Raw genomic sequence first — 113,971 nt, 5'->3', positions numbered from 1 at the left:
AGTTGCTTGTGTGAGATGTTTCAAATTTCTTCTTGAAGGCACTTAATGCTATGAGCTTTCCTCTTAGCACTGCTTTCATTATGTCCCATAATTTTGGGTATGTTATGCCTTCATTTTCATTGAATTTAGGAAGTCTTTAATTTCTTTTTTTATTTCTTCCCTAACCCACCTGTCATTGAGTAGCGAATTGTCCAGTTTCCATTTATGTGCAGGCCTTTTGTTGTTTCTGTTGTTGTTGAGGTCCAACTTTAGACCATGATGATCAGATAGGACACAAGGGATTATTTCAATCTTCTTGTATCTCCTGAGACTTGCTTTGTGACCAACTCTATGGTCTATTTTGGAGAAGGTATACTCTTGATTTTGGGTGAAAAGTTCTGTAGACATCTATTATGTCCATTTGATTTAGGGCCTCTGTAAGTGCCCTTATTTCCCTTTTTTGCTTCTGACTGGATGATCTGTCCCTTGGTGAGAGTGGAGTGTTGAAGTCTCCCACTATTAAGGTGTTGGGATCAATGTGTGATTTCAGCTTTAATAATGTTTCATTTACAAATGTGGGTGGTCTTGTATTTGGGGCATAGATGTTCAAAATTGTGATGTCCTCTTGTTGGAATTTTCCTTTGATGGGAAGGAAGTGTCCCTCCTCATCTTTTTTGATTAATTTTGGTTGAAATTATATTTTATTAGATATTAAGATTGCTACCCCAGTTTGTTTTCTGGGTCCATTTGCTTGAAAAACATTTTTCCACTACTACTGAGGTACTACTCTGAGGTAGTGTTTATCTTTGTTGCAGAGGTGTGTTTCTTGGATGCAGCAGAATGTTGGATCCTGTTTCCACAAACATTCTATTAGTCTGTGTCTTTTTGTTGGAGAGATGAGTCCATTGATATTGACAGATAACAGTGACCAATGACTGTTAGTTTCTTTTATTGTGGAGTTGGTAGTCTTACTGTGATTCATTGCTTGTTTTCTTTTAATTTTTTGTTGGGAAATTATCTGCATCCTATATTTTCTTTGTTGTAGTTGTTTTCATTGGATTGGTATTTTCCTTCTAGTATCTTCTGTAGGGCTTTGTTGCTGTGTATCTATTGCTTAAATTTAATTTTGTCATGGGATATTTTGTTTTCTCCATCTATGTTGATTGAAAGCTTTGCTGAATATAGCAGTCTGGGTTGGCATCTGTGTTCCCTTAAAGTCTGCATGACATCTGTCCAGGCCCCTCTGGCTTTCATAATTTCTGATAAAAAGTCTGGTGTGATTCTGATTGGTCTACCTTCATATGTTACTTGACCGTTTTCCCTTGCTGCCTTTGATATTTTTTCTTTGTTCTGTAGGTTTAGTGTTTTGACTATGATATGACGTGAGGAATTTCTTTTCTGGTCTAGTCTATTTGGTGTTCTGTAGGCTTCTTGTATGTTTATGGACATCTCTTTCTTTAAGTTGGGAAAATTTTCTTCTATGATTTTCTTAAAAATATTTTCTGGACCTTGGAGACTGGAATCTTCTTTTTCATCTATTCCTATTATTCTTCAGTTTCATCTTTTCATGGCATCCTTGATTTCTTGGATATTTTGTGTTTGGGACTTTTCTGATTTTACTTTTTTTTTTGAGAGAGGTATCAATTTCAGCCAGTGTATCTTCAGCACCTGAGATTCTCTCTTCCATATCTTGTACTCTATTGGTGATGCTTACTTTTGTGGTTCCTGATCTTTCCTCTAAGTTCTCCACATCCAGGGTTTTCTCTGTTTGTGTTTTCTTTATAGATTCTAGTTTTGTTTTCAAGCTTTGCACCATTTAATTCATCTGTTTAAATGTGGATTCTTGTTTTTCTATAATGGCTCTTATTTTTTGTTTGTTTCCTCTCTATATATCACTAATTGTTCCTCTACTTGGGCAGTTATATTTTTCTGTATTTCTTTGAGTGCTCTGTTCATTTCCTCTTTTTGTTCCTCTAATAACTGCATAAGCATAGCTTTAAAGTCAGTTTTCCTGTGTTTCCACTGAATTAAAATATCCATTGATTTTGGTGGTTGGTGGTAGGGCCATGATATCCTGATTTTTGTTGGGTGTGTTCTTATGCCGACCTCTGGCCATTTGCTTATATGTAGTCTTCAGTTTGTTCCTGCAGTCTGTACTTCAGACTGGAACTGTCTTTCTCTGGTGTCTGGAGTACTCTTCAGGAAGATCAGAGAGGTCCAGTGGTTTGAGAGTGTGAGTTGTTGCTTCAACTGTACCTGAGGGAAGAAAAGCCACTGGTGCAGAAACACTATTTCGGGAAGAGTGAGTGAGTGTGTGTGTGTGATTGTGTGTGTTTGTGTGTGTTTGTGTGTGTGTGTGCATGGAAGTGTGTCTTGAAGGAGAGAGTGCTAGAGAGTGTAAGTGCTTGGGATATGGGGTTTGGGAGCAAGCGCAGGAGGAGGAGATGTGGATGCTAACGCTGTTCGCAAGTGCAGATCACTTGCGCAGGTTTCCTGAATACCCAGTGGTTTACAGTTTGTGATGGCCTCTGCGGGCTGGACTCTGAGGTCTGTGGCTGACGCTGCAGGCCGAACACGTACATTGTTGTGGGGTCTGTGTGCCTGGCCCTGTGCTCTGTGCTAGAAGCTGTGAGCACAGCAGGCTGGGCTCTGTTCTCTGAGTTGGAAAGTGCTATGTGCTTCCTCTGTCACCTCCCCTTCAGGCAAGGATGGCGATCGGAGGTTGTGGGGGAAATGCCGGGGGCTTGAGGGTTCTCGGTTTCAAATCTCAAGAAGGGAGATCTGTGCTTGGAGCAGGCAGCACTGTGCTCTTTGCAAGTTGCTGTATGTACTGCCGGTGGCCTCCTCTGCCTCTGCTGCCGGCTACAGTATCTCAGCCTCTGCCTCCGCTGCTGGCTGCAGTACCTCAGCCATTGCTTCTGCCTTTACAGGGAAGTGCCCAGGAATTGACTCCCCAGGAGTCCACAGAGATGTCTGTGGTTGATCTGTGCCCTACTGGACTCAGATCAGGGTTTGTCTCCCTTCTCCCCAGAAGCCTCGGTGCCATTATTTTGGGTTCCACTGCCCCTCCACTCACCAATTCGGAATTTCAGCTCCTCTGCCCCTCAAATACGGTATGCGCTGGTCGCTGCCGTCTTGGATCCCCCCCACACAAGCAAATCTTTAATGCAAGATGGAAGGGCTGAACTGGAGGGCTGAAGGGTTTATCACTGAACAAACATTCATGAGACTACTCTGGATTTTAGCTTGATATGAAGAAGTGTGCTAAATGTTGGTAATTGTCTGCTAGTTGTATGCATGGTAAAAAGATCATTTCTCTCTTATGAGCAACCATTCTGGCCTTGTACTTAACCCAAGGGCAGTGACTTGATTCGGAAAATGCTAAGGCTTTCAGTCTTTTGATTTGATCTGTGCCTTAAGATAATGCTAAGGAACAAAGAGTGCTTGGATTGATGAGCAAGCCAAAGGCAGAATGTAAGAAACATGTATTCACTCCAATGAATTTGTCCAATGTCTGTCTTGGACAAAGTGCTTCTCAATCAGTATGTCTCCTAGCAGAGCTGACTAGCGTCTGACAAAAAGGTTGAGGTAGAAGGGGAACAGACAGACATGCATATGGAGATCCCAAATATATGTCATTAGAGTCCTTCACCAAGTATCTAGAGACACAAGGCAAGAGTCATCCACTGCTAAACAGACACTGATAAAGATGTTTTCTGCAGTGAAGTTAGAGGCTAACAACGTCTTATTTCTCTGTATGCTTTCTGAAACGAGTGATGTCTAGGCTGGCTAGGAGACAGTAAAACTAGAGAGTGTTGGGGTTCTCCCTAGTAACAATCCCTCTTGCCACCATGCAACACTGTGCATCTCACACCCCACTAGTCTGACCTTGGCTAAGTCTTCACAGGCCTCTAACCTGTAACTATTATAGCCCTGTGAGCCCGTCTGCCATTTCATGACAAGTGCATGGGAATCGTACTTTCTTAAAATGGATAATGCTTAAGGGCCCACTGTTTATCTGCCCCTTCCCCCCTTGAAGAAACCCTATTTCAACAATGCCTTAAACACTACTGAAAGACACAAAAACAACTTGGAACCAATGGAGAGTTACCTTGTATTCTCAAAACAGGAAAGTAACAAAGTGAAAAGATTGCTTCTCCCTACACTAAGTCACACATTTAAGGTAGCAATGAAAATACCAGTAAAGTTTTCTGTGAGGCTAAATGGCCTGCAATCAAAGTTTGTACCAGACACAAGCATGGATTGGTGGCTAGGTCTAGCCCTACCAGATAAATAGCAACATTCAGCAATGTTTCTGAGATCAATGCAGATGTGGAACCAGCTAATGAATAAGCAGACAAAACATGATGCCTGAGCAGAGTTCCGGGTGCAAAAGAAAATTAACATTTTTCTTTGTTGAATATTTCTAAATTTAATTTTTTTTATCATTTGACAGCTTTGTACCTCTATATAATAAATTTTAGTCATTTTCATCTCCTTTCATTCTTTCTGTCCCCTGAGACACTCTTAATAAACCCCCTTCCTACTTTTATGTCTTCTTTTTACTGTGAAAGAAGACACAACTAAGTCTATTACTACAACCACACACAGACATTGAGCTCAGTATAAATGTGAAAACTAAAAGCTTCTCTGGCAAGAGACCACATCCAAAGACCTTCTAGGTCTGTGTGATTCATCCAGCTAGAATACAAACATGACTTCAATCCAAGAGACAGAGGCAAGCAGATCTGAGTTCAAGGCCAGCATGGGATAGAATAAGTTTCAGGTATAGAACAAGTTTCAGGTAAAGAAAAGCTTAGGTTCAGGAATGGTGGTATATATCTTTAATCCCAGGCCATGAAGGTAAAGTAAGTTTGTAAAAGGAAGCACCCATGTTTGAAAGTGCTGTCTAATTGAGTGGTAGAAACAGTGACAAATCAGAAAAATATTTGACAGAATAAAATACACCCAATTTTCATGAGGAGAGGAAAGAGGAGCTACTTAAGAGGCAGTGCAGAAAGAGAGAGAGAAAGAGAGAGGAGACAGCTTTAAAAAGAGAATTTAACAGAGAGAAGTTGAATGAAATAACAAACTAAACACAGGTGAAGATAGAAGGAGCCAGAGAATGAGAAGGAACCAAAAGATTAAAAAAGATTTCTGGAGTTAGTTTGAGACCAAGCAGAGCAATTCAGAGGCAGAGAGAAAAGCCAGATTGAATAAGTCAGCTAGGAGAGGAGTTGGAGCCAAAACAGCTGAGTTGAACCAGCTAGCCCAGAGCTCAGAAAGAGCAAGAAAAGGTGATCTTAATAAGCAGTAAGTCTCAGAGGCTGAAAATTCTAGGCCTAGCTTAGATTGTATGGAGGCTAGAAGCTTCCAGGACTAGGCCTTAGTTAACAGACAGAAGCAATAATCCTCCAAGACAACAATTGAATCAGGCAAATAAAAGTTTCTTTTACAGTTTCTAAGTAAGAATGAAAATCTGGTTGCAAAGGGAAAACGATAAATTTAACCACGTGAAAATGTATACAGTTCATGAAAACACTGGAAACAAAGAAAACGACAACTAGCAAAGGGGAGTGAAATATGTGTAAGACATACCATAAATCAAAATCTGTTGTCCTGATTATATTTGAAAGCATTTAAAAGAAAGGGGGAGTATTGTGGAACACACTTAACATCCCAGCACTCAAGTGGCTGGTGCAGGAGGATTGCTAGTTTGAGGCTAGCTTGGCCTACAAAGCAGAACTTTGTCCCAAAAAGTAAATAAAATAAAATAAATAAAAGTAGGCAAATTCTTAGAAGAGCAATGGGCTAAAGACATCATGCAATGCATAAAAGGAATACGCAGTAATCATAAATCATAGGAAACCATTTCACTTTTACCTGTAATAAGAGTAATTCAAGTAAAATTAGCCTGGCATACTATTTCTTCTCTATCAAACTGCAGAATAATAATAATAATAAGATCTTGGCAGCATAAGATCTTGCTGGTGAGGTTGGGAGGCAGGTTTACATGTTGCTGGTGGGAAGGTAAACATCACAATCCTCATATTGAGGGAATTTGGCAATGTCTAACAAAATTACATATGGAGTTTTCTTTTAACTAAGAAATGTCCATTCTGAGTGCAGGGAATTTTATGAAAGAAGGGAAAGATAGGACCTGGAGAGAACAGAAGCTCCACAAGGAGAGCAACAGAACCAAAAAATCTGAGCACAGGGGTCTTTTCTGAGACTGATACTCCAATCAAGGACCATGCATGGATATAACCTAGAACCCCTGCACAGATGTAGCCCATGGCAGCTCAGTCTCCAAGTAGGTTCCATAGCAATGGGAACAGGGGCTGTCTCTGACATGAACTCAGTGGCTGACTCTTTGATCACCTCCCCCTGAGGGGTAGGGGAGCAGCCTTACCAGGCCACAGAGGAAGACAATGCAGCCAATCCTGATGAGACCTGATAGACTAGGATCAGAAAAAAGGAGAGGAGGACCTCATCAGTGGACTTAGGGAGGGGCATGGGTGGAGAAGGGAGAAGCAGGGTGGGATTGGGAGGGGAGAAGGGAGGGAGCTACAGGGGGGGATACAAAGTGAATAAACTGTAATTAATAAAAATAAAAGTGAAAAATAAAAAATATAAAAAAGAAATGTCTATTCTAGAAATGCACCCTAAAAGTACATCTCCAACAATAAGGAAAAACATTTGTGTTTGGTTACTCATTACAACATTCTTTATACATGCAAAGGATTGGAAACAACCTAAGTGTCTATGCCCAGGAGGTTGGTAGAATAAATTGTGATATATGTAAAAATGAGGGCTGGGCATTTGGAGTAAAGAAAAAAAAAAAGGAGATTTCTATGAACTAATGAACCGACTACAGCCAGTATTGATGAGAGCAAAAGCAATAGCATGGAAATATATTTACATTTCCAAAATATGCAAATGTAGCTAATTACAAAAGAAGGATTGGTTATTGGTGAGCTTATAGTTAACACCATCAGCAATTGAGGTGATTTACCATAGGCTCATGTGCATGAATGATTAAGCACCAACTGGAACTATTTAGGAAGGATTAGGAAGTGTGACCTTGCTGGAAAAGTTAGGTCATTCAGGGTGGCTTTTGAAACCGCAAAGGCACATACCAGGCCCAGTATCTCTCTCTCTGTCTGCAACTTAAAGATCAGATGTGAGCTCTCAGCTACTGCTTCAGTGACAGGCCTGCCTGTTAATGTGTTCTCTGCCAGATGTTCATGGACTAGCCCTGAAACTGTAAGTAAGCCCCAAATTAACTGTTTTATTTTACAAGTTGCCTTGTCATGGTGTTTCTGTACAGCAACAGAACAGTAACTGAGACAGCAATGCTACAAAGTGATTTGATAAGCTTGTACTTCCTGATCTGATGTCAGAGAACATGGGAGTATAATACATATACATATATATATATATATTCAGATCACTAGCCCATTGATATAAATATAGATATACAGATAAATTGTATGTCCCATTGATATATACATATGTATATACATAAAATCATAAAAACTATCAGATACATCCAACTTACCAATGGTCTACAAAATAAAAGGTTGACGGTGCAAAGGATAACCCCAAGGGACACATAAAGAAAGGAAACAAAAGAGACACAGATGATAGATAGATAGATAGATAGATAGATAGATAGATAGATAGATAGATAGATGGATGGATAGATGATGGACAGACAGACAGATGCATGTGTACAAGTGTTTCTAGTGTAACATTACAGTATGGACTAGAGCCGAGGAGTTCGGGTCCAGGAAGTCGCCTACATGTGCAAGAATGCATGGAATGTGGCTGAGAACCACTGTGCGGTTAAGCAGAAGTCTCCCTGACTAGGCTTGGGAACTTGACCCAGCTTTGAGAACCTTATAACTTTTTCACAAAAACAGCTTTCCACTTCAAGCTCCTAGTATTCACCTAACGAAAAGGTTCAGGGATTTTCTCTAAGCTTGGAAGACTGAGTAATTATGTGCTTGCTCTAAAGACTTCTCTCTAGAAGATACTTATTTATCTTCTAGTAACATTTCATTGGCCAAAGTAATTCTCATAGCTATGTCCAATTTCAAAGAATAGAAGTGTAATTCTACCATGTACCAAAAGGTAGAGAGCAGGTAACTTTTCTTTTCTTTTCTTTCATTTTTTTTTAAGAAACAGGGTTTCTCTGTGTGGCCTTGGCTATTCTAGAACTCACTCTGCAAACTACTGGCCTCAAAATCACAGAGTTTGCCTGCTTCTGTCTCCCAAGTGCTGCGATTAAAGGCATGTGCCACCACCACCCAGTGAGAGAAAGTAAATTTTAATGATCAGTGCTCATGACAAGCATGCCCACAACATAGAAAGCTCAGATGCTATCATCTACAGTGTGTTGCATGAAGACCATTACATAAAGGCATTTCTAATTTTGCTGGGATGTGGATTTAAATGACCCACGCTGTAAGCAGCCTGCCTGGTGGGAACGAGGCTACTAAAAAGATATGTGGCTACAATGGAGCCCACGAAGTTAGATTTCCCCCAGGAAATCTGGGGGAAGGAATCTATTCTCCAGGAAAAAGATTGGCAACTTGTCAAATATCATTACAGTAGAATGAGACCTTGAAAATTGTCAGTGGTGTATGGAACCACAAGTTAGCCAGAACTGACTAATCATGCATAGCTTTTGCCTTCTCTTCTAGAGTGGGACTTCCACAGGCCTGCCAGGAATAAAAATAATGATACAGAGGGGTTTAAATATTTTCAAGCTTAGACCTTTCACCAAGAAGTCTCCAGCTAGCTTTCTGGCTTAATCCGACTAATCCTGGCACTATGTCCTGCCACACAGCTAGCTCTACCTTTCTGCTCTCTTCTACCTCCATGTTCATTGGGGTTTCCTTCCTTCTCCCAGCCCCCCTCTCTCCAGGAAGTTCTGCCCTCCATTTACTTGGCCATCCTCTCTTTGGTAGAACCAATAAGCAAGTGAGGAAAGACAACTATTTACAAAAGATAAGACCAGTGATGGGCCTTAGAAATAACAATACCCATTTGTTTGGCCTGGGTACTGAACCTAGGGCCTTGCATACTCCAGGCAATTAATTGTTCTACCACTGAGCTATGGTCGCAGACTATCAAAGCAGACACTGAGACTTATGGCCAACTGTTGGGCAACGTGCAGGGAATCTTATGTAAGAAGTGGGAAATAGTAAGATCTGGAGAGAGCAGGAACCCCACAAGAAACAGAATCAGAAAATTTGAACACAGGGGTCTTCCCAGATACTCATACTCCAACCAAGAACCAGGCATGGAGATAACCTAGAACCCCTGCACAGATGTAGTCCATGGTAGCTTAGTGTCCAAGTGGGTTACATAGTAATGGGAAGAGGGACTGCTTCTGACATAATCTGATTGGCCTGTTCTTTGATCACCTCCCCCTGAGGGGAGTGCATCCATACCAGGCCACAGAAGATGACAATGCAGCCATTCCTAATGTGATCTGATAAACTAAGATCAGAAGGAAGGAGAGGAGGACCTCCCCTGTCAGTAGACTTGGGGAGGGACATGCGCGAAGAAGGGGGAGGGAGGATGGGACCAGGCGGGGAGGAGAGAGGGCCTTATGGGGAGATACAAAGTGAATAAACTGTAATTAACAAAAATAAATAAATTTAATTATAAAAAAATAACAATACCAAGATCCAGCTAGTACTTAGCTCACTGTTAGCTCACTCAGTCAACAATTGAATATTCAGTCACACATCTTCATACAATGTACCTCAATACTATTACTATTCAAAACTAAATTTACAATAGAGTCTTGAAGATGGACTTTGTGTGTTGTGGGGAGTGTCACTGGAACCTTTGTCCCTCCTTCCAATGTGGTCACATTGCATAGGCCTCCTTTCTCTGGTTTTTGCTGTTAATTTGGTTCTCTAAATTGACTAATTGAGGATGGGCGCCCCAGCTGGGTTCGTTGGGGATGCTGGGCACAGTCTCTGATGCTCGTTGTCTCTGATAACAATTCTACTGAAAATAAAACGTGTGTAAGGAGCACAGAACCAAGTTCCTTACCTGTGAGGGAGCCAAGACTGAAACTTTGCTGTTGTCACCTGTGGCACATGTAAGACCAAAAAGTTCCTATGGGCAATGATTTGGGCTGTTCTGTCCAACAATGCTTTCCACGTTGATGGAAACACCCATCTCTCTGTACTGTCTGGCACAGCAGCCGCCACCAGATAGATACGGCCATGAAGCACTTCAACTGAAGCTAATGTTGCAGAGAGCATTTCAATTTAATATAAACTTAAGTAATTTAATTTGAATTTAAATAGTACCGCCGAAGCTAATGTTCACTGAATTGAACAGTACAGATTTAGGCAAAATTTTGGACTTCTGGTGTCTAAGATCATCTTCAAGAAATGCATAAAACAATCTAGAATTATAGATGAGATGTTGAGGATGCAGCAACAACTATTTGTTTTTAATAATACACAGCTTCTCAAGAACCAGCAGTAAGGAAATTAGGGTGAGTGTTTATGGGGAGAGGGTGTAGGGTGAAGATGAAAATCAAAGGAAAGCTTTGTTTGAACTAAAAATGATAGTGATCTAAGGACTGAAGGGAATAACTCAATAACATTTGCCCCAAAGGTATTAAAAGAAAAAAAGTTCCACTAGCTTTTCAAAGTTGTTCTTAGCTTTCAAAGGAGTCTATGACTCCCACCAAAATTGAAAAAGAATCACTGAACAAAATCTATTCTTTACTTTTAGAACAAATAGGTTTAAAGGGGAGAGAAAATTGGGTTAATAGTAGGAGACCTGACATAGTCAGGATTGACTGGTTAACCCAGTCAATATAAAAGTTGTATAGACATATGTGTGTGTGTGTATATGAATGTGTTTCTCTGTGTGTTTGTATGTATGTGTATAAGTGTGTTTGTGTGTATAAATGTGTGTGTTTGTGTCTGTCTGTGTCTGTGTGTGCATGTATGTGTATGTCTCTGTGTGTATGTATTTGTGTATATGTTTGTTTGTGCATGTATGTGCGTGTTTATGTCTGTATGTGTTTGTATGTATGTATGTGCATGTATGTCTGTGGGTATGTGTATGTGTCTGTGTATGTACATGTGTGTGTGCATATGAGTGTATGTATGTGTCTGTGTATGTGTGTGTATGTGCCTGTGTATGTCTGTGTGTATATGTGTGCTCATGTGTGTATTAATCATAGGAGACTGTGTATGTATTTGTGTGTCTGTGTGTGTATATGACTGTATGTGTCTGTGTATGTGTGTGTATGTGTGTTCATGTGTGTCTCTGTGTGTTAATCATAGGAGACTCTGTGTGTGTGTGTGTGTGTGTGTGTGTGTGTGTGTGTGACCTAAGACCTAAGATTGGTCTCAAACTATCAATCCTTTTGCCTCAGGGTACCAAGTCCTGAGGCTGTATGTGAGTAACATCCTATCCGCCAATGCCATTTTTACATAATATTTTATTAATTCTTTGAGCATTTCATACAACATATTTTGATCATATTCATCACATTCCTCCAAGATCCACCCTCCACCTCAGCAACTTCCTGTCCTCTGTTGTTTTTTTTTCTTTTCTTTAAGTAATTAATCGAGTCCAACTTGTGCTGCCCTTATAGTCGTGTAAGAAGAATGGGTGTGCAGGGCAGGGAAAGGCTCGGGGAGAGGAAAAGCTGTACTAAGGGTGATTAGGAAAGCCACGTGGAAACCTTTTTTATAAATTTTCCAAGTAGATACATTTTTTTCCTTGTAAAAGAATTTAAGGGAAATAGTGCTCTGAAAAGCCATAGGCTGCAAACAAAAAACCCAGTTCGTGGTGTGTGGGAAATGTCCCCTCCCTGGTCAGAAACCTCTTCAAAGCACGACATTTTATTATCACTGTTCTTGGTTGCCCACCGGAACTCTACAGTGAGGCCCCATCACGGCAGACACCACACACTTTGGTCCCAGGACATGGAAGCAGCAAGGTGGTGTGACTAGGAAACTTCCATCTTGCTGGCCACCCTTCACAGTGGCTGTGACCCCTGTAGACCACAGCGATGCCTTGTGTGGCAAGAGAGCTATCGTGAGTGACAGAGGCCCTCATATTTCTATCTTAAACAGTGTTTTGTTCCCTCTGCATCATCTTTCTTCCATAAATCAAAAGCATGTTGAACCTTAGTATTCATAGGTTGTTTTTCTAAATGGATCAAGAACATGAAAACACTTCTGAAGCAATCAGCCACAGATACACAAGGGAGTTTCACAGCTGCCCCAAATGGTCTCCGTTATCTAGCCCACATTTAATTCAAAGCAAATTTTTCTTAATTTGGTGCAGGAAGTCTTCCTTCCTACATTCCTTCCTTCCTTCTTTACTTCCTTCCTTCCTTTCTTCCTTTCTTTCTTTCTTTCAGCTGTAAAGCTCAAATTTATTAAAATGGGTATGACAGAAATAATGCAAATCACTTTTGCTGGTGTTAGATCCGTGTATTTTGTACAGACATGGTAACAAAAAAAAAAAAAAAAAAGCCAAGGCCAAAGTCAAAAACAGCCTTTACAGCAAGAAACAGTATAGGGCTGAACTTCCCTATTAGGTATCACAGGACTTCTGAAGCCAAGCTGGGAAGTTCAGTGGGGCCTGTACCCCAACTCATCCGTTCAACAGGAAATCTGAGACTCAGTCATCCGAGGACAGGCGGTTTCATTGATAGTTTGGAATAAGAGATCACCATTGCTGTGAATGTACAGTCTGAACTGTGTTACTGCCAGGGTCTGGTCCCTACATCAGGCTCTGAGGAACATATCAGAACAGAGCATGGTTCCAGAAACCCCTCCTGCTGGTGGGGCTGAGGCCATGGATGGGCTCCTGACCACCATTCTATGTTTTTGTGCCTCAAAGTCCATGGGCCCTGGAGTTCAAGTTTATTGAACCTGAGAAGGGAATGATTTCCAGCTTGTAAACATTGTTCTTACATCACTGCAAATGGGGGTGAATTGCCTGTTGTGAGTAGTCTGGAGGGAATCAAGGAAATCAAAGTTGACTGTTACACAAAGAGTTCCCTTTAACACATGTGTGCTCAGCCTTGGCTGAGAAAGGGCCAGCTCGTGTACTCAAGGAGGCTAAGATCACAGCACAGGCTTGTTGGAAGGCTACACAGTCAGTAATTCTTCACAGTAACGCCCAAAATAGCTTTCTTTTTAACAGTGCTAGGAACTGAACTTTAGGACACCACAAATGCTAAGCAAGGGCTCTATCTGAGCCACATTCCCAGCTCCAGATGCCTCTTATCAAAGCTTACGCTAACACATCTGCACTCTCAAGATACAGAACCGGAAGGTGCTTTGGCCTTCGGACTACCCTGCTTCATTGTTATTTGTCCGGTTCCCCACTTGCAGTGCTGGAAAGAGAGCCAAAGGGCTTTGCCTATGGTAGGCAAGCACTCTCCACAAACCCACAGTTCCTGTTCCCCAGGTTAGTCATCCTTCTCCACCTCCCATGTTCTCAGTGCGTGTTTGGCTTTCTGTGGCAAGTCTTCTGAAAGAAGAAGAAGAAGAAGAAGAAGAAGAAGAAGAAGAAGAAGAAGAAGAAGAAGAAGAAGAAGAAGAAGAAGAAGAAGAAGAAGAAGAAGAAGAAGAAAAGCCTAGAACTCATAAAAATAATCATATCATTCTCTGTGGGTGGCGTGTCTCCCCCTACCCTCTTTCCTCCTTTCCTCCTCTCCCCTCCCCCTCTTCTTTCCCGTCCTCCTCCTCCCAAATGTTGTAGCAAGCGGAACAAGGTCCACAGAAGATGTCCTTTGGGATCTTCAACATGTTACTTGATATGATAAAGGATTTTGACTTGAGATTATCTTGGGTTATCGAGTGGGCCATTTAGTCACAAGGTCCTTGCTGAATGAACAAAGGAAAAGTCAGACGACAGTTTTAAAGTGCTGTGCTGATGTCTCTGAAGATGGTGGAGGGGCTGAGCCACAAGCAAATGAATGTGGCCATCCCTAGCAGTAGGAAAAGGCCAAGGAACAGGTTCTTCCTTACAGCTGCTACAATGAAACACATTTTAGTCCAGTGAGGCTGGTTTCTCCATCCTCTGGGAAGGTATCAGACTATCATTTTGAGGCATGGAAGCTGTGATTTTCTGTTAAAGTAGCAAGAGTAAATACGCCAGCCAGTTTACATCAGTCAATAAAGTAGATAAACACTGATACAATAAGCATAATCATTCTGAGAAATAACTCTTGGGAAGTACAAAACCTTACTTTTTAGACCCAAAATCTACAGGTTGGGAGAGTTGGATGTACAAACAAATGATTGTTTAAAATGCTATATTAATCAGTTTGGGATTATTTTTGTAGGAAACTGGAGGGTATTCACTGAAGAAGTCATTAGCAACTTTGTTTTATGAATAAGGAAACGAATTCAGAAGGTTAATTAGGTCACACCCGTAGTCCATGGCAGACACCAGCCAACATTTGAACTGTGATCCCTCTAATTTGAAAGTTTTTTTTTTATTTCACAGATGTTAATCCTATTTCATTTTTCCAATAAAATCTTACTTAATCTAACCTGCTGTAGTTTTATCGCTGTAATAGTCAGAATCACAGCAAGAAATGGAGTAACCACAATGGGTAGTTAATGAGAATTTGATGAAGGAAGTCCCCATAGCTACATTTCTGCACTTCTCCAGTAACACTTCGTGAAAGTCCAGATGGAAATTGTTTCACCTCTGGGAAACAGAAAAAAAATACGGCTGCACTACAGTGATATGACATTGTTAAAGAACATGGTCTGTTGTAATCTGAAAAGTCCAATGCTGATGGATATGCTAACATAGAAGAGGGAAATCTCGGGAGAGGGGGACACCAGTAAAAAATGAACTGCAGGCAACTAAGGAATGAGGAGAGGAAAAAAGTCTCCCCAGGGAAAACCCCCTGATTTGTTATCTAATACCAAGTGGTCAGCTATGAAATCTTATACATACAAATAACATTATACAGACTGAGGAGGTTGTATTTATGTGTATTTAGACTTGTGTGTGTACGTGTGTTTAACCATAACAGCTACAGAAGCAGAGGCAATGGTTTTGAGAGGGACCAAGGTTGGCAGAACACATGGAAGGGTTTGGAAGGAGGTAAAAGAGGGGGGAAATGATGTAATTTTATTTTGGCTTAAAAGTTAATAAGGAAAAGGCAGTTATATTGTTAAAAGATTAGCTTGTGGAGGGAGACATACGTCAAAGCCTGCACAGTCACTCATCTTTTCTATCACAGGAACTTGCTATGCATTCACTTTTGATGTTTGATAGCACAACGGCCATGCAGCCACTCAGTAGCCACATTCTTGCATTAGCCACATCTCCAAGGAGGCGAGTCTTGGGTTTCTCATCTTTAAACTCCCCACGACCATCTTCACAGGTTGCTTTCAGGAGATAAAGAAAATGAAAAATACATAATACTTAATAAGCTCAAAGGCCCTGCTCAGACACGAGGAATTACCATCAGGAGTGTGGCATGCAAAATGGTGATTAACACGCCCAGGGGCACTGTTGGAATAACTAGTCTCTTGGTCCCTCCCACATGAAGCTTTGAGCTCATCAGAGATAAGAGGTTTTGTTGAAAGCCTTGCTGGCTTCACAAGATTGTCACCCAGGACCACCTATCACTTGCCTCTGGTATCTGAAAAACGCAAGGCAAGCATCATTTTAGAAGAAAACAAAAATGACAAACTGAAGTCCAGGCATATTTCTTTGCAATCGCAGCCTCACATTGCCACTGACTCCCACTGAAATGGTTTCATTCAACCACCAAGGAGCTCTCGTGGGGCACAGTGTTTGATCCTCCTGTACAATAACAGTGAAAATAAATGACATTTATTATCAGGATAAAAATGTCAAAGTTCACAGGCGCTTTTGCCTCTTTGTTGTTTGTTCATTAACTTTTGGGGTTGTATTTTAATTACATTTCTTCAGTCTCTTTCCTGACTCCAAATGCTCCTATTTAGCCCTCCCCACTCTCCTTAAACTTCATGACCTCTTTTTCATCAATTGTTAGTGTACATATATATGTATATACATATATATTCACAAATGTGACCTGTTGAGTCCATTTAATGTTACTTGCGTGTATGTTTTCAGGGCGGGCTGTTTGGCACTGGACAGCCATTGGTGTGCTCTTCCATAGGGAGAGCCACCTCTCACATTATGAACTTTAATGGTTGCCTGTAGTTCTTTGCATAGGGTTGAGGCATTGTGAGCTATTGTGTGGTTTCTTCTGTTGGTTCATTTGTGTCTTTCTTGTTCAATTTTCATTTTGGCGATAATGATGGTGAGACCTTATGGGTATGGCTTCTGATGATTTGAGGAGACGGCAAACTTTCTGATCCTTTGACTTTTTCAATCTTTCTACCCCTCTTCCACAATGTTCCCTGAGCCTTAGGCAGGGGAGTATTTTGTAGATGTATCCATTGGGACTGGGCTCCACAACTTTTTGTGTTGATTAGTTGCTGGTTTCCGTAATGGTCTCCATCTGTTGCAAAGAGGAGTTTCCTAGATGAAAGATAAAGATTACACTTATACTTTTGTGTTCCTTTTAAATAAAACTTTGTTGTTGCTCTTTAAAGTGGCCTGCACTGCTGCCTGAGGCCATGTTGGTATCTGTGGTTCATGCTACTACTGAGGCCATGTCTAGGTCTGCAGTCCTGCTGTAGTGTTTGGCTGCATGTGTGGTCCATGTTAGCACCAAAGTGTTGACGTTCATGGCCTGAGTTACTACCAAGCGTTACTGCCTGAAGCCATGCTGATGCCCATGCTGACACCAGAGGCCAGCTGCATGGCCATGGTCCATGCTGTTGCCAGATGCCATGTGGAAGTTTAGGAACCATGCTGTTGCTGACTGTGAAAGAAGGAAGCTTCTTCTGCAATAGTGTCAGTGACTGCAGTTGAGAATGAGATACACAGAAGGCTTCTGTGACAATCTCTAGCCTACACCCCACACACACACACACATGATGACAACCTAGACAGGAAGCCATCAAAGAGAACTCTTAGAAATTGTAATTAGAATGAAGAAGTATGGCTCCCTACAGTAGATGGCTGGCAGGGAGGCAGGTGGGAAAGCTCTCATGTTTCTTTAAGGAGTTGGCCAAAGGGAGTTTGACCACACTCCAGTGTCTATATAGACAAATCAAATTGAACTTGCTTTTTTGCGGGGGCAGGGGGTGCATAAGGGTGGGGAGATGGACATGGGAGGATTAGGAAGTAAGGGTGATGGGATGCATTATGTGAAATTCTCAAAAAAGATATAAAAATATTATGTAAAAAAAGTATTTGTTCTTTAAAGATGTCAAGTTGCTTTATTTCAGGATGCTAAGTCCAGTACTCAAAGAGGATCCTAGAATGAACAGCTCAGTTAAACGCAGTTAAACACCAGCCTCACATATTAAAAAAAAAGTTAATTCTTCAAGATTTATAAAATGAGGGAAGGTGATTCAGACCCATCTTTTTAGGAAGATATTTCCATTTGAATAGATGAGGTGATGAGGGAGGATATACTAAGTGAATTGTGGAAAGGGTTCTTTTAATTTTACATCTTCCATGGTCGTGGGTAAGATTTAGAATTAGAAAAAGTCACTGGCAGAGCTAGTAAGCGTCTACATACAAGTTGGGCATGCTGGCATGTGTCTATAAACACAATGTGGTAGGGAGAGGGACAGTGGGGACCGGCTCTCTACAGCACTCTGGCTAGCCAGTCTGGATGAAATGGAGAACTCCAGCTTTAGTAAAAAATTCTATGAAAAAAAAATAAGGTAAAGAATGATAAAGGAAGTGACATGGAGGCAGGAACTTGGAGAAGAGGAGGAAAGAGAAACTGCAATCAGGATGTAATATACGAAAGAAGAATTTTTTTTTAATGATAGGGAAAAACATTAGACATTGACCTGTAGCATCTACATGTCCATGGGTGAATGCACACACCTGTGCAACACACACCAAAAGAAAAGAAAAAAAAGTCAGTGGTAGAACAAAAGCAACCCACAAACATTATCTATAAGGCAAACATACTAAGTCTATTAAAAAAAAAAAAAAAAAAAAAAAAAAAAAAAAAAAAACAGGAAAATGAAGCAGAGCTAGTGTAACGCAAATGGGAATAAAGGAGACTATGGCTAATGACCACCAGATGAGCACCCCATGAAACACTAGGAACATCAGATGACATGGAAGTGTCCATCTTGGTAATGGCTACAACTCATTCAATGTGCAGTAAAACCCTAAAAGAGCCCTCTAAACATGAATGAAATGGAATTGACAATTTAAAATCTTCTCAAACAGGAATGCCCAAGTCTATATGACTCCTACAGAGAAATCTACCTTCAGTTTAAAGCGTCTACACCAAGTGGCCACAGCAGCTGTTAGAGATTGCTGAATATTGACTGGGATCCAGGTAGTCATTGGTCCCACTGCAACTATGTATTAACTCACATAATCCTCTCAACAACCCAACAAAGCAAGCCCTACCACTGAGCCTTGTCCCACAAGAAAATGAGTCCCTGAGAACTCAATACAACAACACGGACAGTGAGGCATGTCCACGGTTCTATTCAGCTGCTGTTCCAAGTCCTCAGTCCCATCCACCATGACACGCAGAGTTAACTGCAGAATTTGGTCCATGGCCATTTCTCAAGGAATATTTGAATCCAACTGGATGGAAAGATTCTGAATCTCTTACAAAATTTACTTTGAAATTGACTTTTAAAAATGAAAATTCAAATCTCAACAGTAGATACTGTTTCAGTGGAGCGGCTCAGGCACTACTGGACTTTTTATTCTTCCCAGAAATGTACACACTTTTCAAATAAACAGGGATATTGTTCCTCCTAGCAATTTTCTTCCAGTTCTCACTCAGAAAACGGGTGAAATGTATTTGAGACAACATACCAGAAGGGAGGTCTGTTACCTGGAAGGTTAAGAGTGCCACGGAGGCAGAGCCAGTTCCACCACTGTAATTACAAGGGCCAGGAATCAAAATACTGTTTCATTAAATTTCCCTATTCTTTGATACTTTACACCTTCAAGACTAATTATACCCTGTAGTGGTTTGAGTGAGAATGGCTCCATAGGTTCAGGTGTTTCAATGCCTGGACTGCAGCAGAAAATACTGTTTGGGAAGGCTTAGGAGGTATGGCCTTGTTAGAAGATCCTTGACAGTGGCTTAGGGGTTTCAAAAGCCCCTAAGCCATCCATTCCCAGTTAGCCATCTTTCTATCTATCTATCTATCTATCTATCTATCTATCTATCTATCTCTCTCTCTCTTTGCCTTGGGGTTGCAGATCAGATGTAAGATCTCAGCTCATGCCTGCCTGCCTGCTGTCATGGACTCTACCATGACGGTCATGAGCTCTAATCCTCTGGAACTGTGAGCCCCCAAATTAAATGCTTTCTTTTATAAGTTGCCTTGGTCATGGTATTTTCCCATGAAAATAGATAACTAAGACGTACTCCTTCCCACTGATTTTAAGTACATCAAATTGAACACTGTAGACCAACTAGTTAGTGACAGTTGTGGGACACAGATGTAGCTCATTACCTCCACTTGAAACACCAGTATGGCTAAGATCCACTTATATGTGAATACATACCATGTGTGTCTTTCTGAGTCTGGGTTACCTCACTCAGAATGATCTTTTTTACTTCCATCCATTTGCCCGTAAATTTCATGATTTCCTTGTTTTTAATAGCTGAGTAGTATTCCATTGTGTAAATGTACCATATATTCTTTGTCCATTCTTCAGTTGGAGAACATCTAGGTTATTTCCAGTTTCTGGCTATTATTAAAAAAGCTGCTATGAACATAGCTGAGCAAATGTTGTTATTGGATGGTGAGCATCTTTTGGGTATATGCTCAGCAGTGTTATAGCTGGGTCTGAGTTTCTAAATTTCTAAATTTAGAAATTTCTAAATTTCTGAGAAAGCACCCAGATTGATTTCCACAGTGGTTGTACAAGTTTGCACTCCCACCAGGAATGGAGGAGGTTCCCCTTTCTCAACATTCTTGCCAGCATATGCTATCACTTGAGTTTTTTATCTTAGCCATTCTGACTGATGTAAGGTGAAATCTCAAAGTCATTTTGATTTGTATTTTCCTGATGACTAAGGACGTTGAGCATTTCTTTAAGTGATTCTCAGCCATTAAAGAGTCCTCTGTTGAGAATTTTTGGTTTAACTCTGAACCCCATATTTTAATCAGATTATTTACTTCGTTGGTGTTTAATTTCTTGAGTTCTTTATATATTTGGATATTAGTCCTCTGCCAGATAGAGGGTTAGTGAAGATTTTTCTCCAATCTGTAGGCTGACATTTTGTTCTATTGATAGTGTCCTTTGCCTTACAGAAGCTTTATCAGTTTCATGAGGTCCCATTTATTGATTGTTGATCTTAAAGCCTGAGCTGTTGGTGTTCTGCTCAGGAAGTTGTCTCCTGTGCCAATGAGTTCAAAGCTCTTCCCCATTTTTCTCTTCTAACAAATTTAGTGTATCTTGTTTTATGTTGAGGTCTTTGGTCTGCTTGGACTTTAATTTTCTGCAGGGTGATAAATATGATTCTATTTCTATTTTTCTACATGTAGATATTCAGTTAGAGCAGCACCATTTGTTGACAATGCTATCTTTTTTTCATTGTATGGTTTTGTCTTCTTTGTCAAAAATCAAGTGCCCATAGTATGTGGGCTTATTTCTGGGCCTTCAATTCGATTCTATTGATCCACCAGTTTGTTTCTATGCCAGTAACATGCAGTTTTCATTACTGTTGCTCTGTAGTACAGCTTGAAATCAGGGATAAAGATACCTCCAGAAGTTCTTTTATTGTATAGGATTATTTTAGCTATCCTGGGTCTTGGTATGTACTCGCTTATAAGGGAGTATTAGCCATATATTACAGGATAACTATACTACAATTCACAGACCAAAAGAAGCTAACTAACAAGGAGGGCCCCAGGGAGGCCCTCACTCAGATGGGGAAATAGAAGAGACAGTGGAAGTAGATGAAAAGAGGGGACTAGGAAGGAGAGGGTGTGGGGAAGGAAATGAAAAGGGGGATCAGATATGGAAAGAGTGGGGAGCAGAGGTAAGAGAGCTTGGAGAGAAAAGGGAAATTGAAGGCAGGGTCATCTCTGAGATAAGCTGGAGACCTTCAACAGGGTAGGCTCCAGGGAGAATATGGGGATTACTCTAGCTCAACCTCCTAGCAACAGTGGACATGGAGACTAAGGAGGACACCTTCTAGCCAGACAGGACTTATAGAGTTGGGAGGGAAACACCAGTGCATCTATAAAAGCTTTAATCCAAAGTTTACCCTGCCTACAAGATATGCAGAGATAAAGATAGAACAGAGACTGATTGAATGTCCAACCAATGTCTGGCCCAACTTGAGCCAGCCACAGATACTCTGCTATGTTTATAGACAGGAGCCTAGCATGACCATCCTCTGAGAGGCCCCACACAGCAGCTGATCTAATCAGATGCTGAAAGTCACAGCACAGTGAGTCTTGTGGAAAAAGTAGGGGAAAGAATAGAAGGTAGGAGACAGGAACTCCACAAGAAGACCAACCAACCAGGACTCATGGGGGCTTAGAGAGATGGAAGAACCAACCAAAGAGCATTCATGGACTGGACCTACACCCCCCTACACATATGTAACTGATGGGCAGCTTGATCTTCATGTGGGTTCCCTAGTAAGCCAAGTGGATGCTGTCTATAACACGAACTCTATTGCCTGCTTTTTAATCACATTTTCCTAACTGGGCTGCCTTGCCTGGTCAATGTGGAGGGTGAGCTTAGTCCTAATTTGACTTGATGTGCTGGGGTGGGTTGGTTGTGTGTGGGGGCAGTCTTTTTTGAGAAGAAGAGGGGTGTGGATATCAGGAAGAGGGTGGAAGGGGGTCCTGGGAAGAGAGGAGGGAGGGGGCTGTGATCAGGATTTAAAGTGACATATAAGTTAAAAAAAAAAAAAGGAACCTCCAGTATTCAGTAAAAGGGGAGTATCTCTACCAATACACATACATACAAAACAAATTTAAAGTATAATGTGCAATGATGGTGTACTTTCTTCTCAGCTAAGAGCTTTAACAGTTAATATTCAAAATAATCCACAATGTGGCTGATAGTAAGGTCTGGCTGAGTTTATTTGCCTCATTGTCCTTTAGCAGATATTGGTAGGCAAGGGGTATGTTTCTGGGAGGTAAGTAAGGCTCATAGTGAAAGACATGGTATTTCTGGGAATTTTCATGATTGAAGATGGCTTCAATAAGTAATTCTCCATTGTATCCAGACAGAGAACTCAGATCTCTTACCAGCAGACCAGAGACCCAATGTATTCTGGGAAGAGACTTACTCCAGCACCTCCACTGGCCACTCTTTGGGATGCCCATGACATTCAACCTTCCCTCATACTTGCTGCAGGCTAGGAAGCGCCACACACAAACCAAATGCCCCAAACGAAATCTTCTTCAAATTTCCAGGGGTTTTGTGTTTATTTACTTGCTTTTAAAATCTGTTCTTCGTTACAGATTTGTATTATACAAAGCTATTAGTTTGCTTAATAATTAAAATTTTAAGACAAGCAGATATCTCAAAGGGCTTCTTCAAACACATCTCAGAGATGGTTCTAGATCTCCAAAAAAACAGGTGCCCTATTTGGAGAATCACAGGCCATGGACCTTAGGAAGATTTATCAGAGGTAAAAACAATACAAAACAAACAGACAAACAAACAAACAAAAACCAATAGTCTGCCTGCCTCTGCTCTCCTCCAATTTGTCTTCACATCCCTCATCCCTTCACTAAGGCCTGAAAACATGGTTAGCATTTATTTCTTCCAGGAAGTCATTCTTATAACATTTGACAGAACATAAAATTTGACAGAACAATTAACACCAAAGAAGACAGGTTACAATGCTAGTTTCTGACTTCACACATAAAGACTATTCTCTATGCTACACTGGCTCCACTTGTAATCTTACCTGTGATGTTTAATCTAATTTAAAACTGTAATTAAAAACTAGTTAGCTGGCACCTAGATTGCACTGAACTCTTTATCTGTTATATCTAAGGTTATGTTTCAAAGGCGGGGTGGGGGTTGGGGGAAGGACAGAGACATGATTGAACATTCTCAACCTCCCTACCATTTGCAAAAAAAAAATGACAATAGGGTTCCCTCAAAGCTATGCAAATCTAATAACCACAGGTATGGCCTCAGTAGGACATCCCTCACTCTCCAACATCTTATTTCCATTATAATAATCAGTACTTTGGGGTCATTCATTCATTAAAATCTTTTCTTTCTGTTGTTATAAGGGCTTATAATATTGGGAAAAATACCCATTTACAAGCATATGTTGAAAACAGTTTCAGTTTCTCATAGCTTCTATATGACCCACACCTGAGCATGTTCGTTTACATCTTGAATTTCTAGCTCCCTCCCCACAAAGCTCCTACCCTAAGGACCAGAAAGATTTTTTTTTCTTTGACTGACAAGGGCAACTTCCGTTTCAAAAGATCAGACTAATAATCACATCCTTAAACAAATACAAACGACAGTGAGGGCTTCCATCTGGAAAGTAATTTCCCCTAAACCTCTGGAAAAACAAAACAAAACAAAACAAAAAATCAGCAATGTGGCAAATTCAATGTCTGAACAATTGATGAACTTCTGAATTCAAGGAGACATCTAAACTCCAAATAGGAAAACAAAAACACACAAGCAAACAGCATTTTCTTCTCCTCTGTCGCTGGATCTAAAAGTTCATCTTGGCGCCAACACAAAGTAATGATTCCATCAGCAGCTACCAGATGGCAGGCCCGAAATGGCTGTAACCTTCTCAGAGAATGCTGCAGAATGGCTCCGTGGAGTTTAATTTAGTGGTGGCTGCCATTTTCTCGCTGCCACTTCCTGCACAGCGTGCCTGTCCATAGTTCATAGGTCTGGCTGTGCAGTGACTGAGATCAGGACCATAAGATGAGCAACAAGAATCTGGAGGCACTGTTTTTCTATACATAGGATCCTGTTTTCAGAAAATGGAAATCAAATTTCTGGTCATAAGAAAATGGGCTGCTTATGGTAGTATTTTTTTTTTCTTTTTACATCACTTTTCTTCTATTAGTAATTAGGAGACATTGTCACACTTTTTCATTTAGACAGTGAATTACTTTTGGTAAAGGACCACAAATACGAAAGAAAGAGGCCTACATCACACTTTCTCCTCAGCCAGCTTCTTAAAGTGCCCACCCATGAGAGATCATTCCTCTAAAGTCAGTGAGAACCGCTGTGCAGGGTTATGACCATCTGTGGAGACTCTCCCTTCCCTAATGCAAGGGCTGCACTGCCAGCCAATAAACCAAAGTCTCCAGGGGTGAGACTCAGGTATCAGTATTCTGTAAGTTCCTCAGATGGTCCAAGGGTGGCTAAGATGTGCAAGAAGTGACACATTTGAAATTTCTACCCATTTTTAAAAATTGATGTATAGAAGGCTAACTTCCGTTGCATTATTTCTATTCTACATTGCCCTGGCACTGGGTTTGGTATTCCTATCATGTCCTTCTCCATTCTCTCTCCACTAGCCTCAGTCTCCCCAAGGTTTTGTTAAGGATCTGAAGTTTAGAGGTCAGCCTGATAGCATGTCGTCCTGTCCTCTTATCCCAAAAGCATCAGGGAGACACTGTTCAGATACTGCAGCTCTGAGCTGGAAAATGCCAGACAGAGCTACTAGTTAGAGTCTAAAGGTAAAAGAGGCTCTTGCCTGAGTAACCCACATCCTGTAATCACTGCACTGAAGAACTCCTGGTTATGTTGGGATGGTCACGAAAGACTGCTCCACCCTTCTGTCTATGAGCTGGACCTTTACATCCTAAGAAGCCACATGACCCTCCTTAACTCAGTCACTACCCAGAACTGTGCATCTGCTGGTGAGCTTTGGGACTATACCAACATGTGATTGGGGGGGAGTTGTTTTTTGTTTTGTTTTGTTATTTTGTGATGGTCTCTGCACAGCGCATCTTATGCAGACCTTTCTTTCCCGAGTTGCTGGGAGCAAAAGCTATCTACGGAAGCCAAAGCCAAAGCTATCTAGTGAAGACAAAGGTATCTACAGAAGCCAAAGTCAATTAGTGAGCCAAGGCTATCTACGGAGGCCAAAGTCAAAGCTATCTAGTGGAGACAAAGGTAGTTACTGAAGCCAAAGCCAAGTAGAGAGCAAAGGTCATTTAGTGGAGACCTAAAGCTATGTAGTGAAAGAGTTATCTAGACCCTAAATCATGGGTGATAGATTGTGAGGACATCCTTTGTTAGAGCATCCGTAAGATATCTTAAGAGAACATCCTTATGGTATCTTGCAGGTACAATAGTTAACCCATGAAAGCACTCTTCCTATTACCTGCAGCAGTAGATTAACCTTCCCCTTTCCTCCCTATATAAGTTGGGTAAAAATTTCTAATAAATGGAAGCCTTGATCAGACAAACAGACTTGGCTTTCATTTTGTGCGTCTCTTGTCCCCTCTCTCCCCACCCCATTCCTTCCACTCTCCACCTTAGGAACCCCATTGAAGCCCCGCGGGACGGGGCACCAGGTCCCTTAAATTAATAACCACAATTTCCTTTACTTAAGGGATAACAACATCAGGTCTCACTGTCACTTGGTGCCTATCACTGCCATGTCAATATAATGATGGTTCAAGCTATTTAGTGGCCTATTAGTTCAACTCAAAAGGGATGGCAAGCCTAGCCTTGATCTTACACACAGCAAGCTCTCAGTAATGCTGGGTGAACTGGAGGCTACGGGCTAGGAGTCACCACCCTGTCCTGGCTCTGAGGAAGGAAAACGTCACCACGATCCAGACAGGCAGTTTAGTAACGAGGCACAGAGATCCACTCAAACGTATCGAAGAAAAAACAGACAAACAGAAATACAAGACAGAAAAACAGAAGGGAGTCTCAGAAACAACGTGCAGGAGGCAGACCAGAGGTTCAGACCAACCAGGAGCAGCTCTGGGGCCACGTTGATTCCTCTGCGCCTCCCTTCTTCACCCGAAAGTCTCTGCTGAGCCTTTTCCACTTGCCCCGCTTGGATTCAAGCAATAATGGCGGCCTCCCTTTATAACTCAGAAATTTTATTGGCTTGTCTCGAGGGAGGTAGGAGTGAGCATCTACCTACCACCTTCGCCTGAGGCGGATGACAAAAGCCAGGACTGCTGCTGTGGCCACCGAACACAGGTTATGCCGGGAGATGGGACATCTCAAGGAAGGAGCGTTCACCTGTAAAATTCCATCGCGACGCCTTTACTTACGACAACTGACAGGACGGTATTGCATAGCTGTAACTCAGTACATACGAAAACACAAACACAGCTGGGGAAAACGAGGGTTTGTACATCAAAAGAAATGAGTTCAAGCCACATCTCGCCTGAAGCCACAGGCTGAGAAGTGCGGTTGAAGGCAGGAAATGGGGCACTGGAACAATGTCTGGAGCTATGACAACAGTCAAGTTCCTTCATTTTAATGTGAGGAAGGCCTCTTAGCCTCATCAGATACTGTTCACTACTTGACACAAACTGGGTAGTCACGTGACTCCCCAAACACCTGGAAAACTACAGGAAGGCTGCTAGAGGCTGACACAGAGATAGTAGCGGGAACTGGGTGCGAGGAAAGGAAAACCAAAAAGACACTCTAGAATCCAAGGAGCAAACACTCAGTAGACAGGGAATTTCACAAACTTGGGTACGACACAGAAGAGTTAAAAATATAATGATGGCCCTGAAGACTCTTTTTCAACATATTCCTTTTTTTTACAAAAGTAAGAAATGCATACAAAATTAAGAGAAAATTTTTGATATAAATGTTTTTTTTTTAAAGACGTGGAATTTAAAAGAACGGATTCAAGTTGCTTATACTATGTGCTCCACAATGTCTGAGAAATGGGATATTAATTAATACATGAGCACTGCCTAAACAATACACAGAGTAATGTACATGAAAAAAACATAGTATCTCTTCCATCCGCTGATGACTGAAAAGATAAGAACCCTCCCCTGTGAAAGCAGTAAATCACAAAGAAGCCACTTAAGCTGGTGTCTCTCCTCCTAAGAACCTTAGACTGGTTTCCAACCGATCACCTGCACCGATTAGTGGATTCAAGCGGTGCCAAAACCTCTCAAACGGCAGGAAACAAAACCAGGACCAAAACACTTTCTTCATCTGTTTTTCTCAAAACTTAGTCTGTGTTGCAGAACCACAAACGCCTTACAGAACTTGCCTGGAAATGTAAATCCGGAGTCCCAGCTGGGTATTACAAGAAGGAGAGTCTGTGGCGGAGGGGCTGAGCTTCCTCTGCACTGTAGCGGAGCTCTGGGCGTGTCTGGACAGTCTCCACCTTGGGCACAGCCTCACCATGAAGGTCGGCACAGCAAGGCAGTGAGGAAGCCAGCCAGATCTGTGAATGAAACTGCCCCATTCGTGTGCCAGTGTGTCCAAGGCCACACAGATGGCAAAGTACACACTTGGATAATATATGCACATTTTTTTAAAACCTAAAAAAAAAAAAGTCCTAATTACTTATAAAAAGACTAAGACGTTTAAAGGATTTATTTATTATTATTACTTAGGAGTATCAGTGTGTTTGTGTGAATAGATGTCGTGTGTATAAAGGGTAACCCTCAAAGGCCGGAAAAGGGCAGCCCATCCCCTAGAGCTGGAAATACGGAGGTTGAGAGCCTCCTGATGTGGATGCTGGGAATCAAACCTGGGTTCCCTGGAGCAGAAAGTGTTCCTAACCACTAAGCCATCTCTCTAGGCCCAGCCCTGGAATATTTTTATGAACATTTAAGTTTTCTTTGTTAAGGTTTCCCTGCTGACACTGGGGGCTGGGGGACGCGGGGGAAGCACGTGAGAGCAGTGCCCGCCAAGGCCAGAAGGGGGCACTGAATCACCCGGAACTGGAGTTCCACATGTTTGTGAGCTGGGAACCAAACTCCTCCGGAGGAGAAATTCTTGCTCTTAACTGCTGAATCTGTATCAAAGAAATGGATGCCTGAAACGGGAAGCGACTTTGGCTGAGGAAGAGTGCTTGACACAAGTTAAGAGAATTACTTGGAAACAAAAAAGGAGAATCATCTAGAAATCTAGAAGCCATCTTGGCAGAAAGGCAGAATACATGTCTAAAGTAAAAAAAAAAAAAAAAAAGCAACTATGATGTCTGGCTGAGATACTCAGGCCAGTCCAAACACCCTAGCCGCATGTGCTCAAAAGTACCAGCTGGCAAACATGCACGGCAAACAGAAGAGGTTTTTTTTTTGTTGGCACATAAAAGTTAAAAGGTTGCTGCTGCTGCTGCTGCTGCTGCTGCTCCTCCTCCTCCTCCTCTATCCTTTCCTGAAAAGGTGAAACTGCAAGAACCACATAAAGCAGCCATGTGGCTAGCCTCAGCGGCTGGGGCTTAGCGGCAGCCCACTTGCAGCCAGACATGCGCTGCATGGCCTCTGCCGTGGCCTCAGCCTGCTTCGCTCACTACAACAGCTGTCTGTCAGGACCAAACACTTTTGCGCCAGCCACCCCAGCTTCAAGGAATCTGGCACAAATCCAGCCTCTCTCTGCCTCACTCTCTTAGGTGCCTTCCAGACTCTAATATAGGGCTCTTATCCTTGGATACCCACTGGGCACAGCCAAGGAACTTTAACGGCAATGAACTCAGGGTTCCATATTCAGGGATTCTTATTTCTTGGTCTGGTGTGCACCCTGGGCCTCGAGATGAAATAAAGTGTCCCAAGTGACCTTCGTGGGTGGCTAAGGAAGAGAACTCTCTCCAACTTTGAGAGGACATGAGCTTTTTAGTGCAGAGGACTGTATTTACTCCATCAACCTCCAAGTAAAAATTTCTTGCCTCTCCCATCCACAATAATTCACTTACTTTTGGAAAAGGAAAATTATTCCAAATGCCATTTACAAGCCGGAAAACAAGGTCAAAATATGCTCCGATTTCCACCATTCATTTTCCCCTCCAACACAACAGAAAAGTAAAACGCTGAGGAAATGAAGGGAAATTATCCCAGGAGACAAAACTCAAACAGCACAAATAGCTCAAACACAATAAGAGGAGTCTCATAGTGGCAGGCTTGTGTGAAAAAATACAATTGCTTTGAAATTCATCAATGCACTAAGCAGAAAAAAAAGTTTAAATAGTAAAAAAGAAGAAAAGGGGGATAATTTCTTTAAGTCTTTTCAATAATGGCATAATTTTTATCTTAAGATGAATTCCAAATTATTACTTCTTTTCAAGCTTTCTGTTAGATGGTGTGCATTTATATTTTGGCTTCTCATCATGGGAAATGCAAACTAATGCCATCTAAATTTCAAACACTAATGCCATCTACATCACAGCTGAAAAGCGGATGCCGGGCTGGGTGTGCAGCTCAGTTGGCGCAGGGCTTGCCAGCATTTGCAGAGCTCGGAGTTCAATCCTCAGCGCACCCCTGCAATCCCAGCACACTGGAGGTGGAGAAGCCCAAAACCTGTGCTCCTCAAACTAACCTACAGAGAGAACCATTCCTCTGATTGCTGATCACTTCACTGGTCAAAAACACAACGGGATAGTCTGTGCCAAATCACAAAACAAGTTAGTGGGAGCCACAGCCAGACCCTGAATTAGGCTTACGCTCTCCACGCCATGTTCTCATAGAGGAGCAAGTAAAAGTTTGCACGCTACCTCCTAAACGCTGTACAGACTTACAAGATAGCTGACCACAGTATACATGTGGCTCAGCTGACCACGGTATGCCTGTGGCTTAGTTTCACCACAGATCTGGCACATAGTCTTATTATTCTGGAAAGAGGTACCAGGATGAACCTTTTTATCATTTCCAGAATCCTTTCCTGGATCCTATGAACACCGGCACTGACAACATATTAGTACAAGGTACCATCCCCGCACCTTTATCCTTCTCCTGGCTGCCCTGACACCATCACAGAAAATCAGCAAGACATCTGGAGGAAGCATAGATGTCACCCGATGTGCTTTTCCCCTTTATTCATAAAATTATAAAAAAGACCATGTCATAAAATTCCACTCCTAATGAGACCTGATAGACTAGGATCAGAAGGAAGGAGAGGAAGACCTCCACTATCAGTGGACTTGGGAAGGGGCATGCGTGGAGAAGAGGGAGGGAGGGTGGAGCTGGGAGGGGGGACGGAGGGGTTTACAGGGGGATGCAAAGTGAATAAAGTATAATTAATAAAAATTAAAATTAAAAAAAATTTCAGCTGCAAAGGTCTCCTCTTCCTGAGTCCCATGGTTTGAAGCAGGCTCCAAAAGGGAGTATTATTCTGTGCTCCAGGAAAAAGTCTCCTCTTCACTAAGCCACTGACTGAGTCCCGAAACCTGCATCCAGTACAGTGCCTATGAGGTCGTGGCCAAGAAGTGATTCTCAAGAAAAAGTAGACACAGTGGCAGCTTCCCTGAAAGAGAAAGAAATAGGCTTTATCACCTAATAAACACGTCTCAGCGATCAATACTTATTTGCCCTCTTTTCTGAAGCAACTCCCAAGAGTCACTTGAATTCTCTCACTATGGATAATTCTTGAAGAAATTGTATTCCTACCTCCTAATGATCTTCGAACAAAGCAAGCACCTCATTTTATTAAGTCCAGCTACCCAGAGGAGCCCATTCAGAGTGGAGCTGAAGATACAGCTAAAAGTGAGGTCTTAATCACTCCAATGGGAAAGAAATCAACTGTGCTATCAAACCTCACCAAGCCAGTCTCCTGAATGCCAGGGGCAAGAACAAACAGATGTCGGGGCTATTTGTTTTATTCAGAAGTGACAGGAAATCAAAAATCCATCAAATAGACGTGTCAGCAGCAACACCACAGCATATTGCTTACTGAGGTTTATGTGCCTCCATTTTGGTTCAGGAGAAAATTACCTTTCAAGCTTTCTACATCTTCAAATGCCCAGTTGGACACACAGGTCAGAGAGGTCGTGGATGTTACCTCTGATGCTAGCCACCAGGAAAAATAAGGGAATATGCTACATGAATTTAAATCTTACCTTTTTTTGAGAAAGGGTTAGCATAGCCCTGGGGTTATAGCCCTGGCTGGCCTGGAACTCACAGAGGTATGCATCTTGAGTGTGAGGATTAAAGGCATGTGATGTGAAAATATGGAATCATCCCTCATCTTGCACATTTGTGCAAAACTATAAATTGTCCTTTAAAGGCAGAGAACTAGGCTGGGGAGATGGTTCAGTGGGTAAAGAACTCACTACACAATCATGAGGACCTGAGTTCGGATATCCAGGAACTGTGGGAATTCAGACATAACGGCATGTGCCTCTCTCATCCCAGCACTCAGACACAATGGGCAATGGAAACAAGAGAGTCCCCAGATGCTCCCAGGCCTGGCACACAGCAGAGCAAGAGACCCTGTCTCAAATAAGGTACAAGTAAGAACCAATACCTCAGAATATCACCCCCTCTCCCCCCCTCCCTCCATCACACACATCTGCATTTATACATACAAATGCATACATACATATCACATATGAAAAAAACAAAAGAAAATGGAGAATGGCAAAATCCCAAAGTTGGCATAGTGACTAAATTACAAACAGTGCCCATACTTTACCGTGCTGCAATGACACTGTCTGTGCTAACAGGATGCCCTCCTCCTATTGCATGTGCCCTGGACCTCTCTGGGTGGCTTCAGTATCCACTGTTGATGGTAATTTAATTTCATTGTCGTTAGCATTTTAATATCTCTTCGTGCCTTAAGACAGCACTGTGCAAGTCATTAAGAAAGGGTATTAGCACAAATGCAGAGGAGAAAAGCTGTCAAAACATTACAGAGCAGAGGTGTGATATGACCAGCGTTACAGTTTGAAAAGGCCATATAATCGCTACCCCAATCCCTGATGTTAATTTATGAAACTGACTCAGGAGACAACAAATTTTCCCTTCTTGTTTCCAACAAACAACATAAGGAGCATAAAGTAAATAATTTAGGCTTCAAAGGTTGAGAGGTCTTCGTCAAAACTACAAGTTTGCTCTTGCAGCTTGGAATGCAACCAAGATTAAGTACAGCTGTGTTCCAAGCAATCTTTATTTCTAAAAAGCTGTATGTTGCTTATAAGCTATAGTTTTGTGAACCCTGTTCTCTGTGTGATCTGTCCTATCCATTGTTATATTTTTATCTACTGTCTATTTTAGTTACGTGTGTGTGTGTGTGTGTGTGTGTGTGTATGTGTGTGTGTGTACAGCACATGTGTGGAGATCACAGAACAACATGTGTCGGTCAGGACCCTCCTACTACTGGTCCACAAGACTGAACTCAGGTTATTAGGCTTGGGGCGAGCACCTTCCCCAGATAAGCCATCTTTTATGCTGTTATTTTTATTTTTAAAACAGGTCTCACTCCATGCCCAGGCTGCTTCTAAACTCTCAAAAATCCTGCCTCAGCCTCCCAAATGCTGGCCCTTTTCCATTTAATCTTATCACTTTACAACTCATAAGAACAGTACATTCCCCACCTACAACTTATTTTTTCATAAAGCTATTTTTGAGAAAGCAAAAAAGATCCATCAAGATAGAAACAACTCAACCTTCAAGAACTTTGTACAAATTGTCAAGAAAATGGGGAAGGGAGAGAATAAGGTTGTAGCTGAGCTACAAAACCAAGGCCTCACATTTTCCCAAATCTGATGTGTAGTGATGATTACAGAACTATTTATTTATACTTCACAAAATGGAACACTATGAACTCAACGAGGAAATCATCAATTTTAAACTGACATTAAATGTATATAAGTTGTATATACATAATAACTCAATGAAGCTGATTTGCAAGACAGCTTAAAGCTTAAAGAGTAGTCTTAAATGTATAGTAATCATAGATGCATATGTGAAGAGTATATATCCTTTCCATTTACCCCTCTGAGAAAATGAGTTAAGAATTGTGACAACCAGCTTTTTGCATGTAATACAGGAAATTCTATGGCACCAAAAGCTACTGCCCCCACTCTAAAGTCCTGGCACTGTGCAGACCTCCACCATTTAGCTACTTGAGATGGAGCAGCCTGCTTTCCACACACCAAGAAAATTCCAAGTCTTAGGTTAGTCTTATATGGTAAAAAGAAAAAGAAAAAAAAAGATAATTCAACTGTCCCACCCTTTGATATTGCAAAAATGGCATTATCATCTACAAAGTTCATACTGGAAAACTGTGAGATTAAGTCACACACACAGGCCAAGGTGACAACAACAATAATAAATAACTTCAAATGAGTTTACTATTTTTGCTGAGCTGTACTCTTAGCTGTCCCAGGCGGCACTGGCCACCAGCTGCACATGGCTGAAAGACAAAAGGCTACATTGTAAACTTTTTAAATTTACTCATCTTTACTAACAACACTTTAAATTCAAACTGACTTGGAACCACAAGTTGGCATGAGCCATGACTCCTTTTTTCAAGTGAGTTTGCTCTAACCTGATGACTGTCTACATTAACGTAGATAGATAGGTATACAGACAGACAGATAGTAGACAGATAGATGATAGATAGATAGATAGATAGATAGATAGATAGATAGATAGATAGACAGATGTAGGTGGATAGATAGATAGATAGATAGATAGATAGATAGATAGACAGATGTAGGTGGGTAGACAGATAAGTAGATAGACAGACAGATAGATAAAAAGATAGACAGATGTAGATGGGTAGATAGATAGATAGATGATAGATGATAGATAGACAGACAGATGTAGGTGGGTAGACAGATAAGTAGATAGACAGACAGACAGATAGATTAGATACATAGTTACATAGATATAGGTGGGTAGACAGGTAAGTAGATAGATAGATTGATTGATGGATAAATGGATTTGGATGGATGGATAGATGCAAGAAGAGGCCTTGATTTTAAAAACTCAGGGGAAGATACAGAATGAAAATCATTGTGCTGACTGATGCAAAGCTGAAACCCCAGCTGTCCAGTTTCTCAGTGTCCTAACCCTGACTGCATCCATCTCTTACCCAAAGATGAGCTCAGGAGCCTACCCAAGATTTGGTCAACCAGAACTCCATTAGTGTGCTCACTCTTCTATGCTCTAAGACTCCTCCAGATAATTCTGACACTCACTAAAACTACAAGGCCACACATTCAAAGTTTGGAAACCAGCATGCATATGCTTTTCCAATGTTAGCATAGGCCCCTTGATTCCCTCACAAAAGTTTGAGCTGACTGCCAATCTCACTTCTTAGGTAAGACGGGATAAGTGTCAAGTGCACAAGCACATTAGTAGTTGTGAGAGTGGCGTCTGTTAAGATAGAAACAGCCAAATGGAAGCCACTAGAGGTGCCTCTACATGAGACAACAGCGAAGCAAAGCCATCATTGAATCCCTGGAGAGATTGTGAAAATGAGTGTCAACAGGAAGGCCACAGGGGTAGTGGCTCTAACCATATCTCCATTTATGTCTATTTGGTGGATGTTGGAGAGGGATGGTTAATTATTGTGAGTTTAATCAACTGCTGAGTCTAATCACAGACTGTACAACATGCACTTGCCTTGCTTGAACAGATTAACACATGTCTTGGCATCTAATATGTGGCTGTTGCTCTAGCAGATTTTTTTTTTTTTTTTGTATCTGTCCATAAGAACCATCAGAAGCTATTTTCTTTCAGTGAGCATCATTTATTACATTACGAGATATATTTATTATTATTATGCGTTATGAGATGGCCATGAGTCTTTGAGGAAAAATAGTAAACTATTACAGGTTAAAGTGAGGTGTCTGGGCGTTGAGTTGAGAAAGAATGAATGGACTTGCTTGTTTTAACTGTCAACTCACTGGATTCAGAGGTGACTGAGAGACACAGTTCTAGGTGAGTCTGTGAAGGTATTTCCAGAGAGATTTAGGCAAGAAGGGAAGACATACCCAGCATGTTGGTGACACCATGTCATGGGTTGGGATTCTGAATTTAACATAAAGGAAAAAGAGGAGAAAACCAGATGGCCACCAACATTTATGCCTCTCTGCTCCCTACTGTGAGGCAATGCGACCAGCTACCTTACAGTTCCACCACCATGTTTTCCCACCATAACGGACTCCATCCCTTCTTAAAATGTAAGCCAAAATAATCCTCTCTTCCTTAAAGTTGCTTCTGGAAGGTATTTTATCACCGTCGGGAACCAAGTAGTTAATTTGGTGACCCTCACAAATATGCCACCAGGAAAAACAGGGAGATGTCCCCAGGTTCTTTAGAATTTGTTTAAGGAACAGGGTAGATCTAGGAACACACCGTATTTAGACTCAGTTCCAACACTTTATGGGCACCTGCCATTTTCCAAGCCTGCACCACATAAAACTATCTTACTTAGCCCCCACCCCAACCCCACCCCCGGTAACATCATCAGAATGGTGTCTGTCTGACTTGCAAACAAACAGAAATGTAATTCTCCAACTAATGTCCATTCAGAGGCGAGGCTGGCAGGCTTTGAACGTCAAGGTACTTGTATCTGAGTGATCCTATCACTTCTGCGGTTAATTGTTCTCCGAGTCCATTGTACTCCACAATTAGAATAGCGGGATGTGTGGTGTCCTTTCAAGCTGGCCCAAGGTAATTATGAATTACTAGTGTGTGCCTGTGACAAACACTCCTAATCACTCAAGACACTCAAGCCAGAGTCCAGGAATTATTCCTATGACTCAGATCCCTTCAGAACAGCATTTCAAACAGTGCGAAGTGCATACTGATCAAGTAGCTCTTACCCAAAATGCCTGGAACCAGAAATATCTTGGACTGGTGAATTTTTCGTATTTCTGGAATATTTGCACATACTTAATGAGATCTCCTGGAGCTAGAACCCAAGTGTGAACACTAAATTCACTTCCTTTTCATGTAGACTGTCTACTCACAGCCTGAAGATAACACACAAACAATACTTTTAGTTCACCTTGTTTGGACTACCACCCACCACACAAGGTCAGGAATAAAGTTATTCACAAATTCAGGAAGCTGCATATTTGAAGGAATTTTGTATTTTGGTGTTGGAGATTAGTTTCCAGATTAGTAAAATGTATTTGTTTTACTGGCCAATCAACACATCCCTTGCTTGTGATCCTTCCTGCCCCAATTACAGCTTTAAGTCTCTCTTCTTATTGTTCTGAGAACAAAAACGGTAAGCCTCAGTTGATCCTGAGAGCTGCCTTTACAAATCTCTGCCACCTCAAGGGCCTCAATCATGGTAGATTATACTGAACAGTTTTAGCGATTTGAAAGCAGTTGTAACTCTGCACACAGTACAAACCTGCTTTGAAAAATCAGAGAGCCAAGCAAATAAAGCTGCTGAGCAGATAACAAAATGCCTGTGAAATAGTATTCTATGGGTATCACTGGGAAACGTACAGCGTGAATAGCCCAGGGAGGCTGATTCATAATGCCAGGTTTATAAGCATGAAAACACGGCTTGAGTAAATAATTCTGATTTTGCTTTTGATACTTACTGACGATTCTTTATTCCACTAAGGGGGAACCACACTGTTCCTTTAGCAGCATCTCCATTATTCTAATTCCCTATGGAGAGAAGAAAGAAAAATCAAAATGCCATCTTTCATAGACAAGCACCGTTACATTTATCACAACCTTTCCCCTCCAGGGAATCCAGGTCCCAACCATATATCCGTTGCAGAAGAGAGGGCTCAGTCATGCCTGACACTATTGTAATATTTCACTCCAAACCCCCCTTTTGCTTTCTCCATATGCTCTTGGAGCTATCTGGGAGGTGGGCAGAGCAGAGTTTAGAATCTGCTTGCAACATTAGAAAGCAGCCCAAGCCAATGTAAGCAATGTCTCACAAGTGGCACAGCTTGCCAGGCTTGGGATAATGGCGACAGTAAATGTTTGCCGAACTCTGAGAATTGTGCTGGTTTCCCTGCCAAGGTTCAAGCGTGTTGGTGCGGGTAGCAGGTGCTGCCATACCCCACTGAGATGCTCTCCAAGATGAAGGCCCTCTTTCCGCTAGGGCCTATTATGGCCTGCTGCAGGCACAAGGACTTCTCAGCCAAGGCGGATCATCACCTGAGGTCATGCCCCCTCTCCGGGGCCAGCCCATAGCCTATGGTTGGTGGGTATGAAGATGCAATGGCTCCCTTCTCTCAACTGCAAACAACTCTGAGAGTATTGCACTCCCGTCACTCCACACGGCAGAGCCGAGCTCTTTGCTGCAGCTGTGTCATAGTTGGTCTCCCCCGCTTCCCTCCTCGGTGCAGAGATGCTCCCTGGAGCCCAGAGCCCTCTCCAACATACTCCACATGCAAATCTGCACCTTTCTGACACCTTGTTTGAAACAGACAAAGCTGCCTTCCTAGTTAGAACACAGGTGTTCAAAGAGGGTTAAGTGTGTGCCCAAAGCTCTAATGTGGTGATGCCAGGAAAAGCACGCAGGCACTCCACACTGGTTTTAGCCACACACACACTGGTCTTCTGCACTGATCTTTCCATGGCTGCCCATACCACCCTGCCTACCAGGAGGAAAGAAGACAAAAGATCCCCCTGCCCTACTTCACAGATCAGGTCTGCAGGCAAGAGAATAGCTTTCATGTACAAAGATGGAGCTGAGACATAACTGTGAGGTAGGGTCTTAAAGAGTGAAAAGCCCAGAAGGAAAGGGATCTGCTGTTCACAGAGACTAGAAATGCTGAGCAATGAAATAGTAGCAATAAAACGAATTGAGTTCAAACTCCTAACTCATTTCTTTAAAAAGACCAAATATCAAACAAACAAACAAAACAAAACAGGTCAATCACACATCTATATTCCCATCACTGGGAAGCAAGGGAGCAGAGACAGACAGATGAATATATGTAGTTCATCATTCAGCTATTCTAGTCAAATCCATGGGTTCCAGATTCAACCAGAGACCCATCTCAAAAAGATGTGGGAGAAAATATTGGTAAAGTTGCCTTACGGCAACCTCTAGCCTCCATATATATGCATATACATGTAAATCTTGGATACACATATGCATACCCAACATGAGCATGAACATACACCACACACACACACAAAGATATGTACACACCCACAACACACATACACACACACACACACACACACACAAACACAAACACATGCATTCACAAACATACACACATATGCACACAAACACACACACACACACAAACACAGATGTAAAAGACCCTTAATTCAGAACATGGCTGCTCTGGCAAGAGATTACATCCAGAGATCATCTAGGTCTGTTCAGGCTGGCTGGAATACAAACATGTCTTTAATTCAGGAGACAGAGGCAAGCAGATCTGAGTGCAAGGCCAGCCTGGTATAGAGCAAGTTTCAGGTAAAGAAAAGCTTAGATAGATTCAGGCGTGATAGTACATGCCTTTAATCCCAAACAATGAAGGTAAAGTTAGTTTGTAGAAGGAAGCACCATGTTTTAAAGTGATGTCTAATTGATTGGTAGAAACAATAATGAATCAGAGAAAAACTTGATAGAATAGGGCATACACTCAACTCTCACGAGAAGAGGAAAGGGAAACCACTTAAGGGGCAACGAGGGAGAGAAGAGGCAGTTTTTTACCAGGACACTAATAGAGAGACAGGTTAGAGAGAGAGAGAGAACTCAGGTAAAGATTGAATCAGCCAAAGAATGAGAAGGAACCAGAAGATTAGAAAAGATTGCTGGCATTAGTTGGAGGCCAAGCAGAGCAATCAGGGGCTGAGAGAAAAGCCAGATTGAGTAAGTCAGCTGGGAGAGGAGTTTGAGCCAGAACAGCTAAGTTGAACCAGCCAGCACAGAGCTCAGTAAGAAGAAGAAAGGGTGAGCTTATTAAACAGTAAGTCTCAGAGGCTGAAAACGTCCTAGGCCTAGGTTAGATTGTATGGAGGCCAGAAGCCTCCAGGACTAGACCTAGGTGAGCAGAAGGCAGCAGTAAGCCTCTGAGACAACAGGCAAATAAAAATTCCTTTTACACATACACATACACACACATATATACACATACATACATTACACAAACACATACACACATATACAAACATTCATGTCCACACATGCACACATACATACAAATATCCTTAATACCAAGGCAGAACAAATGAGATATGATCCTGAAGGTCTTTCCAGTTGTGCCAGGGCCATCACCCCAGATAACACTGCAGCTTTAGAGAGAAGCAGCATTAAAGGGTCCATGCAGAGGTAGAGAAGCACGGCTCATCAGATGAACCAGTGCAGCGAACCACGAGTCCAGTAGCAAAGTCATCAGAATCAGAAGACTTGGACCGTATTTATAGCCCACAGCCTTTCCACTGGATACCTCAGGACTGCTCCTCAGACACTGGCACTCACATGCATGTACACTCACACACACACATAATTAAAAATAAATCTTAAAAAGTCCCACTGCCCTAAAGCATTGGGAGGAAGAAGTAGGGACCAGGGGTGCAAAAAGCTGGAAGGATAAAATCCAAACAAATTCTCAGAAGCAGACCAAGATGGTGTTCACCTCTGTTCTCATTAATTCAACAACAGATCTGACAAATATTTACTGTGTGCCTACTATGTGAATTGGATAGGAAATGGTGAACAGCTAAGATAAAGTGCCTGCCCTGACAGAATTTACAAGGAATTTTCTTTCTCATTTCAAGTTTTCCTTGTTCCAACAACCCCACTAAATAATTAAATGTCCTCTTGTTTTCCAGGAAGAATGAAAACTGCCACATAAATTCGTTTTCAGCTTCTTCGGAGTACACATCCAGATGATATGTCTTTAAAACAAGTAAAGCACATTCCTCCCTGGGAAGGCAGAACTAACCCACGATCCATCTCATCCATCTAAATTAAGACCCCCACCACTTACTGGGCCACTAACTGACACAAATAAAGATTCTGAGGTTTGCCCTGGGAATTCAAAGACGTTATTTATTGAATCAATTATGTTCACAATGTGACAGTTGATTTTTCTTTCCCTCTTTTCCCTTCTTAGACGACTTTACTCTTAAGAATAACAGATTTAGAAAGAGGAGAGTGAAGGCAAGAAAAAGGCTTACAAAGTAAATTTTTAAAAAAATCCTAACAGGTATGGCAGTCATTACTTGGCACCCCTCTTTAGTAAGGAGGGGACAAATCAAAGCCCAGTTGATAGTACTTTCAAATAAAGTTCATTCTAACACTCAAATCTCATGTCCCGAGAGCTGCTTAAAGACCCTAAATTTATACCCCTTATCACACAATGAGGCCTCCATATGGAGCAAACATTAAGTGCATCCACCTTTTAGATATACCTTAAAAGCTTTTCGGACTGACAAAGCATAAACCCGCTTGATCTCATCATTTCTCTACCCTCAGGATGTTTTATTTCCTATATCACTAGGCTATCTTTCCCCATTTGTCAGTGCACAGGCACATAAGCCACCTCACGGCCACATGTCCCTAAAGCCAGGAGAGCGATGCACTCTCATTCTCCAGTCTGGGAGACTTTCAGGTTCAAAACCCTTCACAAAGAGCACGCTCCATTCCTGAGAACTCGCTGATTATTGCTGCAAGATCAAAGCCTGTCTCCAGGAGAGATAGAACCAAAGGTGGCTAAATCCAAACAGGGTGTTTATTTTATAATCAGGCTGACACTCCCTTAAGAAGCTCTGATTTACCTGGGAGGCTCCAAAGGGAGTCATAGTAGAGCCTACCAAAATTACAACATCCGAGCAGTTCCCCAAAGGCATGCCCATGCAGAGCTCTTAATAAAGGAGATGCTCACTTAATTATCACAGTGATAAAAAAAAAAAATGGTGTCAAAGACCCCACTGGAGATAACTCCTTCTTGTGGTTCATGGCTTTAGAGCAAATACTGCCTGTGCTGGCTAAATTTTTGTCAACTTGACACAAGCTAGAGTCATCTGAAAAGAGGGAACCTCACTTGGGAAAATGTTTCCATAAGGTTGGTCTGTTGGTAAGCCTATAGAATATTTCCTTTTCTTATTTTTTATTTTTCCCCCCAGAGCTGAGGACAGAACCCAGGACCTTGTGCTTGCTATGCAAGCGTTCTACCACAGAGCTAAATCCCCAACCCTAGAATATTTTCTTGATTGATGAAGAAGGGCCCAGCCCATTGTAGGTGGTGCAGGTAGAATTTGAATGTATAAAACAAAAAAAAAAAAAAAAACTGAGCAAGCCATGAGAAGCAAGACAATAAGAAAGCATTTCTTCATGGCTTCTATTTCAGTTCCTGCCTCTGGGTTGCTGCCTTGAGTTCCTGCCCTGGCTTCCTTCAATGGTGGACTGTGCTGTGGAAGCAAAATAAACTCTTTCTTCATCACCACAGTAGAAACCCTAATTAAGATGCCATCCATAGTACCAGCTGCCACTGTGTGCATGAGGCTACAGACAGCAGCACCCAGAGGTCATGGTCTCATAGAAGAATGAAAAACTGAAAAGTGAGACAATCTCTGAGAAGTGCTGTAACTTACAGAAGAAAAAGGGCGTGAAAAGGAGAGACATGGGTAAACTACCCAGTCTCGTTATGAGTCACTGGTACCAGAGAAGGTAGAGGGGGAACACGGGGGAAAGGAATGGGAGCAGGGAGATGCACACAGCACTTTCACTGTTACTCAGTTACCACAGGAAACTGGACAGAAAGGAGAAGGAAACAGGATGATTATTCTTTCCACCTTTCAAGCTCCTGATGCCCCACTTATACCCACACTCTTTCTCCTCCTTAGCTCCACTTCTTCCTGGAAGAGACAATAGCACATAAAAACCTCCTTCTTATGTAGCCACAAATGACACTGCAATTGGCTAATGACTCTACTGGAGACATTTGAGTTATATCCAAGCTTGCTGGGAAACTGCAAGCTTTAAAATTTTCTATATCTCAACTGCCTCCTCTTTGAATAGAGACACCAACATGAGCTTGTTTTAAAATTTGGATAAAATCATGTCTAATCTGATTACCACAATCCTTAGTGTTAAAATGCTAGTTTATGGTAAACACCCCATAATTAAATAGCTGTGCTTCCTCTAAATCTTCCTGTAATCCTGTGAGGCTGGAGACATAGCTTAGCTGGCTACCAGCATGCACAAAGCTCCATCCTCAGCACTGTTTAAAAACCACCTGTAGTGGCACATGCCTGCAAGCTCAGCATTTAGGAGATAGTGGGAGGGGGGAATTCAAGGTCATCTTTGGCTACATAGCAAGTTCAGGATCAGCCTGAGGTACATGAAAGCCAGTCTTGAAAGAGAGGAAGGGACAGAGAGTGGGAAGGGAAGCTGATGATGAGGCTTATCAGATAAAGACATTTGCCATGCAGTCCTGACCACCCAAGTTTGATCTCTAGAACAAAAGCAAAAGGTGATGAACTACTTCACAAAGTCATTCTGTCTTACAGACACATGAACACACACATACACACACACCATGGCATGTGATACTCCCAAGGCCCAACTTCTACCCTCAACACACACAGAATAATAATAACAGGCAAACAAGTATGCATCCTGTGGAAGAACACAGCTTTGGGACACAGAAAACACATCATAACTGTCCACTGAATGAATGAATGAATGAATGAATGAATGAATCCACTAGTTAACCAATCAACAATCTGCATTCACTTTAGATGAGATGGCAAAGTTCTCAGCCAGGTAAATAACTTTGCTTATGTTTGAATCCCAGTATCCGGGTAGAATCTAACATGCAGTAGGTGCTCAATGCTGATGGGTTGTAAAACTTATCAACATACAACTTGTGAATGCTACAATGAGTTTGGGATGAGCTGATGTACAGCTACCTCATCCTTGAAGTTGGGGTGGGAAGCTCAGCATCACAAGAGCTGCCACAGAGATGAAGGAACAAAACAAGGAAAGGATGAAAGTATGAGAGGAAGAAAAAAAGAAGGGATGATTCCGAAAGAGCCAGCAGCGCACACCAGGTCTGGGGAAATCTGGATTATTCAACAAATACGGAGAAAGAGAGATACTATTCAATGCTGAAATTTGCATTATAAAACCATTGATCGGCAAGATGGCGGCGCCGGGAGGACTCTCATTCTGAGCAGCAGCACAGCAGGATCCGCACAGTGACCAGCAAGCAGAACTCGCGGCCATGAAACACAAGAGATTCTGTTTTCCAGGTGAGAGGCTACCCCACAGTGGGGGAATCAATCAGCTTTAACTCACCTGACTAAACCGTGGAAGAGATCCCGGCTCCGCCAGGCACTTGGTCACCAGCCCAGAGCCACACACCAGCGTGATCTGGTCACTGTCCCAGACTGAACTGTGGGCCCACAACATCACAGACTAGATTTTCCAGTCGATAGATAACCCCACACGGAGCAGGAAACGATTGGGACTGACCTTAGGTCACCCAGACATCCCCTGGAAAAGACTCGTGTTCCACAGGTGCTCCAGGAGCCAGCCAGGAGCCAGAGCCAGGGACCCAGGCACCGGCACAGAGACCTGCCTGCACACCTGATTCGCCGCCTCAGATAGAACTGTGGGCCCCAGGGCACCAGAGACTGAGTTTAGCTTCACTGTCCGGTGTAAACACACAGGGAGGGAAACGGCTGGTCTGATCTCAGAGCACTCAGCTGACACCCCCACCCTGAAAAGGTCTCTGGAAAATTACCCAATTTAGGCAGACACCCAGACTCCCAAAGGCCAGAAAGGCAGAGCCACGAGAGGGCATCTGTGCCTGTGGGTTCTACTCACCACCCCAGACAGAACGGTGGTCCCCAAAGCAAAGACTGGGTGTCCCTGGCAGGAGGAAACCCCACAGTGGGGGGGATCATCAGGTCTAACACTCAGGACACCCAGCACCAAAAGACTTTCTGGATCCATGCAGACTCTAGGCTCTAGCCTTCTACTGCAGGCAGGAGCACTGGGCTCAGCCGCCTTTATTGAGTACCCCTAGGGCACTAGGGCACACAGAGGCATCCTCAGACCTACAAAAGCCAGAGAGCCATTACAGCAGCCCTCAGATACTGTGCCAAGGATCAACCAGTTATCCCTAGCTAGACTGACAAAACTGTGGGAATCCCTGGTACTTCAAGAGGACTGCACCCACAGCGTCCGGACCAGAGCAGTGCCCGCAGCTGCCATCCCAGACAGGGACACACAGCTTCTGGTCCAGAGTGAGGCACCCAGCCTTCAGACCAGAGTGGAGCCCTCAGTAACCAGCCTCCAGACCAGAGCAGGGCCCCCAGGAACCAACTCAATCTAGGTGTACATTCTCCAGGCCCAGAGTGGAGCACTCAGCCTCTGGCCCAGAGACTTGCTGGGCGCTCCTCTCACTTTCCCGGACAGAACTTTGTGCCCCAGGATAACAGACTGAGTTTCCCTGTTGGGAGAAAACCCCACAGCTAGGGAATCAGCAGGTTCTTCAAGAGGACTGTACCTGGAAAACTGTAACAACAGCAGCAGTTCACTAAATTTATAACGAGAAACCCAGCAGTGGAGCAGCTGTCTTGAGAACTTCTATGGGTAAGAGGAGAGCCCCCCCTGCCTAACAAAAACCACAGCTACTACTCAGGTCTATTCACCTGAGATGAGTAGTGGCAATTCCTGAGAAACACTGGCCATACAGTGACCATACCCAAAAAGCAGAGGAGGACTCCTTCAGGAAAAATCATCTTCTGGCCAAGGGGATTCTCCCTAACTCAGGACTCCAGGAAGCACAGAAACTAACAGCCAATACCTAAAACAGCCCAATGGGTAGAGGTCAGCATAAAAGCTCAACCAACAAAACACAGAACCCAGCCATCCAGGGGCAAACAGCCCTGGACAACGCAGCATAATAGAAAATCAAGAAGATGACCTTACATCTATGCTGATGAAGAGGATAATAGAGGAAACAAATAAAATACATAAAGAATTAGAGGAAAATAAAACCAAACAGATCACGGTTATCCATAAAGAAATGGAGGAAGTTAAAGACAAGCAGATTATGGCCATCTGTGAAGAAATACAGAAAGATGCAGCCAAACAGTTTGCAGCCTTCAGAGAAGAAATAATTAAATCACTGAAAGAAATAAAAGAAACAGAGTTGAAGGAACTAAAAGAAAAAAACAGGAAAATACAATCAGACAGGTGAACAAAACAACTCAAGACCTGAACATAGAACTGGAAAAATTAAAGAAAACACAAATGGAGGAAATAATGGAGAGGAAGAATTTAGGGAAGAAAACAGGAAGTACAGAGGTAAGCATAACCAATAGACTACAAGAGATGGAAGAAAGAATCTCAGGTGTAGAAGATACAATGGAAGAAATCGATGTATCTGTCAAAGAAAATGTTAAATCCAAAAAATTCCTGACACAGACCGTCCAAAAAATCCAAGACAATATGAAAAGACAAAACCTAAGAATACTAGGTATAGAGGAAAAAGAAGACTCCCTTCTCCAAGGCCCAGAAAATATTTTCAACAAAATCATTGAAGAAAATTTCCCCAAGTTAAAGGAGAGGCCTATAAGAATACATGAGGCCTACAGCACACCCAACAAATTTGACCAGAAAAGAAAATCCTCCCGCCACATAATAATCAAAACAGTAAGTATACAGAACAAAGAAAAAATACTAAAAGCTGCAAGGGAAAAAGGACAAGTAACATATAATGGCAAACCCATTAGAATCACACCTGACTTTTCAACAGAGACTATGAAAGCTAGAAGGGCCTAGACGGATATCATGCAGACCCTAAGAGAACACAGATGTCAGCCCAGGCTACTATACCCTGCAAAATTCTCAGTCCTCATAGACGGAGAAAACAAGATATTCAATGACAAAAACAAATTTCAACCATATCTACACACAAATCCAGCATTACAGAAGACAAAGGAAGGGAAAATACAACCCAAGAAAATTAGCTTCTGTCAAGAAAACACAGGAAATAATTAACCTTACTACAGTAAAACAAAAAGCAACCAAGCACACAACCTTATGACCACAGCCAACATCAAAATCAAAGGATCTAACAGCCACTGGTCATTAATCTCTCTCAACATCAATGGACTCAACTCTCCAGTAAAAAGACACAGATTAACAGAATGGATATGTAAACAAAACCCAGCAATCTGTTGCATACAAGAAACACACCTAAGGCACAAAGATAGACACTACCTGAGGGTAAAAGGTTAGAAGACGACTTTCCAAGCAAATGGACCCAAGAAACAAGCAGGAGTAGCCATTCTAATATCTGCTAAAATAGACTTTCAACCAAAATTAATCAAAAGAGATGGGGAAGGACACTACATACTCATCAAGGGAAAATTCCACCAGGAAGACATCACAATCCTGAACATCTATGCCCCAAATACAAGAGCACCCACATTTGTGAAAGAAACATTGATAAAATTCAAACCACATATAGATCCCCACACATTAATAGTGGGAGACTTCAACACCCCACTCTCAACAAAGGACAGGTCAACAAAACAGAAATTAAACAAAGAAACAATAACTCTGACAGAGGTCATGAATCAAATGGACCTCACAGACATTTACAGAACTTTACACCCAAACACAAAAGAATTTACCTTCTTCTCAGCACCTCATGGAACCTTCTCCAAAATAGACCACATAGTGGGTCACAAAGCAAGCCTCAACAGATACAAGAAGATTGAAATAATCCCTTGTATCTTGTCTGATCACGATGGAATAAAGCTGGACCTCAACAACAACAGAAATAGCAAAAAGCCTACACACACATGGAAACTGAACAACTTGTTACTAGATGACAGCTGGGTCAGGGAAGAAATAAAGAAAGAAATTAAAGTCTTCCTAGAACTCAATGAAAATGAAGGCACAACATACCCAAACTTGTGGGACACAATGAAAGCAGTGCTAAGAGGAAAGTTCATAGCACTAAGTGCCTTCAAAAAGAAATTCGAGACAGCTCATTCAAGCAATTTAATGGCCCACTTAAAAACCCTAGAAAAAGAAGAAGCAGACACACCAAAAAGGAGTAGATGGCTGGAAATAATCAAACTCAGGGCTGAAATCAATCAATTAAAACAAATAAAGCAATTCAAAGAATCAATGAAACCAAGAGCTGGTTCTTTGAGAAAATCAACAAGATTGACAAACCCTTAGCCAAGCTAACTAAAAGGCAGAAAGACACCACTCAAATCAACAAAATCAGAAATGAAAAGGGTTACATAACTAGAGACACTGAGGAAATCCAAACCATCATTAGGACTTACTTCAAAAGTCTATATGCCACAAAATTTGAAAATCTAAATGAAATGGACAATTTTCTTGATCAATTTGATGTACCAAAGCTGAATCAGGACCAGGTAAATCAATTAAATAGTCCTATATCCCCCAAAGAAATAGAAGCGGTCATCAAAAGTCTCCCATCCAAAAAAAGCCCAGGACCAGATGGCTTCAGCGCAGAATTCTACCAGACCTTCAAAGAAGAGCTAACACCAATTCTCTTCAAACTATTCCACAAAATAGAAACAGAAGGAATATTACCAAATTCATTCTATGAAGCCACAGTCACCTTGGTACCTAAACCTCACAAAGACTCAACAAAGAAAGAGAATTTCCGGCCAATCTCCCTTATGAACATTGATGCAAAAATACTTAATAAAATACTTGCAAACCGAATCCAAGAACACATCAAAGATATTATCCACTTTGACCAAATAGGCTTCATCCCAGGTATGCAGGGGTGGTTCAATATATGGAAATCCATCAATGTAATCCACCATAATAACAAACTGAAAGAAAAAAACCACATGATAATCTCCCTAGATGCTGAAAAAGCCTTTGACAAAATCCAACATCCATTCATGTTTAAAGTATTGGAGAGATCAGGGATACAAGGCACATATCTAAACATAGTAAAGGCGATATACAGCAAGCCTATAGCCAACATCAAACTGAACGGAGAGAAACTTAAATCAATACCACTGAAATCAGGAAGAAGACAAGGCTGCCCACTCTCTCCATATCTCTTCAACATACTGCTGGAAGTCCTTGCTAGAGCAATAAGACAGTTGAAGGAGATCAGGGGGATACAGGTTGGAAAGGAAGAAGTCAAATTATCACTATTTGCAGATGATATGATAGTATACATGAGTGACCCCAAAAACTCTACCAGGGAATTCCTACAGCTGATAAACACCTTCAGCAAAGTGGCCAAATAAAAAATTAACTCAAAAAAGTCAGTAGCACTCCTGTATACAAAAGACAAAAGGGCTAAGAAAGAAATTAGAGAAACAACACCCTTCACAATAGCCACAAATGACATAAAGTACCTTGGTGTAACCCTAACCAAGCAAGTCAAAGACTTGTATGAAAAAAATTTCAAGTCTCTGAAGAATTAGAAGAAGATATGAGAAGATGGAAAGATCTCCCATGCTCATGGCTTGGCAGGATTAACATAGTAAAAATGGCCATCTTACCAAAAGCAATCTACAGATTTAATGCAATTCCCATCAAATTGCCAACACAATTCTTTACAGACCTGGAAAGAAAAATTCTCAACTTCGTATGGAATAACAAGAAACCCAGAATTGCTAAAACAATCCTCTACAATAAAAGATCTTCTGGAGGTATCTCCATCCCTGATCTCAAGCTGTACTATAGAGCAACAGTTATAAAAACTGCATGGTTCTGGCAAAGAAACAGAATGGTGGATCAATGGAACTGAACAGAAGACCCAGAAATAAACCCACACACTTATGGACACCTGATCTTTGACAAAGACGACAAAACCATTCAATGGAAAAAAATAGCATCTTCAACAAATGGTGCTGGTCCAACTGGATGTCTACATGTAGAAAAATAAAAATAAATCCATACTTATCACCCTGCACAAAACTGAAGTCCAAGTGGATCAAAGACCTCAACATAAAACCAGACACATTAAATCGGCTAGAAAAAAAAAAAGTGGGGAATACCCTAGAACTCATTGGTACAGGAGAAAACTTCCTGAACAGAACACCAACAGCACAGGCTCTAAGAGCAACAATCAATAAATGGGACCTCATGAAACTGAAAAGTTTCTATAAAGCAAAGGACACCATCATCAAAACAAAGCAACTGCCTACAGATTGGGAAAGAATCATCACCAACCCTTTATCTGACAGATGACTCATATCCAGTATATATAAAGAACTAAAGAAGCTGAAAAGCAGAAAACCAAGCAATCCATTTAAAAAATGGGGAACAGAGCTAAGCAGAGAATTCTCTGTAGAGGAATATCGAATGGCAGAGAAGCACTTAAAGAAATGCTCAACCTCATTAGCCATTATGGAAATGCAAATCAAAACAACCCTGAGATTTCACCTTACACCCATGAGAATGGCCAAGATCAAAAACTCAAGTGACAACACATGCTGGAGAGGTTGTGGAGAAAGGGGAACCGTTCTCCACTGCTGGTGGCAATGTAAACTTGTATAACCACTCTGGAAATCAATCTGGCGCTTTCTCAGACAACTAGGAATAGCGCTTCCCCAAGATCCAGCCATACCACTCCTGGGCATACATCCAAAAGAGGCTCAAGTACACAAAAAGGACATTTGCTCAACCATGTTTGTAGCAGCTTTATTTGTAATAGCCAGAAGCTGGAAACAGCCCAGATGCCCCTCAACTGAAGAATGGATGCAGAAACTGTGGTATATCTATACAATGGAGTATTACTCAGCAATGAAAAATAAGGAAATCATGAAATTTGCAGGTAAATGGTGGGACCTGGAAAGGATCATCCTGAGTGAGTTGTCCCAAAAGCAAAAAGACACACACGGTATATACTCACTCATATAAACATAAAACATAGAATAAACCCACTAAAATCTGTACATCTAAACAAACTAAGCAAAAGAGAGGACCCTAACTAAAATGTTCAATCCCCATCCTGAAAGGCAAAGAGGATGGACATCAGAAGAAGAAAACAGGAAACAACCTAGGAACCTACCACAGAGGGCCTCTGAAAGCCTCTGTCCTACAGACTATCAAAGCAGATGCTGAGCCTGATGGGCAACTGTTGGGCAGAGTGAATGGAATTCTATGTAAGAACTGGGAAATAGTAAGAGCTGGAGAGGACAGGGTCTCCACAAGGAGAGCAACAGAACAAGAAATTTTGAACACAGGGAACTTCCCAGAGACTCATACTCCAACCAAGGACTATTCATAGAGATAACCCAGAACCCCTGCACAGATGTAGCCCATGGGGGGATACAAAGTGAATAAAGTGTAAAAAAATAATAAAAAAATGGAAAAAAATGTCATCAAATTGACTTTGTAAACTACATTACCCTTCAACTCCCCTTTTCTGTTAAGAACTTGTTCAGAATCACTTTGTTAAGGATACAGACTTGTGAAGACATGACCAAGAGACAGAGTACTAACACTTGGCTGCCTCAACTCCCAGCATGACCTGTGGCCATCACTGTGCTCACCAGGAAGTTTCTGGTCTGTTACCATGCCAATCTTCCAGCCATATCCCTCTGTGTTCTCCTCTGACCACGTCCATGACTCACAGGACAGCCTCCTACTCAGAGACACATCTGCGCCTTCTTTCTCACTGGCTGTTCTCTCTGGGGAATATCCCTAGGTCTTCCTCAGAGAATAATACCTGCTCCTGGGGCCACCCCTGCTCACCCAGCCCAGCCAGTCTAGATCAAAACACCAGGCCCCACTGCCTTTATAGCATTCATACAGCAACCCTCAAGCGTCCACAATACGCTGCCTGTCTGTCACTGCCATGAGAAGGTATATTCTATGGGATCAAATAAAGACTCTATGAGGAGTATCTGCTGCTGAATCCCACCTACACTGGAACACGATAGGATGGGCATCATTTGTGAAGGAAAGGAGGGAGAGAAAAAACTGAAAGAGCAAGGGACGGAGGGGGAGGCAGGAGAGGGGAAGGGAAGCTATCTGTATCCAGCTTTCTCATCATAATATAAGAGAGGCACTAAGCAAAGCCATCCAGAAAGAAATCTTTTCTCACAACAAAGCATCTTTTAATCGGATGCCCAATTCTTCTCAATTTAGAGCTACCTTCATCTACAAAACTGGAATAGCACCAAATAACAATAAGGAAGATTTATTAGCACATGCTGTGTGCCAAACACTGTGTGAGAACCTTCCCAGAACAAACCTCTTCTACCTTCCATCTGCCCTAAAAGATTGTTATTTGTGTTTGAAGATGACACCAAAGCTCGGAGACATTAAACATCCCATCCAAACCCACACAGTAACTAAGAAACAGAGCCTCCATTTGATTCAAGGCAATCAAGCAGAGGAGTCTAGAATTTGGCAAGGCTGGAAGCTCAGACGCGAATATGAAAACCCGATTACAATGTTGGATTGGTACCAAGAGCTTCTCCCCCTTCCCTATTGACTGTGGCTTGAAAATTCCGATAAACAAATCAGATATTTCAGTCCTGTTCCCAAACAAAATGTCATGAATTTTAATATGAGTCAATATCTAATCACATCTACAAATTATCTCAAATATAATACTCTTTAAATAGGAGCAGTCAGATACAATATGTAACTTTGATATGTTTCCCACAGTAGTTGATACATTCTTCGGTAAGGTTCATTGTTATTTTCATTAATCACCCCCAAATCTTTAGGTGTGACTGCATAACATTAAGTGCTACAGTGACTCCAATACTCCACTTCACATTATTAATCTTCCTCTCTCCAGAAGGAGAATATTTAATTCTCACAGCTTGCAACAGAAAATAATACATCGTCCAAATCATAAAATCTAAAACTTGGGAAAGACTTTATATTTTCTAAACTAGAAAGAAAATCCTCAGCAGAGGGTTGAAAGCGACCCATTTGATTTGGAGAAATGTACGGCCAAACAGGACACCTGGCACTGTCATTTCCACAACTCCTTTTCCCCACAGACAAGCATCAAGTCTCCGGTATGCTTCTGTTATCAAGTTCTTCCTCCATCTTCTGACACAACTTCATCTGCCTTAATTTTGACTGCCTGGAAATGTAACCTGTACATAGTCTTCTTTCTCCTGTCTTGAACTTCATGTGAAACACATTTCTTTCACCGTTAATCAAGGTTCATGTCTCACATTAAGTCACACCCCACCCAAGACTGCCCCACAACCAAACATCCATATCCACTTAGAAGTCTCGATCCATGGGATGCATTCCCTACTCCTCACACCATCTCTGTCCATCATGAACCATCTATAATGACATCTGGTGCCCTCTTCTGGCTCGCAAGCATACATGCAGATAGAACACTGTATACATAATAAATCTTTATAAATAAATAAATGAGCAAAATCTTTCCATACAGATTTAAACATGAATGACTACTGACTACATTTGTTTGGCTAGTTAGTTGGCTTTGTTGCTGTTTTGTTTTGGTTTTTGTTTGTTTGTTTACTTATTTTTATTTTGTTTTGTTCCATTTTGTTTTTGTTACAGGCTCTTGCTATGCAGTCCAGGCTGGCTTTAAAACTGAAATCCTTCTGCCTCAGCCTCCTGAGAGTTAGAACACCATAAAGTTATAAACCTGTCCTTGATGTTAACTTTTTTCCCTTTGATTAAAAAAGTATTTAATATTCATTCCTTTGATTAAATAAAGTATTTAAAGGAATTACCTTTAAAACCAAGCATTGAAAGCAATTCTGGCTCTTATGGAAAAACTTGTGTAAAATCCTCAAAGTTGGGGGACAACTCTTCTGTCTATTTAGCTCATTTGGAATTCAGGATCTCTGGGAGATATCTGTTACAATGGCAGAAATAAAGGAGTTGCCTCTAGGAAAGTAAAATCAAAGGGAGGAGATGGCTCTCCATCTTAAAGCCACTTATTCTAGGCCTGGAGTATAGCTCAGTGCCAGAGCATTTGCTTGGCATACACAAGGCCCTGCCCTCAATCTCCAGCACTCTTAAGACCAAGAGCATAAGTTTTGATAACAGAAACACAGTAGTAAATTTTCATATTAAAAACATGGATGTTCTTCTGTGTTCAGACTGGGATCTAACCGCCTGATCTGACTATGGCACGACACCTTTCACCCGTGTGATCTTAGGCAGAGTAACTCACCTTTCTCATGAGATACCCACCACAGACAAGTGCTGAGCCATCTGCATAAGATGATGTATGTAAAGTGCTCTGTCTCCCGTGTCATCCCACCACAGAATACTTGCACATCCATGCCTACTGTTTACAGTTCATGTTAGGAAAGAAGAAGCCTGGGGGCTCATTCGGCACATGACTAGAAAAAGGAAACACGGTTCATACACACAAGAGGGCTTTTCTTGGCCATAAAGAAGAACAAAATAAAGCATCTTCAGGAAAATGGATGGAACTGGAGATCATTGTGGTAAGCAAAAGCCAGGCTCAGAAAGACAAATGTGGTGTGCTTTACTCCATATGTTGAATATAGATTTAAATCATATAGGTATATGTGTGCGTGCAGTAAAATAGAGCTGTCAGAGGGAAGAAAAAATTATAAAGGGGGGACCAAAAGAGGTTAATAAAATATGTATGACACAAAGGCAGAAGGAGAAATGATTCACAGGGCAAAGGGAGCCCAATAAGAGGAGAAAAGTGGGGGTGAGGACAGAAGATTGTGGGGACCCAAATAGTAACAAAATATATACACATGAAAGTCTGAAAATGCCACAGTGAAAACCATTGCTTTGAATACTAACTAAAAATGAGTAGATGACAATAATGGCAGTAAGTAAAATATTGGGGTAAACTATATTACCTACACTTAATGATTTCATTACCATCCCATTGTTTCTGGATTTGAAAAGAAATTACTGTGCTTGAATATTAATTTAAAATAGAACAGAGTCATAAAATGCTTTTACCATTCCTGGAAAATAATTTAATATGTTCATTAAGCCAACAAATGTCCAGTGAACCCTGAGGAATTTCTAAGTCCTGAGGATAAAGTAGTACATTCCACCTGGAAGTCACTCAGCAAGAAACAGGAAACTTCACAAAGAACAGGGGAACAGTTCATATGTAGGAGCTGTTCAGTCAATCTTTTCTAAGATGGCGGGCATTACAAACATGAAAGTTTTTAACCTGGAGATGTTGTGATACTGTAACATTGAGTAATATTTTGAATTAGAAATAACTCTGTGCTCAGTAGTAAAGAGCAAAGTAAGTTATAACTACTAAATGAAACATTATATAGCAATGAAAATGACATTTATGTTGAAGTTTATGTAGTTAGTGTAAAAGGCATTTGGGATGAAATGTTCTTTTAAAAAAGTTGTATAACTGTATTAATATTATGGACATCAATGTTTGAAACCTGTATATAAAATCTAGATGGAAAAATTGGGTCATTGGGTTTTTGTTTGTTTGTTTTGCCAAAGTCTTGCTATATAGTACAGACATGATTCTCCTGCCTCAGAATCCTGAGTGCTAGATTACAAGCATACACTACCAAGCCATTTGTACAAAATGATCACTTACGGTGTGTTTCCTGTATGCCAAGGTATTTTAAGTGCTTCATTACACTTCCTTTTGATTCTCATACTCATGAGGTGGACAGCATTATTCAAATGTCACCCAGAGAAAGGTTGGACTACAAGATGAGGAAGGGCCCTGAGACTGAAACCCAAGTCAGGCTGACTGCACAGGCAGGCTCATTATAACCACCATTGTCTGCAATGATATAATGGGGAAAATAAGCTTTTGCTTTTAACTTTCTTGCACTCTGATTTTTAAATAATGACAACACAACAATCAATCATTTGCCTTGTGCTAAGTCCTGATCTATGTTGTTTTATATATCATTTACTCTTGCCAAGGACTCTCTGAAGTAGGAACCAACACTGTCCTCATTCTACAGATGAGGAAAATGAGACAGGAGATTTTAATGGCTCATCCGAGGTCACACAGCTGTTCTGGGCAGGGTATCATCATGACTAGCTTTACAAAGTATCTAATTTAAAATATGTAGTAGTTATTCAGTTCATGTACTAGTTACTTAGAAATAATCTTTGAACAAGCTTCATAAAAAAAGTATAAAAGAGTTTAAAAGTCTTTGAGAGAAGAATGCCACAATTTCTTTCAATTTTAACTATTTTAGACATATCAAGAAGATTAGAAACTAATAAAAAGAAGTCAGGTTTTTAACAAATGTAAGTATTTTTTAAAAATAACAAAAGCTATACCCCACTAAAGGTCACTGATCAAGAAAAATTTTAATTATAGCCTTTAAAGTCTACTTAAGCTGAGAATCAATATGAAAGAAGTTAATTAACTGCCAAAGATACCATTTTCTTTTGCTCAGGAAATTTGGAGAAAAATAGAGAAAACAGTTTAGGACCAGATCTGATGGCTTATGCCTGTAATCTTAGTACTTGGGACCTGAAGCAGGAGGATCACCATGAATCCAACACCATCCTGTTCTATATTGTGAATTCCAGGGCCAGCATAGGTTGCACTGACACTGTCTCAAAACAACAACAACAATGACAACAAAAAGCCAGAAAGAGTAGGGGAGAGAAAGGAGGAAAAGGAAAAGACAGAGGGTTCAAGGCAGAAAGAAAGGGAAATGGTTTAGGAATCTCCAAGGACTAATGAGTCAAATGCCAGATCCCAGACAGCAAAGAGAATTAAAAACAAACAACTGAAAGTGACCGAAAAAAAAATTACTCCAACAAACTCAGAATCACTAAACACAATACTCCTCTGGCCCCTAATAGGCACAGGCAGACATGGAACCCTCTTCCAAGTGGGTTCTGCCCACTGCTGAGGTCCCTCAAAACATAGACACAACAACGGAGTCCAGTGCCAAAAGATTAGCTCCTACCACAGACAAGTCTAGAAAGAAATCACTCCCCAGAAGAGGAAAAGTACTCAACTCCACACATCAGGGAACCCAGAGAGCTTTCAAGTAGTATGCCAAAGGGTACCAGCACAGAACTGCAAGTAGACTACTGTACCTTCCAGTAAAAAATGCATTTATCTTTCTTTCTTTTCTTTTTTTTAAATTTATTTTTAATTTATCCATTCACTTTACATCCTGATCATAGCCTGAAGTGGAAGTTTTTGGTTTCTTTAAAAACTTAGTTACACTACGTAAATATGTTTTTGTTTTAATCCCAAGTGTGGGATATAGGGCTGCTTTTAGTTTGTCCACAGCTGATAACAGCCTCAAGGGGCTTGGAGAGGGGCGTGGTCTTCGTCAGCTGAAGATAGTTTAATTCTGAGGACTCTGAGAGGGTATAAATTCCAGAGCCCAGAGACAGGAAAGCTTCAAGGGATGCCCAGAGAGGAAGAAAGGTGCTTGTTTGTCCTGCTGTTGTGTTTGCTGTTGCTGGTTTGCTGGACTGCTGGATATCCTGATGACTGAAATTGGTATTGCCCCAAAGAACCAAACAACCCTAACAGATGGAAGTAACTTAAGAGAACTCTGTCACTAATCCCTTCTAACCTTCCTTCTCTCCTCCTACCTGGGGTGGTGGTGGGGTAGAAGGGAGGTAGAGGTATAAGAAACCCCAATAAAATAGAGATTTAAAATAAAATGGTGCCACAGTAGCCCCCTCTCCTCATGGTCCCTCCCTTCCACCGTCTTACCCCATCAATCATCCCCTTCACCTCGGAAAATGGACCCCCCACACCAACACACCCTAGCAAATTAAGTCAAATTAGGACTGAGCTAATCCTCATCTGCTGAGGCCAAGTAAGGCAACCCCATTAGGGGGAAATGATGGAAAGCAAGTAACTGAGTCCATTCATAGACAGAACCTGCTAAACTTACTAGAGAAACCACATGAAGATCAAACTCTCCATTGGTTACATATGTGTAGGGGGCCTAGATCCGGTCCATGCATGCTCTTTGGCTGGTGCTTCTGTCTCTGTATATTTCAATGCAAGCAGCCATTCCTACACTTGTGAATTTAACTCCCAGGCTGAGATGACTGGTAGGATTTTCTGTTCTTTTTGGTCAAACTGAGAGCCTTAATTTAGTGCAAGGAGATTAGCTGAGGACAAGCTGAAACCTACAAGTGCTCTTTTGCTCTGAGATCTGTACCTCAAAAACATTCAGTTCACACACTGTGCAAACCCTGTTCATCCTTCCTTCTTTCCCTCCTTCCTTCCTTTCTTCCTTCCTTCCTGCCTACCTTTATTGTCCTTTTTTTTTTGGGGGGGGGAGTGATTCTTGGTACAGAATGTCTCATCTTTAAGTTCTGTGCCTACCTCAGGTTTACATTAGGAAGATAAAAATTTATGTTGGCCACAAATTCCTGCTTCCATTGTCTTTATATATTTGAATTTTGCACAACAGGCTTGGAAATCTATCACATTGATGGGAGATCTGATCTAGGACAGTCAAGAGAACTCAGCTTCCAAATGTCCCAGTGCCCAGTTTAGTAGAACAAAGAAGCATTAGAAAAACAGTGTCACAATAAGAGCTAAGAAGGGAAATCAGAATGGAAACTCAGGCAGGACAGGAACCTGGAGGCAGGAACTGATGCTGAAGCCATGAAGAGATGCTGCTTACTGGCCTGCCTCACATGGCTTACTCGGTCTGCTTTCCTACAGAATCCAGGACTGCCTGCCCAGGGATGATACCACCACCAATGGGCTGGGTCCTCCCGCATTGATCACTAACTGCAAAAATGCCTAACTGCTGGAACTCACAGACACATTCCTTCAACTGGGCTCCTTCCTCTCTGATGACTCCAGATTGTAACAAGTTGACACACAAAAGCAGCAGTGTACATTTTTCTACATCTGAAGTCTTATTCAAGGCTGGGGATATAGCTCACTGAAAGAGAGGTTACTGAGCATGTATGAGACCGTAAGTTTGATCTCCAACAAACATGTAGAGTTTGACAGGGGCAGAGCTGTAACAAAGATCCCAATGCTTCAGACCTGGGAACGGCAAACCCTTCCCTGGGTGAGGCTCAGAGGGAAGGCAAAGCCTTCCTTGGGTCTCAGTGCAAATGTTGACAGTGTGTGCAGATAATGTTGAGCAGAGCTTTCTCCTACTGGATGCTCATGGCCTGGAGACTGCTCCCCTCAGAGTCCTATAGAAACTAACTAGATCTGCATCCTCTTCCAGCTCTACATAATAATCTGTAAGTAATAACCCTGCCTCCCTGTTCAACTATGTATAACAGATACACTGAGTTCCCAGGGTGCTGTGGCTTCTCCATTAGAGAGCCCAGACCACCTCATCACAGCTTTTCTATATCCTTGTGTAAGTCGTTTCTTCATTCCCCTCATCATCCCTAGTCAGCGTTCTGGGACCCAAGCCAATAACGAAGCAAAAGGGGGAAGCATTAACACCTACAGCCAAGCTTGATTAACTGTCAAGAGATTTCCAAAGGCGATTAAAATTTCATCTAGGTGGTCTATGGTGGCCCACACCTGTAAACCACACTTGGAAGCTAAAGCAAGGTTATAAATTTCAGGCCAGCTGGGCTACATAGCACATTCCAGGCTAGCCAAGGATACTACAATAGAGAGATTCTTGTCACAACAAAATAACAACCAATATCTTACTCAGGTATGCATTGAAAAGGCTGTTTATAGGGCCGAGGAGTTAACTCAGCCAGTAAACTGTCTTGCCAGCAAGAGGACCAGAGTTCAACCTCAGAATGGAAGTGCAGGGCCAGGCATGGTGGTGTGCATGAGCAACCCCAGTGCTGGGGAGGCACAGACAGGTGGCTAGCCCTGCCATTCTCTGGCTTGCCAGCCTAGCCTGCCCAGTGAGCCCCGGGTCCCAGTGACAGGTGCTATGCCAGAAACCAAGATGAATGGCATCTGAGGTGTAATGCCAGAGGTCTTCCACATTCTGTCTTCCACATTCACACACACACACACACACACACACACACACACACACACTAACACACACAGCGCTATTTATCTATAAATAACACTTTTATCAGAAAACATCTTTTAATACTAGCAATCACTGAAGTTTAATATGTGCCAAGCATGCTCACAGACTTATGAAATCCTTTCAAATCCCCATGGAATAAAATTATCGTCACCCGTTCCAGAGAGGAAAAGCTGGGGGTCTGACCAATGGGCCTTTCCATAAAGCTTCACATTCAATCACGATGTTACGCACACACCCAGAATCCCACATCACACTAAATGGCCTTTGAGAAACAGAGCACACTCCTTAGTTCACAAGCTGATGCTTGAATCTGGCTGTTAGGCTGCCTACGATTGGCTTCAAAGCACTTCAGCGTGCACAGTGTAAAACTATGACATGCGTGCGTTACATCCTATCACATGCCAGGCACAGCTAATGCCCTCGTGTGGGCTTCACACTCCAGTGGTTGGAGCGACTATTCTAATCAACCTCACTCTAGGAATTTCGATTATCTTTATCCTTGAAAGAAAATTAGCACAAGGTATGTTAAAAACAAAATTTTCAGTGGTGAAATTGGTGGCTTATTAAATAATATAATGCACGTTAGATATAGACCCTCATTAATGCAATGAATGGGACTTGATTTTGAGGGATCAGCTCAAAATTCTAGAGATTTCCCCATCCTATAGGGCTGGGGAGTTATGGAGTTATAGTATGGAGGCTATATATCTCAATTAGATCTGTTCGGGACCAGATAGTCCAACACAAGACCGCTGCTTCAGAAGACACTGGCTAAGGGACTCTATTTCCATCTAACTGCTCCCCTTATTATGAAACAGCACAGACAAACTAAGGATCTGTGTCCATACTCTATCATTATTCCATACAGAGAATTCAGTTTTGCTTCCAAAACCAGCTTTTCCTCTTGTTGACACCACTCCATTGAGAAAGGGCACCTTACACCACAATGAACATGATCCTGAGAAGCTTTGCTTCCATCTCTCTGACCACACCCCCAACCGCCCCCACTTCCAAAAACAGCACAAAGCAAAAACGCAAACCTACATGGTAACTTTTTGTTTGAGCTGCTCCCACTTGGTTTCTTTTGAGGCCAGAATTCAGTTTTCACTTCTCCACGGAGGCTTGGAAGATAATGCCGTGATAACAACCTTGTCTCGGAGTGTTCTTTTTTTAGCCAGTTTGTCTCTGTGGTTAGGGACAACCACAAATGCTGAGGAATGCAGCGTTCTCATTAGACAATCACACAGGCTTGCTCTTTCCTTAAGTTTGTGAAATACATTTTTCAATGTGTGATAAATTAATTTGTTATTTCAGCCACTCTTGGAGAAGGCCCCATTATTAGTGCCGTCGCTGTAATTCTTCTCATGCTGATCAGAAGGCTGAAGCAGAGATGGAATGCAGCAGCGTGTGAAATATTTGTTACAGAGACAATTGTGGGCAAGTCAAACCATTTGAAAATAACTTTAAAGGTCTGGTTTGGACATGGTAAAAAATCTGGACATGTTAGTTTAGGGTGTGTGGTTGTTAGTTTGGATTTGTTTTTTAAGAATCCATTTTTACAGTGGATAATATAATTCCCTACTGTCAAAGAAAACTTGGTCTAATACATGTGGTCCAAAAGGACATTTGAAAAGGTATGTGGTGCCACAGGCCTTTAATTCCAGCACTCGGGAGGCAGAGGCAGCCAAATCTCTGAGTTTGAAGTCAGCCTGGTCTGCATAGTGAAGCTGATCACGTGATTTTTTTCCCCAAATTCACTTTATTGGTTATTTATTCTGTGTAACAAATTATGCCAACTTTGCAGATTAAAACATCTCTCTCATTCTGTGTGCCAATAGGTGTGCTCAGATTCTATCACACATCTATGTGAGCCTCTCAAATTGAGAAGCTTGTTCTGTAACACACAGTGCCCACTGCCTGAGCTCTTACTGTATGTGGACTCTCTTCAGCACAGGCTTGAGAAAGATACACAGTGATGAAAAGTTTATAGCTGTCATGCATAAAGGTGTGTGAGAAAAAAAAAATTGGACTATCCTCAGCACTTCTATTTATCATTCTACCGAAGTCTAGCAATTAGACAAGAGGAAGCAATTATAGGCAGTTAAATAGGAAAGGAAGGAAAAGAAATGTGCATGTTTGTTGATGAAATGATCTTACCATAGAAAGATCTTTAAAAGATTTGCCCAAAAAAGATGTTAGAATTAATAAGTTCAATAAAGTTTCAGATACAGAATTAATATACAAAATTATAGTATTTCTACATATGGGTAACTAACTATCTAAAACACTTGGAAAAGAACCATTTATAATAAATACAAAGAAGAAAGTCACTCACAAATAAATTTAACCAAAAACCTCAAAGATCCTGTGTGTGTGTGTGTGTCTGATTGTATGTCTGTGGGTCTGTGTATATAACAGTTTGTCTTTCTGTGTCTGTCTATGTGTGTATGTCTGTCTTTTTGTCTGTCTGTGTTTCTATGTGTGTGTGTCTGTTTTCCTGTGTCTGTCTGTCTGTGTTTGTCTGTGTCTATGTTTGACTGTCTGTCTGTCTGTCTGTGTGAGTGTTTCTGCATGTGTTTGTCTGTCTGTCTGTGAGTCTATCAGTCTGTGTCAATGCATCTGTGTGTGTTTTGGTGTGTGTAATATGATGCTTGTGTAAGTGTGTGTCCAGATGTACACACATGTGAAGCAAGGGATGACCAGCCAGCATCATTCCTCAGGAGCTGTCAACCTTGTTTTTGGAGACAAGGTCTCCCACTGGCCTGGGTAGGCTATGTTGCCTGGTGAGTCTCAGAGACCCACCCTTCTCTGCCTCCTCAGCACCAGAATTACAAGCTGAGCTTCTTGAGTTCCAGGGGTTGAGGTCAGGTCCTCATGCTTTTGTAGCAGGCACTGGCTAAGCAAAGGATACCTGCTCCTAAAACTACAAAAATTACCCCGCCACCCCATTCTTCTTCATCATAACCAGGCTCCCTCTTCTTGGATTCTGTTAGCTCACTATATGCATATCCCCTTGTTTTGAGTATCCTAAACACCTACATCGGCCCCGTCTCCCCCACCACACACATGGTGTAATTGCAGACTTCAGATGGGACTGTCAGAGTTAGAAACCCAGAGCATACTCTGGGGCCAGACAAGCTCTGGATCACACTCCAGTTGTCCCACTTCCTAATTTTGTAACCTTGAGAAAACTGTTCTGTCACTTGGGACCTCGGTCTCCCTGTGTAAATAAAAGAAGAACAGCAATTCCTACATCACTGAGTTGCTCAGAGAAGTGGATAAGGCCAAGCACACATGCCAGGCACAGGGCCTGGCATCTACAACTCTCACGCCCAGGAGCTGCCTCGCTAATGCCCTCCTCGGACTCAGAGCACCAAGCAAGGCTCTGCATGTTCTCAACATCAGCAGACGTTCAGTTACTATCTTCCATGCTTCCCACCCTCAGCACCGTGTCCCTAAATCAAAGCTGCACAAGGCACAATCCACATCCCATAAACTGTCCCATTTCTATGTGTCTCCAGCACCCAATGCCCAGCACACAACAGACATCAAACGACCCTTGCAGAGTTGAAGACAATTTAAAGTTTAGTTATGTGCACTATCCCTGTTCACATGGTTTGGGAGAGGAGTGTGTAAGAAGAAGAAGAAAGCGTGACAGAGAAGCCTGTGAGTGTGATGTTCTTCACCCTTCAAAGCAAAGAGCACAAGTGTTTATACGTAACCTGTGTGCTTCAACTTAAAACTCTCAAGGCTTACACTTGTGCCTCTAAGACGGCATCAGAATCCCTCTGTGGTGGATGAACAAACTTGGACAAAGGGACTTCTTCCAAGTCACAAAAGCAATGAGAGAGTGCGCAGCAGCTGCCTAGATACAAGCGGTCCCACTGCAGGGGCATACCAGGACCTTGGCACCCAAGGGAAATCAACGACTCTGATAACCACTCCAGCTACTCCAGGAGGAGAGTGGCTTCTGACCGGTGTGTGAAAGCCAGCATGTGCGCCAGAAACTACACTAGATATGAAGGGAATGGGGAAAACTGCAACTGAACAAGCCCCCAAAGGCTCAGAAGCACAAGTGACCTCGGCCTACAGCCCCATATCAACAGCCCAACTTTAATTTACAGAGCTAGAAAGTTTGAGTGTCTCATTTTTCTTTGACTGGGGGAAAAAAAATATAGCTATCAGAGTCTGCCTTTACCACTCCTAATCAGCGTCAAGGATAAAGTCCAAAAGAGAAAGGACAGTCACCTAAAACCCTGGCATGGGCACTTGGGCAAAAACCAGTTATGCGGGCACAGCTGTGAGGTTTAGCAGAGAGGCAGGCTGGGCCTAGAAACAATCAGCAAGAGATAAAAGACACTTAAGCACAGATGCCTTCTAAAACCAAAAAGCTACTAAAACTCAGCCTCTACAGAAAGAAAAGCCAGAAAAGCTGGCAGGAAAACTGTACTCTTATTTCTGAAATAATAAAAAAGAATAAGGGTTCGTCACTTGGTTTCGTTGGTTTTGCTCCAGTGAATATTTGTGAGAAGCCAGCAAGGCACTTGTGCACAGTCTGTTTCCTTCCTACTCGTTTCCACAGACACATACCAGGCACTGTCCATGGTATCGCAGTTTACAGAAGAATCAAGTCTAATAAAGCTGGGGCTGCAGAGATGGCTCAGTGGGTATCAGCACTGGCTGGGCGAGTGTGAGAACCTGAGTTCAAACTTCAGCACCCCCATAAAAAGCTGGACACACACACACACACACACACACACACACACACACACACCTGTAACCCAAACTCAGTAGGCAGGTGGAAGGCAGGAGGATGGCTGGGTCTTACTACCCACCAGCCTAGCTTCAGGTTCAGTGAGGGGCATGTTAGACACTTAACATCCTCTGCTGGTATGTGAGAAAGGGTGAGAAGCAGGGGAGAGAAATGGAGGTGAAGACAGTTCTCTCTCTCTCTCTCTCTCTCTCTCTCTCTCTCTCTCTCTCTCCCCACCCCCATTAGGGTACAGAGTACAAAGTCTAACATGAGAACACGCTAGAAGCAAAAAATGCTTAGGGAATATTTCCCCCCAAGCCCTTTCTCTGAGATGTGACCTCAGGCCTGACCCCGTGGTCATGGCAGAAGAGGGTCGTGTTTTATAGCTGTCATTCAACCTCCTAGTCCTGTCTGACCTACTTGCAAACAAGGCCCTCTCCTTCCAGAGAGACATTAGAAAAGAAAAGAGATAAACAGTCATTTTGCTGGCAGAAAGAAAAAAACAAAACAAAGAGGAAGGATAGAACAAGTGAGCAAACAAGTGAAGATGATTATGATGATAGATAGATAGATAGATAGATAGATAGATAGATAGATAGATAGATAATAGACAGATATAGAAATTATATATATGTATAGAGAGAGGGAAAGAGAGAGACAGAGAGGGATGGTAGATAGATGCAGGCAGTCTTACTATTAGCCAGAACTTTATTACACATGTAGACCTGGACAATGGAGACCCACATCCCACTAAACAGAGAGAACCAGACTGCAGAAAAGAGAACCATGAAGCACAGACGTCGCTACAGACACAGGCGGACTGTGTGGGGAAGGAATCCTGCAGACATGTTCAGAAGCTCCCGCCTCAGTGCAGCTCTTCCTGAAGCCAGCAGCCAGCCTCAGCACCACGCACCATTCCAGTGAGCATCCTAAAGTGTGTTTTGTCACTTGCAGTCACGGATTCCTAACGTACGCAAGGAGCGTAGGCACAGCACAAGTCTGCCCCGGCCGTGTGAGGTTCACCGTGCTGAGAAGGTAAGGGCTTTACCGCATCTGCCTATCGGCAGAGAGTGAACGCTTACCGTGGGGTGTAAGTCTACAGCCTACGTTTCACTTCTTCCCTTTAGCCCATATTTCGTAGTGCCTAGCAGAGCACAGGTTCTCTCCTGTGAGAAGATAGGCGAGACAGAAGGAGAACATGGGCTGTACTCATTTGATCATCTTTCACCATTATGATGGGAATGCAAATCACCTCGAGGTTCTTACACCATCAAGACTAACAACTGTTAACAGGTAAAATACCAAGTCACTCGGGGAACTGACAACATGCATTTATCTAAAGTGAGGCGAGCATAACCCACGATGAATACAGCCTGCCATCCGTCTTCACAGGGACCGCGGATAGGATTTGATTTTATTTTTTTACAAGTGACTCTGTGCAGCCAATTTAATAATAAGAAACCTCAACTCAACTTTTAAATATTATCTCTCCCAAAAGAGATTCCATCCTTTTGATGAATAGACTTATGTGCAAAACAATTATGCTTAATTATTATTATGGCTTTTCTAATATAAGATTTAATAGATGAACAAGGAGTCAACTCAGTCAGAGACATAGTAATAAAATTAATTTTCTCACCAGGGGCATTATTTTGAGATTGCAATTTTGCAGATAAGAGGGCGATGGTGTTATTTTCTTTTCCTTTCTTTTTATTTATAATAAACGCACATACTATGGTCTAGCAATAAGCAAGCACAACAATGCGTCAGTGAGTAAAAGTGACGTCGGAACTTCTATGTGTTCAACTACTCCCTTCCAGCCTAGGAAGGATCCATAACAGAAACCCCATTACCTAGGCCAAGAACACATCACACACCTCAACAGCCCAGTGCAGCACACTTCAGAACTGACTGAGACTGGTTTACCCTGGGCTCAATGGAGAAGGTTAAACTCTGGTCTTATATAACAATCATTGAGGCAACTTTGTGGAAACATTCATTCGCTAACTCCCCCTTTTATCATATATGTCTATGCTATTCTTCTACTATGCCTTGCCAGATGAAACCTCCATGTTTTCCTTTTTTATTTTTTATTTTTTGCACTCATGGTAAGTTTTTATTTCACGTGGGTGAATCCTAGAAGTTTATCTTATAGTTGTTATATGAAAATATAAATTACTTTTCAAGCATTCATTAATAGTCTTAATATCATAAGGTCAGCTTTGATGTAGTAAATTTCAAAATATTTAGGCAATGGCTCATGTCAAGAAACACATTTTATAACATAGCCCAGTTTCACATTCAATCACTTATATAAATAACCAGAGTAGACATTTCACCAAATAACATGTGCAATAAATTCTGATATTTTCCTATGATGCAGTATTTTTTTAATTCTAGACAATGTCACTACATTGAGTTTAAAAACTCACTAAGAGGTCACAAACCTCTACCTGTAAACTCCAGCTAGACTAATATTTTTTTGTTAATTAATACTATGCTGTGACAGTTCCATGCATGTAGCTAATGCTTTCTGCTCACTCTCACCTGCCTGTCCTACCTCCTGCCCTGTCAACCCCTTTTTTCCCTCATTGTTTTCTTAATTTTTTTTTTTTGCACTCCATGTTTTCTTAAAGCTAATGTTGGTTCAGAGTGGAAACAAGCTTACCTTCTGGGCTCCTTGTCTTAAGAACGTACTAGCAAAAGTTTCCAAAACACAGTTAAGAAATCCAGCCCCTGTGATTGAAATTCTGCCTGTTTGAATGAACTCTGTCCTGAAAGAAAAAAAGAAAAAAAAGAAAAAGAAAAGACACACAAAATTATCTCCATGAATTAGCATCTGCATAAAGTAAAATAAAACAGCCACGAGCTTGGGAGCGTGGTTGAGAAGAGCCAGTGAGAGTGGGAGGTGGGGAAGGAAGGGTGATGGGGTAATTGTCAAAAAAAAAACCTCATTTACTTTGCATTTGAATATGTAAATTATACACTTTCAGCAGCATAATTACTACTCACAATTAACACAAAATAATATCCATAATAATTGAGTAATTACCTATTACAACAAAATATTCTATTTAAGGTTGACCTAAACTATATACATTTATACAGTATAAAAAAACAATCATTGGAATTAAAGAATATCCATATCACCAGGCAAAATGCCTTTTCAAGAAGCTACCACAAAAAAAAAAAAAGAAGCTACCACAACCATTTTTGTTACGTTGATATAGTTTCCAATTGCTTTCCAAACCTTTAATTCTCATTTAGTGTGGCTCTCATCCTTACCTAAGAAGTGTTCTTTGTTTTTTATAGCAGATGGAAGCCATTGCAAAGAACTAACAACTGGCCAAAAAGAAGTGACTGTGAAGTTCCAGTGCATAAATTGGTCATTTAATACACAACCCCTGGGCCCAAGGCTCCAGCAACATCCGAGAGGAGGGGCAGAAAGAACCAGACAAGAGCCAGAAGTTGGCGAGGACTGGGGTCCTCTGTACACGATGAAGATGCTGCATCCATGGACGCCCAGCAGCTCTGGCTGCCTGCACAAAACCTAAGGAGACCAAACAGTCAACATTCCAGCAGGAAGGAAGGGCCCTACACATAAATAATTACAGATGAAGAGAACATGAAGTTGAAAGGGAAGGAGGGACATGACAGGAGTTGAGAGGGATGTAGATATGATTAAAATGCCATGTGTAAAATTCAAAAATAAAAACACATTAAAAAGAAATTATCACTCTTTGGAGGGACGATGGTGTTTTTCTCAAGACAGAGTTTCACTATGAAGCCCTGGCTGTCCTGGAACTCTGTAGGCCAGGCTGGCCTTGAACTCAGAGATCCCCCTGCCTCTGCCTCCCAAATGCTGAAACTAAAGCAGTACAACCGCTATGCCCACCTAGAAACTATCACTCTTAATTTGCAATTGAGTGAATTACAGTTCAGCTAACGTCTGAATACATTTACTTTCATGGTAATCAGGACCAAGAGCCCCTTTCATTGTATGACTAATTAATATGAACTTTCTCCGTGACAATAAATGTGGTTAGCTCCTCTCTTTAAAAGTAAAATGCCTCTTAAAAATTTGAACGCAAGACAAGTATCAGCTTCATGACCCCGAATAAAATTATTTACTTTCTCTAACCAATTTTCTCATATGTAAATGGGATCATAACATCACCTACTTACAGCTATTGTAATAAAGGAGTTTATACATATAACACGGACAGGAAGGATGACTGACATGTGCTAAGCATTTGCTAAATTCTAGCAACAGTTGCTAAAGAGAGACAGGCAAACACAGAGACTGCAAAGCCCGAAGCCTGAAGTAGTTATTGAAACCCGGACAGGGGCTGGGAGTCACAGGGAGCAGATGTGATTCCATTTCTATCATTTTAATTACCAAAGTTCTACCAATATTAATTATCCCCATCCCATAAAACAGAGATCTGGATCACACTTGAGAATGCTGTAAGATGGCTGAACAGGAAGCCTCCAGCTCTCATCCTCCGGTGAACACAATGATTTAACAGAAATACACAAACGAAATTGCCTTTGAAACCAATTAAGAGGTGGAGCACACCCAAGGGAGGGCGCAGCCCAGAACGGTCATGTCAAAGCAAGTGAAAAGTGTGCTGCTATCACTCATTGTAGGAGAAACTTCTCAATGGTTGATACAGAACATCTGAAACAAGCAACTGAAGCAAGGCGAGGCTTGTACTGTTTATTGACGGTGTTGCTTGCTGTGAGACCAAGGGTCTTGTACATCCAGGCTGACCTCAAACTCTACGTGGTATGGACTGGCCTTGACATCGTGATCTTCCTGTCTCCAGCCCCCAAGTGCTGACACACACCACCATGCCTAGCTGGGAGGACAGGTGCATTTCAGGTCCTGGTTCCTGGGATATGATCTGTTGCAATGGGAAAGTCCAGCTGCCAGCCAGTGCTGGTCCGTGCCATTGGTAGGCTACTTGCTCATATCTGAGTGGATTCACGAACCAATTCAGGAAAACGCATTGACTCAGCTGGGACCTCAGGTTAGGGGCCGGTGCCACCCACACGGTGCAGATTTTCCCCAGTCTAGCTTAATCCGGGCTGGAAAACCTCTCACAGATAGATACACTCAAGCCTGGGCCTCACTATTGTCCTACCTGTCCCTTAGTCCATCACACTCCTGATGGCTCCCTGCCAACCCGCACAGCAGAGCAGAATAGGGAAAGAGCGAGGAAAGCCAGCTTCTCCCGCCGCAGAAGGAAAAGGAGATGAGCGTACATCCAACACACATTGTTTTCACAGGCATTGCCTGGGGTCAGGAGCCCAGGGAAGGGAAGCAGCATGCTTGGAGGCTTGTAACTCCACAGAGAACAGGCGCCAGCACAGCAGGCTGGCACAGCCCTTAACAGCCTGCAGTACCACAGGCAGACCACCAGCAGAACCAAGAGATTACCAACTCAAGACCTCTGCATCTGTGAAATCAGAGTCCCACAGAAGATACTCAGAAAAACCTCGAGAGGCCTGCACACTCTGGATGGGCCGATTTGTGAGGCTCCTCTGTAAAGAGCCACCCGTGACAAATGGAAAGAGGTGGTTCTTGTTTCAAAAACCCAAATTTCTCTGAAAGTTCACAGGACTTACACACACACACACACACACACACACACACACATACACACACGCACGCAGGAAAATGGCCCAGTCACGGGAACAAATAAATTTGTAAAAACTCACCCTAAAGAAACAGGCATATGAATTTGAAATAATTATTTTTTAAAATGTTCAATTAGCCAAGAAAAATCCAAACAACTAAATGAATTCAGGAAATTGAAACGTGAACAAGGTGAGAATATCAACGAAGTACCTAAAGGACAGAAAACAACACCAGCAAGGAACGTGAGGACATGCTGCTCAAAGCAGAAAAACAAATGAAGACACGTGGTGAGAGCTTTTGAGACCTGTGGATGCTGTCAGGCGGGCCCACATTACATCTATATATTACATTCTATTATTCACACTTGTGGCATCTTAAAGGAGAAATCATTGAGAATGGGGAAGAGAGATCATACAAAGCAATAATGGCCCCAAATCCCCAAATTTAAAAAAGGAAATGTGCATGCAAATCCAAAATCTCAACAAAGTCCAACGAGGAGAGGTCTAAAGAAATCCCATCAGACACATCGCACCGTCTCAAGAGTCACAGGAGAAGACTAAAAGCAGCAGGAGAAAAGCAACTGTCTCACAAGGGAGCTTCCTGGAGTTATCAGCAGATTTTTTTTTTTTCATCAGAAACTTTGCAGGCTGGAGAGAACTGGGTTAATATATTCAGAACACCAAAAGAAAAAAACATAAACCAAGTTACTACCATCTCATTGACGGCTGTTGGAGCTACCACCAGGGCATTAGCCATGAGTCATACTGGGCAGACTGCTCAGACCCTGAATAATCATTTAGCCAATGTAGCTCATGCCTTAGTTGTACATAAAGGAATTAATGCTCAACTAAAAGGAAGCTTGATGGTGTTCAATCAGAGGATTGACCTCTTGCAGGAGCAAATTGATACCCTATGGCAAATCGCTCAACCTGGCTGTCAATGAAAGTATGCTGGACTTTGTGTCACTAGCATACAACATGAGAATTTTTCCTGTGCTGCAAATCTGTCTAAACAATTGTCGAGCTATATTTTAGGTAATTGGACTGGAGAATTCGATACTACGATGGAGCAGCTGAGAGTGGCCATTGTTATAGTAAATTCTACCGGAGTGGACGCAGGACTAGCCACAGGATTATCAACATGGATTGCTGCAGCCATGAATCATCTGAAGGAATGGGCGGGCATGGGAGTGTTAGCAGGCCTTCTGGTGTTGGTCTCCTTGGTTTGCCTGTGGCATATATGCAAGATTAGAGTCTCACAACAGTGTGATGCAGCCATGATCATTCAGGCCTTTACAGCCATTGAAGCAGGACATTCTCCCCAAGCATGGTTGGATACCATAAAAAGCTAAAATGATACGCTCAGGATGCGAGGCTAAGCACTGCACTCAGGGTCAGCCGCTTTGGACCCAGAGAAGAGCATGTCTGATTGCATGCGGGTTGATGCCCCAGGTCCCGCCTCTGAGAAAAAGGTATCGGACGGTCTGATGCTCTTTGGGTGGATGACACCTAAATGAACATCTGTACAAAGTCCCAATTTATTTCTAATATCAGAGATCAGACCTCTACTCTTGCCTGATGCATCTAAAACAAAAAGGGGGAACTGTAGAGAGCTGCGGAATGCTATGTCTTAAAGATGGAGCTGGTTTCCGCCTTCCACCTTCCCGATGGTGAGTGCTCTCTGTCACGAACAACTCCACATTTGGCTAAGGCCGAGGATCTGGCTTGCTTCCATGTATGTGGACCTATCTGCATTGCCCCCGTGGCACGCCTGGGTTGGCTACCCAGAGGCTATTTAAGCTGTGGGCTGGCTTTCCCCGGGGTCCGAGGATTGTTCAATGTTCCTGAATAAACTGCATTGAAAAAAAAAAAAAAAAAAAAAAAAAAAAAAAAAAAAAAAAAAAAAGGAGAGCACAATTAGAAAAAAAATAAAATAAAATAAAAATTAAAGCCTTAAAAAAAAAAAAAAAAAAAAAAAAACATAAACCAAGAACTCAGTGAAACTACCTTCCAGAAAGGAAAAGGAAATTAAGATTTCTAGCTATACAAAAGCCGAATGTATGCATCTCCACTAGAGACTTGGGCTATAGTTAACCTGGCCTAACTCATTTGCTGAAACCTGAAACCACAGACTGCAAGGTTACCATATGCTATATATTACATATCTCATATAGTCACACACACACACACACAGAGCTAGGGAGCTAGCACACATCGCAGAGCTAGGAAAACTGCTCGGTGGAGAAGAGTGCTTCCTGGCAAACATGGGGACCGGAGTTCAAGTTCCCACATTAAAAACTAGGTGTAACCATGCACGCTTGCCTGTAGCCTCAAGAGCAGATAGAAACAGGACGATTGTGGGATGACTTGATCCGTGGGACTTGATGGCAGCATAGATCCTGATTCAGTGAGGATTCCTGTGTCAGGGAAATTGAGCAGGACACACAGCCTCTTCCTCTGGCCTCCACACACATACACAAAGATACCCATGCCCTCCCCCACACAAATATGCACATACACATCACACAGAGACGCCATACACATACACACTACACCAAAATGACAGCCTTGAAGATCGGTTCTATAAAGACAAAAACATTCTTTTTTAAACTGCTGGTGTTAAGAAGAAACATTTTCAATTAAGGAACTTGCTCACTTTGGCTCGCCCTTCATTTCAAGTCCTCTTAAGCCACCTCTTGGTTTTCCTTTCCCCACACCATACTGAGAATGTCGAGGTTCTTCTAGGACCTCGCTGTTTTCATAGGAAATGCAAAGAACAAGTAGGTGAGTGTTAGCATCGGCTGATGGAGGCAAAGCTTTCCAGCAGAGAAAGGCCCACAAGGGCCCAGCACAGAGTAGTAGACAATATCTGGGCAGCCAAGCCACACTGTCCCTGTTGGCTTTCTATTGAAGTGACAAACACCACTGACAAAAAGCAGCTTGGGGAGGAGAGGGTGTATCTGGCTTCCGCTTCCACAACACAGTCCATCACCTAGAGCGTTAGGGCAGGAACTCAACCTGGAGGCAGGAACTGGAGCAGGGGCCACTGACGAATGCTGCTCACTGGCTTGCTCAGCTTCCTTTCCTAGACCAGCCAGGACCACGAGTCCAAGGGTGTAACACTTGCAGTGGGCCCTCCCCCTCTCACATCAGTCCTTAGTCAAGAAGACGCCTCACACACATGCTTACAGTCCAGTGTGATGGAGGCCTTCTCTCAATTGTGGTTCCCTCTCGGGTGACTTTACCTTGTGTCAAGATGACAAAACACACACACACACAAACACACACTTGCACACACATGTTATCTGAAAATGCCCATACATTCTCATCAGTTTTGTTGTAGACTTGGGAATTGCACCGGATGGGAGAATAAAAGTGACAAGGTAGGCAAGATACCAGACGGAGGGGAATCTGGGGCTTTGGAAGTCAGATGTGATCCCAAATGAAAAAAACTTCCAGGACCACAGAGTAACTGACACGATGGTCCCTTACACCCCATTTGCAGTGCAATTCTTACACGAGTGCAACCACATTTGTTAAATGAACTAGTTAAAATCCTTTGCAATCAAACCTCAGTGCAGAAAATATTTTCTCGAATCTCCCTACCTGCTGACATCTTAGAGAGGAGAAAGGACCCAAGTCTCCTGTGTGTATGTTCCTGTATATATACCGATATGTACATACCCCCAATCATACACACACACAAAATATATTCTAAGAAACACTGGACTCAAAAAGACATGATTTTAGTCAATATAGCTAGTACGGCCTTGTCTTTCCTGTTTTTTCCCCAGTGCTGAGTATTCAGGGCTTCATGCAAGCTGATGAGTTCTCACTTAGAATCAGCCCCAGCCCATAAACACTGCCTTAGATCTAATAACAACGCCTACGTTTAGATCAAGCTCACAGTAAAAATCTACACCTTTAGGCCTCCTTTCTGCCTCCTCCTTCACCTTCCTCTTCCTGCTCCTACACACACACACACACAAACACACACATGCACACACAAACAAACGCACACGTGTACACACAGAGAGAGTCATCCTACCCAATCTGACACATACACCTCTGCCTAACCAGCTTCTTGGATTTAAGCTCACTTAAAATGCTTTGTTCGTGTAAACCTGAATTCTAGTGACACTAATACTTCCTGTCTTTATTATGGATTAGTCAGAGTAGACTCTTACAATGACTTTAATATTTAAAAATGAGAAGCTCTTCAGGAGAGATGAACTCTTCAGTCCTCAGGCGAGCGTAGGTGAGGGATTAATCAAAGTCTCTCTTTGATCATATTCTAACCAATATTTCTTTCTGCCAGTTTGAGGAGGGAGTCCTCCAAAAAGCATGCTCAGGGTTTGTCCACGTGTCAGAGACCAGCAGGGTGGTACAGGGGTCATATCTTTGGCATCCACAAGATGGGAGTTCATTCTCCTATACTTTAAGACTGTCAGAGAAGAAAACACTGCATTTCCCCCAGAGCATCTTCTCCTTGTGACACAAGACTACCCCAAATGCCTCTCGTCCAGTCCAGCCTCAGTTTAAATGTCTCTGAAACGCACAGCTGCTTATGAGACATCGTTTCCTCTCGCTGTTCTCTTTTGTGTTGTGTTAGCTGAAAAACGGAAGGAGCTACATCTGAGGAGAGAGCTTGGTGGATAAATGGTTGCTCAGGTAAGAGGACCTGAGTTCAGATTCCCAGCACCCATGTACAGCTAGGTGTGGTGGACCATGTCTGTAACCCCAGTGGATTTATGGGGAGACAGGAAGGGGAGAAGGGGAGAAGGGCCAATTCCAGGAAACTCCCGTAGCTCACCAGGCAGCTTCCCTGGTGTAGTGAAGTGACAAACAAGGTGAAACATTAGGAGGCCCAACAAACAAGGGCATTCTTTAACATCAGCGAGTCATCAGCTCCTAACACACACACACACACACACACACACACACACGCATGCACACACGCACATGCACACATGCAAAAACACACATGCGTATGCCTGCATAAACCCACATACAAACATAAATTTTAAAAGAAAACAAAAACTCCACTCACAGAGGTCACAGTGCTTCCTCCTGGCCTCAATAGCCGTGGCACGTATGTGGTGCACAGACAACACGCAGGCCAGATGCCCATACACAATAAATAAGCTTTAAAAGAGGATACAGAACAAGATGCGCTGGCTGAGATGTAATGTTAACAAAATCTGCACGCATTAGAATAGAGCTACTACTAATTTACTATACTCTCCTGCCGTTTATAAACTTTACAGAATGGGTATGCATTACTTTGACAATCACATAAAATTAATAGTAAAGTCAAGACTATCATTTCCATAGAAATGATAGACCATCCTCGATACGCTCTGTGCAACCAAGAGCTATTTTCAGCAAAGGTGCAGCTAGCACAGGCTAGCCCACCATCTGGTCACCTCCTAGCTCTCTCCTTACCCTGCACTCTGGAAGGTTCGTTCTTCTTCCCTGGTCCTGTACGTGAAGTGAGTGAAGCATGCATAGTGAGTCAGATTTTCCTCCTCTGCCTTCCTCTCTGCCAAGCCTATGGAGAGGACTGTACCACATCTCACACACATTTTCACAATCTCCTTCACACTCGGGATGCTCCACGGCAACAGTGTACGTCACACGCTACATGGCACATCCCCAGAGGCTGCTTTGAAAATTAGTTTCTCTAGATAAACGTGAAGAAGCTGTAGGGTTGATCCCATACGGAGCCATCGCCGATAACTCAAAATCTTCCGCTTTCTCTGCCCCACTCACTGACGGTGGTCTGGGAGATCATCACCCACAAGTGGTACAGTTCCAGAAATCTCATCAGTCACTGATCACACGCTCAGATTATTTCAACTGACTCTCAGTAGGCCATGCCTAGCTGGTCTTTACTACTGCTGCTGCCCTTTCTTCTCACTTCTAAGCCAACCGCCTCCCCCTGGGGTCCTTGTCTCTAGGATGGAATTCTACTTCACCCCACCCCACCACAAATCAGTGATGGCATCACTGCCTGCTTACTGAAGTGGGCAGATAAAGCCTAAGTGCTCAGGCACTGACTTAAACCTGTTCGCTGCATGGAGCTATGGGATGCCGTTTCATTGCTGCGTAACAGTCCACCTGCTGAAAACACTCTACCTTACTTATCCACTTGTTAGCTTATCTACTTACTTATCCACATGTTCTACTGACATGTAGAACGGGCCCCACTGAGGTGTACTTTCAACAGTGCTGTTATGAACATATACACCACGCTTCTAAGTGTGAGTGTGCACATCATTATAGTATCTAGCAGTCAAATATCCAACTGGAAAATGCCAAAAAAAATTCTAAGTAGAAGTATCTCCTTTCTTTTCCTCAATTATAGCATCAATTGTAATAACTCATATGTGGTAAGAAATCAGTAAGTACATCAGGCAGGAAAGGGGGAGCACAGGAAGAAGGGTGGAAAAGGCCACGTACTGTCCACTTGTTGAGGTCAGTAGGGGGCAGCCTTCACCAGCTGAGGGACCAGCCAGCAGCAACATCTGTGAATGGGACCGGCTCACTCAGGCAATCCAACATACAACACACCAGATTCATGAAAGAAAACACACAGTCCAAATCTAGGAGCTCGGAAGTTAACAGTAGTTTAAACAACCAAGACTCCTATTTTGACTAAGATTTTTTTTTCTTCTAAATTTAGGGAAAGAAGAATCCAGGGGGAAAACGTGGCTGAAACTAAACCCCAGCGCACAGGGTCAGTGACTTGGAGAGGGCAAACGGGCAGTTCCCAGGAAAGCAAAGTCTCTTAATGAGGTCCTGGCCAGGATTACTGGCTGGCTAGGTGTGGCAAATCTTGTCTAATTATCTTCATGAGGAAAATTTAATTAAAGCGCCTTTGAGGGGAGGAGGGAAATGTTCCACTGGTGTCATGATGTGGTGTCATGATGTGGTTCCAGTCAGGGTCTGGGGCCTTCTACAACCACACAGAAAGATGCCCCAGAGGAGACGAGGGGCTTTCCAGTCTGCACGCCCACTTCCTGAATATAGCCCAGACCTAACACTGCTGCCGAGATACCCCACCCCCACCCCGGCTGAGACTTGTGTCAACCACACCAGATCATGTGGTCTCGCCCATGCTAGCTGGCCAAACCCATTTCTGAAACCACGAACCCCCGGAGAACCCACACAGGCTACTGAGCTCCCAAATGCACAGTTTTCAGCACCCGAGTGCCTACTAAAGTTGTGTTCACAAACACGATACAAATTAAAATGTAACATAAGCAAGCGGACAAGCTACGTTGACCTACTGAACAGACAGACAGGCTGCACTTCAGGAGAGGTATTGGTGAGGCCACTCGAGAAATCAGATCTCTTGGATCCTCATCTCACCTTGCTTCCCCATCACATAAATAAAGCCCTGAAGCTCTCTGGAACTGTCTCCTCTGTAAAATGAGATTAAAACCTATTGCCTAAACTGCCCCACAGTTGGATAAAGCCATCTGTCTAAGGTGCTCCAGAAGACACATACTGGCTCAGCTTGCTTTTTTATGCAGTCCAGGAACTACCCACAGTAGGCTGGGCCTCCCACATCAGTCATTAACCAATAACACGTCCCAACAGACCTAACTACAGGCCAAACTGATGGGAGCCTTTCTCAGCTGAAGTTCACTCTTCTAAGTTGTCACAGAACTAACCAGCACTCCCTCCCTACAGTTTGGGTGTGGAACATCGCCTCAAAGTTCATATGTGGAAGGCTTGATCCCCAAGACAACATATAGAGGCAGGGCTTTTTAGAAATGAGTGGACGGTGGCAAGTTTGAGGTAATAAATGGATGAGTGGGAGGCAGATGAAAAGGACGAAATAGAACATCTGAAGAGCTCAGGCTCATTCTTTCCATCCCTCCCACTTCTTCTTCTCTCCTTCCTAGCTGCTATGAGGTGAGTGGCTTTTCTCTGCCCTGCAGAGGTGCGTATGCCCTTCCTCCACGGCATGAAGACCTCTGAAGAGGTTTCATTCTCTCCCTCCTGCCCCGCTTCCTCCCTCTTCCTTCACTCCCCCTCATCTCCACACCCCTCCCCACCCCCATCCCTGCCTCTTCTTGTTGGATGCTGAGGGTGAGTGGCTTTTCTCTGCCGTACCCTTCCTTAATGACATCCACACCCTAAAACAAGCTTGACTGAAAGCAACAGAACCATCTGGCCATGCAGATGGATCCCTGGAATGGTGAGACAATAAACGGTGCATCCATTAAGTTGTAGGGTTCCCCCCCCCAGATGTTTTGTCACTCTGACAAAATACAGTCCAGCTCTGATGGCAATCAAGCTTCTGGGTGAATGAGCCTCATGACAGTGAAGGCAGATCTGGGTCGGGGGACTGTCACCGTGGTCCTCTTGATTGTCTCGGGACTTTAGGTTCAGTACCACATCATTGCCTGGCTGATAAAACACTATCATTTTAATATTCCAAGTATTTAATTCATTACAGGTGCAAAATCAGAGGATTGACCTCTTGCAGGAGCAAATTGATACCCTATGGCAAATCGCTCAACCTGGCTGTCAATGAAAGTATGCTGGACTTTGTGTCACTAGCATACAACATGAGAATTTTTCCTGTGCTGCAAATCTGTCTAAACAATTGTCGAGCTATATTTTAGGTAATTGGACTGGAGAATTCGATACTACGATGGAGCAGCTGAGAGTGGCCATTGTTATAGTAAATTCTACCGGAGTGGACGCAGGACTAGCCACAGGATTATCAACATGGATTGCTGCAGCCATGAATCATCTGAAGGAATGGGCGGGCATGGGAGTGTTAGCAGGCCTTCTGGTGTTGGTCTCCTTGGTTTGCCTGTGGTATATATGCAAGATTAGAGTCTCACAACAGTGTGATGCAGCCATGATCATTCAGGCCTTTACAGCCATTGAAGCAGGACATTCTCCCCAAGCATGGTTGGATACCATAAAAAGCTAAAATGATACGCTCAGGATGCGAGGCTAAGCACTGCACTCAGGGTCAGCCGCTTTGGACCCAGAGAAGAGCATGTCTGATTGCATGCGGGTTGATGCCCCAGGTCCCGCCTCTGAGAAAAAGGTATCGGACGGTCTGATGCTCTTTGGGTGGATGACACCTAAATGAACATCTGTACAAAGTCCCAATTTATTTCTAATATCAGAGATCAGACCTCTACTCTTGCCTGATGCGTCTAAAACAAATGGGGGAACTGTAGAGAGCTGCGGAATGCTATGCCTTAAAGATGGAGCTGGTTTCCGCCTTCCACCTTCCCGACGGTGAGTGCTCTCTGTCACGAACAACTCCACATTTGGCTAAGGCCGAGGATCTGACTTGCTTCCATGTATGTGGACCTATCTGCATTGCCCCCATGGCACGCCTGGGTTGGCTACCCAGAGGCTATTTAAGCTGTGGGCTGGCTTTCCCCGGGGTCCGAGGATTGTTCAATGTTCCTGAATAAACTGCATTGAAAAAAAAAAAAACAATCAAGTAAATGTTCTCAAAATAAAAAATTAACAGATGAAAAGTAAAAAAAAATAAATAAATAAAAATAAAAATAAATAAATAAAATGCACCCACAATGCATGCTCCCTAACAGCAGACGATACCACACACTTTCTCATGCATCAGGCTCACTCAAGTCTCCCTTCTTCACCCCTTCCCTTCTCCAATCATTCTGCTCACATACACTCAGGGGGCTGTTGAGAGTTTCCTGGGCTCTTTAGCATAGTTTCTCACCCCTAACCCCGCACTGGGAAATGTTTGCTGTTTGCTGGAGAGTAAGATTATCAATTTCATGTCACGCTTTACAAGATTACCAAGGACTTTGCAAAAATGAGGATAGAGTTCCAAAGGGATGCCAGCTGTGTATCTGCTTATCAGTAAGGCCACAGGACGGCAGCTAGCTATCAAAGTTTGCAAAGCTCCTGGGCAGAGTCGCCTGGAGCCTCTAGAAAACCAGACCCACGGCAACACGTGTGCACCTAATTCCCCTCTGAACCTCGGACTAAGACACAACTCTAAACCAATGGAGGATTAAAAAAAAAAAATCAATAGATGTCCACTAAGACATTTCAAAAGCTTTCAGTTGTAAGTGCCATGGAATGCTCTCCTAGCTAAACATCCCTGTTTCCAACTCAATTATCATCACTTTTCAAACATAGTTCCTTTTGAGAGCTACCCAACCTCAGAAACATTTCCTCACCATTAGTGACAACAGCTTGCACTAACCCCGTGTTCACACCCTCCGAGAGTACAGCAGTCCCACTTCGGACCTTACCAAATCTTCACATTACTCTAAAAGGGAGCTAAAGCCAACCTTTCGCAGAGCAAAGAGCACATAGGTGACCAAGAGCTTCGATGAGAGCTCTGCGCATCACTGCACACCTCCTTCTACCCAATCTCACCAGAGTTTCCCAAGTTCTACCCGCCCTCTGCCCTGTGTCAACCCTTCCCTCTTCCTTCTATCACTCCCAGTATGGACTAGATGTAACACCTGAATCCCATGAACATTAATCACTTATTTGTCAAAGAGGCAGGAGCTTCTTTGTGTGCTATACATTTTGCTTGACTCTGGGTTACAGAAAACCATGACATCGGGGCAAAACCCCCACAAGACAGGAAGTACAGATAAGGAGACCAGAACAGACTTTGACTATGTGAACCCAACCTCAGAAGGCAAATGGGGTACTGTTAGAGGGCAGCCATTCTGAGCCCAATAAGGCTCCACTCGGACGTTGAGTCGAAGCAGAAGAGGCCTTGTGGCTCAGCCTGTCATTACCAGTGATGCATTCTGGTAATTGTTAGGTCACCCTCTGGTGCCTTGGAAATCAAGGTCAATACGAGCAGAGGGAGTTGTGTCTGCAGATGAGTACAATGGTACTTATTCAGGCTGTTACGTAACAATGCCCTCAAGCCCTTCAGCATCAGGACTGAGGCTCGGAAATAATTGCCAGGTGAGGTGAGTAGAGCCTGAGGATGCTAACAGTCAGGTAACCATGAGCCTGGAAATTGATCAAAAGAGGACAGTGCCAACCTTGAGGTCTCACAGAAGCCACCCCACTGCTACATCAGCTGCTGAAACAAGCACAATCAGACTCCGGAAGAAGAAAGAGAAGAAAGAGTACCCAGAGAAAGTGTCCAACAATGACCTCTCGAAAGATATGAATCAGACTATTTGATTTGTCAGATAATTACTTGAAACTTGGCACTTTTAGCCAAGAAAACTAAAATTGAAAACTTCAAAGGTTACATACCTATTTATTAAAATGAGTAATATTCACCTGGGGAGCCTCTATAAAACTGTAAAACCAGACTGTTCAACCCATTAATTTAACCTGTTTGTAAAATTTCATGTGTGCTTTCTACATCCATTGTACTCTATTCTGGGAATGGCCTTACTGAAATTTTTATATGAAATGAACCTGCAACGTTCTTGGTATACACTCAGCTGAGCATTTTAAAGTCAGATGGGAGCCATCAGAGCACAGGGCAGGAGTGTTGGACACGGAATAGCTCAGTTTGGGCCACTGAGAAAGCTACTCTTGGGGGCTAGAAGAATCATCATGTCACCCAAAAGCAAAAACTGTACCAAGACTCCACCAAGGGAAGCAAGATACAGATAGTTTAACTCGCCACAAAAAGTACACATAGTTGTAGGATGAGGGGCAAAAGGCAAAAACCTTCAAGAAGACAACTGTCATTTAAAACTACACAGCTTAGGTAAAGCAGCAATGATTAAAACTGAAGCAGCTGTACGTCTATCTTGGTCTAGACAGTACAATAAAAGTCTATTATAAAGGAAAAAGAAGAACAAAAAAGATTACTCAAAACTAGGTTACACTCAAGAACTCATAGCAGCTACGGTTCTTAACCTTCCATCACAGAAGAGGAGGGGTCCCACAAGGCCCCACCTCTCCTGGAGCATCTACTGACAGAAAGTGGTTACCAACAAGGAAGGAACATTCCTCCACGGTGTAGTCACTGAATGCCCACCCCGCCTCCCAGTAAGTAGCCCCCAGATCATGCTCATGTAAACAAACCTAATTTAATTTGATGAAACACACACACACACACACACAAACATGAAAGTAGAAGGGGGACTCATTAGGAAGAATGGTTTCAGCAGGAAAGAAAGTAGGACAAGAACTAGCAATGGGGGGTGAAAATGACCAGAATTTATTATTATACATGTATGAAAGTATTGACAAACTAAATTCTGTTTTTCTGTGTGTTTGTTTTTTCGTTTTGAGTCTGGGTTCTTTTGCATGGCCCTGGCTGTCCTGGAACTAGCTCAGTAGACCAGGCTGGCCTCTGCTTCCTGACTGCTGGGATTAAAGCCATACACTACCACCTGGCTCCTTTTATTATTTTTTAAAAGAGCCAGAGTGATGTCTCAGCAGGTAAAATTCCTCCTCCAAGCCTGACAATCTGAGTTCAGTCTCCAGGACTCACATATTGCAAGGTAAGAACTAATTCCTGCACGTTATCCCCTGACCTCCAAGTACATGCCATGATTCATGCAAACATGCTCTCAAGCACACATACACAAAAAATAAGTACATCAAAAAGTTATAATTACAAAACAAGCACGCAAAACTAATAAACGTACTGGTCAGAGTACATGAGCCTCAGTTCTGAGGCCACAAAGCTGAGGGGAGGAGATGGCAAGTTCACTCTGCCTTCTTATTCAATGTGACCTGGGCAGCCACTGGCCACACGTGGGTTCTGGGCCCTCAGAACAGTAATGGCATATGTTAGTTGATAGGTGTCAGAGGCTTGTTAGAATTTCTGTAAGATGTCCCTTAGCAGTTGTTTATACTAACTATATGTAGATATGATAATATTTTGGACTTATTGAATTAAATCAAATATATTATTGAAATTAGAGAAGAATCAGTTCAAACATGAATACTAGGAAATTAATAAGCCTACCTCAGAATGAAGGATTTTAGAAAGGAAAAACTATTTTTTTTCTTCTTTCAAAAAATTTAAAACAGGGCACCATTCTCCTTTTTCCAAATACAATCACATTCCCACAAGAGATAGCTTTAATTGTGTTCTGTTGTTTTGTCCACTTTTCTATTTTCTGGTTTGTCCTGAGAGTTCATAGGGCAAGGAGAACATCAGCCTGGAGTCTGAGTCCAGGGAACACCAAAATCCGCTAAAGAGTCCACACGGCATCCTGGGCCTACTAACACCAGTCACTGTACAACAAGAACGACAGTGACAAACATGGGTGATGGTCCATGCCAAATACATAAAGCCCTGAATACACATAGTTCCTGGACTTAAATCTGGCGTGGAGGTAAAACAGCAGGTTCCTGGTCCCATCACTCTCAAATTGGAAAGGGAACATTTCTGGGGACGGTGTACCGAGATAACACAAAACCTAATCATGGAACGGAGTCTTGCAGGGTAACGGTAAACAGTTATACACACAATCTCTGTTTCTGTATTTTGAATTATGCAAAACTGAGGTGACAGCTCAGTGGTAGAGCACCTGCCTGGCTTGCCCAAGACCTCGGTGACACACATTCATATTCATTCATTCTCTCTCTCTCTGTGTATATACACCTATGCACACTACAAACTAGAACTGAGTCATAAAAAACTCTTAGAATAACAAGTTGGGGTGTACCTCAGGTGGTAGAGTCCTGGCCTAGCATATGCCAAAACCTCAGATGGCATCCCAAGCACACATACACCAAATGTGGTAGCATAGACCTCTAATTCTAGTTCTCAGGAGCTAGAGGCAGGAGAATCAGAAGTTCAAGGTCATTTCTGGCTATGTAATGAATTCAAGACCAGCCTTGGTGTCACAAGATCCTGACTCCAAAAAAATAACTAAATATGGGATAAAACATGCAACTGCAGAGACTTTCATTATAACACTGTAATCACTAAAAGTTCAGAAATGTACAAGTCAAATAAGAATGGACCGAGAACAGTACCTAAATAATATGTAAATAGTATGTAAATAAGCATGATCTCTAGTTAATGTGATTTGTTCCCCAGAATTGATTAATATTAGCTACCAGAGTCATGTGCCATTTTTCCCATAATCAGAAGTTTTTCTGATTAAAAAAGAAGACAGTGAAAATAATCTCCAGTATTATCAGGTTGAATCACAATTTAACTTTCGTGTACAAGTGTTCAGTTCAGCTTTTAAGACTATCCAATAGCCCAAATATAATACTAAATAACAATAGCAAAAAAAATATGCTAAAATAAAGAGAATGAAAACAGGAATGGAATCAAGCAGTGCCATCCTTTTGCTACATCTGCATACCAACAACAGAGCTCTGCTCTCCGGCCCCAGCCTTTACTCCTACCACCCATGTCCTATGTCAACTTTCGGCATCAGCAAAATAAAAACTAGATCAATAACTCTCCCTCTGATGCGAATAAGACAAGCTTCCTTCCTCATCCAGGAGGCTGCTGTATGGCCAGAGCTGTGCCAATGGGAATGATCTGGAGAGAGGCTGGGCCTTAAGGATGGCTTTTACACGGGGACAATTAGTAGTTGGAGGGCTTTATTATTTTCATTAAAACTGTAGATATACAATAAAAGATTTCATGTCACACAGAACAGTAACAATAAAACACAGTAAATTATCCTCTGAAATCACATCAGTCACCGTAATGGTTATGGTTAACATTTAGTACGTGTAATGTTTTACTTCTGTTTCAAAGTCTGTCTTTGGATGCCAAAAAAAGATGACAGACTCGGAAGAAGCTGAGGCAGGAGGATGGCAGAAGCCCAGGAGTTTAAGACAAGTTAGTATAAATAGTAAGACACTTGTCTCAAAACCAAACAACAAGGGGCGAGGAGAGATGTCTCGGCAGCTGAGAAGCCCGCGCTGCCCTTACAAAAGGCTGGGTTTCATTCCCAGCACCCACACAGCAGCTCACAGACATCTGCAACTCCACTCCAGAGGACTCAATGCCTTCTTCTGGCCCTTGCAGGCATGAGGCACACGTGTGGCACACATATATACATGCAGATAAAATGCCAGACACAGAAAAATATACAAATCATTTTTAAAATCTCTCTTTAAGGATTGGTTCTCACCCACCGTACTTATAAAAATTAAAATGTGTATTAATTAACTGCGGGCCATGTCGCAGGGAAGTAGCCTCTGGGGACTGCTGTTGTGGAGTGTAAATCTGTGTTAGCACACTGAGAGGCAATGCGCAAGAATCCGTGTGACAGGCTATATGTTTATAACTCGCAAAATTTATATGCAGACATGTTTTCTATTGCATCACGTTTTAGGTTTCCAGGGCTGGAACCCAAGGGCTCAGGCACGAGAGACGAGCTGCCTGCACGCAGGTGCCCCCGGCCTGTGTGCTGAAACCTTAACCCACAATGGGAAGGAGTTAGGACACAAGGCCTCTGGGCAGTGAACTCAAGCTGACATGATTCCACGAACACAGAGCTCCTCCATGGAATCTATTACATGGAGACAGAGAGCAGAGTATATGTTCTCTACCTTAGGGATTAACAGAAAACAAACAGCTGCTCAGAAGCAAGTAAAAAGTAAAAAAAAAAAAGTACACAAAAATGTAGACGACATAAAACCACATGTGTGAAAAAGACATACAAACTAAGCAAGCTAGCTGAGTCCCCGTACAAGCACCTCCGTAACCCTGCTGGAATTGGCAGGTGTTAGGCGGGCCCACTGACAAGGTCAAGAGCAAGATAACATCCAGCAAAATATTGTCCTTATTCAAACTCTGTTAAATACCCAGACTGCCTTTAAAGGCCCGAAGGAATAGTCAACAAACTGGCGACATTCATTGCCTTTGAGGAGGGTAAGAAAATACTAGAATTACTTGGGTGCGGTGGTACACGCCTTTAACCTCAGCACTCAGGGAGGCAGAGGCAGGTGGATCTCCGAGTTAGAGGACAGCCTGGTCTAAGACAGCCAAGACTACACTGAGAAACCCTGTCTCAGAAAACACACACACACCCAAAGAAAAACAACGCCAGAATTTAGAGGGTATTTGGACAAGAGTTGAGTTCTGTCATATTTTCTCCAAAAGAAAATATATTCATCTATTGCTTACATGATTGAAAACAATGTGAAATATCTGTATAATAGAGACCATAGGAATGAAATTGTGTGCTGCTGTATTGATCCACACACCCAACACATCCAACACACACACACACACACACACACACACACAGAAGTAATCTTACCAGTTTGGATTTTCCACACTTTCCCGGAAGACAGACTCTTCCCTCAAGGATGCGTATTGCGTCCACGTGAGTAGATGGCTCTGGATAGCCATGTTCCTTCTTCGAATACTGAGCCATGATTCTTCTTCTAGCTGGATATCAGGTACCTTTAAAATACTCACCTGGCCAACAGAAAGAGGACAGCATTCTCAATCTAGGAAGAGCAAGCTACATGAAGACTCTGCCCGGGGCCCATCTCAGTCTTGGCTAACAGAGGGACCTGTGATCCTGATGAACAGACAGCACTTCAGCTATCCCCCTCAGCCTCTGATAATCAGACACACAGTGGCCTCACTACATGCTGCCAAGGACTTGCAAATGGCTCAGGACTGACACAGGCCACTAAACAAATTATCAGCTGCTTTGGGTCTCCTCTGGGGCAGACCTTCTTGAGTTGATGGATTCTCATCAGACCCACCTACATGCTCCCATGCAGGGCAATATTAAGTGAAATATTTTCCTCGTTGTATTCTCTGTTCAGTCCCTAGAAATCGATGCTTTCCCAGGTAGAGAGGACAAGGAAAGCTACAAAGGCAGAATTGTACAAGTCAGAGACTTAAATTATTTAAGAATTGAGGTACAAGATGAACTGGAATGCCTTTTTAAATAATAGATTCAAAGTGCGTATATAGGGCAAAGACAGTTCTGAACTCTGGAAAAGCCGGTGATAATTTGCTGTGGAATTACAACACAGTTTGCCATCTGCAAGTCAAAAGAAGTTCATTTCCTTTGTAGTTCCAGCTTTTTTACATTAAGAGAATAGCAGTGTTTTAACCCACAATGAGGGCTGGATGGAGGCTGCCCTTTTTCCTAGTATAAACACAGCAGTATAATTTGCAAGCTACTCTGAAGGTGCCCAGCTTCATTCTGCATCACATAGGGAATCTCTTCTGGGGCAATTTTTTAAAGTGTCTGTCAAGATGCTCTCCTCTTATGTCTTAAAAGACCCCCATCAAAAATCTTACAACGTGTCAGACAGTGGTGGCACATGCCTTTGATCCCAGTACTTAGGAAGCAGACACAGGTGGATCTCTGTACAAACACACACAAAAAAATTCTACATTGTGAATGAAGACGATCATAACTATTCAAAGTACTGAGACCAAGTGACAGTGAGTGCTCAGCATAGATAGGACATCTACACCAGTCACCCCAAGGCTCAAGGAGCATGGCGAAAGAGAGGAAAGAATGGAGATGAGGGGTGCTGCAGAAGGCTATCTTATCGACATGACATGGCTGTTGCATGCATGGACTCACAACAGCTGTGTATACCCGCAGAAGACCTGCAGAAGATCAAGCCGGTTAAAAATTCCAGCATGGACAGTACAGAGGGGGAGGGCTTAGCTGATGAGCCATTGACAGCTGATGTCTGCTAGGGGAGGAAGAGTCACTTTTCTCTGGAGGGGTACCCATGCCCCAGGAGATAACCACAAACCCAAGCACACACAGGTAACACTAATTAGACTCAACAACTTGAAAATAATAATACCAAAATGGAAATGAGAAAACATGAAGTTGGGAGGGAGATGTGTTGGAGAGTCTGAGAGAGTTAGAGAGGGAAGTGAGGGATAGATAACCTCAACACATTGCGTACGTGTATGAAATTTTCAGTATAAATAAAAACTTTTTAACTACTTCTACAGCTAGGCATGGTGGTACACATCTGTAATCTCAGCACTTAGATGGCTGAGGCAAGAGGGTTATTCATAGTTTGAGGCCAGCCTGGACTACACAGTGAGTTCCACCTCTGCCTGGGCTACAGAGGGAGGCCCTTTATCAAGAAGAAAAACCTGAATATGGTTCAAGCCATGCAGATGACATTTTGCACTCACCTCTATCCAACACAGAGTCACCCGAGTGCTTAAGGGTTTCAAAGGGAGAAAACAGTTTTCTATCATGAACATTCTGGCATCATTGAGTTTATTTTACACACCAAAAGACTTTCATGGGGCACTAAGAACAGCATGCTCCCAGAAACAGCTAGTATTTCTGACAATGCATTACAAAGAGAAGTGTGGCCTGCCTACCCAAAAGTGAGATTAACACTTACAATCTTCTCACTTGTAATTGTCCTTGCCTAAGGGCCATTGCTAGCCATGGGCAGACTAGGAAAGACAACACTTCTTTCAAGATGCCACAGGTACCCACAAAAATAAGCATCAAATCTCCCCACCTCCACGAAGAGTCCTCCTCAGAAAGGACAGACACAGTATCACATGCGGCACCTGCCAAAACTGGGATGAGCATGAAAGGAATATTTCCCCTACAAAACTATGAGACTGGAGGCAATGGGAAATTCTAGCACTACTTTAGATCAGAAAATGCTGCCTTCTTCTGTAACTATTAAAATTCCTCAATTTTATATCCACTGTGATTAAACTCTGAAGCGAATTTACCTTTCTTAACATTTCTGGAACCACATTCTTACAGATAGCAATCCTCTTTCTATAGATGAGTCCTGTTGATTCATCTAGGAAAGAAAAAATTTCATAGCCAAAAAATAATTAGGGGAAAATGTATTTTTATCTAAGAGTCCATAGAGCTTCCTAACTCAATTTAAATTTTCAATATTCAGAATTCTTACATATAAGGCACAAAATTCAGTTTTCCAGGGGTTAAGAGACCTCTCTGTTCTTGTAAAAAGTACACGCCTTTGGTTCCCAGCATCTACCTCAGGCAGCTCACAACTGCCTATAACTCCACTTCCAAGGGCTCCAAAACATCTGATTTCTCAAATACTTCCTACACCCAGCCACATATACCCACACAAACGTACACACACAAATACAAAATAAAATACAAAATAAAATAAATTTTTAAAGCATTTTTTTTTTCTGATCAGTTTTCTAAGCCAAATCACAAAGGCTCACAGGATAAAGGCCAAATTCATAACAAACATGCTAAAAACAAGAAAATGAATCACAAGTGGGCCACCGCTCTGAGTGATGAGTGCCTAGTGTCAACGGTGGCCTACTCAACAAGAGGGAGGATGGAAATGGATTCGGCCACCGCCTAGACCACAGCTTTAGGCACAGATTTCTGGCTGTATCATTTAAACCTATAACTAATTAAATACATGAGTCACATTCTTCTCTCATAGAGGAATAAAACACTTGTGATCAGAGTACCCCATCCTGGAGGAAAGTTAAACTACCAATAACAATAACAACAAGTATGAGTTAAAATGAGAGGAAATAGAAAAAAAAAAAAAAAAAAAAACCTCATACTGAAGTGTTGCCATTTCTCTATGAATTATAAGGCTCAGTCATGGTGCAGGGTTTCTTGGAGCTCAGACAACAGCTGTCCTCGCCCCTGAGGCAAACACCCTGACCACCGGAACCTGCTGGCAAGAAATAAATGCTTTGCTCTTAGCAGTCTTTTGGTCATCTCAGCCAACATGAGCAAAACATGAACTAAAAAGGAAACAGCTTCTGGGCAGGCTGACACACGCCTTTAATCCCAGCCCCTGGGAGGCAGAGGCAGGCAGGTGGCTCTGGTGAACATACAAAGTGTCAAGGCAGCCAGAGCTACATAGTGAAACTATGTCTTTAAAACAAACAAACAAACAAAACAATGGGGGGCAAAGATGAAAATCTGAAATTACAACCAGCACTCTATGCCACTTTAAAAAATGTACCTTATTTTCTCATTTGATCCTCATAACAATCTAATTTATCAGGATTGTTTTTCCATTTGACAGATAAACAAATTGAACCTTTAAAAAGTTAGGTTATAGCTAGGTGTTTTGCACGCCTGTAGTCCCAGCACTCAATGATGCAGAGACAGGTGTATCTCTGTGAGTTCAAGGCCACCTTGGTCTCCAAAGTGAGTATAAGACAGCCAAGGCTACACAGAGAAGACCTGTCTCAAAATGAGGTCATGAGAAGGAACAGAATCAGGACTTGAAATCAGTTTCGACTCAGGCCAGCTCAGGAAAGCGTGTCCCACCCTGCACTCAGGTACAGGAGAAAATGCTTCTAACAGTCTATTTCTGTACCCACAGATATGCGAAAAGCAGCCCCATTAATAAGACAGTTTCATGTTTATGAAGCACCGTGGAGACTGCAGCCACATGACTGACAGCAACAGCCTGTGGTTTCCAAGGCTGATGAGCACGCTGGGCCAGGCTCTGGATGTCTCCACAGGCTTGTGAACGTCACCAGAGCTCCTGGCACCGCCCACTCTTCAAATCACAGTGCATTCCCTGAGGAAGGAAATGCAAAGAGCACCAGAGATCTCCAAGGAGGCACACAGTCAGCATTTTCTGAAAGGGGTCCTGGGGTACATATTTTAGGTGTGTGGGCCATATACCCAGCTCTTGCTGTTACTCAGATGAAGCAGCCATTATAACACACAGAGGGGCGTGGCTAACATGTTAAGAAAACCCCGCTTACAGAAACAGCATGAGCCAAGCTTCAGTTACGGTTCCACAATCTACGTGCTTTATGGCCACATCACGACTGCGTGCTATTTTTCAATAGTCCAGGCTAAGCTTGAATTCCTGATGCTCCTACCTCCACCATTAGAGGCCTGAGGCACCATGCCTGGCTTCATATCTACTATCTACAAACGTTTTGCCATCCACAAATTGATGTGTGACAACGATACAGCCAAGTGAGTTTGGCCAGGTTAGTATCCCCATGCTTAGGTTTCCTCCTGCATGAAAGAGGAGTCATCATGATTCCTACCTCAAACATTATTCTGAAAGTTGAGTGAGCTAAGTACTTAGTGTGTATGTAACACACTATTCCCTGCACAGTTACGCCCAGCCTCGGTCCGACCATCCACCATGATTTAGAAAGTGACAAAAGCCCTGCTTAAGATGTAAGAGACAGGCACACAGGCACACACAAGTGCATCCTTTACAAAGTCAGGATACTCGATGACCTTAACTAACGTAAGGGTGTACGCAGAGAACGTACCTTTTTTTTCTTCCACAACTTTCACGGAGATGACATTCTTATCCATGGGGTTGGGATACTAAACAAAAACACATAAAGAAGAGTTAGCGTTGTCTTTTGCCAACACGAAGGACCTGATAGGTGTGACAGGCGTCTTTAAGACCAGTAAGTATCTTCCGAGAAACCTCTAAGTAAGAACCAGTTTTAAATCAAGAATCTTGATTTTAGCACTTGGACTCAGACAAGTGAGGTGGGCTTTCATGAAATCCAGGAACAATTTATTTAATTTTATGTGCGTGGGGTCTTGCCATATGTATGTGCACCACGTGAGTGCTTGGTGCCAAAGAGGACGTTAGAGGGCGATGGGTGACCGCTCCCCCCACCCCCAGCACTGGAGCTACAGATGTGGCTTATGAACCGTAGCCACCATCTCAGCACTGGGAACTGAGCCTGGGTCTTTCGAGAACAGCAAGTGCTCTTAACCAAGGAGCCAATAATCCCTCTGTCCCAAAGGAAACCTTCTTTAGGTCCCATCTAAGCACTGAGCAGAGATAAGAATGAGGTTAGGAAAAATGATTAATAATAATAATAATAATAATAATAATAATAATAATAATTGTAATAATGAGCCAGCCTAACATAAACTAAGAATGCTCCCTGTGCCAGACCTACATGCCTTCATTATACCACCACATCTAACTTAACAGCTATTCTGTTGTGAAGAAGTTGCGTAATATTATGATCTCCAATTTCAAAAGTAGGAACTGGATGAAGACTGGATTGTTTCACTACCCAGCTTGTTCCTGGGAGTCAGGAAATTGAACAGGCCAGTCCAGCACTACTGCCCTGGACCATGACCTGGTGACCATGTTAGCATCTCAGGAAAATAATCATAAAAGGACAGGATGTCAGGCGCACAGGAGACATTTGATTAATTATTTATTTATTTTATTAAATTGGTCTGAAAGACAATTTATATATACCCAGGTTAATAATAGCTATCATTTTTTAACACAGTCAATTAACATACACTGTTAATTCACAAAAGTATACTATAAAGATATACATTGTTTGCTTTCTATTTTATATCTGGGAGAGAAGGCTTGGATAAACTAAATACCCTGCTCAAAATGACTAATAAGTATGGCACCTGAGATAATGTAACTCACCCCAGGTACTGTCTTGCTGCCTCCACTTCCACTGTGAAATCACCTCAGAGTTACTATAAACCATCCTTTCCTTTACTCAGAAGTGGAGAGATAGGCAGAAAACGAATCTCTCAAAGCCACCAGATAAAGCGGCTCCTAAGTAGAGCCTGATGCTCTTGGGCTATCTCCTGACCCTCTCCAGGTTTCCAGCTTCATCATGTGATCAAATGACATGACATCTTGCGCACTGAGCAGAAGCCAAGTGCACTCCTCAGGCTGAGGTGAGGAAAAGTCCTTTTTGTGGAGAACTTGAGTTTCAGGATTCCTAGATCCTTAGAAATGGAATGTAAGACTCTACCAGCGTCAGTCTCAAAGAACCAAGAATAAGAATGAAAACACCAGGGTGGTAGCGATGCCTGCCTTTAACCCCAGCACTCAGGAAGAAGCAGCAGGCAGATCTCAGTGAGTTTGATCCCAGCACTCAGGAAGAAGCGGCAGGAAGATCTCAGTGAGTTTGATCCCAGCACTCAGGGGGAAGAGGCAGGCAGATCTCTGAGTTTGAGGCCAGCCTGGTCCACAGATCAAGTTCTAAGATAGCCAGGACTACACAGAAAAACCCTGTCTCAAACAAACAAACAAACAAACAAAGATGAAGATGCATTGTGCATGCATTCACTCAGTTCAGCCCTGGAAGAAAAGATTTAAAATTACAATGACTACTTGATGAAGCTTAGCCCTCCAGAGATCCATACTGGTAAGGGAAGGATGCATGGGGATTCTGTTTTGCTACAGAGATTTCCTGGGCCAGAGACATCCAAGATGCACACAGCTCTCTAAATCATGTGGGCATGTATGTGAATTAACCTTTTCACACTAACATAAAATGAAACCAATTCTTTTATTGCATTACAGCTTGTTCGTTACATATCCATAAATGTATTCCAAGTAAATGTTACAGTCACGCTGTAAACTGTGGGCAGATAACTAAACGAAATTATGAAGAAAAACAGAATGTATCACCAGGCATGCACAGTAATAAAACATTCTCAGTTCTTGCTACATCACCTAAATTGTCAGCTTAAACTATACTTCTGCACACCTTCACTTAATTTTAATATTTACCTACTAAAAAAGATACTCATTTAAATGATAAGACCCTCTTTATTTTTTTGTGATTAGACAGGAAGATAATAGATAGATAGGTGATAGACAGATGATAGATACAGATTAGATAGACAGATGGATAGACAGACAGACAGACAGACAGACAGATAGATTACCATTCCAAATACTGTTTCAGACACTAAGGATGTAGTAGTGAAGTGAAAAGCATGTAGCTTCTTACAAAATTAATACATTAGTTGAAGAAACAAACAAAAGCAATAAAATATGTCAGACCTGTTTAAGAGAAAATAAAATAGGGTGATAGATGGAAAAGCATGGACGACCCAGTAGAAAACTCGGGTCATTCATTTAACAATCTTTGCAAATAGCAATAGGAAAATGGAACTTGTAATAGCTGAACACAAGAGACCATGAACTATACACGCTAATAAATATAATTTGCAAAATTTAAGTTGTTTTCCTTCATGACTGCTTCTGGAGTTAACAGACATAAACCTCAAGTTTCCATAAAGAATGGCAAAAGAAATTAGAGGTTTGTACGAAACAGCTAAATATGGTGACATGGATGACACGTATTTTAACTCTTTTCAGAAATTAAAACTGTATTAAGCGAAGGCTCCCTCTACCTGGCATTACTTGAAATAATAGAATGCCATCTTGTGGTAACCTACATATTCATGTTTTAACTCTTACACACAAAATGTATCGAAAGCCTTGTTTAAGAGAGGGAAGCTTCTCAGAACTCGTACTAGGAGCTCTTCTCCTCAACTGGAAAGACGTCAAGTACTCATGACTTCTGGACACCCATTCAAACACCACAGGACTACGGAATTGATCCAGCCAGATCCTAAGCTCTCCTGTGGCCATCATGAGTGTGTTACAAAGAGGCTGCCTGGCACGATCTCATTTAGTTCTCTTCCAAACAAGGGAACACATTAATGAGTATCGCGATGTGGCCTCTTCCTATTTAAAGTCTAATATATAAATCCTGCACACAAGAACAGATGAGCCTGCTCGTCCCCACTCCATACCAGACCCTCCCGGAAACAATGTGGCCTGTTGACCCGGTTTCTGCCAAAAGCCCTTGTCTTTCTTGAGCCTGCTTTGGTGGCCGCACACACACATACACACACGCGAGTGGCACTGTAGTTGCACTATCAGTGAGTCTGGAGATTTCTCAACGTGTATTTAGCTTCATTTTTTATCTTATTTATGATTTCACTTTCTTCATAGAATGAGCAAGCGAACTCCTTTCCCAAGATATAAGTCTACTGTAACACTAACAAAGGCAAAATGCACACTTCTAAGGTCATTTTCATTCTCGCCCCTTTTCATTCTCTTTTTTCCATGTTAAAAGAGGCCAGAAACCATTTGGATGGAGGTATTTTGAACAGGTGGGTAAATCTACTCCTAGAAACCAAAAGTTATTAAATGAAAATCCCATTTCCAGGGATGGGCTACTTCCCTACAATGTCCCTCAGAGGCCTCCAAACTGATACAGGTGATTGCCACTGTTTTCTGGATGCCCACTAGAACTAGAGGGTAAAAGCATCTTGATGGAGAGAGTACCTGCTCCGGTTTAAGGACACTGAGAGAAACCAGGATAGAGGTGAGCTGGCTGCTCTCTTTCTGCTGGATGGCTCTCACAGTGGCAGTGGTGCTGTGCAGACAGCTATGGAAAGCTTGTCCTCAGTTGTCTCACTCATCTTTGGATCCTGAAAGCTATCTTGCAGCACTGCCAGGCAAGATGTGCCCAAAAGAGGTTGGGGTAACCGGCCATTTTCTGACTGGATTTGAGGCCTGCTTCACAGGAGAGAACTGGTGTTCAGTATTGTATGCTGGTCAAAGCCCTGTGGCTACAGAGGTTATGGGTCCTAGTGGGAAAGCTACTGCCGTTGTTTTGCTAAATGCATATGTGGTGTCGATCAAATTGCCTTCTAAATTTATCCCCATACATTAATGTTACTGTCACCTTTAGGCAGAGATCCTTCTTTCAGTATGTGGTGGTTAGTAACTGATCCAAGTGCTCAGAGTAAGTGACTGTTGAGTGCTCAGCCCTAAATAAGACAGATTTTATAGATAGATAGATAGATAGATAGATAGATAGATAGATAGATAGATACATACATATACATGTGTATATATAAATATACACATATATACATAGATATGTATGTATATATACATATCTATGTATATAAATATATATGTATACATGTATATGAATGTATGTATATACATCACCCCCATTTAAGGCTTGTTAAACACTGTGAACAAGAAGTTTAAAGTAAGAGCCAGAGAAAGGGGTAAAATGTTATAGAACAAGGTCTCCAAGGTATATCATAGTCATTGTGCTCTCAGACTCTCAGCAGCTCCAAACATTGGGTCTATCAATGCTGCTCCATGAAGGTGGGGGCACTTATAAACAGTCCGCCCTTCCTGGAGGCTAACAGTTGCTAGTGGGGTGAAGCTCACCTTTCCCCTCCTGAAGATGTATAGACGGTTAATGGTTGTTGGAGGGACAGATAGAGTTTCTTCTTCAGCAATGAGACGACTGGTTAAGATATCAATACTACTATAGAGAGGCACTGCCCAAGCTCCTGTTTAGCACCCAAATGAAACTCATTAGCACCGTTCCTCTGTCTGTCTGTCATCTCTCTCCTCCCTCTCACCCCCTCCCCCACCATACACACACCATGAAAGGGGGAAACTGGTTGGAAAAAGGAAGTATATCATCGGGAGTGGGAGGGGAAACAAGAGGGTGATGAGTTTAAATATGATTTTTAAAAAAATAATTAGATAAGTGAACAAAATGTCATAATGCAGCCCATCATTACATATTACATGTAACTCACATATGCTAATAAAAAGTTGTTTAAAAGACAGACCCGAAAGCCACATGATGTCAAGTTTGGAGAATATACATTAAAGCAATATACAATTATTAAAGTGAGAGGCCAGGAAATTGAGTGCATCTATTATAGGAATAATATTTACTGCACTTATGGGTGGAACTTTATAAAGATACAGCCTCTGCTTTTGTTTGCTAAGGGAAAGTTCATCAATCAGAACGCACATGCTTAAGAGCAGGAAGTTATTAAAGTAGCAGCTATCTGCAACGTTCAGAGGTCAACACCTGCCTTTTGAAGCACGACTCTCCTCCTCATAGTCAATGTCGTAATCGGAATCACTGTGGATCTGCTTTTGAACAGGGTTATCTATCCGAGAAAGCGCAAAGAAAGAGGAACTGCAGTATGCCTGGCCCGTTGGCATACGCATGTCTGCTTGATACACTCTAAGGGGATCTGCTACCCAGCTACTTCCAAACAAGGGGCCTTGCTACATGTTCAGTTACGCAGACACATCAGCACTATATACTGGGCAACCTTTCCATGGTCTCCATCAAGTAGCTCACTCCAGATGAAAAGCAAAGGTGACTTATCACAAAGATCAAACAAGTCGCCGGTTAATCAGTACTTCATTGACCCGCCTGGCTTGGTAGCTCAGGCCCATAACTGCAGCACTGGGGAGATTGACGGAGGAGCATCAAGTGCTCAAGGCCAGTCTGGGATACATAGGAAGACACAATTTTAACAGATGCACCTTGCCTCACATTGTATGTCTGAATATAGCCCTGAGAAAGCTTGGCACAATAATAAATACATTCCTCTCTGCTCCCCCTGACAGGAAGCACCTTCAGGACAAGGTCATGTTTTATTTATTGTCAAAGGGTGCACAGAGTTACCATGAATACCAATTAATAGGCACATAATGAATATGTAACTATTAGCACTTTGATAGATAAAAATCTTCTTTCACACGCTAAGCCACAGCCGCCACTGGATGAGTTACTAAGCACACTTTAAAATTTAAATTGCACTTAAAAAATAATTTATCATTCAGATGTGCACCATTATTCATGCTCACCTTCTCCCTTATTGTTCCAAGTTAGAAAAGATTTCTGCAGACTGCTTCCCCCAGCTTTTCAGTTTCACATTCCTGAACAAACATAAAGATCTCCAGAACTCAGCTAGTGTTTTGCAAGCACCTGCCAGGCCCCAGCATTAAGCTAGGTGCTTACATCAATCAGCACCCCCGGCAGCCTCAGCAGACGGCTTTTCCTCTTACTCTGCAGCCAAGAAAACTGAGGCACAGAAACATAACTGAACCTGCGCACACCCCCCACCCTACCTCCCCCTTCAGGCCACACCTCCATTTGCAAGAGAGCCTAGGATGGAAGATGATTGGTGTCACCCAGCACAGGGCGTAAAGATCATCTCTGGGCTCTGCAAGACACTAAGGCCTGACATCTGACCAAGCCACCGGTTTGGAGGATGCAGATCCTCCCTAACACTTCTGGAGCTCCGTGGGGAAAGATGTTCAGCACATGTAAGTGTCAGGTCTTCGAGGGAGTGAAGATGGGATCAGAAGGAAACATTATTAATTACCCAATCAGCTTTCTACTCTAAATGGAAATCACCATTCATAAATCCCCTTTATGAGCTTAAGGGTAAACACCGATCCATTCCAAGCAGCATGCCGCCGGAATAAATAAACCCTTAGGTCATGGATGGAAGCAAAAATTTAGTTTACTCTATTTTATTACAGTATTCCAGAAGGCACATGTTTTTGAACCCCGTGTTGACTTTCATATCTTGGGGTTTTGGTTTGTTTCATTTTGTGAAATGGTCAGAGGGCAGTCCCCTGTGTTGCCCAGGCTACCTCAACCCTCTGAGCTCAAGCAATTCTCCTGCCTCAGCTCCCCAAGCAGTGACTTTATTGTAAAATTATATACTAGGAACCACAGGACAATGCGCTTTCTTCATGGAGCAGGGTTTGTTGAGTGTTTCCTGTCATCAAAAACCTCCCTGGATGCTTGGAATACAACAGAAACAAATCCCTATGGAATTTGCCCACGTTTGCAAAGAGCGAAACCAACCTGAGCAAATGTCCATTGAGAAACCTCATGCTCCCTGGACTCATTTGGACAGGCATGAAAACCACTCATCACCAGAGCCACACATGCATCTTTAGTAAGGGCTTTTAATTCCAGACAGACAACATGTCAGAAACTCTCTTAGCACCCAGCCCATGAGAGGTACATCCATCAAAAAGGCCTCCATGAACCTCCACAAAGAGGTCTCCTCTGTCTACACAGCTTTGTGTTCTCTTCCAGGATGATTTTTAGTCAAATGGAAGGAAAACACCCTAAGGGAGGAGTGCTGGAAATGTAAGAATCACACAGCTGGTTGGTGACAGCACATGCCTTTAATCCTAGCACTCCAGGAGGCAGAGGCAAGGGAAGTCTCTGAGTTCAAGGCCAGCCTGGTCTACAGAATGAGTTCCTGGACAGCCAGGCCCACACAGGGAAACCCTGTCTAGAAAAACCGAAACAAGAAAAAAAGCAGCATTGTACAAAGACGGGAACCATGGAACCAATCACAGTGAAGGTGCTGAGCTGCAGTCATGGAAAGCACAGCACAGCAGCTGATGAAGGAGCCACGGCGGCTCTCAAAACACCTCCCGTGATGAGGCAGAGGAACCCTGTACTCCACAAACAGGACTGTATCCTTTATTTTCTGGGTACCACTCATCTTTGAAAGCATGCAGCTAATGTTTTGCCCACAGCAGCCAACAGACAGGTGTAAGGAGATCAGGCATTCTTGAGGTTTTAAAAATAGCCGTGAATTAGAACTTGGAAGGCGAGCCTGGACATACCAAAAGCTGCAGATCAGTAGATCCTATTTAAAACACACTGTCCTCAGTTCTAAAGCAGCAGCTTCGCCCACCATCGTGCAAAATCAGATTAAATGTCCCCAAGAGCTCCTCACGTGACTGTTCTGCCTACTGCTTTGCTTTAGGGGAAAAAAATTCAATTATTATTATTTTTAAATCATCATCATCATCGTAAAGACTTAAAAAAAGTAAAAGCATATTTTGCCCAAAATACAAATGACGCCACCCGAGGTTTTATACAAGCACATGCCTGTCAATCTGTTGCATGTGTGAACCCCACAACAGGCCAAGAAGGTGGTGGCATCGCCACTCACAGAGAGGAAACGGAGGCTGCACATAAACACGTGCCCGCTGCTCACTGCTCAGGAGCTCCCATAAAGTGGTGGTCAGTGGCCATACTGCCCAGAGGAAACAATTCCTGTCTTAAAATAGAAATACTCTATTAACTCTCTGAGACTTTCACACAATGTACATTGATCATATTCACTCCCGACTCCTTCCCTTAGCTCCTCCCAGACCCACTCCCACCCTCCTACCCACCCCCAACTTCATGTCCTATTATTACTATTAAATTACCATTACTATTTATTACTATTATCATCACCATCTTTATTAAATATCCCATCGACTCTAAGTTATGCCTTCTATATAGTTCTAGGTGTGGGGCCGTCCAATGGAGTATGGTACACCCTTAGAGAAAATTAACTCGCGAAGGCCATGGTGGCACACGCCTTTAATCCCAGCACTCAGCAAGGCAGGCGCAGGTGGTTCATTGTGAGTTCAAGGCCAGCCTGGTCTACAAACCTGAGTCCAGAACATCCAAGGCCATACAGAGAAACCCTGTCTAGAAAAAGAAAGGAAGGAAGGAAAGAAAGAAGAAAGGAAGGAAGGAAGGAAGGAAGGAAGGAAGGAAGGAGAGAAAAAAATTAACTCCCGCCCCTTGAAGCCATCAACATCCTAGAATGCTGACTATCTAACAGCTCTCTGTCATCAACAGAGAAATATTTTGTGAAGTAGGTGATGGCTAATACAGAAACTCACAACTAGTCAAAGTACAAAGAATAAGAGACTGTGGAGTGTACATCAAGGTCACATACCAACGTCACGCACACACAGGCACATACACAGACACACGCAAACACATACACAGACACACACACACACACAAATACAGACACACGCAAACACATACACAGACACACACACAAACACACACACCATGGCTCAGAGGGACTATTCAAAGAGGGGATGGAAAAAAATTTAAAACCCAGACATTGGTTAGGCTAGAAGAAAAGTCTTCTGGACATGACCAAAAGCTGCACTCATAAATCACAGCAGCTATGGCTGCCTACAGGAATTCCTCTTTGCTAATATTTTAATTTAATTTGTTTAGTTTGGGGTTTTCTGGAACAGGGTCTAGAGCTGTGTAGCCCAGCCTGGCTACAAACTCATGATCATCCTGCTCAGACTCACCACCGATTGGGTTACAGGCACGAGCCACCATGCCTGGGTCCCTCCATGGTTCTTAAACCTAGCTAGCTGACTGTCTTATAAGAACTGCATCCGGTGCTGACTGAATGGGATTATATAAGTACCTCAGCCACACCACATGACACACCAAATCCAACCACATGAGCTCAGTCAACCCAAAGAATCACCAGAATGAAAAGCCTGTCACTGGGCAAGGCCACTAAGTTCTGGAGTGATTTGTTGCACAAAAATGACTAGCAAATACCTTGTCCCACCCTCACACATCTAAGCTGCACTTCACATTAGATGCAGAGGTCCACCTGGAAGAGCAGACCATGACAGGCAAATGAACCAAAGGGCACTACACCCAGCAAAGCCAAGCCTTGAGCCAATGTCTTCCCCACATAATCTCTTGCATGGCCACCCGTGCAGAGCTGGAAGCACAGCCTGCTGGTCAGACGTGGGCTTCAGATTCAGGCCAGCTAAGGTCCTGGCTCTCCTCCCTGCTGGCTGGCTTCAAAAGTTACTTAGACTTCTCTGAGCCTCAGTTTCATGATGGCTTCTTAGGCTGCTTGGAGGGATAGAGATAATACTGTATTATTCAGAGCAAATGCCCACATGCATACACACACACACACACACACACACACACACACACACAGAGACACAGAGAGAGAGAGATAAGGAGCTAGAGAGAGAGAGAGAGCTTACCTAAAAACCCCTGCCCATGTTTCAGCAAACCTTTGACAGATGCTACATTTCTAAGAAAGCCTACCATCTTACCTAAAGACCTCCATGTGGGGCTGCTGCAGGCCTCACCACTCTTTCTGTCCCTTGTGTGAAGCACGCGTCGCCCACTGAAATCACGCTAACCCGACTGTCATTTGTTAATGTTGCTTTCACTAGCTAACACCCATCACCTTTACCTGAAACTGGTATGTAGGAGGGAGCTACACAAAAAAAAGCGTGTGAGCATTGTGTGTATGGTTTTGCAGAGAGAGATCTGCCTGGGGAGAGTAGAAAGGGGAGAAGGACACACCCAGAAGCAACCTCAGACCTTCCGGATGAAGCCTAAACAAAGTATCTCTGCCGTCCTAAAAAGGCAGATGTCTCCTTTGCATGGTGATGACCCTTTCCCAAGGGGCAGCTTACAGTTTGTATCTTGAATGCTCCCCCAAGGATGTGTGCTAATGGTTCAGTCCCAAGGAAGCCCTACTGGGTAGTGGTGGAATCTTGAAGAGGTGGAGAACTGTGGGAAGAGGCCCTTAAGCATTAGGTATGTGCCCTTGAACTGGATAATGGGACTGCAGCCTATCCGCCCTTTCTGCTTTTCTTCCTGGCTCAGATCTAAGCAGATTAGCTTCACCATGGTTCAAACCATGAGATGCTGACCCTCCACAGGCCCAGAGAGGCAGGGCAACTGGGCTAGTTATTTTTTTTATCAAGTTGACGCTAAGTAGCATCCATCCCTGGTAAGAAAGAACCTCAAGTGAGTAAATTATAAAAAGTAAATTTTTAAGAAAAGAAAAGAACCCCAATTGAGGAACTTCGTCCATAGACTGGCCTGTGAGCCTATGGATGGGACATTTTCTTGATTAGTGACGGATGGAGGAGGGCCCAGCCCACTGTGGGTGGTACCACACCTTGGGCAGGCTGAGCAAGGCGTGGAGAGCAAGCCAGGAATGTTCCTCCACGACCCTGTGCTTTAGTTCCTGCCCCCAGGTCCCTGCCTTGGGTTTCTGCTTTGGCTTCCCTCAGTGCTGGACTGTGACCTGGGAGCAGGAAGATAAAAATTAATCCTTGTCTCCCACAAGTTGCTCTTTGGTCAGTGTTTTATCACAGCAACAGAGGAGCAAAGCTGCAGTGGGAAGCTGCAGTGCTGGACCTGGCCTTGTTGCTTTAGAGGAGAATGATGGAAGGATTTGGGAGTCTGGGACTGGAAAAGGCAGAGATCTCAGAGTTCCTTGAGTTAATACAGAAGACTAGGGGGCTGGGGAAAGCTTAGCAGAGCAAGGCAGGGAAGCAGCGTTCCTCCACGGTCTCTGCTTCAGTTCCTACCTTGTGCTCCTATCCTGACTTCACAAAACGATGAAGCAGCGCCTGTACGCTGAAATAAACCCTTTGCTCCCGAAGCTGCCTTTGCCTGATGCTGTATAGCAACAACACTAAGCAAACTAGAACACGTCATTACGGAATTGGAGCCCCCCTAACAGTGAGCCAATACAGACATGTTCTCCTCGTCAGTCCTTCGACCCCGGTACCTCACCACTGCCAGCCTGAACAAAGCACAGAGTCAGCTGCTCCTTTTAGGAGCCTAAGGCAAGGTCTACCCAGGTTCGCTCACTCATTCACTCCCTCATTCATTCATCAGACTTTTGCTGAGGACCCAGGAGATGCAAGTAAAGGAGGCAGCTCCTGAATCGGACGTTCCCAGGTAGACGTCCTCACAGCAGCTACGCAGTTTAACATACAGCCTGTACAGTTACGGCTCACTGCCCTGGGGCAGCAGTCCCGATTACAAGTTTCGGCCAACGCTGCGAACGCTAAAATGACCTGTGGGTACAACTCATCTTCCGGACACTAGATCTTGGAGGGAAGACCTCTGGCCAGGGTCATCCAGAGACCTAACTGAGCCAGAAAACAGATTAGAGTCCAGGGTCCCACTCCCCAGGCCTGGGTGACAAGCACTTCTAAGGATGATCTTCACTTTACTGTTAGCCTGAGGCACAGTCCTAAGAAGAGCCCTCACCCTGAGAGTCAGGGAATCCCCAACTGCAGTATCACAACAGCAGTATTTCAGAGGCCTTACAGCCATCCATCCTGTGATAAACACTCTTTATTAATTATCTCAAATCCTCAGGACAAGCCTGGGAGTGCGCACCGTTTTTCTCACGCTACAGATTAGCAAACTAAGATCCAGAGAGGGTGAGCTCCGAAGGGAGTCCCACAGCTATTTAGTAAAGTCTTGAAACGCTGAGCCTACCAAGATCACAACTTCAGGAGCATGCATCAGCGTTTAAAAAGCGGGTGATGAACCGGAGAGCGGGACAGGACAGTCCACCCAGGGGAGACAGCTGGAGCCCACGCCCTGTGCCTGAGGCGGGCAGCATGTGGACGTGATGCCCTGCACGGCACCCTCCGCTCATCTCTGAGAGCAGCCTTCGAGGAAAACCGCCTGCATCCTCGTCCAGCACATCCCGAGAGCAGCAGGCGCGCTGGAGGAGGACCTGGAGAGTGGCTCTGGACCCTTGAGGGTTGGGTCTCGGCACCACGCGACGCAAGCGGGGGGCAGTTCAGGCTCCGCAGCGGACCCACCGCCCAGGCTGGAGGGACTAGTACCTTTCGGAGGAAGCAGGCGACCACCTGCTCGAAGGGGTACTGGAACACCTGGTGCACGTCTACGGTGACCCCCATGCCGCGCACCCGCTTCCAGGAGCCCAGCCGAGCTCCGGCCACACCCCTCGGCCAAAGGGGCGTTCACTCTCTCTCCCCTTTTCAAACTTCTCAAACTTTATTGTCCCCCTCCGAGACAAGGCTGTAGGTCACACCCACATCCCCTTTCACTTACTGTCCCATAAAGTTATCGCCGAAGAAGACGCCTCAGACCTCGTTCCATGTCCCCTCTCTGGCCACGCCTGCAGATAGCGCCCTGCCCTCTGAGCCACCCGGTTACACCATGCCACCCTGCGCTTTGCAGCCAGAATTTCAAGCCATCACTGCCGGAGGTCACGGAATTTGGTTCTGTTCACAGAACCAAACAGAAATAAAATGTAATAAATAGGTAAGCCACCGCCCTAAAACAACGGGCGTGGTGGTGCTACAGTCCAGCTCTGGGTCGTCCAGGGAGGCAAAGGCCAGCAATTGCACGCTTCACCGAGCTGGACTGCTGCCTGAGTCATGGGGCAGGGCCTCTAGCTGGCAGGAAACTGCCCTCCTCCCAGAACAATCTAGGAAATAGTCTGCCTGGGTATCCGACTCTAGAAGTTCCCGGGCTAAGGTTAAGCACCGGCCTACGAGGAAAAGGATACAGAAGAAACGTTGTGTTTTCTTTCCTCCCAAAGAACAGTTGTTACTGCAACCAGCAAATGTTACTACTTTTATTTACTAAGTTGTTCACCTGTTTCTGTTGTGTGCCAGACACTGTGGACAGCCCAACAAATTCAAGCCGTCCCTGCTGCTGGGTGAAATGAATGAGGCGTGGGATTTTACACCCACTCAATAATGCAGCAAAATAAAATTCCAGGGCCTAGGATATGTTGGTGCTGAGTTAAATAAACATGGGCATTCCCTGAGATGTCCTGGGTCATTTCAGGGATGTTCAGAGCTATCCCGGTAGACAGACCCTGCTGTCAGAACTCAAAACCACCCTCCTTAACCGACCTTTTCCTTCCCTCCTCCCTTTCTTGTTGTTTGTTTGTTTGTTTGTTTGTTTGATGTGTGTGTTTGTGGGGGGATTGCCCCTGCCCCCCCTACAGAGAGATTTTTTTTTTTAAAGAGGACTCTCATATAACCTCGCTGCATTATAGGATTACCTTGAATTTCTGGTTCTTCTGCCTCCACCTCCAGGGAAATTATAGACTGGGTTTACAGATATATACCACCATACTCATTTTTTATGTGGTACTGGGGCTCAGGGCTTCTGCTTACTAGGCAAGAACTCTTGAAACTAAGTTATATATGCTCTCAGCCCCTTTAAGGGACCTTTTAATGTTGTCAGGCCAAGGCTCTATCAACATACAAAATGTCTCTGATCTGCTTGCTTTGATACCCTTCCCTCACCTCAGGCTTCCATTGCCTCCTTTCCCAGCCCTGTTCCCAGACCATAACCTGGATGTCCTCCTTATTCAGTGACAGGAAACATTTCACCTCTGCTGTAGAGATGAATTCAGAACATGGTTGCTCTGGCAAGAGATTACATCCAAAGACCTAGGTCTGTGTGATCCAGCTGGAATAGAGACACATTTTAATCCCAGGAGACAGAGGCAAGCAGATCTCTGAACTCAAGGCCAGCCTGGTACAGAGCAATTTTCAGATAAAGAAAAGCTTAGGTCCAGGAGTGGCAGTACACACCTTTAATACTAGCACCCAGGAGACAGAGACCTGGAGATCTCTGAGTGCTGTTCAGTCAGTTCGGTTGAGTCAGTGAATTTAAAGGTAGTGCAGGGGAGCTGAGTTTGTAGCAGTTCAGTTTGTGAGAGTCAGAGGCAGTTTTGCCAGGAGAGTTTTACAGAAAGAGCTTGAAGAGAGCAAGGTAAACACAAGTAAAGACAGAATGGGCCAGAGAATGAGGAGCCAGATGATTAGAACATATTGTCAAAGTTAATAAATGAGGTCAAGCAGAGCAATTCAGTGAGAAACTGAGAAAAGTCAGATGGAATCAGTCAGCTTGGTGAGGGGTTTTGAGCCAGAACAGCTGAGTTAAACCAGCCAGCCAGAGTTCAAAGAGAGCTAGAAAGGGTGAGCTTGTTCAGTAGTAAGTCTCAGAGGTTGATAACATTCTAGGCCTACATTAGATTTTATGGAGGCTGGAAGCTTTCTGGACTAGGTTAGCAGGGCCTTAAGTCTCAGAGATGACGATTACATAAGGAGAATAAAAGTTAATTAACATCTGTCCTTGCAGGTAAATTCTCTGCACTTAGTGTAGGGACAGTCTGTCTACCCAGATTCCAAATCCAGGGTAGACAAATGATTATAAAACCTCCTCCCTTATCCTTATAAGGCAAATCCAACAGATCCCTTTCTTCTCTAAGTTACTAGTTCAAGTGGCGAGAATACCTGTGTTTAATGATAATCTCACTATAGAGTAAGGAAGAGCACATAGGACCAGCAGAATATCTTCACTATCCACATGGGGCTAGCCAAAAATAATCCCAATATAGATAATGGACAAAGTAACATCATAAGAAATCTCATTCAGAATGGCAAACAGGATAGACACTAGTAGCGGTAGAAGAGAGGAAATAGGATGGAAGCCTACTATAAAGGGTGCTCTGAAAGGATTCACCAAACAGGGGATCCAAGCAGATGCTGAAACTCACAGCCAAACTCTGGGCAGAGCGCAGGGAGTCTTATGGAAGAAGGAGGGAGGTGACTAGAATGACATGGAGGGGACAGGAACCCCATACAGACACCAACAAAGCTAAAAAATCTGAGCTCAGATAGTCTTGCAGAGACTGATGCACCAACAGAGGACCATGCATGGAGAGGACCTAGACCCCCTGCTCAGATGTAGCCAATTGTCAGCTCAGTCTCCAGATGAGTTCCCGAGTAAGGGGAGCAGGGGCTGTGTCTTTCATGAATTCGGTTGCCTGCTCTTTCATCACTCACCAGTGGTCATGTGGCCTTGCCAGGCCACAGAGGAAGAGGATCCAGGCAGTCCTGATGAGACTTGACAAACTATGGGCAAATGGCAGAGGAGGAGAACTCCCCCCTTCAGTGGACTAGGGGAAGGGGATAGGGAGGAAGAGGGAGGGACTGGGAGGAGTGGAGGGAGAGGCCTTCAATTGGGATATATAGTGAATAAATTCTGAAAAAATTTAAATTAAAAAAAATTTAAAAATAAAATATTTAAAAACAAAAACAAAAAAAAAAAGAAAAAGAAAAGAAATGATGTGTTGTGGGTGGTGGTAGCACAGGCCTTTAATCCCAGCACTCAAGAGACAGAGGCAGGCAACCTCTGTGAGTTTGAAGCCAGTCTGATCTACAAAGTGAGTCCAGGAGAGCCAAAGCTACACAGAGAAACTCAGTCTCAAAAATAATTGAATAAATAGATAGATAAATAGATAAATAAATAAAGCTATGTGTCTTGAATATGCACTACCCTTTAGAATATAATTTCTTAACTTCGATTGCGTAATGCTTGATGTTTAGTAACGATTGTGTTTGCGGCCCCAGCACATCACTGCAAGCTCCTACCTTCTTTCCTATTTGAGGGCATCTCTCTAGCAATGGTCCTCCTCCCTCCTGCATCATTGACATCCATACCTATCAGATCCTTACAGTCAGCACACAGGAGACCTGTGATTTCCTCTCCCCTAAGACAAAAAAAAAAAAAAAAAAAAAAAAAAAAAAAAACACTGCTGACTTCTTGCATCCCTCCAGACATGTTCCCTCCAACTTTACTCCTTAGTAGAGCGATCTGCGATATCCTGAACCATTCTCGTAGCTCTGTTCTCCCCATTCCACTCAAAGCTACACTTGTCAATTTCCCAGTGACAAAATTGCTAAGTTTCATAATTAGTCCTTTGTGGGCTATGTTTTAATTCAAAACAATTCCTTTGTATTCTGGTTGAATAGTTTGTGTAACTAGAATCTGAAATTATCTGTGTTCTTTTAATTTTTTATTGTATATACTCATTATGCATAGTATTTATCACATAATGCCATTTTCATACGAGCATGTACCATACATTGAGCGTGCCCTCTATATTCCCCTGCCCTCCCCCTCCCTCCTTCCCCTCTTTTTTTAATCCCCTTATTATCCTAGCCTACTTGCTTTTTTCTGTTTTTTTTCTACTGTTTGTTTGTTTGTTTGTTCTTTGGGGTTGTTTGTTTTGTTGTTGGTGGTGGTTTTTTTCCTAGGCCTGGTTTCTCTGTGTAGACTTGGCTGTCCTAGACTCAGTCTGTAGACCAGGCTGGCCTCAAAGTCATAGAGATCCACCTGCCTCTGCTTTCCAGAGTTCTGGGATTACAGGAGTGCATCACTGTACTAGCTTGTTTTGTTTTTCAAAACAGGGTTTCTCTGCGTATCCTGGTGGCTGTCCTGCAACTTGCTCTCTGAAAATGCCATCCTCCAATTCAGAAATCTGCTTGCTTCTGCCTCCTGAGTGCTGGGATTAAAGGAGTGCTCCACCACCAACTGGCTATTTCTTCCTTTTATGTTGCTGATGGCTTTTTTTTTAATGACAATTCGTGTATGTATATACTTTTTTCATTTCATCATTCTATCTTTTCTCTCCCACTGAGTTCCTCTTACTTTTTCTTCCCACTTTCAATTGTCCTATTGTGTCTGTGTGTGTGTGTGTGTGTGTGTGTGTGTGTGTGTGAATGGGCTTGGACAGGGAGTTATTCATTGGAGCATGGGCAGCCTACCAGCACTATACCACTGAAGAAAATGAGTATGCTCACATCAGAAACCATCACTTGCCAGTATCTCCCCATGGAGGAAAAGGAACTCATGAGCCCTCCTCTATCCATGATGAATGTCCACAGGCTCCGTCTTAAGTATCTCTTCTGAAGACAAAGCCAAAGAAAAAGCTATGATTACAACAGCCATGCTGTGTCCAGAAAATTTTTTCTCACGGCCTCTTACCGTTCTCTCGTTCTTGTATTCTTTCTTCCTTTTCTTCCTGGGCTTTGGAAGGGGTGATATAAATGTCATGTCTAAGGCTGAAAACTTAATATGATTCACTTATTCTCAACACTGACCAGTTATGAATCTTTGCACTGTCACCCACTGCAAACAGGAGCTTCTCTGCTCAAAGTTGAGAGCAGCACTAATCTATTTTTATAAACGTAAATATTTAAAAGGCAGTATGACACCGTGTTTATTTAGCAAAACAACAGCAGTGGTTTCCTACCTAGGAGCAATGACTTCCTCAATCAAAGCTTTTGGCCGGACTTACAGTACCAAGAATGGATTCCCTCCTCTGGAGCAGACCTCTGTTATAATCAGAAAACAGTTGATTATTCCCATAACCGTTATGCCAACAGGCACATCTTGCCTGGCAGGGGTACCTTACGGGGTACACAGCTAGGTAAAATCATCAATGACCAGCAGCCTACATACCACCTTCCAACAAAAGCTATTCAGCAGAGAGGAAGCTTCCAACTTAGTTAAAGCTTGATTTCTCTCTGTCCTACAATCACTTGTACTTTCATGTCATGTACACATACATTAGTTTGCATAACCATATAAGGTTTAAGAACCGCATGAGAGAAAAGATAGTATCTTTCTAAGACTAGTTTAATTTTAATTCAGTTCTCACAATTACCTTCTATTGCCATTTTCCTACAAACATAACTACCTTCTTCATTATGGCTGGATAAAATTCCATTGTCTCTATATATTATATTTTCTTTATCTATTCTTCTATTGATGGACACCTAGGTCAGTTCCATAATGTAGGTAATATGGAAACTGCTACAATAGACATTGATGTGCAAATGTTTTTGTGGTATATTGACTTGAAATCTTTGGGTAAATTCGCTAGAGTGGTAGATCTATTTTTAGGTTTTTTAACTAATTCATTTATTTATTCACTTCACAGCCTCCTCCCTCTTCTCGTCCTGATCCCACCCTCCCTCCCTCTTCCCCCTATCCCACCTTTCTTCTCCCTCAGAAAATGGGAGCTCCTGCCCACCCACCAACTTACCCCAGCTCATAAAGTCACATCAAGACTGAGTGAATCCTCGTCATTGGTAGCCTGGCAAGGCAGGCCCACCAGAGGGGAAGTGATCAAAAACATGTAACAGAGTCCTTATCAGAGCCAACCCCCATTCCCCTTACTAGGAAACCCACATGAAAACCAAGGTGTATGTGTACATATGTGTAGGAGGCCTGGGTCCGGTCCATGCATGGTCCTTGGTTGGTGATCTCTGCAAGTCTGCAAGTCTCTGCAAGTCCCCCTGTACCCTGGTTAGTTGGCTCTGTTGGTCTTCTTGCAGAGTTTCTGTCCACTCCAGGTCCTTTTATACTTCCCCCTACTCTTCCTCAAGTACCCTGTTTTCTGTCCAATGTTTGACTGTAAGTCTCAGCATCATTTTCAATCCGCTGCTGGGTGGAGCCTCTCAGAGGACAGCTATGCTAGACTCCCATCTGCAGCACAGCAGTGTCCTTAATGGTGTCAGGGGTTGGGTCTCACCCTTGGTATAAGTCTCAGGTTGAGCCAGGCATTGGTTGGACATTCCCTCAATCTCTAACTTTATCCCTGCACATCTTGTAGGCAGGATAAGTTCTGGGTCGAAGTTTTTGTGGGTGAGTTGGTGTTCCTCTCCCTTCAGTAGGTGTCCTGTCTGGTGGCCTCTGCAGTCTCCATGACCCTGGCTACTACGGGTCTCAATTAGAACAACTCCATATCCTCCCCGGAGGCCACAGTTTTGCTCTTCTTTGCAAGCCTTCTGTCCTCCCACCCTTCTCCCCACATCTGATCCCTACCCTAATTTCTCTCAGCACTCTCTCTTTCTCCTATCCTGTTCCCTCTCTTCAACCACTTGCACTCTATTTTATTTCCCCTTCTGAGTAAGATTCAAACATCCTCCCTTGGGTCATCCTTGTTACTTAGATCTGTGAATTATAGTGTGGTTATCCTGTGCTATATATAGGTCTAATATCCACTTATAAGTGAGTACATACCATGTGTGTCTTTCTGCTAATGAGTTACCTCACTCAGGATGATCTTTTCTAGTTCCATCCATTTGCCTGCAAATTTCATGATTTCTTTGTTTTTATTATTTATTAAAATTTATTCACTTTCTATCCTAGCTGTAGCCCCCTCTCTCAGCCCCTCCCAGTCCTACCCTCCCTCCCTCTTCTCTTCCCATGCCACTCCCCAAGTCCACTGATAGGGCAGGTCCTCCTCCCCTTCCATCTGACCATAGCCTATCAGGTCTCATCAGTACTGCCTGTATTGTCTCCATCTGTGCCCTGGTAAGACTGAGCCCCCTCAGGGGGATGGTGATCAAAGAGCCAGCCACTGAGTTCATGTCAGAGACAATCCCTATTCCCATTACTACAAAACCCACTTGGACACTGAGCCGCTATAGGCTACATCTGTATTGGGGTTCTAGGTTATCTCCATGAATGGTCCTTGATTGGAGTATCAATCTCCAACCCCTGGGCCCAGATATTTTGGTATTGTTGTTCTCCTTGTAGAGTTCCTGTTCCCTCCAGGACTTTCTATCTCCCCCTTCTTTTATAAGATTCCCTACACTCTGCCCAAAGTTTAGCTATGAGTCTCAGCTTTAACACCCTGCTGAATAGAGTCTTTCAGAGGTCCTCTGTGGTAGGTTTCTGTCCTGTTCCCTGTTTTTGATGGCTCAGAGGTTAAGAGCACTGGCTGATCTTCCAAAGGTCCTGAGTTCAATTCCCAGCAACCACATGGTGGCTCAAAATCATCTATAATGAAATCTGATACCCTCTTCTGGCCTCCAGGCATACATGCAGGCAGAACATTGTATACATAATAAATAAATAAATCTTAAAAAAAACACGGAAATATTATAAGATTTCCTTGTTTTTAATAACTGAATAGTATTCCATTGTGTAAATTACCACAATTTCTTTTTTTCATGTAAACCATTTGTTGGCTTACTTATTCTTTAACTATAACATCTAAATTGTGAATTTGTTAATTAATTTATTTTTTATTAATTACAATTTATTCATTTTGGATCCTAGCTGTAGCCCTCTCCCTCATCCCCTCCCAATCCTACCTGTACTGCCTCTTCTCCTCCCATGTCCCTCCCCCAGTTCATTGATATGGGTGCTCTTCTTCCACATCTGACTCTAGCTTAGCAGGTTTTATCAGGTCTCTGTCTGTATTGTCCTCCTCTGTGGCCTGGTAAGGCTGCTCCCCCCTCAGGGGGAGGGTACCACAATTTCTGTATCCATTCCTCCATTGAGAGACATCTGGGTTGTTTCCAGTTTCTGGCTATTATGAATAACACTACTACGAACATAGTTGAGCAAATGTCCTTGTTGTATGATGGAGCATCTTTTGGGTATATCCCGAGAAGTGGTATATATGGGTCTTGAAATAGAGCTAGTGCCGGTTTTCTGAGAACCTACCAAACTGATTTCCAAAATGGTTGTACAAGTTTACATTCCCACCAGCAATGGAGGAGTGCTCCCCTTTCTCCATGTCCTCACCAGCATGTGCTGTCACTTGAGCTGTTGAGCTAAGCCACTCTGACAGGTATTAGAGAAACCTCCATACTGATTTCCATGATGGCAGGACTGATACACACACACACACACACACGTTCACACACGCATGCATGCATGTACATACACACAACCAGCACTGGTTAATTTGTAATCCCTGTGTTACATAACTTTTCCTGGGAACACATGAACAAACACCTGTTCACTTAATGTAGGGCACCAACAAAAGTCCAAATGCCAGAGTAAATACCAGTTCAACCAAAACTGCCCTGGTGAGCTGATCTGTTTACTGCGGTCATTGACGGGAGCATGAATAATGACTCAAAGGTAGCTGCTTCACCATAAAACCCACCTGTAACTGGTGACACCTCACAGAAGCACCATCCCTGGAACATAGGTAGCTGGCCGTTCCACCTGAGAGTCTTCTTTCCGCCAAACAATTGCTTGCTGCCAATGTGACCTGGAGAATGATCCTGTGAGAGTCTTGAGTCATCTAAGTTTCATTACTTCCTGAGTCTTAACCCTCCCTCGATGGAGGAACCCTCCCTCTACAAATTCAGAGGAAATGGTTACAGTAGCCCCACCTTATTAAACCTATAAGCATCATTTTTTTAAAAATACTGAATGATGAGTAGGTCAAGTCCCATAGCTCCTACTTGTGATGAGAGAACCTCATGATACCCCTGACACTTCATTACAGAATCTCCTAGCCTATACTCCCAGAATTTGGAAAGTGAAAGCAGGAGAATATAATGTTTAAAACCAGCCTGGACTCTATAATAATAATAATACTGTGTCTCAAAAAACAAACATGCCAGGCATAGCAATGAACGCCTGTAATCCCAGCACTCAGGGAGTCAGAGACAGGTGGGTCTCTGTGAGTTCAAGGCCAGCCTGATGTATGAAGCAAGTCCAGGACAACCAAGGCTACATAGAGAAACCCCATTTCAACCAAACAAAAAACAATGAACAAACAAAAATATATCTCCCTGGTAGCCTACACAGACTCACAGAACAAGAATTATTTGCTGGCTGGAGTGTATTGTATTGTTGAGAATGATATCCCCAAAACATGGAAGGTTTGGGCATGACAAGCAGTTTAGAAGAAAAGGAAAAGACCTTACCAGTAGGCTCAGAACTTGATCTTGCTTCTGCCTAGCAGGACATGGAGAGGCTTTCTGTTTCGTTCCCTTATCAGCAAAAGTCTGGACCCAGTGAACAAGTAGTTACCTCTGGTCTCTCCCCTGAGCTTTCATTAGCTAAACTAATACAGCAGGGGAAAAAATACTGACCTAGCAACACAATCAGATGGACCTGAATCTCACACACCATTGTCTTCTGTTTCAGTCTCACCCATTATCCCAAATGATTCACTTTTAGTCCACTCTCCATTCCGTAGGCCCCGTGCACTTTGACCCTGGCCATGTGTGTTCCTCTAGACTCATTCAGTTCTCCTTGTCAACTAGTATTGAACCTAAAATCCCTGTCTGCCTTATCCTATTCCCCATGGAATAGGAGTACATGGGCTTCTGAATCATGATAGTATGGATTTATTTCCACTCCTGTGATTTTTTTTTCTTATGTTAGTATGTTTGTGCGTTCTTCTTCTTCTTCTCCTGGTATGAGTTCATCTTGAGAAATCTTCAAAGAACAGAAGGCAAAGTTCCCTTAGCATTCATAATACTCATGTCTGCTCTGTTACCACAGAATGGGGCCTTGGGTCCCCACTGTACTCTGAGCCACCACTTTCTTCTAGAATGTGCCCTTGGGCAGCTGCTCAGCAACCTCTGATTAAGTTGCCACAAGTTAAGAGTGTGTCCCAATAGGGCCAGGCTCTTGTTGGCACTATGTAAGGTTGGTTGGCTGAACGACTGGTCTAAAAGCAAATGCCACCTGTCCATTTCAAGGTCATCAAGCAGTCTAAAGGTGGAAAAGCATGCCAAGCTAAATAGCATAAGGCCTGTGATCATGTGACTTTGAGTTACTGCCAGTCTGAATACTAGAAATCTTCATTGCAGAGTTTGTGTCCCAAGGAAAAATAAAGGATTATGAATCCAATTCATTTCCCAACTTATAAAAACGTCTTGCTGTCTTAGTTACTTAGAAAGCATCTAATCTAGAGCTTCATAGTTTCAGAGAGTTAGAGTCTAAGACCATGATGGTAGGGAACATGGTAGCAGGCAGACATGGCACTGAAGCTGTAGCTAAGAGGTTACATCTGATCCACAAGTATCA

At 42.8% G+C, this 113,971-nt stretch overlaps 1 protein-coding gene and 1 long non-coding RNA gene across 4 annotated transcripts; both read right to left on the bottom strand.

Annotated features, from left to right (window-relative positions):
• Positions 1-22,130: 22,130 nt before the first annotated feature.
• Positions 22,131-26,280, bottom strand: LOC132652321 (uncharacterized). Its single transcript, XR_009589827.1, has 2 exons — positions 26,177-26,280; positions 22,131-24,031 (listed from the first exon to the last, which is right to left on the bottom strand). It is a non-coding gene; the product is annotated as an uncharacterized LOC132652321 (long non-coding RNA).
• A 3,743-nt stretch (positions 26,281-30,023) lies between these two features.
• Positions 30,024-112,168, bottom strand: Prelid2 (PRELI domain containing 2). 3 transcript variants are annotated; one of them, XM_060377339.1, is made up of 7 exons: positions 112,089-112,168; positions 90,395-90,452; positions 87,869-87,942; positions 85,434-85,594; positions 66,257-66,362; positions 36,515-36,584; positions 30,024-30,468 (listed from the first exon to the last, which is right to left on the bottom strand). In XM_060377339.1, the coding sequence occupies exons 2-6, from the start codon at positions 90,438-90,440 to the stop codon at positions 36,525-36,527; spliced, it is 447 nt and encodes a 148-aa protein (XP_060233322.1). In that variant the 5' UTR covers positions 90,441-90,452; positions 112,089-112,168; the 3' UTR covers positions 30,024-30,468; positions 36,515-36,524. The 3 variants fall into 3 exon arrangements, with proteins under 3 accessions (XP_060233322.1, XP_021506411.1, XP_021506410.1); XM_021650736.2 differs by lacking the exon at positions 112,089-112,168 and adding an exon at positions 103,421-103,710; XM_021650735.2 differs by lacking the exon at positions 112,089-112,168 and adding an exon at positions 103,192-103,321.
• Positions 112,169-113,971: the final 1,803 nt, after the last annotated feature.

The sequence above is a fragment of the Meriones unguiculatus genome, chromosome 2 (assembly GCF_030254825.1).
Source record: "Meriones unguiculatus strain TT.TT164.6M chromosome 2, Bangor_MerUng_6.1, whole genome shotgun sequence".
In the NCBI taxonomy this organism is placed as follows: domain Eukaryota; kingdom Metazoa; phylum Chordata; class Mammalia; order Rodentia; family Muridae; genus Meriones; species Meriones unguiculatus.
The sequence above is the reverse complement of the archived record's forward strand: the minus strand, read 5'-3'. Positions and strand labels throughout refer to the sequence as shown.

Bases quoted from the DNA above. Each gene is read 5' to 3' on its own strand.
- Prelid2 (XM_021650735.2), bottom strand. From the start codon at position 103,266: ATGGGGGTCACCGTAGACGTGCACCAGGTGTTCCAGTACCCCTTCGAG. The intron at 85,595-87,868 runs GTAAATTCGCTT...TCTGTTGGCCAG, and splicing joins TTCCAGAAATGTTAAGAAAG to GTGAGTATTTTAAAGGTACC. The intron at 36,585-66,256 runs GTAAGCTTGTTT...TTCTCTCCATAG, and splicing joins TAAGACAAGGAGCCCAGAAG to GGAATTAGAATAATGGAGAT.